Source organism: Chenopodium album, chromosome 2 (genome assembly GCF_948465745.1).
Source record: "Chenopodium album chromosome 2, dcCheAlbu1.1, whole genome shotgun sequence".
Lineage (NCBI taxonomy): Eukaryota > Viridiplantae > Streptophyta > Magnoliopsida > Caryophyllales > Amaranthaceae > Chenopodium > Chenopodium album.
The window spans coordinates 39,222,298-39,366,476 of record NC_137835.1 but is presented as its reverse complement, the minus strand read 5'-3'; the positions used below and the strand labels follow the sequence as shown (position 1 = coordinate 39,366,476).

The 144,179-nt window shown below is 40.7% G+C and overlaps 1 protein-coding gene, 3 non-coding genes and 1 pseudogene across 7 annotated transcripts; 2 read left to right on the top strand and 3 right to left on the bottom strand.

The window, feature by feature from the left end:
- Window positions 1-50,266: 50,266 nt before the first annotated feature.
- LOC145606897 (small nucleolar RNA R71) lies at window positions 50,267-50,374 on the bottom strand. The gene has a single exon (XR_014105457.1). It is a non-coding gene; the product is annotated as a small nucleolar RNA R71 (small nucleolar RNA).
- Window positions 50,375-81,201: 30,827 nt separating this feature from the next.
- On the top strand, window positions 81,202-81,308 carry LOC145608370 (small nucleolar RNA R71). Its single transcript, XR_014105793.1, has one exon. It is a non-coding gene; the product is annotated as a small nucleolar RNA R71 (small nucleolar RNA).
- Window positions 81,309-85,729: 4,421 nt separating this feature from the next.
- Window positions 85,730-85,836, bottom strand: LOC145608627 (small nucleolar RNA R71). Its single transcript, XR_014105851.1, has one exon. It is a non-coding gene; the product is annotated as a small nucleolar RNA R71 (small nucleolar RNA).
- A 4,083-nt stretch (window positions 85,837-89,919) lies between these two features.
- On the top strand, window positions 89,920-129,086 carry LOC145598275 (serine/threonine-protein kinase ATG1c-like). 4 transcript variants are annotated; one of them, XM_081654624.1, is made up of 14 exons: window positions 89,920-90,585; window positions 94,949-95,066; window positions 95,131-95,189; window positions 107,318-107,382; window positions 115,534-115,624; window positions 115,719-115,799; window positions 115,921-116,029; window positions 117,867-117,939; window positions 118,039-118,388; window positions 118,480-118,620; window positions 118,723-118,844; window positions 118,932-119,220; window positions 119,766-119,836; window positions 128,463-129,086. In XM_081654624.1, exons 1-14 carry the CDS (start codon window positions 90,316-90,318, stop codon window positions 128,691-128,693), a joined length of 2,070 nt encoding a protein of 689 aa, XP_081510750.1. In that variant the 5' UTR covers window positions 89,920-90,315; the 3' UTR covers window positions 128,694-129,086. The 4 variants fall into 4 exon arrangements, with proteins under 4 accessions (XP_081510750.1, XP_081510742.1, XP_081510734.1 ...); XM_081654616.1 differs by having other exon boundaries at window positions 118,714-118,844; XM_081654608.1 differs by having other exon boundaries at window positions 118,480-118,844; window positions 128,463-129,085.
- On the bottom strand, window positions 102,469-105,765 carry LOC145596771 (uncharacterized; annotated as a pseudogene).
- Window positions 129,087-144,179: the final 15,093 nt, after the last annotated feature.

Genomic DNA, 144,179 nt, shown 5'->3' with positions numbered 1-144,179 from the left:
GTGCTTTACGTAAAAGCACCCATAGACAGGTTTGTCATTTTCTGTACTGACGTTATAAGTGTCCGGCTTTACTTCTTTTATCACGACCAAAGCAAAAAGGAAGGCGTTGTCATGCAGCGTAAAAATGGAAAAGGTGTATCATATGGCGCAAAATTGTATGGCGTAGGTGTTGCGTAAAATTTCACTTCAGCCTAAAGCTTTGCAAGATCTACCTTTCGGAACTAAAAGGTAGAGGATTACTTTAGGCATTAGCTCACGAGTCGACAGGCACGTCGAACCATCAGGAACAAACACTTCTTGATTGGAAGCAAATACGGTAGTTAGTGAGCTTACTAGCTTACCAGACAGTTAGGGTGTCCGTCCACCCTCTGTATAAAGAAGCGACGAGACGATGCCGCGCCTATGTAGTCACGTGCCCCTAGTCCTGAGTCACGTGTACTCATCTTGTGGAAAAAACTACTGAGAGAGTTGTTGACTTTCTTCCCTCTCACTGGATTTGGATATGTGCCTCCAGTCCTGAGACATGTATTTCTATCCTGTATACATCCGGCTCGAATACCGGACCGTTTAGGCTCGAATACCAAAGAAACATTTTTCATCTTTTTAATTTATTAAAGTCGGGCTAAAGTTTCAATGACATATCAAGGGACTTTAGACCAACGATGACATGATTTAGAGGAAATCATCCCCTTCACTCCTTTTTTGAACCGATCTCTTCTCACGACTTAACATCACCCAGAACACCTTTACTTGTGAAAGTGTTCTACAAATTCAAAGGATCAATCTAGATTCTTTAGCGCGTTGAGAAAAGAGATAACTTTTTCTAGCCTTAATAGCTACTTGTTTCAAACACTTAGCGAATCAAGGATCGTTTCGACATCCTTAACATTTCTGAAAGATTCTCTATTCTTTGAGAACTTCGCAGAATGAGTCTCGGATTTATTTCCTTGACTACTTTGATCATTGTCTATTCTAGACTTGATAAAAGTGGGAGCAAACTGTAGACACCTACTTTTGGCCTCTTGTCCCGAAAGGAAGTGCGATGATGTTACAAAAATCCGTTCTTCATGTTAGATCAAAGTTTAAATGTTTGTGGACTATAAAAAGAATTATGAAGTAAGTTGAAACCCATATTTGAGACTAAGTTATCTTAGAGCCTTGTCCGATTACAAATTAGGCCTCAAACATGTTCATACATGTTTAAACTTGATTAAATAACGAGTCCAAAAGCGGAAAATGCAATGATTGTATCCAATGGAACCTACATTGTTGAAAACCGAGCCAAACAGATAAACCAACCATCAAATTCCCATGCAAGGCCTATAAAAATGGATAGCCCTTTAAAATAGATTTCTAACGGTATATTATAAGCCCAATTCTGAGCCAAAACGAAGAAGTTATGATCAAAACACTAAACCGGGCCCTAAAACCTACACCCATGCACTCCAACGACCATAACTTTTGATCCATAACATGTTTTAACCTAATTCCAACGAAATTGGAAATAAGATATTCAAAGATTTCCAATGATATCTCACACTCCTTAATCTTACTTTGAAATAAAAAGTTATAGAAGTTTTTTAAAAACGTGTTTTCGTATAAGGTAAACCGTAAACCAGCACAACTCAATCAGTTGCGCGCGCCTGGTGCGCGCGATTCAATGAGATGCGCGCGACACCAACACGAATCAGAGAGTAGCACGCGCCACCTAACGGCACGGATCTAAAACCCTAAACCTAGATCCCTACGCCTATAAATAGGGGTCTTCATTCAGCATTACGCGGACCGAAAATTCAGAATTAAAACCCTAGTATTCTCAAAACCCTAATCTCTCAACTTCTCTTACTACCATACTACTTTTTCTTCTCTCTTCCCAAATACTTTCCAACCCTAATTTAATCCATTGAAGTCCTTGGAGGTACGGAGAATAAAGAAAGTCCATAAACACATTAAACGGATATTTAACATAAAAGAAGAACGGTTAGTTTCCTGAGCACTTAGATAAATCAATTTTCCATTATTGTTTAAATAACTTTAATTGAATAAAAAGCGTTGTTTGATCACTTTAAACAAAATTTTAATTAATTAATTCACATAGTATTATTTTGTTCATCAAGACTAGAATTTGATAATTAATTGTTGTTTTATCTTTTAAGACAAGGCGAATATTGTTTATTTTGTTCTTTTCACGAATATTGATTAAAAAAAGAATAACGACTTTTCCAATGTAATTCCTACGTGATTAATGCTTGTAAATAAAATCAACTAACTTAGTTTAGGTATCACGTTGCATATATTGTTTGGTAATGAAATTGTGAAAAAGGAAGAGCTAGTAGAGACCGCACTAGGGCTAGAATAGCGATTCTCCTTTAAAGGGAATGTTATTTTAGTACCCTCACTCCCGAACTCATTTATGGTTTATGTAGACCAATTTGGGCATGGGTAAACTTATAATTTGTGCTATTTATCCCATGAACTCCACATGGGAGAAAGGCATGAACGAGGTTTATTTATGAGTTTTCCCAAAACTCATTGGCGACTCCTACTTGTTTCTTACAAAAAAGCGAGATGATAGAATCAATTCTAATTCAAGGTCCCCCAAACAGTCAGGAATTCAAATCCTAATACACCCTAACAAGTGAAAAGTCCTAGGCTTTTAAATGGCCATGGGCATCTAAGGAAGGACCCCCTACGATGGGATCACCCTAACAAGTGTAAAGTCTCTTATTCTATTATGGTGAATGGTTCCCCCTGTAAACCTTTCCTTGCTCAGAAAGGGTTAAGGCAAGGTGATCATATGTCTCCTTTTCTCTTTGCTTTGTGCATGGAATACCTCTCTAGATTTTTTGTTGAAATGATTTAGGATCCTTATTTCAATTTTCATCCTAGATATGAAAAATTAGGAATTAATCATATGATGTTTGCTGATGATCTCTTGCTGTTTGCTAGAGCTGATACTATTTATATTCAGCTTCTCTTGGGTTCTTTTTAGAAATTCTCTAGTGCTTCTGGTCTTTCTGCTAACCTCGGTAAGAGTGAGGTTTATTTTGGCGGAGTTGCTGAGAATGAAAAGGATAATTTGCAGAATATTTTGGGTATGAGCAAAGGTAATCTTCCTTTTAAGTACCTTGGTGTCCCTTTATCTTCTAAGAAACTGACCATTGCTTAATGTAGTCCCTTAATTGAGAGGGTTACTGCTAGAATTGAAAGCTGGACTGCTAGACACTTGTCTTATGCAGGTAGACTTTAGCTTACCAAAAGTGTCCTCTATGGTATCCAAGCTTATTGGGCTTAGATCTTTATTCTGCCAAAGAAGATTCTTAGAAAAATTGAATCCAGGTTTAGGGTGTTCCTTTGGACTGGTAAAAGTGCTTTCTCTAAGAAAGCTTATGTTGGCTCAAATGGCTCTCCCTAAAGTTTGTGGAGGTTGGAATATCACTTTACTCAGTGATTGGAATAAGGCTGTTATCTGCAAGATTCTTTGGGATTTGGCTCATAAAACTGATAATTTATGGGTTAAATGGGTTCATATTTATGACTTTCATAACAAAGATTTGTGGTCTGCTCCTAATCCTAGCAAATGCACATGGGTCTTAAAGAAAATTTTGGGTTGTAGGGACATTATTGATAAAATTGGTGGTTGGTCTTCTATTATGCATGCTGGTAAGGTGTGTAATTCTAATATCTATGCTCAAATCAGACCTCAGGATGCAAAGGTAAGTTGGAAAAGGGTCATCTATAATAATTCTGCTTCCCCTAAGAGCATTTTTATTACTTGGCTAACTTTGATGAACAGGCTGGTTACTAAAGATAGATTGTTGCAATGGAATGTTAACTGTGATCCTGCTTGTTTTTTCTGTCAGAGCAGTAGTGAGTGTGTGTCTCACCTGTTCTTCCTTTGCTCTTACTCTAGAGATATTTGGGAACACATTCTTAATTTATTGAAGATTCAAAGATCAGCTCAAGATTTCCGGGCTGAACAACAATGGCTTCTTAGGAACTCCAGGAGATCTAGCAGCAAAGGCAGAATTAATATGATGTGTTTTGCTGAAGCTATTGATGAGTGTCATTTATGGCACTCATTTGGTTCTTTTTAGGGTGAATTTCATGTTATTCTATAGCTCTTTTACTTAGCTTTTCCTTAATCTTACTCTTTATTTCTTTTAGTTTGCATTTTCTTAGTTGAATTTCTTTCTTTATGCATTTCTTGGTTTATTTTGTTATTTTCTCTTTTATTTGCTTGTTTTCCTTTATTTTTCAGGTTAAGGTCATTATCCAAGTTTCCCGAGGCCTCTTCCCAAGTTTGGCATTGATTAGGATGTCTAATATTCTCCATTTGAAGCTTAAGCATGGAGAAGTGCAAGTTCCTAAAGTCCTTGAGTTGTGCATTCAAGTCGTGGGGGCATGATTTCTAGAGTTGAACCCGCAAACATGGAGTTTAGAAACTGCAAGGTCCCACATTTATCAAGAGCATTAAGTGGATCGCACGAGGAGCATCGATATGATAGGGAAGAAGGTTGCCCTGTTCCCAGGCGCGGGCGCGCGAGGCTATGGCGCAGCTGCGCGGCCTGGTGGCGTGGGCACACCTGTCTGGGTCTCTGTTCTGTATCCAGATTTGCGCGGCCACGCTCTCTCTTATAGTTGGTCGCGCCTGTATGGGTTTATTTGGGGACGATCTAACTAACTTCCACTAGTAGAAAAATAGCAAAAGGCACCGGTTCAAACCCGGCCTAAGGCACCAGTTTGAACCGCTGTCAATGTGGGGGGTGCCAATTACCCCCCTTTTTGGCATCGGTTCAAACTGGTGCCATAATTGATTTTTGGCACCGGTTAACCGGTGCCATAACTTTTTTTTTTTGGAAATAAAGTCAATTGGCACCGGTGGTGCCAATTCATGTTTTTTTTTTTTTTTTTTTTTTATTTTGCTTTATCCACTTAGACATACAATCAGAGATATATTGATCAAAATTGATCATTAAATAAGAAATATAATCAGAAACATATAACAAGCTTGTAAACTAAATGTAATAAGAAATATAATGATGATTAAATTGTTATTTTACAATACAAAAAAATAAAATAAATTACAGCATCAAAATCCAAAAAAAAAAAATTACAACCCTTTAGAAAAAAAAAAATTACACATCGAAGAAAAAAAAAATTACAACATTGAAATCAAAATAACAAAATCAACACCTTGATTCTTCACCTGCATCAATTAAAACACCGACATTAATAAAAACTCACAATAAACTAAAATTACGAAAATAAACCCAGAAATCACGAAATTAAAAGCAAGAAATAAACCCAGAAACCCCCCCCCCCCCCGAAAAAAACCCCCAAAAATACTCATGAACTGAAAAAAAATAAAAATAAAAAACCCAAAAGACACATGCATGTACCCAGAAAAATCAATTAATTAAACCCAGAAAAAACGAGGAAAATCAAATTAAAATACAAAACCAATAAATTCAGACAATTATACCTAGAAAAACTGAGAAAACTCGAATTAAAATCCAATAATCGATTAAATAAACCTAGAAAAATCGATTTAATTCTAAAATCAAACCCAAATTTAAATCCAACAAAATCGATTAATATCGAATTAAACCCATAAATTAAACCCTAACCTCGAATGATTATACCCAGAAATTGTTGTTGATGTTGATGTCGGTGGGCTTTGCGGCGGTGATCGACCTTTGTGGTGGTGGTGGCGGCTTTGCGGCAGTGGTGATGTGGTGGGGGTGGGCTTTGTGGCGGTGGTCGAATTTGTGGTGGTGAAGATCGAAGAGAGAGAGGAGATCGAAGAAGAAGATAGAAGAAGCTAGGGAGAGGAGATGAAAGAAGATCAAAACAAAGAGAGAGGAGATCGAATAAGGGAGATGAGAGGAGAGATAAGGGGGAGAAAGGGGAGAGAAGGAGATCAGAGAAAATGGAATGAAAGAGGCGGTGAGAAGTTAGCTAGTTATTAGGGTTATGAGCCAATCCGATTTTTCTTTTTTTTTACATCTTTTGCCCGGTTAACAGCTGCTTCAATCTTAGCCTTTTTGCCACCGGTTTGCCTTGTACTGGTGGCAATATAGGGGTGCCCTTTGCTGTTTTTCTACTAGTGTTCTCTTAGTTAGTTTTACTATATATAGATTTTCTTTCTATTTTTAGAGAGAGAAAATATTATTCAGAAATTAATATAGAATTAGAATTAGAATTTTGGATAAAGAAACTCTAGATTGTAGAGAGAGAAGTTCTTGATTCATTATTGAAGATTGGTAATTCTAGCATTTTCTCCATTGAATTGAAGTAAGTTTGTAAGGATTTCTTTTACTTTAATGCAATCTTTAGCTTATCATTTCAATTGCTTTATTGATTGTTCAAGTTTGAATTGAATTTGTGATTGAATTAGTTTTATTGATATGATGATGATGAAATTGTTGGTTAGTTTAGTTTTGATCTTGATTTCAATGGATTGTGAGTAGTTCTCTTGCTAGGGGAATGGTGAAGCATGTATGAGTAATGGATTGATGCTAATTGGGGGAAATCAATGGAGTTGATGTTGTGATTAAATTAGTTGATTAATTAAGTGCATGTGTGTGATTAATTGAAGAGTAGCTAACTTTGATTGTTACACTAGAAAGCATTGTAAGCTTGCATTGATACGGAAAATTGATTTGTGGCTTGCTTTTGTCGATTGAGTAGGTTTGCAAGGTTCCGAGTTAGAGTCTCTCGTAGTTGGCGCTAGCTTGACCTCTAGGAGATTAGCTTACCTTACTCTCTTGATTGCTTAATTGATTTTCCCTCGCAACACTCTACTTAGTCATCTCCAATCCCAAATAGCTATATCCATTCCGAGTATATGCGGATCCTAACCCTACTGCTTGATAAATTTGATTTCATTTTGATTGTTTGATTGTTTGGAATATACACACCTAACTTTATTGCTTCGAAATAGCTTAGCTTTGACATTAGCATTCACCTCTCATTCCTAGTCGTTCGACCTTTGACTTACTATATGATTTGTATGAGGGTGTGTTGAGAGATTACAAATTTTGTTTTGACCAAGGGTAGATTAGGTTTAATGACCTAGTCTTGCCTTGGATTAGCTATCCATAGTATCTGGCTTCAAAGGAACAGTCTGATGTTTACTGGTACCTCTCAGCCTGTAGAGTTAGTGTTTAGGGATATTGTATATAAAGTAGCTGTTAGATGCAATGATGTTGATTAGAAAACTGCTTCTTTTGTGATGCTCTGGTTTTAGCCTGTTCTGCCAGCTTTAAGTCAAGTTTATTTTTGCAGTTCAAGTTTGTGTATGTTGTTCTGCCTCTGTTGTCTAGTCCTACTGTTTTTGCAGCTAAGTCTAGGTGGAGGTTTATGTTTGTTTCTACATTTTGCAGATTGTCTGTTGTTGGTGCAGGTTGCAGGTTGCAAATTGCTTTTTCCTACTTTTTTGCCTCTTTTTGGTTTTGTCTGGTCCTGGTTTCCAAAACCCTTCCTAGAAGGTGGCTGGAAGCCTGAGTCCAGTTTGTTCCAGTCTCTCCTTTGAACCCTTCCTAGAAGGTGGGTAGGGTGGTTTCTTGAACTGTTTTGGTGGGTGTTTGGCCTATTGTTTTTCAGGTCTTGTGGTGTTTGGTGTTAGTTATAACTTAGCTTTTGTAAGTTGTAACTTTTCTCTTTTGGTAATAAAAACTTTATTTACTAAAAAAAAAAAATTGTCCATATTATAAATCCAAATCGGTACAAGCTATGTTTTATCAATGATGTTCTTTGAATAACAATGGATTTGTTCCTTTATCTATGCAATGTCCAGTATCATATATAAAGATTTAGTACAATATTGTGTTTATGCTATGCAAATAAATGTGAGACAAATTAGTGCACATTTTATAGCATAATAATTCAACATAATCTGATGGTGTCTCACCTATTCTTATATTTCTCTCACCTTTTTATTTTCTTTTTTCCCTTCGTTTTGGTGAAGAAACACCATAGCAACACTGGCTTTTATATATGGCAACATCATAGCCTAAGATTTTCAAGTACACGTTGAAGAAGCATGCGAGATCACGTATAAATCCACTAAATAATAACCTTGATCATTCACTTCACTTTAATATCCAGTTAATAGCCGAATAACCACCGGACTATAATTGTACCCTCACTTGGAGCTCTCAAAGCCAGTCTTTATGTCATGTCAAAATACAACAAATAATCATTAGTCAAAGCAACTTGCATTACTTATTATGTACACCCCCTTGTGATCGAATTTGGTTTTCAAATCAAATTAGGCGAATATAATTGTAATATAAACGACGTTAACAACTAAATAATTCCAATTCAACCAACTAACCAAAACCTTGGCATCTATTAGGCTACTATTATAAATAACACCAATCCTTTAATCAGAACAAACATAATAAGATTTTAATTATTTACAAGTAAAGAAACTAAGCTACAAGCTTAAAAGCCAAACCAATCCATGAAATAAATATGTAAGCTTATAAGTAAAACCAATATTATTTATTAATCAAAATATAAGATTACAACTAAATCTCAAACTATAATTAAACATAGCACCAAAATCAGTAGCCTTTAACAACAAGACAATTATAGAATACACATAATTTGTTACACAATTATATGTGTAAGCTACACAAACCTAAACAATTAAGCAAAGCTGCCAATTAAACCTGATTGAAAGCAACCTATTAAATCATCCACCACATGGTTGCCTCCCTAACCTGCCAGCACAACACTTAAGCATCACCATTTTGTAAAGAAAAATCCAAAAGGAAATTCAGAGGGCAAAAAAGGAAGGATAGTGTTCATGAAGAACAAAGAAAAAATAAGCAGGGGTATAAGCGTCCGAACACTGTTCATAAGGAAATTCCCAAAAGCAAAAATTGCCCAAACTAATTTGGCTTTTAAAGGGTTATGGATATCATATCATGATTTCTATATCTCATATTGCATGCACTAATTTCTATATAATTATTATGGTATGTGTGAATGTTCGTCCAAAATATAATATGGCGTATTTACAACATTGATGTGAACTTTCAAAGAGATATTTATATTATTGTGGGATTACATTTGTGATGAAATTGTTGATGACATTTATTTAATACCATGTAAGAAAAGTTCTCGAAGATCTTATATGCAACGTATTTATAGCCTTACAAACTTTATATGTTGAATATTGTAACTATTATTATCAAACTTTTAGTCTATGTGACTACATCATTGGCATCTCAACCTAAAGATCGATTGAGCATATAAAAGTTAGTGAGAATTACTATTTGTATTTGCAAGAGAACTATCATGTCAATTATAAAATGTCTAAGAAATATTAATCGAATACTTATGCTTCATGATGTTTTCTAATGGTCTAGAAGAACCATGATCAATGTATATAATTACATGAGTTGTATTATAATTCATATGATATTGAAGAACGACATTAGTAATATCAAGTTTTGTCATCAAAATATTATTAATGAATGTTAGATCAAATAATTATAATCGATTTCTATTATTCACGGCTTCCAGAAGAAGTTGAAACCGTAGAAGTTTAATTTTTAAATGAATGTCTATTTCACCAAATGCCACTTAGTAATTTAAAAATTCACCAAATGCCATCGGATTTTTCAAAATTCACCAAATGCCACTAACAAACAGTATATTGTCATGGCATGCCATTAATGAGCTCTAGCCGTTAGCTATCTGTTACTGCAATTCTTAATTCACCAAATGCCACCGACTACTTTTGATTTTTCATGAAATGTCATTACTTATATAAATTATTACACAATATACCTCAGACCTAATAAGTTATAACGGCTAGTTAGTTTCACCTGTTTTGATTTTTTAAGGGTAAACTAGCCGTTATACCCAATTTGTTGTATAAATTTTATACTTAGAACACACATAATAAGTAGTCCTCTATTTGCATTATTATGAGTATTTCCCATTAGAAAAACTCTTTTATCAGAAATTTAATGGTGCCTGTTACAAATGAGGTTTTTTCTACTAGTGCACCAACAAAAAATTCTCAATTCTGTTTTAATATTAGGTGTACTGATGTGTGTAATGGTTGTGATCGTAATGTTGAAGTGAACTATTGTAATTGCAATTAAATTGAATAAAGTGGAAAATTGAACATTCATTTAATTGCTTAATGTTTAAATCATGTGCTGGAAAAATTACTTTCCCGTTTACATCAAAATGCCAAAAAAATAATAGAGAATCTTTCCATAAAAAAGATACCAAAAACACAGCACACTGTTAGTTGGGGATTTTGTGTTCAAACAAGGGTCACAAAGAAAGAAAATAAAATTAACGGAAAATTCTTTGAGGCGTGAACGGGATCACTTTCCCTATAGTATCGACCCTACACTACAATCGAGTATCACGGAAATTATTCAGGAGATACAATGAAGACCAATTGCTAACAAGTAGGATGATTACAAAACAATGTAAATAAGCTTTGTGATTTGTGATGATAATAATTAAAGAAACCTTTGCAAACAAGAGAATGAAAAATGGAGAAGTTACTGTTTTATCTTTCATTCTCGAACTTCCATCATATATATAGTAAATAATTATAGAGCAAAACTCATCAACTCAATAGTCAAAATCAAGCAATATTGAACCTAGAAATTAGAGTTGATCAAAACTAGCCCGACCCAATTTTGGGCGGGTTTTGGGTAGCATTTTCTGGCCCAAAATCGGGTCAGGCCCGTTCCAGCCCAAATTCTTATTTTTTTGGTCGGGCTTGGGAATGATTTTTTTTATACTATTTTAGTTCATTTTTTTTACCTGGCTCGAAAATTACCCGAAAAGCCCGCACGGCCTGGCCATTTTGGGCAGGTTTGGGCATGAAAATTTTGGCTGAAACCTTGCCTGACTCAGTCAGCCTGAGAAATGAGCAAATTTTTTATGCATCGGCCTAGCTCGTGCATTGATCAGGTCTACCAAAAATCACCCGGGCTTGATCGGGCTAGAAAATATCATCTCTCGGGCCCGATCGAGCAACGGAGCAGATTTTCTCAACCTCACGTATGCGCCCAATCAAGTGGTAATGGCCCGATCGGTCGACAATTCAATGGGTTTTACCCTCACTCCTACGTTAGATCGGGCTGCGTTAATGGAGTTTACTACTCCTTGATTTGCTCTTATTAATTGTTTAATTAATTGCAACACTATTTACTAAGCAAATAATTAAATACCATGAATTTGTCTTAAATACTCTAAATTATTCAACACTATTGACTTCTATTGTTCAAAAACTAGAATGGCATAACAATTTAGCTGTGCATTCAAATTTATACAACAAATTGGGTGTAACGGCTAGTTTACCTTAAATAAATTTAAAAAAGGTGAAACTAAGTGGTCGCTATAACTCATTAGGTCATAGGTATATTGTGTAATAATTTATATAAATAATGGCATTTCATGAAAATTCAAAAGTAGTCAGGGGCATTTGGTGAATTAAGAATTGTAGTAACGGAAAGTTAACGACCATACCTCGTTAATGGCATGCCATGACAATATAATGTTTGTCAGTGGCATTTGGTGAATTTTGAGAAAACCAATGGCATTTGGTGAATTTTTAAAGTACTCACCAATTTGGTGAAATAGCCGTAAAAGGTATTTGGTGAAATAGTCGTAAAAGATATAAATTAACCAGATTATAAAGGGCTTTCGCTACGTATTATAATCACAGAATTAATCCATCGGTATTAAATCGCATCTCTCGAATCTTGACTTAACCATTATAAATTAATTCCACCTATTGAAACTAGGCCTTAATATTAATTCTCATCTCTCGAATCTCGAATCAATATTGCATAACTCATACAATTAAACCAGCGCTAATCTAATTGCATAGCATTAAATCAATCAATAGGAAATTAACCCACAACATTAACAATCAACAATAATAAATCATCCCTTCATATTAATAATGGATCCCCACAACCCTAGAATTAAACTACTTTTACATAATTAAAACTAAACTAATCAAAATAATTAAAGAAAACATGATTAAAAGCAAGAACAAGAACTTAAAGAAAATAATAATATGCTTCAACTTATGATCATATATAAAACATGAAATTAACTACTACTGCAGAACGAAACAAGATTGACGAAGAAAAGAAACAAAACTGACGAAAAGCAAAATAAAACTAATGAATAAAGATGCTTAAAGAAAACAAAACTAAATTACTCAAGGAAGCTATTAAAATGCGTAAAAAATAAAAACCAAAGTCAACTTAATTTCCTAAACTAATAATAATAACTAAAATCTAATCCAAAGCTGCGGGAAACAAAACTAAAAGCTAAAAGGAAAAAGTCTGACCCCTTCCCTATGATACTAATACCCCCTTTTATATAATTCAAGCCCACCGACTTAAATATAAACTTCAAGCCACTCCCCCGACTGGGCCCGCTTCCTTCATGCCCAGCATGTTTTGGGTATTTTTACACCCGTCCAAGTGGCCCAATCGGAACCTGACATGTGTCACTGGAAGGGGCGCCACTTTGGACCTTCTAGATGGTGGCACGTGTCAGGTAGATACAAGCCCTAATCTGGGGTATTTGATTATCCCAACTGGACCAATGAGAGAGCGACACGTGTCGCCCTTAGAGGCGCCCAAATGGCCTTTTTGGATGAGCGACACGTGTCACTCAAATACCATCTCTGAAATGGCGGCCTTCAAGGCCCAAACTTTGTAGGCGCCACAAAAATGGCGTGCCCTAATCCCTAGGTCATCAAACCCTAGGGAGGGCACACTTTCCAAGGACCCTATAAATAGGGACATTCCCCTCATTTATGGGGACAACGTTACATTAATTATTGCAATTATTATTAAGTTGTCGTTCTCAAGAAACAGACAGCACCTAAGCTTGGAATCCGAGCGGATAACTTAATTTCCGCACGTTTTACTCCGAACCCCATACTAACTTAATCTTCGGAGGCGGACCACCGACCATCCGGCGGTCTGTTTGTTTTGCAGGTACATGCGACCTTGTGAATCTAGTCCTGAGCTGTAACTCTCCCAAGGGACTCAAAAAACCCCGAAACATTTGGCGCCGTCCGTGGGGAGAGTACCTCTAAGATGGCTTCTCAAGATAATCTTGTACCGCCACCAGAGACCACCCGGCCTTTAGAAGAAGTACATATCAAGACGGACCATGATTTCGGTGACGACGCTGATGTCGAAACCTATGTGGCCCCTAATGGGTCACTCATCTCTAAGCGCCTCCGTTAGAAAGATAGGAGGGAGCGCAATGCTAACCAGGAGGGTACTAATAGGCCCCCTAGACCCAGTAAGCCGACCGAGCATGCGACTGATGCCTCCCAAGCGGCAGGATCAGCACAAGTCACCCGTGACGAGCTCATGAAATTCATGAGTAGCCTCAGTGGTGAAATCAAAGGACTAATCAACAAGCAAACGATTGCCCCTAGAAAGGATCAGTTGGCCACAAGGCCTGCCAAGTCAGGGCAGCAGAAGTCGATCCGAGACCGACAGCTGACTCCTCACCCACAGAAGGCTCAGCCTCGGTTTAACCTATCAAGGCTCTGTTTCCCTAAAACGGTGAAAAAGAAAGTCATCCAGCATGTTCAGCCGGATGGTAGCAAACAGACATTTCCTGATGCTCATCAGTACATCGACCAGATAAAGAATCAGCAACTGTCAGAGTCGGCTTCAATGTCGACTTATCATGACAATTTTCATAACACCTCGGTGAGAAATTCCCCTTCCGGATCGAGGACTCCCTCAAGCGGCCCCTTCATACAATCGAGGCCTCACTTAATCAATTCGGCGCAGTATGTGGCACATCCACCATACGGACCGCCTGCTTTACCTTACATCCAGCATGCCTTCTTCGGAGGACAGGAGGCATATAACTATCAGCCCTTGGACTGGCAGCTTCGGCTACAAAACCTTGGGGAGCAACCCTCTGTGTTCTCCAGGGAGATAGCTGAGGCCGAACAGCCGGCCAAGGTTAAAAATGTCATGGTTGGAACCTATGATGATACTTCCAACACTGAAGACCACCTCTTGGCATACACCCACCTCATGTATTTACAGGGGTTGGATGATGCCTCCTGGTGTCGATGCTTCCCAGCCACCCTGAAGGGCATAGCCCAACAGTGGTTTAGCAATCTACCGGTTGGTTGCATAAACAGCTTCAAGACACTTGCATTCTTGTTTGCTTCTAACTTCTCTATGAACATCCCTGCAAAGAAAATAAGCCTTGATTTAGGTCATGTGCAGCAGGGAGATAGAGAAAGGTTGCGCTCAAACGTCACGCGGTTCAATCTGGTGAGAATCCAGATACAAGGACTGTCTGACGAAGTGGCTTTCATATACTTTTTCAAAGGTTTGAAGGACGGGTCGACTTTCAAGTTCGAACTCGTCCGAAAGAAAATCTTCACCCTCCAAGGAGCCCTGATGGAGGTGGACGCTTATAGACAGGCGTCCGAGCTCTGGTCCTCTAATAAGCAGTCGAACTCTAAGAATTCTGACCGATAGAAAGAGATTCGACCTGCTCATCCGTCTCTAAAACCAGAAGAGAGAAAACAGAAAAAACAAATCTGGGCGGTTGATAACTCCAATCAGCCGGCCCAAAAGTAAAAGAAAGAGTGGAAACCGTACGTTCCAAGGTACGAGTTCCATAAGGACAGCTACTCCATCCTCATGGAGATTGAGGATCGGTTGACTCTTGAGAAGGCGACTCCTATGAAAGGTTCCGCTGAAAATCGGAACAAAAACAAACACTGTCACTACCATGAGGATGTCGGCCATGACACCAATGACTGCTTCAGCCTCAAGCGGGAGCTTGAATGTCTGGCCGACAAAGGAGCGCTGAAATCCTATGTGAAGTCTAAAGTGGTTTCCAAATCAAATCCTAGGAATTCGAGCAAAAAGACTCCTCAGCCTGCTATCAGCTCTTAAACGGATGAGGAACCCGTCTATACGATAGCAGGCGGATTCGCCGGTGGTGGTCCAACCATCCGGGGAAACAAGGACCATCTGAGGAATATGGTCCATTCTGTTAATGAGGGACAGGTGGCCAGCACATCCGCCTTCCCCAAAGTCATCATCACCAAAAAGGACAGAGGCAAAGTCCAACGGCCGCATGATGACCCTGTGGTCATAGAATGCAAAGTAGCCAACCTATTGGTTGGTCGCATCTTAATTGACACATGAAGCTCCTCAGACATCATTAGCTACAAATGTCTATCCAACCTGAAATACAGGCCGGATAGTATGACGGTTGTCTCCCATCCCCTAGTGGGTTTTGGGGGAGGAGTTATGCATCTAGTCGGACGTATTGATTTGCCCATCCGATTGGGAGAAAAAGGTAGCGGTCGGCACATGGCCATCCGGTTCCTGGTGGTCGAGGAGTTGACTGCCTATAACCTCATCCTTGGCCGACCCACTCTTAACGAGTGCAAGGCTATCATCATTCCAACTCTTATGCTTGTCAAGTATGAGAGGGATGATGGGATTGTTAGCTCCCTGAACGGGGACCAGAAGACGGCTCGAGAATGCTATCTATTAGACGTCAAGCCCGCGACAGCTGCAGTCGTACAGGGCAAAGAGCCAATTGACCTTGATGAGGTCAAGGATGACTGTCCGGCCCCACCAATTGTTAAAAAACGGAATCCTAATCCACTGGTGGTGGTAAAAAAAGAGAAGCAATAGCAATCACTGACCGGGGAGCGGTCAGATGACCTCCGTCCCCAGCCGGCTGGTGAGCACAATAATATTCCTCTTGACGCAGCTGTCTAGAGCGAACTGTTAAGGTGGGGACCGTTGCTTTTGCTAAGTTGGGCACAAGTCTGCACCAACTCTTGAAAGAATTCAAAGAAATTTTTGCCTTTGAAGTGGAAGATATTCCAAGCATCAGCCCAGATCTTAATGTCCACAAACTCGTTGTGGATCCCAAAAAGAAGCCCATTTGGCAAAAGAAAAGAAACCACGGCTAGGAAAGAAGTCAGGTGGCAGCCGCCGAAATTAAAAAGCTGTTAGATGCTGGGTTCATTCGGCCATGTAGCTTCCCTGACTGGGTTGCGGATATTGTGCTTGTAAAGAAGCCGAATGGTACCTGGCGCATGTGTGTAGATTACAATGACCTGAACAGAGCATGTCCAAAGGATAGTTATCCCCTTCCAAAGATCGACAGTCTGGTCGACTCCACAGCCGGACATGCCCTGATGAGTTTTATAGACGCCTATTCAGGCTTTCATCAGATTCCCCTGTGGAAAAAGGATCAAGAAAAGACGACATTCGTCACTGATCAGGGGTTATCCTATTACAATGTGATGTCGTTTGGTTTGAAGAATGCGCCTGCTACCTTCCAACGAATGATCAATACAATCTTCATTAATCAAATTGGGAGGAATGTAGAAACATACATTGATGATATGATAGTCAAATCCAAACAGCAGGCAGATCACCTGTCTGACCTCCGAGAAACATTCGCCACACTCAAGCGGCACAAGGTCATGCTTAATCCAAAAAAGTGTGTCTTTGGTGTTAAGTCTGGAAAATTTCTCGGATTCCTGATTGACCAAAGGGGGATTGAGGCCAACCCTGAGAAAATACAGGCGGTAATCGACATGTAATCGCCCCGTTATGTAAAGGAAGTTTAAAAATTAACCGCTTGTCTGGCAGCTCTGGGAAGATTTCTCAGTCGGTCAGGTGACAAGTGCCTCTATTTCTTCCAGGCGATCAAGAAGAAGACTAGATTTGAATGGGGGAAGGATGCTGAAGCCGCCTTCTAAAAGCTGAAAACACATCTGCACTCTTTGCCAAGGTTGGTCAGCCCCTTGCCCAAGGAAGTGCATTATATGTATTTGGCAGTTTCAGATCATACCCTCAGTGTTGTACTCTTAGCTGAAAGAGACGGATTCCAGCTCCCGGTCTACTTCATTAGCCACTTTCTTAGAAACGCAGAGCTTCGGTACCCCATGGTTGAAAATTTTGGTCTCCCCCTTTTCATGGCTGTCAAGAAGTTGAAACCATACTTCTTAGCGCATCCGGTCACGGGTCTACACTGACCAACCGATCAAGCGGCCAATGACAACCCTGGAGTCTTCTAGTCAAATGCTCAAATGGGTTATTGAACTACATAGACTGGAAATCACTTTCGAACCAAGGAAGGCATAAAAGGGGCAAGCATTCGTTGACTTTATTGTTGAAATGAAAAGGCCGGCTAAGTCAGATCATATTAATCAGGTTTGGAAAGTGTATGTGGACGGAAGCTCCACGATGAACGGTTGTGGTGCAGGCGTAATTTGTCAATCTCCTGAGGGGGACAAGTATGAATATGCACAACGGTTCAAGTTCTAGGCCTCAAATAATGAGGTCGAGTATGAAGCCCTGTTAGCCGGCATTCAAATGTGCAAGGCAGCAGGAGCAACAAAAATTGACGCCTGCTCTGACTCAAAGTTGGTCGTAAGCCAATACAATGGTGTCTATGAAGCCACCCATCCGGTTATGATCAAATACTTGCAGGCGGTCAAGGCTAAAGTTGGGACACTTGAAGACTTCAAGTTAAGCCAAGTGCCCAGATTAAAAAATAATCAGGCGGATGCTCTGTCCAAGCTGGCCTCATTCGCCTCCTGTGAAACGCCTCGTTCAGTATTCTAAGAAGTCATGGAAAAGATAAGTATATCTGATGAAGACCCCATTAGAGTACTTGACTGAAGCTCCACTTGGATGGATAACATCCGGGCATATCTGGTAGACGGCACCCTCCCAGATTCACCCCAGGAGGCGGCCGTGCTGAAAAAACATCTGCAAACTTTGAGATAAGGCAAGGAGAGCTCTTCAAAGTAGGTTTCATGAAGCCTCTTTTGAAGTGTGTGACCCCAAAAAAGGGGTAAGAAATCCTCAAAGAATTGCATGCCGGATACTGCGCCTCTCATGTAGGCGGCAGATCCTTAGCTGTCAGGGCCAGGCGGCATTACTTTTGGCCGACCTTAGAGTCGGATGCTATGGAGATGGTTAGAAAATGTGACAAGTGTCAAAATTTTGGCAAGCTGATCCATCGTCCGGCCACTGACCTGACGGCCATCCACAGTCCAGTGCCATTTGCTAAATGGGGCATGGACATCCTGGGTCAATATACGACTGCACCAGGCGGCAGGCGCTACATCTTAGTGGCTGTGGATTACTTTACCAAATGGGAGGCAGAGGCGGTCAAAAACATCAACACAAAGGACGTAATTTCCTTCATCTGGATGAATATCATCACCTATTTCGGGGTGCCTATGTCTATGGTTTTTTACAATGATCCTCAGTTTGAGACCCCTCACTTGATGACTTGGTTAGGAGATCAGGGGATCTCCAATTATTTTGCATCAATCGGCCGACCCCAAGTGTAGGGAATATTTCAAGCGTTATCCCTTGCTTGAACCCCACTGTGATCATACACTAAAGTACGGTGGCGTCCAAAGGGAAAGAACATAGAGCAAAAGAGTCGCCAATAAGTTTTAGGAACTTGTCAACCGTTCACGAAGTGAAGGTTACACCCCTTAACGATCCAGGAGATCGCTAACTCCAATAGGTCTGGAACCATGACTGGTACTTCGGGGATGAAGGTACAAATCCAACCTAAAAGAGATTGAACCTGCCCTAATAATAGGCCTTTACTTTATTCTGATCGTATTCATGTGCGCTTTCTAACTAACATGCAATCAATACGATTAACCTTAAACCTGTTTATATATGTTGGTTGAATATTAATGCACAAATAAAACTATTATTGGTGATCACTTGAATTATAATCAAATTAACCCTAAACAAAATTATTAATTATCTTATTAAGCGTGATTACAAGTACAAATTCCCTTTAAACATGCATAAAAGGTGTGATCAAGCAATAACATTAAATATAATCAACATAATAATAGCGATAAATTATAACAATTATAATAATCATAATAATAATAATTATAAAAATAATCATAATTATGTTAAAGCATATAATAGCAAGATCTTAGGCATGATACTAACAAGATTAATAACAAACCCTAGCATGTCACTAAACAATAAAAATCAAAGCTTTAACCCTAACATGATACTAACATGCTATTAGGAAAGACAATAAAAGGCATCATAGAAATCGTAATTGATATAAGCAAATCACCCTAAATATCATACTAAAGAAAGCATCCTAACATGATACTAGGAACATCCTAAACATGATTTCTATATCATAATATCAATGCAAACAATTAAAGCACTTACTTGGATGCCTCGTACCTCTTTCTAATAACAAAATACACACGTTAGTAACTTCAAGGAAAATAATAAACAAACAATTAAATTAAAATATTGAAAGAGAGATTAGGGACCAAACCCTTAGAAATTAAAACCTTTCACGTCTAGGGCGAAGCCAACTTCGAACTTGGCTAGGTGTGTCCAGTGCTAATGTATGAGGAATTGTGTTTGTAAAAGGGTTGGTTAGAAAGAGAAAGAGAGAATCAAGAAATTCTTGATGAGAGTTGATGAGAAGTAGATAAGAAGGATTGATGAGAATTGATGATTGAAAACATAATTTTAAGAGGTTATTTATAGAGAAAATCAGTCGGTAGATAAAAAAACGAATCAGAGTTTCAACGAGAATAAAACATGATTAGCACTAGACGCTGGTCATTAGTGCCAGGCGCTAAAGGTTAGCGCCAAGCGCCAAGCCTTAGCGCCAGGCGCTAATGTTTGGCGTCAGGCGCTAATAATCAGTTTCACGCGTTTTGTTTTTATCATATCTTTTGATCCAAAAGTCCAAATAAGTCATATAATATGTCGTTGGAAAGATCTTGAAGTCTACATTCCAACCCAATTAGAATCAGATTAGAATCTTTTGTATATAAAAAGATATGGCCGAAATAGTTAAAGGGTGTCAGTTTTGGATAGAGTTTCATATTCCATTCATATCTTTTTCGTTATAGCTCGGATTTAATATTATAATATATCATTGGAAAGATAATTTCAAGATCTATCCAAACATATAAAATTTGGATAAATATTATGAGGCACGAAAATAAAATCTGAATGTATTCCACTTCGTACAAAACAAGGATTCTAAAAAGTTTTCAAACTCTTTGAAACATAATTATCAATCCTAACTCCATTAGGATTTAAAAGAACCTTCTAGAGTATTCTAGAAAACTATAATCAATCCTAATAGCTTTAGGAATGATAATTAATAATAGGCCCTCCTCTAGATCATTGGGCAGCTTATAAAAACCAAATCGAGCCCTGTTTAGTATTTTGGCCATAACTTCCTCATTATTCATCGGAATTGGGCTTATAATATATCGTTGGAAAGGTCTTTTCAAGCCCCATACAACTACACCATTATTGGACCCTTATCATGGACCAAACTAAACTAAAATTCACGTTTTTCTTAAATAAGGTAAGAAAAGAAATATTTTCAAAAATAGAAAGAAGAGATATTTTAATAAAAACATCCTCATCACTAGGCTTTTCACACTTTCGCTTTGTTCGATAATCAAATGACATGAAAGCTATTCATCACTGGGTTTAATTTTGGGGAGACACAAACGGGTGTCTACACCAAGTAAACGGCCAAGTTGAAGCCTTCAACAAATTAATCTTAGATGACATTAAAAAGAAAATAAAGAGAGCTCGCGGCCTATGGGCGGATGAATTACCACACGTCCTGTGGGCCATCAGAACAATCGCAAAAGGGGCGACAGGAGAGACCCCATTCCTCATGGTGTACGGGGGCAGAAGTTGTCTTGCCTATTGAACACTATGAGCCGACTCTTCGGATTATGCTATATGATGAAGCGGCGAACTGGGAGGCCATGCGCCTGGTATTAGATTCACTCCTAGAGCGCAAGGGCAATGTTGCCTTACGCCATGAAATCTACCGTCTGAGAATGACTCGAGCGTACAACAAAAGAGTACACAAGCGCCCTATAAAAGTTGGGGACTTTGTGTTACGGAAAATTGAGGCAGTCGGTAGGGCGAATGAACAAGGAAAGTTAACCCCAAATTAGGAAGGCCCCTACGGAATCATTGAAGAAGTAAGAGGCGGCACCTACCGCCTGGAAACACCAGACGGCAGGAGGCTGCCCAGAACCTGGAATGTAGATAATCTGAAGAAGTATTACATCTGAAATTCTGTAAAGTTTTTGACTTGTTAATGAAAATTTTCCTTCATTTTCATACTTGTCCTTATTTTCCTTTCTTTATTTTGAGCACCGGCTGCACACAGTGCAGAAGGACCGGCTTATAACAATGAAGGGTACTGCCCGCACTATGTGCTAGCGGATCCTACTTACCCATTATGGTACCAACTGCATAATGTGCAGGCGGACCAAAATCTTTAAAAAAGCAACGTTGGAGTACTGCCTGCACAATGTGAAGACGGCCAACACCGAGACTCTGCGAGCTACCGCCTGCCCAACGGGTCACATTGTTAATCTAAATATAATTTCAGGATCGTCTTCTCCAACAGCAGACGCCCAAAAGATAACCTAATTGCACCAAAGCAGTCGGCCTTAAACTTATGCTTAAGCTAAGTTAATAACTTAGTAGCTAACATCCAAATGACGAAGAGGCCAATGGCCGGATGAAAAACTATGTTAACAACTTAGTTATCTTTTATTTCAAGCTAAGTCAATGACTTAGTGGCTATTCAGTTCTTTAATTGAGGCTAATGGCCGGATGAATATTATTTAAAACTACCGTCTGCTCCAACATGAGTACGACTGTCTGCTCCAACATGAGTCAGGCAATCGGCGACGTCCATTCGGGCGAATTCGTCTAGGAGAAGCATCTCCCATTTGGGTGGCACATTGCTCTACGAAAACAACAAACGGCCCTGCCGAATGCGTTAAGGCGGCGCTCGCAGTCGTTTGATTTAATCTAACTTGAAATCCAAAAGGCACCAAGTTGTTTGCCTGTTCTAGTACAGACGAATGACGACTACTGTTTCAGGATTACAAGCTATCAGACCGCCTGTTTTTGCTATAGGGAAAGGCAGGCAGACCAATATGTTCTTAATTATAATGTTAAGTTAAAAGACTTAGCAATTTTACCATATTACGCGAGGCCTTTGGCCCGATGCATTTATAAAACCTTTTGCTCCACATAGTCGTATGACGCTTGGTTTAGGGCAATCACTATAGTGATTGATTGACTCAGAAACCAGTTATACTCTTCAAAGTATAAAAATTTCTAATTCAATCAATCCACTCAACCAAAACCAAGCGACATTCGGTTAGGGGCAAGAACATTCACATACTATACAAGTTAATATACTTAGCCAAAATTCTAGGCATAAAATTTGGAAGCTTTGAAAATTTTTAAAGCATATAAACACCAATATAGATAAAACCGGTCAACAACCGGATGCTTCATAAAAAGTAACAGCCGTCAAAATTGACGACTGTGAATGTTAACTGGCCAAGCCAGGAATTGTCAAATCACCCGACCCCCTGGTCGGTAAAGATACATAATTACTCGGCGCACAGGCCGGAAAAGCAGAGTAACTGGCCATTTGGCCGCAGATATAAATAACTTAAAGCTTAAAGATCAGGGGAGCTTCTCATCATTGACATCCGCCTTGTCCTTCGGCGCATGCTCCTTTGGTTCCTCATCTCCCTCTTGATCATCCTCCTCGTCCCCAGAAGACGAGCCGCCAGACGAGCTGGACTCTTCAGAGGCATTCTGGGCAGCCGCCTCTTTCTCGGCCGCCTCCTGAGCTTCCCTGAGGAGCCAGGCATTGAACTCGTCATTTGCCTTATCAAATTGGACCTTCCAAGTTTGATAATCGGCAGACGGCTGAACAGCTGCTTAGACCGCACGCATGATGACTTCAGTATCGTCCATCATTTGTTTGACAAGGGCCTGTTTCTCCTCCTCCATCAAGGACCTATACTTGGTCTGGAGTTGGGTCTGCTGGTTGCTCAGCCGCCCTCGGAGTCTCTTGACCGTCTCCCCCCAGGTAAGACGCCTTGGATTCCGCCTCCTTGAGAGTCTACAACTTCTCTTCAAGGCCCTTGACTTGGTCATGGAGCTCCCTCACTCGTTGCTTTGCCGCGTTCAAGTTCTACTGGACTTGCAGTTTTGTAGACGCTTGGGAATACAACATATCAAGTGTCAGAATTTCATTTTGAGCAATCTCAAACTGAGCTTTGTCCAGAGTAAAGGCGGCCCGAGCATTCACTGCCTTTACCTCCCTGTTCTTCTCATTTAGTGGCCCTTTGAGACCGCTCACGCGCAGCATAGCCTGCAGGCGTCCAAACTAAAGAAACTCATCAGAAACCATTCGACAAAATATATATATATATTAACCAAGTTATAAGAAGTTTTACTTCACAAAGAAGCGCCAGAATGCCATCAAGGTCCAGGGTGCTAACCCCTCTAACGGCTGCCTTGTCCTCAAGATCAAGCATCTTGCGCATCCGCCTGGCCATCTAGAGGACGGTTGGCCTTGCTGGGGAATCTATCGATACAAATACAATTAAGGTAAGATTTTGAGCAAGGATGCACTTTATAAAGCACATGGTCGGATGGTCGGATGACTTACCTCCCTCTCCCCCTGCGGCTTCGCCGCCGCCTGCTGTGCCGCCAGCAGTGGTGTGTGGCTGTTTGCCACTCTTCGACACTTGTTGTGGAGCGTCCGGCTTTGTTCGACTCTAAGTAGGGGAGGAGGTTCCCGTTCCCTTCTTTGGAGGCTTGGTGGCGATGTGTTTCCTTTGACTTTGGGAAACATCGCCAGCCAACTGCTTACGCAGTTTGGGACCCGGCTGAGAAGAGGGGGCAGGTTTTGATGAGCCACTCTGAAAATAATTCTAAGTATGAGTCTTAAAAACAAAATATGCTAAGTATTTCATTGAAAGAAACTTTGCAAGAACTGGACAGTTCGTTACCTTAGGAGTGCCGCCTGGCAGCTGCTCATCCGCCTGCTTGAGGTTAGAGCGGTAGAAGGCGACTAAGATGGCTGGCTTTTTGTAAGCAGTGATCTTGGCCATTTCCTTGTCTACAACAAACAATAGAGTTAGCAAGGAAATAAATAAACAGAGAAAGCAAAGCTAATAAAATCATGCGGCCAGCTACCTCTCGGCATCTCAGTACTAAGGCTGCAGGCGGCCAAGTACGTCCAGTCCGAGAGCCACTCGAATTGGGGAATATAGCTTTGGGGGGTGACTTCCTTGACCCCCATCTCGTTGTTCGTCCGGGCGGCAAAAATAAAAAGGCCCCGATCAAAAATATCCTCTTGTGCCCACTTGGGAACAGGCGAAAGGGATTTCTTCCCACCCAAGAGGCGCAGATGCTGGGTCTAGCGGTTGTACCGCCTGTTTCTTTGGAAGTCTGGGGAAGAGAATATGTAAAATTTAGTCCTCCAGTCCTTCCATTTTTTCTCTTTCCCCAGCGTCATCATGTAACGGGTGTGGCTGGTCAGAGTAAACTAGTCGATCCTGTTTGGATTGGGAGTCCTACTAAAATAGTGCATGTGAGCAAACGCCTCGAAGCTGGGGTCCACCTCCAGCATCTCACAGGTGGCAACGTAGCCCAAAATGATGACCCAAGAGTTGGGGGCTAGTTTCCATATACCCAGCTGGTATCCGTCCAAAATTCTCTCCACATCCGGATGGAGAGGGAAGCGAAGTCCTGCCTGGATGGCCGCCTCGTAGCAGCCGAAGCATTGGTCACCATAGCAAGCCACCTCAGGCAAGGTGATCGTGTCTATAGCATCCGTCACGGACAGAAGAAACCCATGTCCCATGACATGGGTAGAAAGAAATTCGGGAAGATCATCCTTCATGATCTTCCGCCAGCCTTCTGGGACGTGCAGGTAGTAAGGCGTACGTTCGTGTCGCCTGGAAGCAGACGGCTCCTTCCATCCCTCACCTTTCTCAATGGGGAGGGACTCTCTGGCAGCTTGAAGATTTGATTGCGCCTCCTCCGAGTCAAGGGGGACGCAGTTAGAAGATGAAGACGTGGAGTCATCATCAGAGCTCGCTTCAGAGCCGAGGGGCTCGCTGGCTTGAACCAGCAGTGTCCTCCCCCTGCTCATCATCCGGCACTGATCCACTCGGCCCGGGGTTCTCATATTCCTCGTTGCACTCCTCCAAGAATGAGTCATTTGGAGTGATGATGGTGCTAGGGGGTTCCCTACTTATTTCAGAGACAGGCGCCCTAATGGAGTCGTCAGAGAAGACAATCTCACTATCTGAACGGTACCAAGAACCATCCGTCCTATATCTCCTTGTCGTCTGCTTTGTTTTTGCCATCGTGTCCTGCAGAGGCACAGACACTGTCGAATTTGGAGATATACTTAAAGGAAAGTTCTCGAACGAGCATTCGGCACTCCTAGTTCTAGATTCAGCCGTCCCTGGTGACCGGCTGATCGCTAATCTAGGCCGTGCCGGGTGCGTTTGGGAAACTAATTTTTATAAAGAAAAAATGCAAAGAAATAAGTAAAGAAGGGATCAGGCGGTTACCTTAGAAAAAGGTAACAAGAGTCGTCGGTCTTGGGTGTCTGGTTGAGCAGGCGAATTAAGGGGGCCGACTGTCAGATGTTGTGGAAGTCAAAGTCTTTGCAAGTCAAGTTCAAAGATTCTCCAAAAGATTCATGCAAATGTGAATGCAAGGGAGGTCAACCCCTCTATTTATAGAGGGGGTAAAATGTTCAGGGTAAAACCCTAGAACAAGTGAACAGTAAAAAAAAACTTTTAAGCCACTCATAGCCTGATACCTGTCACATGCGTCATGTGCCAAGCACGTGACCCCTGTGAAGGGAAAATGTTTTGGGTATTTTTACACCAATCTAAGTGGCCCAATCGGAACCTGACATGTGTCACTAGAAGGGGCGCCACCTTGGACCTTCCAGATGGTGACACGTGTAAGGTAGATACAAGCCCTGATCTTAGGTATTTGATTATCCCAAGTGGACCAATGAGAGAGCGACACGTGTCACCCTAAGAGGTGCCCAAATGCCTCTCTGGTTGAGCGACATGTGTCACTCAGATACCGTCTCTGAAATGGCGGCCTTCAAGGCCCAAACTTTGAGGGCACCGCAAAAACGGCGTGCCCTAATCCCTAGGTCATCAAACCCTAGGAAGGGCACACTTTCCAAGGATTCTATAAATAGGGACATTCCCCTCATTTATGGGGACAACGTTAAATTAATTATTGCAATTATTACTGAGATGTCGTTCTCAAGAAACAGACAGCACCTGAGCTTGGAATCCAAGCAGATAACTTAATTTCCGCATGTTTTACTCTGAACCCTATACTAATTTAATCTTCGGAGGCGGACCACCGACCATCCAGCGGTCCGTTTGTTTTGCAGATACAGGCGACCTTGTGAATCCAGTTTTGAGCTGTAACTCTCCCAAGGGACTCAAAAAACCCCGAAACACAGCAAATCTAATAATGGGCCTTTTCTTACTTGGGTTTATAACTGAATCTTTGTTGTTTTATGATATGTGGCCTCATAACTTAGCCCGTATACTAGCTTGTATAATTTCAACTTCTTCACCAATAATTTATTTAACATGTCCTTGAGCTTCAAATATACAGTAATAAAATACAATCCGACTCCAATATCTTTGTCGTGGCTCAATAAGCTCTGGAATTATCATAATTATACAAATTCCTACAAAATAATACCAACTCTACAAAACACTAGAAAACGTATATTAGTAATAAAAATACACACGTCTAGGGCGAAGGCAACTTCGAATATGGCAACTTCGAATACATCTACATCATAACATCAATAAAAACCATTAAAGTACTTACTTTGATGCCTCGTACCTCTTTCTAATAACAAAATACACACGTTAGTAACTTCAAGGAAAATAATAATCAAAGCAATTAAATTAAATAATTGAAAGATAGATTTGGGACCAAACCCTCAGAAATTAAACCTTTCACGTCTAGGGCGAAGGCGACTTCGAATATGGCTAGGTGTTTCTAGATCTAATGAATGCGGAATTTTGTATTTGAAAAGCAAGTTTAGAAAAAGGGAGAGAGAGAGATATGGTGAATGATTAAAGAGAATGAGAAAATTGATGAATGAAAACTGGTTGTAGGTGAAAACCGGTTGTAGGTGAATATCGGTGAAAATTGGTTATTGAAAACGGAGTTCTTAATACGTTATTTATAGAGAAAATTAGCCAAAAAGATAAAATTATTAAAACAGAGTCTGGCACACGCAAAAACGAACCAGCGCCAACGCTGGCTGTTGGCGCCAGGCGCTACAAATGGCGTTTGGCGCTGATTCTACAAATTCACGCGTTTTCTAAAATCAGATAAAAATTACCGTACAGGAGGATAAAATCGTATTTTCCTCAAAAATGCTCTTTGATTTTAATTAAAACTCTGAAAAGTCAACAAAAGTCAATTTATCAATGCTAATTGAATTAGGAATGAAAAGAACCTTCTAGAAGAATCTAGAAGACTAAAACCATTCCTAATTGCATTAGGAATTATAAATCTATATTAGGCCGTCCCCTAGATCATTGGGCCGCATATAAGGTTCAAACCGGGCCCAGTTTAGTAAATTGGCCATAACTTCCTCAATATTCATCGGAATTGGGCTTATAATATATCGTTGGAAAGCTCTTGTCAACCCCCATCCAACTACACTACTATTGGACCCATATCATGGACCAACCAAACTGGATTGGCTGTTTTCTTAAAATAAGTTTTCAAAAACAGAGAGAAGAGAAAAGAAATAAAACTATCCGCAACATTAAACTTTCCATACTTTCACTTCATTCGATTATGATTCGACGTGAAAGGTACTCATCACTGGGTTTGGTTTTGGGGAGACACAAATGGGTGTCTACAGAAGCCCCCACTTTGACTGAGTTTGGAGAAACACGAGTTTCGAAAACAAAAGTCATATTATCGATAGGGACGGAGAATGATTCAGAACGTTCTGCGATCCTAAATCATTCTTGTAACGCAGATACCTGCAAAACTAGCGTTAGTTAAACAGATAAACGAGTTAAGAAAGGTGTATCTTGCACCGTCGAGCACACGTCTCTGAAAGTAACCGATTGTTGCCGCTTTACTGTTGTTTTGATGACCTCCTGCAAGCTAGAGAATGTCATTCCGCTTGAAAACCGCTACGCCTATAACTGCTTCCAAATTAGAAGATTGCTTCGCCTGAAACGATCCTCTTCCGCTTTGATAATATTCCACGTCCAAGGGAATACCATCGAAGATTACTTCTCTTGAAACAATCCTCATCCGCTATGATAATACTCCACGTCCAAGGGAATACTATCGAAGATTGCTTCTCATGAAACAACCTTCATCCGCTATGATAATACTCCACGTCCAAGGGAATACTATCAAAGATTGCTTCTCTTGAAACAATCCTCAGTTGTTTGTGACAACCTTCCACAATCTAGGGAACGCCATCTTGCTGTTTGTTTTGACAATCTTCCGCAATCTAGGGAACGCCGTCGATCAATGTTGCTACATCTTGAGCCTTTTCTTGAATCATAGTGACAACCTTTCCAATCATAGCAAAAGTCGTCGAAGACCGCCTCATCATGAACCGCTCTTCTCATATCTTGGTGACAACCTCCACAATCTTAGCAAACGCCGTCGAAGACCGCCCATCTAGTGCTATCTTCTCAAATCTTGGGTGACAACCTCCATAATCTTAGCGAATGCCATCGAAGACCGCCCATCTCGTGCTATCTTCTCAAATCATGGGTGACAACCTCCACAATCTTAGCGAATGCCGTCGAAGACCGCCCATCTCGTGCTATCTTCTCAAATCTTTGGTGACAACTTCCAAAATCTTAGCTAATGCCATCGAAAATAACTTTACTTGAAGTCATCCTCAGTTGTTGCGATAATATTCCGAAGAAAATTACCGAAGACCAACACTTGTCGATCTTTAAAGCTCGCTTGAACTTTGCTTCCGCTAAAACCAGTATGTCGGTGTCTCCGTTATGAGCCAATTCTTAGGCGCTTTAAGCTAAGTGAGACGATCTTTCATCAGGTCGACCACTTATTGTGATTGTAATCAAACTGACTACTTAATCATGTCAAATTGCTTATAGGGGCTAACTGACGTACCAAGGGAACCCGAAATTGCTGCATTAGGTCGAAATCACTTTTTCTGAGAGGCTTTGAGCTCTATCTTTGCTGAAATATCTCTGGCGCCAAGAATTGACTCTTTCTCCAGACACTGAGATCTAGCGCCAAGCGCTGAATCTATTTCCAGACGCTAGATGTTTTCGTCCGGCGCTGGAGTAGGGTCTTCCCTATTCTGCTGCACCTGTATTTATTTTTGACTATAGAACTTTTCCAATCTCTTTAATTATCTTAGGGTTGACCTAAGGTTTAATGTTGCTCGACTCATTGACTCGACACGACTCAAGGCATAAACTTGACTCGCTATGATTGACTCGAGGTTGACTCGACTCAAAGTGTTTGACACGTATGTTGGACTCAAATCAAAGTGATATGACACGACATGACTCAATGTGTACATGACTCGTGTGTGTATTGTAATGTGATCGAAAAAGCAAAAAGTTTCCGTCATTTTTGTGGAGGGTACCGACTTTCTCCTGAAAAAGAAAGACGCGAAAAAGAATCGAAAGTTTGAAGATGCATGTTGAATGAGCTTAGTCAAATGTTGTTTGATACTATCTCTCAAGGTGCAAGGATTAATCCATCCTAGGCTATCATAGTTGACTCAATGATGAAAGTATTTGGGTAACTTAGGCATGGAGGCTAAGCACTTCATACTTCGTGATGCAATGACAATTATGATTGATGAGTGATGTTGATATGACAAGGCATGCTTCAACGTTGTGTTAAGATTTCATGACAAAGGGTTCCAATGAGAAGGTATATTTGGTCATGTATCTGTGCAGCGTGTGAAAGTGACACTAAAGTTAGGCCGCAAGAGCTAAGTGTGTGGAAAGATATTATTTTTTAGAAGAGTCGAATGATAGTGACTCTTAGGCTAGGGTAAGCTAATAATGTAAGGATCAAGCCCCCAATTCTAGCTCTAAGTGAAAAGGGATGAGCATAGGAAATCCCTTGATATGATCATGGTGTAAGTGTGTGAATGCATTTTTATTACGGCCGCACCTCGATGTGAGGTTGCCTACATATCCGTTAGGAATCAGGCCGAACGTAGCTCTATCCGAACCTCGCACAAGTTTTTGTATACCTCAAAAAGGTCTTTTGAAGGGTTGTAACGTGGTTAGGCTAAAGGTTATAGAAGAACGGGATAAAGGCTCAAGACCCCAGATAAGCCCCCAAGGTGTGCAATCTTGCTTTTGAATCTTTATATTTTTATGCTTGAGATTTCTCACTCTTTTTTATTTCTTTTTGTTTTAGCATTTATTTTATTTTTATAAGTGTAGGCAATCTCGATCATGCGGTCTATCACTCACTTGGCATTCATGTTTATCAGGCACGGTACCGAGCACTCGATAAGAGACGCAATCTGAGACGTGTTCATACCAAAGACATTGGAACACTTGCCCTTTTGTACACTTTTATTTATTTTTTGCTTATTTTTTGCTATTTTAATCTTTTGAAGTCACTCAAGCTATTTATGAATTGAAAATTGCATAAGTTGCACACAATCCCATCCCTAAGGTTAGGTAGATGTAGGTTGAAAAATGAAGGGTCTATCGTTAGACGAGGCTCAAAGTGGTTTACCAAAAAAGGATGTGTAATTGAAGGGTGAAAGGTGATATGATGTGGCTACAAGGGGTGCCTCAAATCATTGGTATACCTTGTGCTTAATTCAACATGGATTTTTTTTTTTTTTTTTTTTTTTTTTTTTTTTTTTTTGCAATGTGATGATCATATATAAAGAAATAAATGCTCATTTTATTAAAAGAAAAAATATAATGATCCTACAAAATAAATCTAAGGAGAATAAAAAGGTGTCTATGCTAGACTTATTGGGGAAAGGGTAGATAAAAAAGAAATAGAAAAAAGAGGTCATGAAATCTTGTCGTTGAAGCTCGCCTCTTGTCTTGTGTTGTTTCCTTTATCATCGCTCGCTCTTCTTGTTAACTGGAGGCATGGGAAGCTTATTATCATCAATTAAATGTTGGATAGCCTCCTTTAGCTTCCAACAGCTCTCAGTAGCATGACCCCTACCTTGATGGTACTTGCAGTGTTCGTCTGGATTCCAACTAGGCAATCTCTTTTCAAGTGCGGGATCTTGAATAGTTCCAATGGGAGTAATGAGTCCTTTGGCATGGAGTCGATCGAAGGCAGTATCGTAGCTCATCCCAATGGGGGTGAAGTCTTTCCTTAGTTGCTTCTTGGATCCTTGGTTATTCATGGCTAAAACTTCACTGAGATCAAAGGTACTAACATTGTTATTAGAGTGGACGTTTTCGGAAGAAGAAGGATTGACGTTCTTCTTCCCTTTCCAGCCACCGTGGTTACTATTGTTAGTAGCTTTTTGCTTTGCGAGGTCATCTTCGATTTCAATTCCGATGTCATAAACGGCCTTGAAAGTATTCAGATTGTGTTGATACTTTAGATGCTTCGAATACTTCTCTTGGAGATTCTTGATAAACATCCTCACAGATTCTTTTTCAGTTGGCACCTCAATCATCTTAGCGGAAATTTCCCTCCAATTATTAAATAAAGAAGTAAAGCCTTCATTCTCCTTTTGTCTTAGCATCTCAACTTGTCTATAGTCGGTTTCAACTTGAATATTGCACTTGTACCTATCAACGAAAGCGTTTACTATCGATTCCCAGGTAGAGGTTTTCTCTTTGTCAAGGGAGAAGTGCCATTGTTGGCAAACGGTCTCAAGAGATAGTGAGAATAGAGAGGGGAAAACCTTCTTATCGATACTCTTAATGCTCATTATGCTTTCGAAAGCTCTTAGATGAAAGTAAGGGTTATCTGTTGCCTTGAATTTTGGGATGTCAGTGGCGTTGAACTTATGAGGAAGAAGTTCCTTGTCCAGCGAGACCCCTTGTGAACTCATGCCCTGAAATTTATAGTCACTAGATAGCTTTCTCAAACTCTCTTGCATGAGGTTCATTTGTTGTTGTTTCACGGGATCATCGACCTTAAGTGTGAGGAGCTTCAGTGTTTCAGTCATGGTAACCCGTTGGTTCCTAAGTTCATTGGCTTCCTCTTGAGTTGCCATTATCTTTTTAGCCTTCCTCTTTTGACGAATCGGTTTATCGAAAAGTGAAACTTGAATAAAGAGGTTGTCCTTGATTAATCGCCCTTCTCTCATCAACCAAGTACTGTGGAAAAGGAATTTGGCCTATTTGGGGATATTCATTGTTAATTATTTGACTCAAACTCTATTCAACATGAAATGGATGGAGGAAGTGAAGAAAAATGGAATAGAATGTGAAGAAAAATGATGTAGATGGAGGGATATGAAGAATTAGGAATAGGACGTACCCCCAACTTAAATGACGGAAAAAACCGACTCATGCATGAACCTAAGACATGGTCATGGTGACATGTACTCAAAGTGTGTGCTAAGACTAGTGAGTGTAGGTGACATGTTAAGACTTGTGTCATGACCATGTGGCTAGACCATGTGGCTAGACTCAATTAATGACTCGACAAGGTGTTATCGACAGCGAAAATTAACCAAATTAATTAGCAAACTGATTAATTAGACATTAGGTGATGACTTGACCAATAATCCGAACTGTCGGCAAAACGACAGGACTTGCGTCGCACTGTGTAGCTTGGCGCCAGACGACAGAGTTGTCGCCAGGCACCACACTCCACAGAGTGGCGCTACAGTCCAGACTTTGGCCAATGCTGCTTCGATCTGGGTCTGTTTTCGGTGTTATTAATCAACAGGGGTATGCCTAAAGTCGTACTAGGTCAATTGTGATTAAAATATTAGAATTTATTGACTCTAATTAATTAATTAATTAATTAATTAATTAATTAACTAATTAGGCAAAGTTCTTTAAGTCATTAATTTATTTAATCTCAACACAAGTCAAGAAAACATAGAATATATGCACAACAAATATTGCACAATTAGTCAAGTAAGCACAATATGATGCAATGAGTTTGCAACCTAACCATGGATCTAGTTCTCTAAAGTTCGGGATATGGTTTAGTCAATAGAGGGTCCCTGGTTAATTGTCCGGATGCACTGCGCGGAAGCCTAACCGTGAAGGGTTGGCGCGAGTGGATGGGACACCGCGAGTTTTAGAAAAAACTCGCTTCCATGGTTTGGTGAATTCAACATTATCGGATGTACCCTTTGTTGCACGGAGCGTTCAATCAGGTAGATGGAGCATGAATTCCCAGAGGGTTATGTCCATATGTTGAGCACATATGGGTTTCAGAAAATTGAGAAAAAAAATTCTATCATGAAGTAGGATCGAGCAAACAATACGAAAAACTAGTTGAAATTAAAACGCATATTTCTGGCTTGGTATTGGGGGAAGTTGGCGCCAGCAAGCAGAGACTAGCGCCAGTTTTTAGCTGTAGCGCCTGGCGCAAATGTTGGCGTCTAGCGCTACAGTTAAAAGTCTGGCGCCAATACTCTGGCCCCTGGCGCTAATTCCCACATGCCTCAGCAGCTTTCTGTGCTCGATAAAATTTTCCAGTTTCGCGCGGTGTTATTTCGGTCCTAGTTGTGAAAGATATTTCTCAAATTTCCTACGTGTAAAATCCTATGTTTTTATCTTATTACAGATTGTCTTTCCAATGAGATCTTTTTTATGCATATGACAATAATGTTAATCAAAATTACGCACATGAAATACTTAGAACGTTTTGAGTCTCATCCACTCAGTCTAAATCATTGCCGAAACAAATTCAGGAATTAAAATAGAAATCCTCCCCAATGGAGTCACCAAAAACTGTGGGGAATAAATTTCAAGCGTTAATCCCCTAGCTTGAACCCCACTATGATCATACACTAAAGTACGGTGGCATCCAAAAGAAAATAGAGCAAAAGAGTCGCCAACAAGTTTTAGGAACTTGTAAACCGTTCACAGGGTGAAGGTTACACCCCTTAACGATCCAAGAGATCGTTAACTCCATAAGGTCTTGAACCAAATAAGGGTTCGGGGATGAAGGTACAAATCCAACCTAAAAGAGATTGAACCTGCCCTAATAATAGGCCTCTACTTTATTCTGATCGTATTCATGTGCGCTCTCTGACTAACATGCAATCAGTAGGATTACCCTAAACCTGTTTATCTATTTTGGTTGAATATAATGCACAAACAAATCTATTATTGGTGATCACTTAAAATTATAATCACATTAACCCTAAACAAGATTATTAATTAACTTATTAAGCGTGATTACAAGTATAGATTCCCTTTAAACATGCATAAAAGGTGTGATCAAGCAATAACAATAAATATCAAGCAACATAATAAATAATCATAATAATTATTATAATCATCAAAACAATAATCATCATAATAACAATCATATTAATCATAATAATAATAATTATAGCAATAATAAAATTATAATCATAATCAAAACAATTATAAAAATAATCATAAATCATGTTAAAGCATAATAAAAATAGCAAGATCCTAGGCATGATACTAAAAAGATTAATAACAAACCCTAGCATGTCACTAAGCAATAAAAATCAAATTTTTAACCCTAACATGATACTAACAATCATAAATATTAGGAAGAGAATAAAAGGCATCGTAACAATCATACTTAATATTAAAATTACCCCAGACATGATACTAAGAATATCATAACAATTTAAACATGATTTCTACATCATAACATCAATAAAAACCATTATAGTACTTACTTTGATGCCTCATACCTCTTTCTAATAACAAAATACACACGTTAGTAACTTCAAGGAAAATAATAACCAAAACAATTAAATTAAATAATTGAAAGAGAGATTTGGGACCAAACCCTCATAAATTAAACCTTTCACGTCTAGGGCGAAGGCAACTTTGAATATGGCTAGGTGTTTCTAGATCTAATGAATGCGGAATTTTGTATTTGAAAAGCAAGTTTAGAAAAAGGGAGAGAGAGAGAGATGGTGAATGATTAAAGAGAATGAGAAAATTAATGAATGAAAACTGGTTGTAGGTGAAAACCGGTTGTAGGTGAATATCGGTGAAAACTGGTTATTGAAAACGGTGTTCTTAATACGTTATTTATAGAGAAAATCAGCCAAAAAGATAAAAATATTAAAACAGAATATGGCGCACGCAAAAACGAACCAGCGCCGGCTGTTGGCGCCAGGCGCCAAGCGTAGCGCCAGGCGCTACAGCTGGCGTTTGGTGCTGATTCCAGAAATTCACTCGTTTTCTAAAATCAGATCAAAATTACCGTACAAGAGGATAAAATCGTATTTTTCTCAAAAATGCTCTTTGATTTTAATTAAAACTCTGAAAAGTCAACAAAAGTCTATTTATCAATGCTAATTGAATTAGGAATGAAAACAATCTTCTAGAAGAATCTAGAAGATTAAAACCATTCCTAATTGCATTAGGAATGATAAATCTATATTAGGCCCTCCCCTAGATCATTGGGCCGCATATAAGGTTCAAACCGGGCCCAGTTTAGTAAATTGGCCATAACTTCCTCAATATTCATCGGAATTGGGCTTATAATATATCGTTGGAAAGGTGTTGTCAAGCCCCATCCAACTACACTACTATTGGACCCATATCATGGACCAACCAAACTGGATTGGCTGTTTTCTTAAAATAAGTTTTCAAAAACAGAGAGAAGAGAAAAGAAATAAAACTATCTGCAACACTAAACTTTCCACACTTTCGCTTCATTCGATTATGATTCGACGCGAAAGGTACTCATCACTGGGTTTGGTTTTGGGGAGACACAAATGGGTGTCTACAGTCATGTTCAGCCGGATGGTAGCACACAAACATTTCCCGATGAACGTCAGTACATCGAACAGCTAAGGAATCAGCAGCTGTCCGAGTGGGCTTCAACGACGACTTATCACGACAGTTTTCAGAACACCTTGGTGAGGAATTGTCTTTCCGTGCCGAGGAATCCCTCAAGAGGCCCCCTCATGCAGTCGAGGCCTCACCTAATCAATTCGGCGCAGTATGTGGCACAGCCACCGTACAGATTGCCTGCTTACCTTACATCCAGCCTGCCTTCTTCAGAGGACATGCGGCATATAACTATCAGCCTTTGGACTGGCAGCTTCGGCTACAAAACCTTGGGGAGCAGCCCTCTGCGTTCTCCAGGGAAATAGCCGAGGCCGAACAGCCGACCAAGGTTAAAAATGTCATGGTTGGAACCTATGATGGTACTTCCAACACTAAAGATCACCTCTTGGCATACACCCACCTCATGTACTTACAGGGGTTGGACGATGCCGCCTGGTGTCGATGCTTCCCAGCCACCCTGAAAGGCAAAGCCCAGCAGTGGTTTGGCAATCTGTCGGCTGGGTGCATAAACAGCTTCAAGACACTTGCGTTCTTGTTTGCTTCTAACTTCTCTATGAACATCCCTGCAAAGAAAACGAGCCTTGATTTAGGCCATGTGCAGCAAGGAGATAGAGAACGGCTGCGATCATACGTCAGGCGGTTCAATCTGATGAGAATCCAGATACAAGGACTGTCTGACAAAGTGGCTTTCACATACTTTTTCAAAGGTCTGGAGGATGGGTCGACTTTCAAGTTCAAACTCGTCCGCAACAAAATCTTCACCCTCCAAGGAACCCTAATGGAGGCGTACGCTTATATACAGGCGACCGAGCTCTGCTCCTCTAACAAGCAGTCAGACTCTTAGAAGTCTGACCGACATAAGGAGAGTCGGCCTGCTCAACTGTCTCTGAAACCAAAAGAGAGCAAAAAGAAAAAACAAATCTGGGCGGTTGATAACTCTGATCAGCCAGCCCAGAAGAAAAAGAAATAGTGGAAGTCGTACGTTCCAAGTTACGAGTTCCACAAGGACAGCTACTCCATCCTCATGGAAATTAAGGATCGGCTGACTCTTGAGAAGCCTTCTCCTATGGAAGGTTCCGCTGAAAATCGAAACAAGAACAAACACTGTCACTACCATGGGGATGTCGGCCATGACACCAACGACTGCTTCATCCTCAAGCGGGAACTTGACCGTCTGGCCAACAAAGGAGCGCTGAAATCCTATGTGAAGTCCAAAGTGACATCCAAATCGAATCTTGGGAAGTCGAGCAAAAAGACTCCCCAGCCTGCTATCAGCTCTAAAACGAATGAGGAACCGGTCTATATGATAGCAGGCAGATTAGCCGGCGGTGGTCCAACAATCCTGGGAACACAAGGATCATCTAAGAAAGATGGTCCATTCTGATGAGGGACAAGCGGCTAGCACATCCGCCTTCCCTGAAGTCATCATCACCGAAAAGGACAGAGGCAAAGTTCGTCGGTCGCATGATAACCTTGTGGTCATAGAATGCAAAGTGGCCAACCAATTGGTTAATCGTATCTTAATTGACACAGGAAGCTCCTCAGACATCATTAGCTACAAATGTCTATCCAACCTGAAATACAGGCCAGATAGTATGACGGATGTCTCCCACCCCCTTGTGGGTTTTGGGGGAAGAGTTGTGCATCCAGTCAGACGCATTGATTTGCCCATCCGACTGGGAGAAAAAGGTAGCGGTCGGCACATGACCATCCGGTCCCTGGTGGTCGAGGAGCTAACCGCCTACAACCTCATCCTTGGCTGACCCACTCTTAACGAGTGCAAGGTGTTCCAGGTGCGGATCCAAGGGTTCTGCTGGGTGAATTGGGTCCCGTCAACTACCTACAAAAGGCAGCACACGTAAACTACCCTCGGGGGTTGCTCGAGGAACCCCCCTCCGAAGCTTAAGTTAGAGAGTGTTTAGAGAGAGAAAGTGCACTTAAAAAAGATGTAGAAAGTATAATGACTTGATTGTCTTACCCCCTTTTTGCTGTACTTTACCCTCTATTTATAGGCGTACCATCTCCTTTGTGGAGAGTTCAGCCTGGTCAGCTCTGCGGGCTGACTCTGTCGGGCTAGTGAGCCCTCCTTTAATTGCTTTCTCGGCAGTGAGTGCGCACCCTAGGGGCTGGGCAATAGTTCATCGGGAGCTATCCTATACAACTAGCCCCTCAAGAGGTGGTATGAAGTCACTCATGCCGACTCTTTGCTTGTAGGAACATTCTTCTTAACTGAGCCCAGCTGGAAGGAATAGCTCAGCAGGAGCTATCCCCTACAACTAGCCCCTTAAGAGATGGCGTGAGGTTCTTTTCATGCCAGCTGTTCTGAGCGTGTAGCCTTATCGGCCATGACTCAACGGGTCGTCTGGCTGAATTAACATGCACACTCCTAGCCCCTCAAGTCTCTAGGGTGTTGATGCACCCTAGAGACTTGGGAGGTCAGGTGCTGTTACTGTTGAGTCTGTTGTCGTATTGTTTGTATGGTGACGTTGGTTCAAGTCTTAAGAAATGACGATCTCGCAGGGAGGAATTTCAATCACTCCAGCTGAAGTCTGAGAAATGACGAGCTTGCAGAGAGGATTTCCAATCACTCTCACTGAAGTTTGAGAAATGACGAGCTTGCAGAGAGGATTTTCGATCACTCCCGCTGAAGTTTGAGAAATGACGATCTTGCAGAGAGGATTTTCGATCACTCCCGCTGAAGTTTGAGAAATGACGAACTTGCAGAGAGGATTTTCGATCACTCCCGCTGAAGAATTTTTTTTTTTTTTGGGGCGGGAATCGTGTTTGCATGAGTGGGACACGTGTAACGATCCTGGCTGTTAGTTTGATTTTACTGAAGTGACATGGCGGTTTGGCTTTGCCTTGTGTCTAACTGCCCATTTACTTCGTATTAATTTCACTGTCCCTTCTTTTCACTTATTTCTTTTACTCCTCTTACTTTTTCATCTTCTCTCTTCATTAATCTGTCATTTCAAAATTTTCGCTCTTTGCTCTTCTTCTTTTAAGCGTTTTTGATCCTCCATTGTTGTGGTAAGTTCTTGCTTCTTCGTCTTTGTTTTTGTCTTAATTTTCACTTTATTTGCTTTTTCCCTCCTTAATTCTTGCTTCTTCACTGACTTGTTTCTTCTTTGTTCTTCTTAATTGCAGGTTTGAACTTTCGTCTTGCTGGGCTTTTATTTTTGCCATTGTTGTTGTACTCTGTTTCTTCTGCAACTTTTTTCTTTAAAGGTACTTACTTTGTACCTTTTGTTGTTTGTACTTACCCCATTTTTGCTTCTTTTTGCTTTTTCTTTGCAAGATTGTGCCTTTTTATTCTTCTCAATTGTCGTTGTTCCCATTTCTTCTCTTTGTTGTTGTATTTGCGTTCTTGGCTTTTTTTCTTCTTATTCCGTCATTGTTCCTAAACTGATTCTTTGATTTTCTGGTGCCCCATTGCTTTTTCTTTCCTTTGCGGGCCTGTATTTCCTTGTAGATTTCAAAATGTATGACGCTTCTAATAGTCAGAACATGAGTGAACCTCAAACGGCCACCGGATCGGATTCCTCTTCCCAATCTTCTCTTTCAGGTGAGCGCCCTGCGCGCACTTCTCCTATTTCTCCTTCTTCTTCTCCTACCCCTATACGAACTGTTATCCCTCCTGACTTTCCCCCCGCTGCGAGCGGAACGGGTACTGTTGCGACTCCTGCTGTTGCGTCTAGGTCGGGCAGTAGTCGTCCCGCTGAGGGTAGTGCATTTCGCCCTTTCCAAGGCAGGCCCCGCCCTGATTTCTTTGATCCTTATTGCGAGCGAGTACTCACGCTGGATGGGATTCCTTTATCCCATCTTACGCGCTTGAGGCTGCGCGCAATGCGCCATAAAGCGTTAGCTGATGCTGTCAAAGCTAATCCCCCTGACGTGTCTCTTGTTAGCCCCATTCCCCATGTTCAGCCTTTAAACAGTTTTGCTTAGCTTGATGACATGGCTGACATGCATCGATTTGATCATTATGTAGTGCGAGGCGAAAATACTAAGACTCCATCACCGTCTCCTTCCCCATCAGTTCAATCAAGCAGGATGACTGAGTCTCCTGGTGACCGCTCATATTACGACTGTCAGCCCATTTATGTTGTGGAGCCCGTAGAGGAGGGCAAAACTGAATTCTTTCTAGATGACAAGTGTTATGGGCCCAAAAATTGTGTGCTGGATTCTGGTTGGCGCAAGGATGCTGAAAGGCTGGATCTGGCCGTTGTTGGGCAGAAGTTCTATGGTTTTGGGGAGGGTTACAAGTTGGTTCTCCCCGCTGATGGTGCGAAGTTATCAGCTCCTCCTGCAGGTCATATTTCTGTGTTTGCCTCGCAACTAGATTTGGGTTTGAGGTTTCCTTTGGACACCACCTTAGAGAAGTTGCTTCGTGCTTTCAACATCTGTATCTCTCTGGTGCACCCTGCTTCCCTTCACACCCTGATTTTCCTACTGTGGTTTCTAAGGTTTCGAAGGTATCTTGAGTCCTTGCACTTGTTCAAGTCTCTCATGAGCCTGAAGAGGTCAGCTTTTGGGACTGAGTCAGGGTGGTACTATGTTGCTCCCAAGGAGGGTAGGGTCTTGTCCTACCCAAAACTTGGACGTTTTAGGGACTAGACTTGCAAGTTCTTCTGGGTGAGGGTGCCTTCCAACTTTGCTGCCCCGCGCAACTTTAGAGAGATTCGTACCAACATGGTCGGGGTCACAGTTTCTCCCTTTAAGCCTGCCCGTGAGACAGAAGCTTTTGAGGCTCTGCATGGAGCGGGGACTAGTGACTCCAAGTTTCCAAGGTCTGGCTGCCTAACTCCATCTACATTGTGGGAAATGAACAGCTCTCTGCCATGCGTTTGTGCCGTACGCATGAGTCTGGTAAGTTTTTCTGCCTTCTGCCTTTCCTTTTCCTTCCTCGTCTTATTTAACTTTTCTGCTGTTTTGTTTTTCAGGCTTTGACAAGTTGGACAAGCGGATGCTCGGGCTGGCTGATAATTGGAAGGACCCTTTGACCGCCACTTCTGAGAATCCTCCTCAGCTTTTTGATACGCTGGAGGTGTTTGCGGGCTCCCTGAAGGGTGAGGTGCGCTTGGCTCCCGCTGATTTACGGGCTGTTGTTGGCACAGCAGCTGCTGGTGAGCGCGCTGGGTCCAGCCGTGCTGAGCCTTCGTCCTCTACTGTTAGGAGTAGGCGTGAGACTCGCCCTACTCCTCGAAAGGAGGCTTCAGTTTCTGAGGCGTTAGTGGCGCTTGCTGCTTCTCCTGAGAAGCAGTCTGTCGCGGCTTCCGGCCAGGTGGCACCTCAGACCTCTGCTGCCAAAAGGCAACGTGACCAAGCTTCTGATGAACCAAAGCCTACTGCCGACGATTTTGCTGACAGGGTTCTCCAGTTTCCCTCTGAGGGGATTGAGACTACTACTGCGGGTGAAAAACTCGTTTCTTCTGCTGAGCATGTTTTGCTCTTTTCTTCTTTTGTTGATGATACTACTGCTGCGAGGGACACTACTGTTCCTGCTGCTGCAGCCGTTGATTTTCAGCTCCCTGATGAGTCTATCATGGAGCTTCCTAGATTTCCGCCACGTCCCTACGGGCTAAGAGGGCGGCTCCGAAGCGCTTCACAGGGTGGGCTCTCTCGAGCAGGGGGTTCTCACCTGCAAGATCGTCCAGTGATTGACTTGGAGGACGATCCAGTGTCTTCTGCCCCCGTCGGAGATGAGCCAGAGGCGAAAAAGGCTCGCACTTCTCCTGGTCCAGACCCTCTAGCCTCCGCATCTGCCAACACTGGGCTTCCAGGTGGGAACGCTGGTGGGAAAGACACTCAGAACTCCAGTGAACTTAACTGCTGTGTTCACCAGTTCTTGAGCGATGCCTTTGAGAATCCTATGTCTGCGACCTCACTTTCTGCTGGAGGGACTTTCCGCCCCACTAGGGCTGTTGAGTTTGTTGAGGTTCCTATTAATGTTCATCTCCGCCCCATACTCTGTCCTGCTGGAGCTAAGAACGCTCCCTTTCGGCCCTTAATGAATGTGAGGGCTGACGAATCTTTGTTTGTGGATGACCCTTAGAAGGGTGGTACCTTAGGGTACCGCTTGACTTAGGGGGTTTGTCTTCCTGCGGATTCTAAGCGTAACCCAGTCAGCCTCCCAGCTGCTACGACCTGCCATGACCTGCAGAAGGTTAGTTTCTGCTTTCGGTCTTTCTTTTTCTCGTTTCAGCCTTTCTTTTCTTCTCTACTTATTGCTACTGCTTTATTTTACATTTATTTTATTTTGTTAACTTCTTTTGTTAACTCTCGCTTTGGCTCACCCTTCTCTTCCTCTGCTTTTCTTGCAGCTGGTTATGTCTGAGGGAGACTTGTTCAATGCTCTGCTGTCAGTGGAGAAAGAGTATCAGAATTAGGGCATAATTCTCTCTCAGAAGAATTTGGAGGTCCAGCAAGCTCAGGCTGAGAGGGATGCCATGGCCAGTTAGGTGACTCCGCTGAGGGAGAGGGCGAATGCCCTGCAGCTCTAGTTAGGAGAATTTCAACTCACTCAGACCAAGTTGAAGAGTTGCGAGGAACAGTTGGGGACCTCTCAGGCCAGGGTGAAGACGTTGGAGGCGGAAATGGCAGATCTGCAAGCTGCGCATACTGTTGAGCTGGAAGCAGCTAGGAAAGAGGCTCTCAGATCTTTTGTGCTCTCTCCTGCTTTTTCTAAGCTACTGGCTGATCGCCATGATGGTTGATGCAAGGCTGCGGCTCGGTGCGTTAGCAGCTTATATGGTGAAGGTGAGGAGCAGCAAGCTCGCTTCAGCGCTTTCTGGGCTAAGGTTGAAGCTGCAGGTGAGGCTGGCTTATTTGACCTCCCTGTTGATCATCCTCGTGCTGCTGGTTGCAAGATTCCTAACCAGGCTATGCTGAACTTGGAGGTGCCTCTCTGCCCTGACGTTGCTGCAGCTATCGGAGTGGAGTCCTTGACTGGTGATCAATAAAGGTTATGGCGGCTGTCACCCTCCTATTCCAGTGGTTCCTCTGAGTTTCCTTCACCCAGATTTGTTGTAACTAGGTAGTTTTTGTTACTATCTTTGGGGTGTATAGCTGCCAAAGATTATGTTTCTCTGTGTAATTCCTGAATACTTAGTGTTTTGTTGCTGGGTCTGCCCAGCTTAACTTGAATTTGCGTTCTCCTAACTTTACCTGCTGAGTGTTTCCTTGTCCTGGTGGACGAGGGCTTGGCCTCATTTGTCCCGCGACTGTCTTGCTGAATGTTTACTCTGCCCTGGGGGGCAGGGTTCAGCTTTATAATGTATGCTTTTTATGATCTTCTTCTGCTGCTTCGCCTGCTACTTATTTTGTTGTTTGCACATTTGCCTAGAACTATGCTTTTCTTAGCAGTATCCAGATCTGTTAGTGTTGCAGCATTTTTATTGCATTTGGTGGGGCCTCGTAGGTTGGGCCTCCCTGTTGAGACTTATTTGTGTCGATCAGCTTACTTATGATTCGACTTGTCATTTTGTAAGTTGTCATTCAGCTTGTTTTGATGTGACTTATTTATGTCGTTCAGCTTGTTTATGTCGCGACTTTGTCATTTTGTGAGTTGTCATTCAGCTTGTTTATGCTGCGACTTTGTCTTTTTGTGCCTACTTACCTCTTTTAGTAAGGGCTTATTGTCTGGTTGTCTTCTCCTTTCCTCTCCCCTTCAAAGAGATGAGCTATGTGGGACTAAGAGAGCCTTAGTGTTGCCCACATAGCTCATCTTCTTCTTTTCCCCTTTTCTCTCCTGCTCAAGCTGAACATGTAAGGCTTCCCCCTCAGGCGTCCCCGAGGTGGTGCCCTGCTTTGCTGTGAGCAGGTGAGGTGAAGTTTTAGGGAGGGATGCGTTTGCTTTTCCACTTTGCGCTAGAGTGCTTCTTGCCTCTAACACTTTGTTATTGTCTTTATTTGACTTCTGCATGTTAGCATATGATGCTTGAGCATAACATATTAAACAAATTTACGCAGCATACTCCTCACGTACAGGCTTGTATTTCATTTAATAAAAATGGCTCAAATGCCTTAATTAACATAACATGGGCTGAATAAAAGTTTATCAGACTTGAAACAACTATGTTTGTTTTTTCAGACTGCTTAAACAAAATACTTCTTTAACACATCCGCATTGAAACTGTTTCTTAAGACCTGACCTTCTTGATCTGCAAGGAGGAACGCTCCTAGTCCAACTTGCTCGTGAATGATGAAAGGGCCTTCCCAGTTTGCTGATAGCTTTCCATGCTGATTTCCTCTTCCCACTGTTGTTGTCCTTCTAAGGACCAAGTCTCCGAGCAAGAGCTCCCTATGCTTGACGCTCTTGTTGAAAGCTTTTGAAATCCTGCTCTTCTGAGCTGCCAACTTGAGAGCTGCTTTCAGCCTTACTTCTGGCAGGAAGTCTAGCTCTTCCAGCATACGCTTTTCATTTCCTTGCTGCTCATAGTGTTGTATCCTCAGGCTGGGATTTGTACTTCCACTGGGACAACTGCTTCAGCCCCGTAGGCCATGGTGAAGGGGCTCTTACCGGTTGACTCCTTCTTAGTGGTCCTGTTTGCCCACAAGACCTCTAGGACTAGGTCTGCCCACAGGCCTTTGTACTCCTCCAGCTTTTTCTGCAGGGCTGTCAGGATCAGCTTGTTTGCTTCTTCTGCTTGACCATTGCTCTGCGGGTGGCAGACTGAGGCACTTGCATACTTTGTGCCCATGTCCCCCAAGTAGTCCTTTATGGTGTCACAGTCAAATTGACACCCGTGATCAAAGACTATACAATATGGCACCCCGAATCTTGTGATGATGCTTTTCCATATGAATGTCCTAACCTGGTCTGCCTTTATGTACTTAGTGGGTTCGGCTTCTATCCACTTTGTAAAGTAATCTATCGCCTCAATGAGATACTTCCTGCCCGCTGACCCAGTGGTGAAAGGTCCCAATATGTTCATTCCCCACTGAGCAAACAGGATCGGGCTGAGGATTGGAGTTAGATCGTTTGCTGGCTGATTTATGACTGGTGAATACTTTTTACACTTTTCGCATTTTTTCACATATGCTAGTGCGTCTTGTGCGAGAGTTAGCCAATATGCCCCCCTTCTGAGGACCTCTACTCCCAATGCTTTTCCACCAATGTGGTTAGCGCATATTCCGGAGTTAGCTTCTTCCATAATGCCCTCCTGCTCCCACTCTAGAATACACCTCAGTAGTGGCTTTGAGAAGCCCTTTTTGTTGAGTTCCCCGTTCATCACTACATACTAGTTGGCGTCTTTCTTCACCTTCTTAGCTTGTACTTCATCGTTGGGCAGTGAGCCGTGGACTTTGTACGCCAAGATGTCTAAGAACCAGGCTCTCTTCCTTTCAATGCAGTTTACCTGCTCTTTTTCGGCAATGCTGCTTTCTTCTAGTACTTCAACCATCACTGTCCTTGTTAGGCTTTGTAAAGTAGAGCTGGCTAACTTGGACAAGGCGTCGGCCTGAGAGTTTCCTGCTATGGGGACCAAGTCTATCTGGAAGTGGACTAGCTGGGCAGCCAGTTCCTTTATCTTAGTTACGTACTTCCGCATGGTGGCTTCCCTTATGTCATACGCCCCCTACAGCTGGCTGACAACGAGCTGAGAATCAGTTTGCAGGTGTACTTTGCGGGCTCCAGCTGCGAGACTCATACGCAGGCCTACCAGTGCTGCTTCGTACTCAGCTTCGTTATTTGATTCTTTGAACTTGAACTTTATGGCATACTCGAATACGTTTCCTTCTAGAGATGTCATTATGACTCTTGCTCCACTCCCCGTTTGGGCCGAGGACCCCTCCACTTCACCTTCTAGACCCCAGCATCATCTTCTTTCTCCTCGTAGGAAGCTTCCACTATGAAGTCTGCTAAAGCTTGTGCCTTGATGGCTGCTCTAGGTTTGACCTCGAATTCGTACTCAAAAAGCTCAATTGCCCATTTTAAGAGTCTGCCTGATGCATCCATTTTTTGTAATGCTTTCTCCAGCGGGTGATTTGTGAGGACTTCTATTACATGCGCGTCAAAATATGGCTTTAGCTTCCTTGCTGCTGTGACCACTGCGAAGGCTAGCTTCTCTACCAATGGGTATCTTTGCTCTGCCTCGGTCAGCACGTGGCTCACGAAGTATATTGGCCTTTGCTGCTTTTGTCTTTCTACCAGCAAAACGGCTGGGATTGTCTGTATTGACGCAGAGATGTACAACTGCAGCTTTTCCCTCATCTCCGGGCTGATCATTGTTGGGAACTTAGTCAGATGCTCCTTAATGCCCTCAAAGACTTCTTTCTCTTTAGCCCGCCACTTAAATTCTCTATTCCCTTTCAATAGCTGATAGAACGGCAGGGCCTTATCCTCTGACTTGCTGATGAACCTGGTCAGCGCGGCCATTCTGCCTGTCAACCGCATAATATCCTTGATGCACTTAGGCTGAGGCAGGCTAAGGACTGCTTCGACCTTTTCTAGATTGGCATCTATCCCTCTCTCGCTGATCAGAAAACCCAAGAACTTTCCCGAGCTCACTCCGAAGACACATTTCTTCGAGTTGAGTTTGATTTTATACTTGTTCAGGTTGGCAAATGTTTCCTCCAGATCCATGATATGTCCAGCCTGCGTGACGCTCTTAACAATTGAGTCGTCAACGTATACTTCAAAATTTCTACCCTTCTGGTGAAGGAATACTCTATCCATTGCCTTTTGAAAAGTTGCCCCAGCATTCTTCAGCCCAAAGGGCATAGCTATGTAATTATACACTCCCCCTTCAGTGATGAATGCGGTTTTCTGCCTGTCTGGCTCATGCAGGCTGATCTGATGGTACCCTGAAAAGGCGTCCATGAAGCTTAGCAGGGCGTGCCCGCTGGTTGAGTCTACCAGCTGATCTATCCGCGGCAGCGGGTAACAGTCCTTCGGGCAGGCCTTATTAAGATCTGTTAAATCAACACACATTCTCCACTGGCCATTTGCTTTCTTTACCATGACCACGTTGGCTAACCACTCTGGGTAGTCACAAGGTTCAATGAATCCTGCTTCCAGGAGCTTCTCCACCTCCTCCTGGATTGCTTGGTTTTTGTCCGTGGAGAAGCTTCGCTTTTTCTGCCTAACTGGCTTAATATCCTCCTTCACATTCAGCCTGTGTACCATGACTGCTGGGTCAATTCCGGGCATCTCATCTGCGGAAAATGCGAAAACGTTTTTGTTCTTCCTCAGTAGCTCTATGAGGTGTACCCCTACTCCTGGATCAATGTCTTTCCCGATTTTCACCGTCCGTGAGGGGTCGCCTTCTGTGAGCTCGACTGTAACGTGCTCCCCACTAGGATGTGGCCTGGCCATTTCCTCTTTTGCGGGCTCAAAGTTTTCCATTGCTAACTTCTGTTTATCCATTTCCTTGTGATATTCTTCACGCTTCCTTTTCCTCGACTTCCTCTCAGGTTGTTCAGTGGGCCTTCTCTCTGAACCAGGCTGCTGTCTGGTTTTTGCGGGCTGCTTTAGGGCGGTTATGTAACATTGCTGGGCTGTCTTTTAACTTCCCCTGAGCTTTGTTGACCGACCCTCATTAGTTGTGTAGGCCATGGCAAGGTGATAGGTGGATACTACCCCGCCTATCTTGTGGATGAGTGGTCTTCCCATGATCACATTATAGGGTGAAGGGGAGTTTATCACGAGGAACTCTGCCCGGACATCACGCCTTCTTAATATTTCCTCTACTCGAACTGAGAGTTCGATTATACCTTCTAGGGTAAGCCCTGACCCATTAAACCCAGTGACTTCGTAGCTCACCCTCTTCAAGTCTTTTCTGTTTAACTTCAGCTCGTTGAACGCACTGATATATATGATGTTAGCTGAGCTGCCTCCGTCTATCAGTATTCTATCCACCTCCCAGTTTGCGATTCTCATTGTCACCACCAGCAGGTCGTCATTGGGGTAAATTATGCCCTTCTGGTCATACTCATCAAACGTGGCTTGCGGCTGCGGGGAAAGAGGTGGCCATCTACGCTTATCATTGTCATTTATTTGATGTATTAATGAGTGGCATTTATTCCACTCTTTTATCCTTTTTCTCTAAGGATTTTCCTTTCATTTGCGCTTGTTTGGCCCTTTTTCTAAGCATTTTTACTTAGTTTTGCTTCCTCTTTCCTTTTCTCCCTTATCTTCCCTTCTCTTAGTCTTCTCGCTTTATTTTTATTTTGATCTCCATGCTTTGGTTTTGTAGGTATTATGTGCCGAAAGAAAGAGGATATCAAGAAGTCAAGCTATCTGTTGTGCGCGGGGTACTATGCGGCTTCTTTGCGGGCGCACATGTGAGGTTGTGCGGGCGCGCAGCCCTGTCAGAACCCGCACAGCCAGACTGAAGAAATAGAGCCAAACCAGAGAGTTTGCGCGACCCTATGCGCGACTTGTGTGCGGGCACACACACAGATGCACGAGCGCGCAGGACTTATGTGCGGGGGCGCTCATTTTCCCCGTACCCTCAAAGTTGCGGCCGCGCACTACGCTGAGAGGGCGCACAAACATTGTGTGCAGGCGCGCAGCTCATCTGTGCGGGCGCGCACGGCTGGGTTTACGATTTATTTGCGCCTTGTTGTCCAAGTCTCTTTCTTTTGGGTGGAGCCACATATATATAGACGGAACTCTTTGTAATAGGAGGACACTTAGTACTAATTCCATAGAACAATAGCCTAATCTAGAGAGAGAAAATAGATTGTTATTCAAGCTTCCTTTATTGTATTCAACTTTGCTCAAGCTTTAATCTTCCATCAATCAAGCAAGTATCCAAGTTTTCATCTTTCTTTAATCCATTCTTTAGTAATCTCTTCTCCTTTCCTTTAATATTATTTATTTGTTTTATTGTTACTTATTTTTGTCTATCTTATTAGTTTATCTTGTTGTTATTGATTTCATATATTTCAATCATGTTTTGTTTTGAGTTTCTTGTGTTTATTTCTAGTTTTGATATTATGTTTAATCTCCCTTCTCTAGGCTAAACTCTTAGCTAGGGGAAGGGGGTGGAAGATATGTATTGAATGATGTATGAATGATGATAGTTGGACTGATTACATGCCTTAAATTGATGAAAGACATGATTTTTAATGGCTTGGGATTATTGTTGCACTTTATTTGATTGCCTCCTAGTTTAAATGCATGAAAATGATTTGAACTAGATTAAGATCACCTCTATTTTAATGATTGCATGAGAATGAGTTGTTAAAATGGAGTTTCATGTATGGTGCTTTTTTATTCTCTTGATTTGCTTGTGTCTAATAGGATGTATGAGAATGATCCTAATTAGCATTGACTTCGTTTATTGATTTCCCTAGACTATTGCATGAGAATGAATTGTTTAGGTAGAATCTTGTGTTCTTTGGCATGTTCATCATGATAACTACCATTGTTCCCCTCTTTCTAATGCATGTTTGAAACCCCCGAATCCCTAGCGTCATTTTCTATTGGTTTTAATCATCATTTTCTTGCTTACTTGTAGTTTTAGTGTTCCAATCAACAAAACCAACAAAACAATCCCCTTTTTACTCTTGCATTAGTGATATTAGATGTTGAATTAGCGTGCTTCCCTAGTGGTTCGACCTTTTACTTGCTACTAACTAGCTTAGTGTAGGTTTAGGCTTTATAAATTGTTAATTTGATTAGGGTGGTAGTTTAACGACCTATTCTATCCCGATCAAATTTTGGCTCCGTTGCCGGGGAAGCGGCTTGTTTAGCGAATATTATTGCTTTTGTTAGAGTCATTTTGCTTTATTTTCTTTTTGTTTCTTTTGTTTTATCATCCTTGTCATTGCTAATTGTTTTCTTAGCTTTGGTGAATGCTTAGGAGGTCTCAAGGAGCACCCTCACATCAAATTGACCACGAAATCAACCGAACCTTGAGACAAGTCCGTAGGCTTTATCAAGACGAGGGAAGAGGTTTTGGTGATATAGTTGATAGTGAGAGTGATACTTACTCTTCAAGTTCACCACGCGAATCAATGGCGGGACAAGAGAATGATGTCTTATTTCGTGAGTTCAGAAATCCGGAGGATTATGAGCTCACGGGAGGGATTTTGCTACCCGTCACGGAAACCAAGTTCTCAATCCATCCACAATATACTCGAATGGTCCAATTGGAGAAATTTTCCGGAAGTGCAAGTGAGGAACCTATTGAACATTTGGACCGATTCCATGAATTGTGCGCAATGATGCAAACCAGTGAAGTGAGTCAAGACTACATTCGTATGCACCTTTTCCGGCAATCTCTCACCGGACGAGCAAAGAAATGGCTAAAGCAAGTAAAGCCTAACTCTCTCACAACATGGAGGGAGGTTGTAAAGGCGTTCTTGAAGCGCTTTATCTCCGAAGAGAAGACCGCCGAAATGAGAAGGAAAATTGCATCATTTGAGCAAGAGGCCGATGAAAGTCTTGGTGAAGCATGGGAGAGATTCAAAGAGTTGGTACAAGCATGTCCCCACCATGAGTACAATCAAGGGTTGCTCATGCGGTTTTTCTACGACGGATTGGAGCCCATGTCAAGAGCCAATTTGGATGCGGGGGCGGGTGGCCAATTAATCAAAATCCCTCAAAATCAAGTTGAAGCCACAATAGAAGTGGTAGCAAAGAATTACTCTTGGGGGGGGGGGGCGAAGAAGAAACTCTCCAAAGAAAGGTGGTATTTACGAATTGGAGAAAGTTAATCAATTACAACATCAAATTGATCAACTAACAAAAGGGCTTTCCAAATTGAACACGAGTGTGAATGCAAGCTCAAGTGGTGGAGCAAGCTCTTCTCAAGTTAACTCTTTCTCTTGTCAAAATTGTGGAGGAACGAACCATGATACATCCTATTGTGGAGGTTTAAGCCCCAAACATGTAGCGGCATACAACACAAGGCAAGAGGGATTTAGAGGAAGCGGCGGTGGAGTAGCTTAGAGACAACCACCACCCGGGTTTGTACCTCAACCTCAACAATGGAACCAACAAGCTCAACCTTCCTATAGCTCTAATCCTCAATATCAAAATCCACCTCTATCTCAACCCCAAAATCCAAGAGGAAGCTATCCAAGGAACAACCAATACAACAATCAAACCCAAGCACCTCAAAGAAACCATCAAGAACAAGCACCTCAAGCGGAGCTAACTCAAACTCAACTCCTCCAAGCCATGCATGCGCAAATGCAATCTTTTGGGCAACAAATGCAAGAGATAAGAGACCACAACAAGATGGTTTATTCACAACTAGCTCAATTGGCCGAGAGAACTCCTTTCAATTCACCATCCACTCTACCCGGACAACCACAACCTAACCCATCTCACAATCCAAAACCCGATACATGCAAGGCGATCACATTGAGGTCGGGAACTTCCTATGAAGGACCAAATGAAGGGGATAGTGAGGGAAATAAGGGAGGAGAGGAGAGTGTGAATGAAAACAAGAGAGGTGAGAAAGAAAAAGGTGATGAGATAGAAGGAGATTTGGAGAATAAGAAGATAGACAATGAGAAGACAACTTCAATTCCTAGTGAGGCTAGGAATCTTGATGGACCGGTTCCTTTTCCCGGTCGGCTTGCGGAGAGGAAGTTGAATGACAAATTCACAAAATTTCTTAGTGTCATGAAGAATTTGCATATCAACCTCCCTTTTCTTGAAGTTGTGACACAAATGCCATCTTATTCCAAGTTCCTCAAAAATATTCTCACCAACAAGAGGAATCTCAATGATGATCTTATCACCCTTCCACATCAAGTGAGTGCTCTTGTCCAACATAAGATGCCCAAGAAGGAGAAAGACCCGGGAAGTTTCACTTTGCGGGTGAAAATTGGGAACATGGAAGCTAGGGGCGCCTTAGCCGATCTTGGAGCAAGTGTTAGTTTAATCCCTCTATCCATTACTTAAAAACTCAATATTGAGATGATCCCTACAAGGAAGACAATTCAATTGGCCGATCGATCGGTGAAATTACCTTTTGGAGAGCTTGATGATGTTCCAATTCAAGTGGGACACATCTACGTGCCTTGTGACTTTGTAGTGATGGATATGGAGAAAGATGTTAACACTCCTTTGATTTTGGGACGTGAAGCTCTTAAAACTTTGGGGGCGGTCATCAATTGCAAGAACAACACCATCACTTGTGAAGTGGCCGGTGAAAAAATTGTCTTTGAATTTTTGAAGTTGCTCAAGACCCCCATGGTTGAAAAATGCTATAGAGTTGATGTTGTGAATGAGGAGCTAAATCGCTTGGGGAGGGTCGTGATGAGGCCTCAAGATCCAATGATTGAAGCCCTTACATGCAAAGAAGAGTTCCACTCTCAAGAGGCTAAAGAATTTGTCATGGCAATGGAGGAATCCTCAAAGGAGGAAGTTGAACAACAAGTTGAGGTCGAGCTTGAGTCCTAGGAGGAGAAATTGGAGGAGAGTTCTAAGCCTCCTCCCAAGGTAGAACTCAAACCCCTTCCCCCTTCTTTGAAATATGCTTTTCTTGATAATGAGGGAAAATACCCTATTATTGTCAATGCTACCCTAGATGGTCTTAATTTGGGAAAACTTCTTGATGTTTTAAAGAAATATAGGGATGTGATAGGGTATAGCATTGATGATATTAAAGGTATTAGCCCTTCTTTATGCATGCATCGTATTCATCTTGAGGATGATCATTCCACCTCCATTGAACCTCAAAGAAGATTGAACCCCCACCTTCAAGAGGTTATGAAGAAAGAAATCTTGAAACTACGTGAAGCGGGAATCATCTATGCTATCTCCGATAGCAAATGGGTTAGCCCGGTTCATGTGGTTCCAAAGAAGGGTAGAATGACCATAATCAAGGATGAAAAGGGAGAGGAAATCTCCACCCGGACGGTGACCGGGTGGAGAATGTGCATTGATTATAGGAGATTGAACAAAAACACCAAGAAAGATCATTTTCCTCTCCCTGTCATGGACCAAATGCTTGAAAGGCTTTCTAACCATGCTTTCTTTTGTTTCTTGGATGGGTATTCCGGATTTTTCCAAATCCCTATCCATCCAAGTGATCAAGAGAAAACTACTTTCACATGTCCATTTGGGACATTTGCATACCAAAGAATGCCATTCGGATTATGCAATGCTCCCTCTACTTTTCAAAGATGCATGACTTCCATTTTCTCTGAGATGCTTGAAAAAGAAATTGAGGTTTTCATGGATGATTTTAGTGTTGGTGGCTCGTCTTTTGACACTTGTCTTTTTAACCTTGAAAAAGTTTTGAAAAGGTGTCAAGAGACGAGTTTGGTTTTAAATTAAGAAAATTGCCATTTTATGGTTGAGGAGGGCATTGTCCTCGGCCATAAAGTTTCAAAAAATGGCATTGAAGTAGATCCAGCCAAGGTTTTGGTGATTGAAAAGTTTCCCCCTCCTACTTCCATCACGGGGGTACGGGCTTTTCTTGGGCACGCCGGTTTTTACCGGAGGTTTATCAAAGATTTTTCTTCAATCGCCAAACCCTTGACCGAACTACTCAAAAAAGAGGTTGTTTTTTACTTTAATGAGGCTTTCATTGAGGCGTTTCGTAAACTCAAGGAAGCTCTCATTTCTTCTCCCGTTGTGCAAGCTCCGGATTGGAGCTTGCTTTTTGAGCTAATGTGCAATGCTAGTGACTTTGCAGTAGGTGACGTTCTTGGTCAAAAGAAACAAGGAAAAACATGTGTCATCTACTACGCAAGTCGGACTCTAGATGAGGCTCAAAGGAATTACACAACAACGGAGAAAGAGATGTTATCGGTAGTGTTTGCATTCGATAAGTTTCGGTCCTATCTCATATGCTCAAAAGTTATCGTGTACACGGATCACATCGCGGTGCGGTATCTCATGACCAAGAAAGAAGCAAAGCCTCGCTTGATCCGTTGGGTTCTCTCTCTCCAAGACTTTCACATGGAAATGAGGGACAAGAAGGGAGCGGAGAACTATGTAGCGGATCATTTGTCTAGGCTACCATTTGAGAACAAGGAGGATGTACCGATTAATGATGAGATAGGATTCGAGGCTCTCATGGCCTTGGTGTCAACTTCTACCCCTTGGTACACGGATATAGCCAACTATCTTGCGTGTGGAGTCGTTACCCTGGAGTACTCTTCTCAACAAAAGAAGAAGTTTTTCAAGGAGGTGAGAAGATACTTTTGGAATGACCCATACCTATTCAAGCAATGTGGAGATGGCCTTTATCGGAAGTGCGTTCCAGATCATGAAATCCAAGGTGTTCTTGAGCATTGCCACTCACTACCATGTGGAGGACATGGTGGTGTTGACAAAACAGTGGCAAAAATCTCTCAATCCTTATTGTGGTGGCCGACAATGCATAAAGACACCCACCAATTCGTTGCACAATGTGATAGATGTCAAAAGAGCGGAGGCATTACCAAGAGGGACGAAATGCCCCAACAAAGTGTTCTAGAAGTGGAACCCTTTGATGTTTGGGGGTAGATTTCATGGGACCTTTCGTTTCTTCTTGTGGGAATCTATATATCTTGGTAGCGGTCGATTATGTGACAAAATGGATTGAAGCCATACCCTCACCTACCAATGATCACAAGGTTGTGCTTAAGCTCCTAAAGAAGATCATATTTCCTAGGTTTGGAGTTCCGAGGGTGCTAATTAGTGATGGAGGCTCCCATTTTGCCAAAAAGCAATTTGAAGCTCTTCTCAAGAGATATGGCGTTCATCACAAGGTTGGATTACCTTACCACCCTCAAACTCAAGGACAAGTGGAGGTCTCGAATCGTGAAATCAAAAATCTTCTTGAAAGGATGGTGAACAAATCAAGGAAAGATTAGTCTCTCAAACTTGATGACACGCTATGGGCTCTTAGGACGGCGTACAAGACTCCAATAGGCACAACCCCTTATAGGTTGGTCTATGGCAAGGCTTGTCACTTTCCGGTTGAATTGGAATACAAGGCTTGGTGGGCTATCAAGGAGCTTAATATGGATTTGTCTTTGGCCGGTGAGAAGAGATTGCTTAAGCTCAATGAAGTTGAAGAGCTTAGAGATGATGCTTATGAGAGCTCAAGGTTATATAAGGAGAAGACCAAAAAGTGGCATGACCAACATATTCGAAACAAGAACTTTAAGGTTGGAGACAAGGTTTTGCTTTTCAACTCAAGGCTTCGTTTGTTTCCGAGTAAACTCAAGTCAAAGTGGTCGGGTCCTTTTGTGATTTCAAAGACTACTCCTTATGTCTCCTTTAAGTTAGATGCGGATGGTAACAAGTTCATGGTTAATGGTCATCGTCTAAAGCATTACTTTTGCAAGGAAGAAGTTGGTATCATCGAATGTATATTGCTTAATCCTTTGGATCCCAAGCCTCCCACTTGAAGGATTTTTCTCATGGTCAAGCTAGTGACCTCATAAAGAAGCGCTTCTCGGGAGGCAACCCGAGTTTCTAACTCCTTTCTAAACCTTTTTTTTTTATATTCCGATTTCACTTTCTCCTTTTTGAATTTGAATTTGAATTTTATTACTTTTTTCACCTTTTTGGTTAATAGGTGTTTGGATGATGAAGGAACAAGGATTTTCTATTTCGAAGATGTGAGGATAAATCAAAACTACTCTGTGCAACCCTGTACGCGCTATCTGTGCGGGCGCGCTGTGTGACCTGTGCGGGCGCGCAGGCACTGTCAGAACCCGCACAGATTTTATCTCAAATTGAAGCTCGAGTCAGGAAGTTTGCACGACTTGTTGTGCGCCAACTGTGCGGGCGCGCATGGTTTCTATGCGGGCGCGCGTTCACTGTCAGAACCCGCACAGATTTTGTCAAAAATTGAAGCTCGAGGCAGAGAGTTTGCGCGACCTAGTGCGCGACCTCTGCGCGGGCGCGCAGCTCTCCTGTGCGGGCGCGCAAAGCAGGAAAATCGGGTTTTTAACCCTCTTCTCCCCGATTTCTTTCTCATATTTTCGAAACCCCATTTTCATGCTTTCTTCTCTCTCCTCACAAACCCAAACCCTAACCTTCAAATTTCACCCATTTTTCACAAATTCCATTGATTTTCTTTCAAATCCATAAAAAACTTTCACTCTACTCACAAATTCACCCACTTTCTCTCTCCAAAATACCCAAAAATCCCCCATTTTCATGGTTTGCAAGCTTCATTGAAGGTGGTGTTCTTGGAGGCTCTTGGTGGTGTTCAAGCTTCTACAAGGTGGTATAACTCTAAATTTTGCTATTTTATTACTTAATTTCAATTATTTATGCAAAATTTTTAGTTATTAAACATGAATTAGCTTGAGTGAATTGCATGTGATTTTGGTTTTCTTTGTGAGGGATTTGTTGGTTATTAGTGTGAAATTTGGTGATTTTGGGGACATTGTTGTTCATACTATTGTTTTTAAAGCCATTTTCATGAAACTAAGTTGAGAAATTTGGTGTTTGAATTGTTGATAATGCAACTAATTTCATGAGAATTGCTTGCTATCATAATGTGTTTTGATTGACTGCTTTGTTGTTGATTCTTGTTGTCTTGGGCGTTATATTTGTATGGTTAGTTGTTAGCACTAACCCTTTTGCAGATTGTTGAGACTTGAGTTGTTGTTGTTGTTTTCCAATTGTTAGTTAAGTTCGAAGGTAGTTCTCCTTTTGGTTGGGTTTTTTGTGTTGGTTGAACATAATAAGCAAAAGAAGTAGCAGAAAGGAGCCCAGGTTAACGGTTGAAGAACCAAGTACCCAACAAACTCAAGCTCAAGGACCTAATGTTCCCTCTAGATTGAGATTTTCGAACAAGGTCCATGCTACGTTCTTCAACGACCTTCATGGCCGAAAGTTAAATCCCTCTCGACACTATGATCAACGCTCCATGAGAGCTTTAGGGATTGACGACGATATAAGGTCGCTCCTTGATAACTTGGGGATGAGCGAGTTCATCAAACATCAATACCGAACTTATAAGGAGCCAACTTTTGAATTCTTGGCCTCTTTTGAAAAAGAGCCTCTTGGGAACGACTTCCAGATTTTCTTTCAATTGTTCAACAACCGGAACTCTATGACTCTGAGTGATCTTAATGTTTTGTTGGATCTGAACCTCGAGGCGGACCTCCTTTCCCCTTCGTTGAGCTTGTTCCCTGAGTATGATGCATTTAGATGGTGGCAAACGATTACCGACTATGAAGAATTCAACACCCGGTATTCGGTGGCTAACCATATAATCCACCCTGTGCTCCGTATTCTACACCGCATTCTGGGGTTTGCGGTGTTTAGCAAGCAGGATTTGAGCAAGCTCTCTCATGAGGAGCTATTTACTTTGTGGGTAGCCACTAGGGAGGAATTGAAAGGTCGGCTCAATATGGGGTATTGGTTCGTCTTGTGCTGCGAGGCAATCAAATCGGGCCACAAGACAAGAGAAATTGCCCTCGGTGGGATGATTACCAGGATTGCGAAGAAGCTCAACTATGAACGCTTCTTCCCCTCGTGCACTCAAGTGGGGGCCGACAAAGATCTATTCATCGACATTCAGCAGATGAGAAGGTCAGGGTTCCTCCAAGGAACTTCAGATGCCAACAATTTTCATGACTGGATAGTTGATAGAGAGCACCATTGTATCTTGCCATACCCCAGCCGTACATCCCTGGAGCGGAATCCAAGTAATGTATGGAAGATTCCGAGAGATAATGGTGTGCTACCCACCGCTCTGGGTAACAACAACAGCAACAACAACAACAACAGCAACAGTAGCAACAATAACAGCAACAGCAGCAACAACAACAACAGCAACAACAACATCATCAGCAACATCATCAAGGCATGAGTAGCCTTGAACAGCAAATGATGAGCATGCAACTTGGCATGCAAAGCATAATGGAGAACCAGCAGGGTATGTTTCTGCAAACCCAAGCTCTTTATTGTGCGGCCGTGGATAGGGGTGAGGTCACCCCCCCGGTAAACTACCCCCATTGGCCACCCCAACAAGGGCCGGTCCCTAGGTGGCAGGGATCACAACCTACTTGGCCCTTTTGACAAGGGCCCTCCTCCCACGGTGTTCCCCGAGTAGACTACCCGACGGAAACCGGGTACGATTATTGTGCCCCCGGGGGGAGCGATTTTCGGGGTGACCCCAACTATCCATATGTCGGCCCTACCCACCCTTCCCCTCTTCAGCTTCCCGCCCCTTTCGACCCGTTGCCTCAATGGCAACAAGACCTCTTCTGAGGTCACTATGGTTGGCCTCCGAGTTACTCCGGTGGTTGGGACCCACACGGCATCCCTCCGGACGGTTTCTCTTATGACACCGAGGATGATGGAGATGGTGACGAAGCCGACCCTAGTGGCCACTAGCCCCCCTTGTTCTTTATTTCTCCCCTTTTTCCCCTCCCAATGTTTTTAATTTGGCGCACCGCGGACGGTGCATTGTTTTAGTGTGGGGGGTGTGTAAGAGACAAAGGGATGTTTTTTTTTATTGATAGTGTGGGGGAAGGCTTGTCTTCATGATAGTGTGGGGGGGGATTTCATTGTAGGTGGTAGAGCTCTCATGGTTCGGTTGGCTTTATCATGTCTTGATGTTGATTTATCTGCTTTATTGTGATGATTATGTCCCTGGGTGATTTTGATAAGTGTTTGCTAATGAATTTTCAAGTGTTTGTGTAGGTGATGATGCTCCCATGAGGAAAAATCCAAACTCCCGATAGTCCAAATTTCCCTTAATCTAAATTTCTTTTAGTTTATTTTATTTTATTTTTATTTCTTCATTTTGTTTAAATTCTTAGTTTCTTTCTTTGATTTTTAACTTTTTATTTTATTTTTGTTTCATCTCAGTAGTTTCTTTCATTTTGGCTTACTTTTGAAGCTTGTAAATGGAGATAAAGGAAGTTAAAGGGCAATTTGAGCCCCCCTCGGTGAGATTGCATAATTTATCTTGTCTTCATTTCAAGCGGCATTTGGTGAGACCTTTCCTCTCTTTTATTTTCTTTTTCCTTGGGTGTTTAGCTTAGGTTTAGCTTAGGAAGAAGTTGAGTGGTTCGAGGATGTTTGCTTTTGGTTCTATGGAACCTGGGATCGTTGATGTTGTTATCGAACGATCACTTGTATGACGATTGGGATTTAATTGAATTATATGCCTCGTATGTGAACCTTTTTTATTTCTTCCTCTTTCTTTTGTTTTGTTTTTCCCTTTTTGTGTTACAAGCATAATTATGACAATTTGAGTGTGTAATTTGCTCACTCTTTTGGATTGGTTTGCCTCGATGTGTCTTGGAATGCTTATCTTCCTAATTGATGAGGGTTTGCACGGTTTGAGAATGCTTTGGGTTGAGTTAGACACATTGTAAGCTAAGGTAGCCTGGTTTAGAACTTTTGAGGACGTTTGAACCCTTAGCTCACGGGAAAGTGGTAAGATGGTGTTGCTCTCTATGGTGGATAGGTTTCCCTTAGTTAGTATTTGTTATATTTCTTATCCCATGTGAGCGTCATTTGTTCTAGCCTTCATCATTCTTGTGAGCGGCACTTAGGATCCTTAACTATGCATGTCTCTATCTTTGTGTTGGCGTCTAGCTCCCAAGATCGTGACCATATAACTCTAGAGGAGGAAGAGGGCATTTCTTCTCATTTTTCTTTGTTTTCTTTGTGTTTTGTTACAAATTTGGTTTTCATTTTTACATTCACCCTCTTGCTAACCAATTTGAGCCTTATTTACCCTTTCTTGACTTAGCCATATTACAAACCTATCGGCCTATGTTCTACCAACCCTTGTAGTAAGTGAAGCATTGGCTTGTGAGGTTCGAGTTTGATAATGTTGAAATTGAGCAAGAAAGTTGTGTAATTTGATTCAAATGAGGTTTTGAAAGGCTATTCATGAAAAGAGTACACAAAAAGGCTTGGCAAGAAAGTTGAAAGGACTTGAAACTCATGAAAACCAAGAAAAAAAAATGAAAAAGATTGAAGTAATGTGGTGGGTTTGTTTTGAAAGGTTGTGAGTTTGAAGAATAGGTTCAATTCTTAGGATGTTCTTGAGAGATGGCCACTCTTACGCTTCACTTAGGAATTGCCACCAAAGTTTTCAAATTGTTTCCCAACCATAACCCCTAGCCATGACATTACAACCCTACTTAAGACCCTTGGATTCTAGAGGGGCGTGATCAAAGAACGGTGGAGGGAGATAGATTTCAACCCTATGGAGAGAGTATGCATAGTTGAGATGTCGGGATGACCTTATGACTCCACATAAAATTTTCTTTTTCCGGTTCCCTCGAGGGACCATGAGGAGCTAGCTAGGGGATGAATTGAAGCTAGTGGAGAGAACGCGGACCGTCTTGGTTGGGGCTAGGGCGGAGAATGAAATCATTAGTTCTCTACGCTTAGCTTAGGTTTGTCTTTTTCAACCTTGAGCATCTTGGAACGTGCCTTCCCTCCTTGAATTGAGAAAGATAAGTATTCTTTGGTGCATTTATTCGCAAATGATTCCAAATTGAGCATTTCATTACCTTGAGGTTTGATTAGTTTTGCGAAAACCTTGTCATGTTATGTTTGTTGTGTTTGTCTTTTGGTTCCGGTTTTCCTTGCTTAAGGACAAGCAAGAGGCAAGTGTGGGGGATTTTGATGAGTGGCATTTATGCCACTCTTTTATCCTTTTTCTCTAAGGATTTTCCCCTCATTTGCGCTTGTTTGGCCCTTTTTCTAAGCATTTTTACTTAGTTTTGCTTCCTCTTTCCTTTTCTCCCTTATCTTCCCTTCTCTTAGTCTTCTCGCTTTGTTTTTATTTTGATCTCCATGCTTTGGTTTTGTAGGTATTATGTGCCGAAAGAAAGAGGATATCAAGAAGCCAAGCTATCGGTTGTGCGCGGGGTACTGTGCGGCTTATGTGCGGGCGCACATGTGAGGCTATGCGGGCGCGCAGCCCTGTCAGAACCCGCACAGCCAGACTGAAGAAATAGAGCTAAACCAGAGAGTTTGCGCGACTTGTGTGCGGGCGCACACACAGATGCGCGGGCGCGCAGGACTTATGTGCGGGGGCGCTCATTTTCCCCGTACCCTCAAAGTTGCGGCCGCGCACTACGCTGAGAGGGCGAACAAACATTGTGTGCAGGCGCGCAGCTCATCTGCGCGGGCGCGCACGGCTGGGTTTACGATTTATTTGCGCCTTGTTGTCCAAGTCTCTTTCTTTTGGGTGGAGCCACATATATATAGACGGAACTCTTTGTAATAGGAGGACACTTAGTACTAATTCCATAGAACAATAGCCTAATCTAGAGAGAGAAAATAGATTGTTATTCAAGCTTCCTTTATTGTATTCAACTTTGCTCAAGCTTTAATCTTCCATCAATCAAGCAAGTATCCAAGTTTTCATCTTTCTTTAATCCATTCTTTAGTAATCTCTTCTCCTTTCCTTTAATATTATTTATTTGTTTTATTGTTACTTATTTTTGTCTATCTTATTAGTTTATCTTGTTGTTATTGATTTCATATATTTCAATCATGTTTTGTTTTGAGTTTCTTGTGTTTATTTCTAGTTTTGATATTATGTTTAATCTCCCTTCTCTAGGCTAAACTCTTAGCTAGGGGAAGGGGGTGGAAGATATGTATTGAATGATGGATGAATGATGATAGTTGGACTGATTACATGCCTTAAATTGATGAAAGACATGATTTTTAATGGCTTGGGATTATTGTTGCACTTTATTTGATTGCCTCCTAGTTTAAATTTTGAACTAGATTAAGATCACCTCTATTTTAATGATTGCATGAGAATGAGTTGTTAAAATGGAGTTTCATGTATGGTGCTTCTTTATTCTCTTGATTTGCTTGTGTCTAATAGGATGTATGAGAATGATCCTAATTAGCATTGACTTCTTTTATTGATTTCCCTAGACTATTGCATGAGAATGAATTGTTTAGGTAGAATCTTGTGTTCTTTGGCATGTTCATCATGATAACTACCATTGTTCCCCTCTTTCTAATGCATGTTTGAAACCCCCGAATCCCTAGCGTCATTTTCTATTGGTTTTAATCATCATTTTCTTGCTTACTTGTAGTTTTAGTGTTCCAATCAACAAAACCAACAAAACAATCCCCTTTTTACTCTTGCATTAGTGATATTAGATGTTGAATTAGCGTGCTTCCCTAGTGGTTCGACCCTTTACTTGCTACTAACTAGCTTAGTGTAGGTTTAGGCTTTATAAATTGTTAATTTGATTAGGGTGGTAGTTTAACGACCTATTCTATCCCGATCATGTATCATCGCCCGCAGGTCAGCTCGCGCTCTGTTGACTGTCCCCCCATGTACTGGGCCCCCGCTGATCACATACACCCTGCCTTCTGGCTTTCCATCTACGTCTCTGTCTCCGGCTGGGGCCCCTCTGACCTCCTCTACGGTCAGGGCGGCCTGCTCTATCTTCATCCCTCCTTCTGGGAGGGTCATCGCGCTGCTTAAACTGATTCAAATACCCTCTCCTTACCTAGTCTTCTATGTTGTCTTTCAAATACGTGTATTCTTCAGTGGTGTGACCATGGTCTCTATGAAAGTCACACCACTTGCTGGTATCACGATTTCTGTTAACCATCCTCGGGGGTCTCTGCCACTTGTCATCAGCTTTGTTCACGCTGAATATATGGGATCTGGAATGGGTTAATGGGGTATATTGGTCAAACCTCCCAGGCCTTAGCCCTCTCTTTGGGTCTGACCTTCTCAGTCCGACTGCTCTGTTAGCTTCTCTGCGGTTTTTCTCAGCTCTGCTCGGCTGGTCCACCCTGGGTGTGTTCTTTGCTCGGGTGACCTCTGCCCGCTTAACTGAGTCACCAGGTGCTTTCCTACCCAGCATTGCTCTGTCGGTCTCGTCTGCCTTGATGAACTCGTGCGCTTTGCCCAGCGCTTCAGCAAGTGTTTTGAGGCTCTTACGCCCCATATACGCTCTGAACGGTGATCCTGGTAGTAAGCCACTCTGCATTGCTAGTAGCGCTACCTCCTTGCTCATATTTGGGATGGTTGTTGCCTCCTTGTTGAATCTGGTGATGAACTCCCTCAGGGGCTCGTCTTTCCCTTGAACCAACGACATCAGCTCGGTTGTCATCTTGGTTTGGTCTACCAGGGTTATGAAATGCTCCATGAACATTCTCTTTAACTGGCTGTACGAGTATACGAAACATTTGGGAATGGCTCCATACCACTCCGCTGCCAGCCCCTCCAGGGTCAGCGGGAAAGATTTACACCAGACTGAATCTGTCATAGTGTAAAGTACCATATGGTTCTCAAAAGCTGATATGTGGCTTTTGGGTGTTGTGGTTCCGCTGTATTTGCAGCTTGGCATCTTTACTTTCTCCATTGGTTCCTCCAGAATCTCCCGGCAAAATGGGGAATCATCTGGAACAACCTGGATTCGCGCTCGTTTGTCTTTCTTCGGGTTGGGTCCTCGCTCTGAGGTCGGTGACCTGCTGCGTGGGACTCGCTTCTCCGGGCTGACTCGAGCAGGGGTTATATCCTCCACGCTCCATTCTCGATTCAAGTTACGAGCTTCCAGCTCCAATACCTTCTTCCTCAGCTGAATGAGCTCTTTCTACTCAGGTGTGAGGGTCGAGGACGTCGGCTTTTTTGCTACGGGCTCTGCAGCTGCCTCTGTCGGTGACGGACTTGCCCCCTTACCCATATTAGTGAGGACCGCAGTCATTGCAGCCAGCTGCTCCTAACTGCACTTACAGAGGTTCTGCAGAAAGGCTAGCATATTTACGGGGTGCTGTTTCTAGGCAGCAGGTGTTGAAACAATGAGTTCGTTGTTCGCGCCTGTTAACGGCATTCCGTATTTGAAAATGGAGCTGGATCCCACCGGTTCTACTAGTTTCGACGCCGCTTTAGCAGCAGCTGATGTCGATCCGATGGGGTTGGATTTCTGCGAGATGGTCGATTTGGGGTTTCCGGTGGATCCTTTTGGATCGATGGTTACTGAGGGTGTTTTTTGTGGTGTTTGGCTGGTCTCATTATTTTTAGACATGGGTGTTTGTACAGTTTCTTCTCCGGCCATGGTGGTTAGTTAACTAGTCCTTAGCTTAATTGGTGAACCTCAGGTTAGATGATCCTACCCCTCCTTCTAGCGCCAATTGTTCCAGGTGCGGATCCAAGGGTTCTGCTGGGTGAACTGGATCCCGTCAACTACCTACACAAGGCAGCACACGTAAATTGCCCTCGGGGGTGGGTCGAGGAACCCCCCTCCGAAGCTTAAGTTAGAGAGTGTTTAGAGAGAGAAAGTGTACTTAGAAAGATGTAGAAAGTATAATGACTTGATTGTCTTACCCCCTTTCCGTTGTACTTTACCCTCTATTTATAGGCGTACCATCTCCTTCGTGGAGAGTTCAGCCTGGTCAGCCCTGCGGGCTGACTCTACCGGGCTAGTGAGCCCTCCTTTAATTGTTTTCTCGGCAGTGAGTGCGTACCTTGAGGGCTAGGCGATAGTTCATCGGGAGCTATCCTATACACAAGGCAGTCATCATTCCAACTCTTATGCTTGTCAAGTATGAGAGGGGTGATGGGACTGTTGTATCCCCGGACAGGGACCAAAAGACGACTCAAGAATGCTATCTCTCGAACGTCAAGCCTGCGGCGGCTGCAGCAGGTCAGGGCAAAGAGCCAAATGACCTTGATGAGGTCAAGGATGACCATCCGGCCCCACCAGCCGTTAAGAAACGAAATCCTAATCCGCTGGTGGTGATCAAAAAAGAAAAGCAATAGCAATCACTAACCGGGGAACGGTCAGATAACCTCCGTCCCCAGACACCTGGTGAACACATTAATAATGCTCTGGACGACAACCGTTCAGAGCGAACTGTTAAGGTGGGGACGGCTGCTTTTGCTAAGTTGGGCACAAGTTTGCACCAACTGTTGAAAGAATTCAAAGACATTTTTGCCTTTGAAGTGGAAGAGATGCCAGACATTAGCCCGGATCTTGCTGTCCACAAACTCGTTGTGGATCCCAAAAAGAAGCTCATTCGGAAAAAGAAAAGAAACCATGGCGACGAAAGAAGTCAGGAGGCAGCCGCCGAAGTTAAAAAGTTGTTAGATGCTGGGTTCATTTGGCCATAGAGCTTCCCTTAATGGGTTGCAAATGTTGTGCTTGTAAAGAAGCCAAATGGTGACAGGCTAAAGTCGTATCACCTAATCAAAAGTAATTCCTAAATCCACTAACTAATGCAAATAGGGAAGTAGGGTCGAATCCACAGGGAAACTGGTATTTCAATTCCTAATTAGTTATTATAATCTAAATTATTAAGTAACCAAATTATTGTAATCGAAAGATAACTAAACTATAAGAGTAAAAGTAGGGAAAAATAAGAATAAAGGAAATCAATGAATAAAAGACCTAGGGCATAGGTTCACCAATAAATAACATTCCAGGGTAAAGCATAATAATCAAACATTAATGCATCAATTAATCAGATCATAAAGGGCTTTCGCTACGTATTACAATCACAGAATTAATCTACCGGTATTAAATCTCATCTCTCGAATCTCGACTTAACCATTTATAAATTAACCTGCCCACTGAAACTAGACCTAAACATCAATTCTCATCTCTCGAATCTCGAATCAACATTGTCAAACTCATGCATAAAAGATCATGCCTAATCTAATCACAGAGCATTAAATCAATCAATAGGAAATTAATCTAGCATTGATAATCAACAACAATAAATTACCCCTTCATATTATTTATGGATCCCCACAAACCCTAGGAAGGAAACTACTCACACATAAAAAATCTAAACTAATCAAAGCAATAAAATAAGACATGATGAAAGAATTAAAGTAAATAACTGAGATTAAAGTAGAAGTAATCGTTACCAAAAATAATCTGAATTAAGGAGTTGAGCAAGAACAAAGTTGAGAGAATTCTAGAGAGAGAAAATAATCTAAGTAGAGAGAGAAAGTCTAAAAGAGAAGGTAAACATAAATTAAATCTCAAATCGTACTTAAACCCCTCTAAAAACAATCCTAATTCTAAACTAATAACTCGGCAAATCAGGTTCCTCAAAAACACGCTCCCGATCAGGCGAAGGGCCGCCCGATCAGGCCCGCCTTTTTCTTCACACTTCTTCTGGGCAGCTGTGCCCGATCGAGCTAACGCTCACCCTATCGGGCGCACCTTGCTTGATGCTCCTGACTGCTCTCCCGCCCGATTGGGCGTAAGCTTGCCCGATCGGGCCCGCGTTTCTTCCTCGAGGCTTGGACTTTGATTGGGCTTAATTCTTCGGCCCAATCCGGATTTCCTCTTTGGGTCTTGAATACTTGGTCCAAATTCCCCGGTATCACACACCGAGCCCTTAATCACCGGCTCTAGCCGGTCCTTGGCTCCAAAGATGGTCGTGTTATCCTAATGTCTGCAATTGCTCCATGAAAAACCCGGAAAATGCTCCAAAGGTGCAATTTCCTACAAAACTCAAGCAAAACTACAAAAATACTAGAAAACACCAATTAGTAATAAAAGTGGCTCTAAAGAGCCAAAAACACTACTAATTATGACCAAGGGACAGGGGTAAAATACTATATAAATTGGACACATCAAATGGCACCTGGCGCATGTGTGTAGATTACACTGACTTGAACAGAGCATGTCCGAAGGATAGTTATCCACTTCCAAAGATCGACAGTCTGGTCGACTCTACAGCCGGACATGCCCTGATGAGCTTTATGGATGCCTACTCGGGCTTTCATCAGATTCCCCTGTGGAAAAAGGATCAAGAAAAGACGTCATTCGTCACTGATCAGGGGTTATTCTGTTACAATGTAATGCCGTTTGGTTTGAAGAATGCGCCTGCTACTTTCCAACGAATGATTAATATAGTCTTCATTAATCAAATTGGGAGGAATGTAGAGGCATACATTGATGATATGATAATCAAATCCAAACAGCAGGCGGATCACCTATCTGACCTCCGAGAAACATTCGCCACACTCAGCGGCACAAGGTCATGCTTAATCCAAAAAAGTGTGTCTTTGGTGTTGAGTCTGGGAAGTTTCTTGGATTCTTGATTGACCAAAGGGGGATAGAGGCCAACCCTAAAAAAATACAGGCGGTAATTGATGTGTCTATTTTATATAGTATTTTACCCCCATCCCTTGGTCATAATTAGTAGTGTTTTTGGCTCTTTAGAGCCACTTTTATTACTAATTGGTGTTTTCTAGAGTTTTCGTAGATTTGGTTGACTTTTGCAGGGATTTATGCTTTTGGAGTATTTTTCCGAGATATTTTGGAGCAATCACGAACATTGGAGAAGCACGACCAGATTTTATAGCCCAGGGCCGGTTAGAGCCATCGAACCGATGATTAAGGGCTTGGTATGTGTGATACCGGGGCATTTAGACCGAGTATTCAAGACCCAAAGAGAAAACCCAGATTGGCCCGAAGAATTGGAGCCCAATCGAAGTCCAAATAGTGGCCCAAATGAGCCGCCCGGCCAAAAAGGCTGGCGCCCGGAGGTGCGCCCGGCCGGGCGGGAGAAGCTTTGACTGGCGCCCGGCCGGGCGCGAGATTTGTATTATGAGCAAAAAGGCGCGCCCGATCGGGCACGTGTATTTCTTAGGAGATGTTTAACGTAGTTTTAATTTGTTTTAATTTAGGATTTTGTACAGAGTATAAATAATCCTCCGTAATATGATTTTAGGATCTCCTCTTATTCTCTCTTTTACTTTTCTTTACTCTCTTAATTATTCTCTTAGAATTCCCTCTCTAAACCTTGTTCTTAATCTACTCTTAATTCTAGAATTATTTTGGTAACGATTTCTCTTCCCTTAATCTTAGTTGTTTATTTTATTCCTTTCATCATGTCTTATTTTATTACTTTGATTAGTTTAGTTTTTAATATGTGTGAGTAGTTTTATTTCTAGGGTTTGTGGGGATCCATAAATAATATGAAGTGGTAATTTATTGTTGTTGATTATCAATGCTAGATTAATTTCCTATTGATTGATTTAATGCTCTGTGACTAGATTAGGCCTATCTTTTATGCATGAGTTTGACAATATTGATTCAAGATTCGAGAGATGAGAATTGATGTTTAGGTCTAGTTTCAATAGGCAGGTTAATTTATAAATGGTTAAGTCGAGATTCGAGAGATGAGATTTAATACCGATAAATTAATTGTGTGATTGTAATACGTAGCGAAAGCCCTTTACAATCTGGTTAATTGATGCATTGATGATTGACTATTATTGATTATTGGTATTGCATGATAATTTCTTATTGAATTTTTTTAACGTTTTACAATTGCGGCTTGTAAAAGTATAGCAATATTAAATTGATGAATCGAGCAGATGTTAATTTGATATTAAAGGCTATTTTCAATAAGAACTTAGATCTAGTAAATTGCGAGAGCCTGTTAGATCTATGTTGATTAATAAATTGTGAGAGCCTGTTAATCGTGTTATTTATGCAATGTCAATGATTGATTACTATGTTTTACCCTGGAGTATTATTTATTGGTGAACCTATGCCCTAGATCCTTTTATTCATTGTTTTCTCCCTATTCTTAATCTTTGTAGTTTAGTTTCATACTCAAATATAAATATTGGTTATTTAGATAATTTAGATTATAATAATTAATTAGGATTAAAAAGACTTGTTTCCCTGTGGAGATCGACCCTACTTCCCTATCTACTTTAGTTAGAGGATTTAGGTATTTACTTTTGATTAGGGGATACGACTTTACCCTGTCAAAATTTGCAGTCGCCCCATTCTATGAAGGAAGTTCAAAAATTAATCGGTTGTCTGGCAGCTCTGGGAAGATTTCTTAGTCGGTCAGGCGACAAGTGCCTCTATTTCTTCCAGGCGATCAGGATGAAGACTAAATTTGAATGGGGGGATGATGCTGAAGCCGCCTTCCAAAAGATGAAAACGCATCTGCACTCTTTGCCAAGGTTGGTCAGTCCCTTGCCCAAAGAGGTGCTCTATATGTACCTGGCAGTTTCAGATCACTCCCTCAGTGTTGTACTCTTAGCTGAAAGAGACGGCATCCAGCTCCCGGTCTACTCCATTAGCCACTTTCTTAGAAACGCAGAGCTTCGATACCCCATGGTTGAAAATTTTGGTCTCGCCCTTTTCATGGCTGTCAAGAAGTTGAAACCATACTTCTTGGCACATCCAGTTGCGGTCTACACTGACCAACCGATCAAGCGGCCAATGACAACCCTGGAGTCTTCTGGTCGAATGCTCAAATGGGCTATTGAGTTACAGGGACTAAAAATCACTTTCGAACAAGGAAGGCAATAAAGGGGCAAGCATTTGCCGACTTTATTGTTGAAATGACAAAGCCGGCTAAGCCGAATCATATCAATCAGGTTTGGAAAGTGTATGTGGACGGAAGCTCCACGATGAACGGCTGTGGTGCAAGCGTAATTTGTCAGTCTCCTGAGGGGGACAAATATGAATATGCACTACGGTTCAAGTTTCAGGCCTCAAATAATGAGGCCGAGTATGAAGCCCTGTTATCCGGCATTCGGATGTGCAAGGCGGCAGGGGCAACAAGAATTGACGCCTGCTCTGACTCTCAATTGGTCGTAAGCCAATACAATGGTGTTTATGAGGCCACCCATCCGGTTATGATTAAATACATGCAGGCGGTCAAGGCTGAAGCTGGGACACTTAAAGACTTCAATTTAAGCCAAGTGCCCAAATTAAAAAATAATCAGGCGAATGCTCTGTCCAAACTGGCCTAATCCGCCCCTGTGAAACGCCTCGGTCAGTCTTCTGGGAAGTCATGGAAAAGAGAAGTGTATCTGATGAAGACCCCATTGGAGTACTTAACTGAAGCTCCACCTAGATGGATAGCATCTGGGCATACCTAACAGACGACACCCTCCCAGATTCACCTCAGGAGGCGGCCATACTGAAAAGACGGGCTGTAAACTTTGAGATAAGGCAAGGAGAGCTCTTCAAAGCAGGTTTCATGAAGCCTCTTTTGAAGTGTGTGACCCCAGAATAGGGGCAAGAAATCCTCAAAGAATTGCATGCCAGATACTGCGCCTCACATGTAGGCGGCAGATCCTTAGCTGTCAAGGCCAGGCGACATTACTTCTGGCCTACCCTGGAGTCGGATGCTATGGAGATGGTTAAAAATGTGACAAGTGTCAAAAGTTTGGCAAGCTGATCCATCGTTCAGCCACTGACCTGACAGCCATCCACAGTCCTGTGCCGTTTGCTAAATGGGGCATGGACATTCTGGATCCATATACGACTGCTCTAGGCGACAGGAGCTACATCTTAGTGGCTGTGGATTACTTTACCAAATGGGTAGAGACAGAGGCGGTCAAAAACATTAAGACAAAGGACGTTATTTCCTTCATCTAAAAGAATATCATCACTCGTTTTGGGGTGCCTATGTCTATGGTTTATGAAAATGGTCCTCAGTTTGAGACTCCTCACTTGAAGACTTGGTTGGGAGATCAGGGGATCTCTAAGTATTTTGCATCAGTCGGCCGACCCCAAGAAAACGGCCAAGTTGAAGCCTTCAACAAATTAATCTCAAACGGCATAAAAAAAGAAAATTGAGAGAGCTGGCGGCCTATAGGCGGATAAATTACCACATGTCATGTGGGCCATCAAAACAACAGCAAAAGGGGCGACTGGAGAAACCCCATTCCTCATGGTGTACGGGGCAGAAGCTGTCTTGCCTATTGAACACTATGAGCCGACTCTTCGGATTATGCTATATGATGAAGAGGCGAATTGGGAGGCCATGCGCCTGGCATTGGATTCACTCCCAGAGTGCAGGGGCAATGCTGCCTTGCGCCATGAGATCTACCGTCTGAGAATGACTCGAGCGTACAACAAAAGAGTACACAAGCTTCCTTTAAAAGTTGGGGACTTTGTGTTACAGAACTTATCGTTAAGCTAAGTTAATAACTTAGCAGCTAGTTATCTTTTATTTTAAGCTAAGTCAATGACTTAGTGGCTATTCAATTCTTTAACTGAGGTCAATGGCCGGATGAATATTATTTAAAATACTGTCTGCTCCAACAAGAGTACGACTATCTGCTCCAACATGAGTCGGGCAACTGGCGACATCCATTCGGGCGAATTCGTCAGGGAGAAGCATCTCCCATTTAGGTGGCACATTGCTCTACAAAAATAACAAGCGGCCTTACCGAATGCGCTAAAGCAGCGCTCGCAGTCGTTTGATTTAATCTAACTTGAAATCTAAAAAGCACCGAGTCTTCCGCCTGTTCTAGTACAGATGGATGACGGATACTATTTCAGGATTAGAGGCTACCTTACCGTCTTTCATTGTTATGGGGCAAGGCAGGCGAACCAATTGTTAGCAGTCGTCTCTTTATTCCGACCAGTTGGCTGCTTAGCATTTTCTTCTTCCTCCTCGTCCTCCTGCTCATCCCCAAAAGACTCTCTGGAGGAGCCCGATGCCTCGGTAGTGGCCTTGGTCGCCTCTTCCTCCGCCTGTCGAAGGAGTTGGGCGTTGAAATCATTGTTGTCTTGATCAAACTTGGATTTCCAAGTATCATAGTAAACACCCGGCTGAGCCGCCTGCCAAGCCATCCGCATGATGGCCTCGTTGTCATCTATCATCTGCTTGACAAGGGCCTCCTTTTCCTCCTTATTCCGAGCCTTGTACTTGGCACGAAGCTGCTTCTCCTGGTTGGCCAGACGCTTCTCCAGGCGGCCAACCCTCTCCTTGGCTCTCTCGGCCTCCTGCTTGGCCTCGTCTAAGGGCTCAAGTTTTTCCTTAAGGCCCTTGTTCTCGGCCTTAAGCCCGTTGATCCTCGTCCGAGCCGCCTCCAAGTGTTGTTTCACCTGCAGGTTTGCGTCCGCCTAGGAATACATCATATCAAGTGTCAATAACTCATTTTGAGAAATTTCAAATTGAGCTCTGTCTAAAGCGGAGGCGGCCCGGGCTTTAGCAGCCGTTACCTCTTTGGACTTCTCCAAGATTAGCTTCTTAAGCCCTTGAACGCGCAGCATGGCCTACATCCGGATAAAGGGGCAAACGGTTAATATCAGGCGGATACAGTTGTAACTTGTAAAAATCTTTAACCAAGTTGTTACCTCGCAAAGAATCCCCAAGATGCCATCCAAGTTCAGGGTGCCGACTCCTCGGACAGATGCCTTGTCCTCTGGGTCGAGTGCCCGAAGCATCTCCCTGGCCATCTGAACAACAGCCGGCCTCTCAGCCGGAGCTGCAGAGGTCAAAAATACAAGTTAAGCATAGGCCAAATGGTCCGCATCTTTGCAAAAATTTCAAAGGGAAGTAGCCTTACCATCTGGCTGCTCCTCCTCCTCTGTGACGGGCTTCTTCCCGTCTCCTGCTGAACTGGCAGCAGAGTTGAGTGGCTTGCCACCCTTCGATACTCGTTGGGCATCCGGCTTGCTGATCCCCCTATCAACTTTGAGACGGGAGGAGTCGTCGGCTCCCTTCCTTGGCTTATGGGAGATATGTTTCCTCTTATTACCAGAGGTGCCCACGTCTCCAACCCCAAGTTTCTGCACCTTAAGGTCAGATGGTTTAGAGGGAGAAGGCTTGGTGGAACCACCCTAAATCAATAAAGAATAGTCAACAACCATGCGGACTGAAACGAAATTTGCCTAAGTAAGATGGGCTTTTACCTTGGGAGTTCCTCCTGTTCTTTGATCTTCGTTCGTCCGTTTAAGAACGTTCGAACGATACATCGCTGCAGCAGCTGCAATTGGCTTCTTTGAGGCCGAGAGCTTCTCCATAGCTTTGTCTGCACAAAGAAATATGAGTTAGAAATCTGCAAGCAAAGTCTTAAAATAACTAAGGCCTTACAAAATGCAAATGGCCAACCACCTCTCGGCATCTCTGTACTCAGCCCGTAGGCGGCCAAGTACACCCCATCTGAAAGCCATTCATAACCGGGAATGTAACTTTGGGGGGTGACCTCCTTCTCCCCCGTATGTTCGTTCGTCCGGATGGACAACTGGAACAGACCTACGTCAAAGATCTCATCCTGGGCTCGCCTAGGGAGAGGCGGCAGGGCTTTCTTTCCAGCCAGGAGGGGCGGTTCCTTGTTCCACTTGTTATATTTGTCATTCAGGCGGCGGTCGGGGGAATGGACAATGTAAAACTTAGTCCTCCAGCTCTTTCACTTGGACTCCTTCCCGATTGCCATCATGTACCCTTTGTAAGTGGACAAAGTGTACCAGCCTTCACTGCTTGTTTTGGGCGCTCGGCTTAGGTAGTGCATGTGGGCGAACGCCTCAAAGCTGGGATCCACCTCCAGCATTTCACATGCGGCAACATATTAATCCAGGAGTTCGAGACCAGTTGCCAGATACCCAGTTGGTCCATCAAGAATTCTCTCCACTGCTGTAGGCGTCGTTTGAAGTGCGCCTACGTTAAAAGCATGTTGTGAATATGCTTGGCACTCATAGGAAGTGGGAATTGACATTACGATTAGGGACAACAATTAGGGACAAAGCAAAGTAGGGAGCCGCCAACAAGTTTTTAAGGAACTTGTAAACCGTTCACGGATCATAGAAAGGCAACCACGATAAGGGACAACGAAAGGCAACAACGATTGACCCGTGAAGGTTACACCCCATTCATAATCCATGAGATTACTAACTCCATATGGTTCGGAACCACGAAAGGAGGATCGGGGATGATAGTACAAAGTGAGTCATGGAGTCACATTCGCCCGTATTGGTCTCTACTCGATTCTTATAGTGAAAAGTGATTCCTGCGATCTCAAAGGCATACAAACAAAATATTCAATTTGCTCCAAACTATTATTAAGCTAAATTGGTTGAATATTTGACAGGCTAAAGTCGTATCACCTAATCAAAAGTAATTCCTAAATCCTCTAACTAATGTAGATAAGGAAGTAGGGTCGAATCCACAGAGAAACGAGTCTTTCTATTCCTAATTAATAAAAATAATCTAGATTATAAAGTAACCAAAATATAATAATCAAAGGAAACTAAACTACGAAGATTAAGAATACGGAGAAAACAATGAATAAAAGGCCTAGGGCATAGGTTCACCAATAAATAATATTCCAGGGTAAAACATAATAATCAATCATCAATGCATACATTAATCAGATCATAAAGGGCTTTCGCTACGTATTACAACCACACAATTAATTTACTGGTATTAAATCTCATCTCTCGAATCTCGACTTAACCATTTATAAATTAACCTGCCTATTGAAACTAGACCTGAACATTAATTCTCATCTGTCGAATCTCGAATCAATTTTGTCAAACTCATCCATAAAAGATCTGCGCAAATCTAGTCACAGAGCATTAAATCAATCAATAGGAAATTAATCTAGCATTGACAATTAACAACAATAAATTACCCCTTCATATTATTTATGAATCCCCATAAACCCTAGAAATAGAACTACTCACACATAATTAAAACTAAACTAATCAAAGCAATAAAACAAGACATGATCAAAGGAATAAAATAAATAACTAAGATTAAGAAAAGAGAAATCGTTACCAAAGAAATCTGGAATTAAGAATAGAGTTAAGAACAAAGTATATGAGAGAGAAACTATTCTAAAAGCTAAGTAGAGAGAGAAAATCTAAAAGAGAAGGTCCTTAAAATTACGTACAAAAATCGTACTTAAACCTCCCTAAAACAAATCCTAATTGAAAACTAATTAGATCCCCTAAAAAACACGCGCCCGATCGAGCCCGCCTTTTTCTCTGCGTACTCTTCTAAAAAGCCGTGCCCGATCGAGCTAGCAGCTCACCCGATCGGGCGCGCCTTTGGCCACGCAACAGCACAACTCTCGCGCGCCACGCCCAATCGAGCTAAGCTTGCCCGATCGGGCCCTTGCTTAACCTCGAGGCTTGGAACTTCGATTGGGCTTATTTCTTCGACCCAATCCAGATATCCACTTAGGGTCTTGATCATTCGGTCCAAATACCTTGGTATCCCGATTACCGAGCCCTTAATCACCGGCTTGATGACTCCAACCGGCCTTGGGCTTCAAAGATGGTCGTGCTCCTCCAATCTCCATAGTTGATCCATGAAAACCCGGGAAAACGCTTCAAAAATGCAATTTCCTACAAAACTCAACCAAAACTACGAAAACACTAGAAAACACCAATTAGTAATAAAAGTGGCTCAAAAGAGCCAAAAACACTACCAATTATGACCAAGGGACGGGGGTAAAATACTATATAAAATAGACACATCAAACTCCCCCAAGCCAAACCTTTGCTTGTCCCTAAGCAAAGATCTCATCAATGAATAAATAAATATGCTTCACCCCAAAAAGTAAAAATCAAGCACAAACGATTCAGGCTAAATCAAATAAACATGCTTCAAAATCAACCAATCAAATCCATCTAATTGCCCTTCTTCCCTAACAATTGTCAAATAGAGCAAACCACAAGAGCATATAGAATTCAAGACTAGTGCTCACACACTCAACTCTCATTTATGTGGCGAGTAAAAGATGTACTCGATCGCTCTCCAACCAACCCCTTTATGTGAACAATGCCCTCCCAACTCACACTCTCGTGTGTATAAAAAGATGTACGCTCAACCTACTAGTCGACTCAAAATATGTCAAATCATAACTTGCATTGATAAACAACACTTTCACATTCATACAACTCTTATGCACAAAGTTCGGAAGGTCTTTAAAGCTTGTAATGTAAGGCTAAGGTAAAGGGTAGGAATCATTTGGGAACAAGTGAGAGAAAAGCTATGCTTAAGGGAGAAAATCCTAGTAAAACCCATGATCAAAATAAATAATGATCAACATCTCCTACACAACCAACTCTAACAAAAATCCACCAAATATACTCTAATCATAAACAACAATCCCAACACTTACAAAATCACTCATAATATATAATAATGAAGAACGGGAGTGAATAAACAACTTTATTTTCCAAACTTGATTTTTCATTGAATCTCAATTTTTCTTCCCTTTTGATCAACCTCCAACTAGAACATTTGAACATTGAACACTTTTTTTTCTTCTTGAACTTCTCTTTTTTTTTCATAACATCATACTTTATTTTTTTCAAAGAAAATAAAACTTTCAAACTCATCAAAAATAAACATGATCAAGAACAAAATAACTTCTCAAAACCCACCCAAATTGTGCAAATAATAAGCACACTACAAACTCCCTCACCTCACTCACTAATAGCTCCCCCAAGCCAAGCTTGGGACTAGTAACCAATGGGGCAAAATAGGCTTGTAATATGGCTAAATAAACAACAAAAAGGTCAAGGCAACAACATGGGTAGCAAGAAGGGAAAAAATGTATCTACAATCATCTGGAGGCTACCTAAAAGAATGAACGCCTTTGTCCTCCTCAATGTACATATTAATGAATCATATAAACATTACTTATAGTTGCAAATTAATACTCAAATTCATTGACATACCAGAAACTATCACACATTCCTAACCAAATCAACTAGTCAAGCACTATATTCACAAATAGTTGGCAAAATTGGCTCATGTTAAGGTTTCAAGGCAATCAAATATCAAATCATGATCAACTAATCCACAATGCTTATCATCATATACCAAGAATAAAAACAATATTTTCTCAAGTATGGGACACAAGGAAGCATGATTTATAATTCATTGGAACGTATTTTTGGAATTTTTTTTTTCGATTTTTTTTTTTTGTATTATTTTTAAAATAGGAAGGCAATGAATAATATGAAAGCAATAAAAACTACACTAGAAAGCGAATAAAACTATACTAGAAAGCAAATAAATAGAGAAAAGGAAGAGAAGTACCCAAAACAAGATCATCCCCCCAAGCCAAATCAAGCAATGCCCTCATTGACTTGGGATTGTAGCTAGAGTAACTACTCCTCATCTTCATCCATCATCGAATAGCCTCCCCCCATGGCTTGGACCGGCTCCTCCATGGCTCGAACCACCACCTCCGTAACCCGAACTACCTGCAAAATAGTTAGGGTCTACATTCCCCCCAAGCCCACCAAAAGGGGCATCGGTCCCATAACCGTGGACCGAAAAGTAGTCCACATAGGTACCAAAGGCACTTGGGTCCGAATATCCTCCTTGAGGATATTGAAACCAATCGGGAACAAGTGATTCGGGGGGAATAGCCCCTCGACGTGCATAGTCATCATACATGGGGTATAAACCCCTCCCAAGGTTTCACTCCACATGCCCCACCCTCCTATCTAGGGACCCTACTCTAGTATCTAAGTATCGCACCATACTCTCCACTCTCCCTTGCCCCATCTAAATCCTATCTAGCTGGCTTCTAAAAGTCGAGAAGTCATAAGGGGTGTTTGGGTCGATGTTATAGTTCGTGGAAGAAGTGGGAATGTCATAAGTGTAGGAATGGGGTGGTGGTTGTGGTGAAGGTGGTGCTTAATGAGCCGCTTGAGCCTCACCTTGGTTACCTAAAACAAAGGTGTAAGAAGGTTGACCCTTCTCAAACTTAGTCAAAACGGGGTTAGGCAACGTAAAGGCATTGTCCCTTCTACCCGACTCCCTTTGGATTACCTACCAAGTTTCACCCCCTATGGCATTGATCCAGTTGAGGCTACCTAAGTAGGGTAAGTCCATATGAGTTGGGCCTACTAACTTCCTAAAGTCGTTAGGAACAAAGTTAAGGTGCTTGACCGCTATGTGGGTGACTAAACCGCCAAAATAAATAGGGGCCCTAGACCTACCACTCTCGGCCGCGTTGGCCGCCCGTTAGAAGTGTTGGGCTATCCTATGAGGTATGTTTAGTTTGTCACTCCTAGGGATCATGTAAGACCCTAACAACTCTAGTTCATCCCTCCTTACATTGGCGGGTTCATGCCTCCTAAAGATAGTGAGGCCAACAAACCGTTGCCAAAATTTTGGCACCGGATGTTGTATCCAGGTGCCCTTGGCATGTCGGAGGTTTATATTAGCATCCCCCGTGAGGGATTGATAAGCAACGGCAATGTTGTCTTGGGGCGATTCAATAGGTCTATCCGATTTTAACTCAAATAATTTACCAAATTCTTTCAAAGACAATCTCACATCATTATTAAGCAAACGAAATTGAACATGAGTAATCAAAGCATTAGATTTTATAACATTAAAACTAGAAATAAATTCCAAATTTAAATAGTCATAAGTATCATAATGCAATTGAAATAAACCACTCATTCCAATACCCTTGAACAATTTTTCTACCGGTTTATCAATTCCTAATCTAGAAAGCGTAGAATGATGAACAAAACGTGTAGGGATTACCTGCCTCGAGATGAGGTTGAGCATCCTTTGTCGTTGTTCTTGGGAGGTTATCACCACCTCGCTCCATCCCGGAATTTGCAGCTCCGGGTCAACCAATGGTGGTTGTTGTTGCCTCGAGCCTTCACCCCTTACGGTTCTAGATCTTTTGGAGGCCATTTTTGTGAGAAATGGTGGAATTTAAATCTTTCTCTCTCTTAGGGTTTTGAAAAAAAAAATTGAGAGAAAGTGGTAGAAATTTAGTGTAGATCAAAGGGAAAGATGAGAGGATTAAGAATATGTAAAAAATTTTGAGTTTGGATGGAAGAATTAGAGAAGATCTTGAAAAGAAGTATAGTTTGAAGGTATGAAAATGGGGGTTTTATAAAGAGAAAATGATGAAGAAGAAGATGAAATAAGGAGAAAGTGGGAAAAGAAGAGGAAGGAAAGAAAGGAATAGGTCGGCCAAAAAGTGGCGCGCCCGATCGGGCAAGCGTCGCCCGATCGGGGGAAAGTATATTTCTCTGAAAACTCAATTGCGCTCCCGATCGGGCACGAATGCAAAGGGAATTTTCGCCCTTTGCTCGCCCGATCGCGCGAGATTCGCCCGACATATCTTTTCTCCTTACTCGATTTCTCAAAAATTGCGCCCGATCGGGCGAAAATAACTTGATTTCCAACCTCACTTGCGCGCCCGATCGGGCAAGCTTCTCCCGATCGGGTGAAAATAAAGCTAGAATTTTCTTTACTGTCGCGCCCGATCGGGCGAGCCTAGCCTGATCGGGTCCGTGCCCAAATCGGATTTCTTCTTTTTTTCAACTTCTTTTCTTAAGTCTCCGTACCTGTTAAATCTATACCTGTACAAAAACACTTGTAAAAGGTAAAATTGCACTCTCCTCTCCTCTCTAAAGAAATAAAAAAATAAATAAAAATAAAAATAAATAAAGTAAAATAAAATAAAAACTAGTCTAGAAAGCAAGAAATACGGGTTGCCTCCCGCCAAGCGCTGGTTTATCTAGGTCCCACACGACCTTCTTACCAAGTACAAGAACTAGGACCCTTGAACTAACGCTTGGCCGGGTGGTTTCTCACCCGGTCGAGCGATGTTTAAGCTACGACGCGACTTCCTGACATACCCTGTGGGACGCCAATTCACCTTATCTGGTGGATCCTCCTTGACTTGGACTGGGGGTTCTTCAATGCTATGCACTAAAGATCCCTCTTCGATCGAGGGTTGCTTCAAATTGTCATTGCATTTAGCACTTGCAACTCGATATGGCGGAACACTCACCGTAGGCTCAATTTCCACAACTTGCTTGATTGATTCAACCTTTTCATCCTTAAATCCAAGACCGACAGTGTAGAGGGCTCTTTCTATTGCATCAACTTCCTTCTGCCATTTGTCTATCTCATCTGAAAAGGATGCAACACAAGATACCGCCTCCAAGGGATCTTTTGCAAGAGCTTGGGGCTTGTTAGAATAACTTTGAACCGCACTAACACTAAAGCACTTCTCCTCTGTCATGGGGCTTTTAGGGGTATTATTAAGATTAAAAATAATTTTATCGTCCCCTACTAATAGCGTTAGTTTGCCACTTCTCACATCTATAATTGCTCTTGCAGTGTTGAGGAATGGTCTACCTAAAATAATTGGGGTTTGCATATCCTCAGCCATATCAAGAACAACAAAGTCAACAGGTATATAAAATTTACCTATGCTAACAGGGACATCCTCTAAAACACCTATGGGGTATTTGAAAGAACGGTCGGCCATTTGTAGAGTAATATTAGTAGCTTTTAATTTACCCATATTTAACTTGGAACACGCAGATAATGGCATAACACTAACGCTAGTACCCAAATCACACAATGCATTATCAATCATTAGATTGCCAATATGACAAGGGATAGAAAAACTACCCGGATCTTTTAATTTAGGTGAAGATTTATTTTGAAGTACGACACAACACTCTGCAGTGAAAGCTATTGTCTCTACCTCACTAATAGACCTTTTTCTTGTCAATATTTCCTTCATAAATTTTGCATATGCAGGAATTTGTGTGATTAATTCAGTGAAGGGAACAGTTACCTTCAAATCTTTTACCATCTCCAGAAACTTACAAAACTGCTTATCCAAATTTGTTTTCAAGTGACGATTGGGGAATGGAAGTTTGATAACTGGCTTTGGAGCATTATTTCTCTTATCTGGAGTGGCCACCTTCTCTGGAGTCGTATCCTACAATGTATAATTAGATATATTAGTACTATGCTTTAGCCCTGCAGGGCTATTAGCTACATTGTCAGGTTTAACGGAATCAAGATTAGCATTATTTATCAAAACAGGTTCATCGTCTCTGGGCATAGGGGGCCCTTCATAGTTTGAACCACTCCTTATAGTAATTGCATAGGCTTGATCCGTAGGCCTGGTCAGCTGTGCTGGTAGAGTTCCCTGTTGACGGGCTTGTAGAGTAGCGAAGTGTTGCGCAATTTGATTATCTACAATATTATTATGTGCCAAAATTGAATCAATTTGGGCATCTCTACTCTCCATGTGCTTCTGCATGTTAACCAGCATCGCTCTAATTTCTACCAAAGCAGGGTCGGAAGATGAGGAGGGTTGTTGTGGTTGGTTCTTCTGGCCAGCATTGGGGTGGTAATATTTCTGCTGTTGTTGTTGTGGCACCTGTGGTTCTTGTGGTGGTGAATTTTGAACATTAGTACTCCGGTAGGAAAGGTACGGATGATTCCAATACCTAGGATTGTAGGTGTTGGAGTATGGGTTATTCTGCCTATAAGCTTGAAAGGCATTAACTTGCTCCACAAACTCCTGCAATCTTGTTCCCAATGACCTAAACTTCCACAATTTTCACAGAAAGCCTTATTAGCATTATTATTAATTGCAGAAACATTAGCTACATTAGTAGTGCTAAGATTATCTAATTTCTAACAGATAGATGTTAATTGAGCTTGCAAAAAGGATACAGAGTTAACACTATGCTTCCCCTTGTTAGCAAAACCTCTAGGATTCCCATATTGGGAATTATGAATCGCCATATCTTCGATAACTTGACCTGCATCATCAACATTAAGATTCATAAACCTCCCACTAGCTGCAGAATCTAAGATTATTCTAGATGAATTTCCAATGCCATTGTAAAAGGCTTGGATTAACTGCCATTATGCCAAATTATGGTGGGGGCATTCTCTTTGTAGGTCCTTGAACCTTTCCCAAGCCTCATATAAAGTTTCATCGGCTTCTTGGGCAAAGTTCTGAATTGCACTCTGTAGTACAGTTGTTCTCTCTGTAGGATAATATTTGTTATAAAAATTCAAAACAAGAGTTTCCCAGTCAGTTATACCAAGTGTAGTTCTATTTAAACCAATAAACCATAATTTGGCTTTTCCAGTTAAAGAAAAAGGAAAGAGAATCTCCCTGATTTGGTCTTGTGTGACCCCAGCTTGCTTGATGGTATTACAGTACTGACAATAGTCTGCAATATGAAGATTTGGGTCTTCACCCTTAGCTCCACTAAATTGCTTCCTCTCTATCATCGTTATAAATTGGGGTTTAATCTCAAATTGCACCCTATCAAGAGCCGGAGCAGGAGTGAGGTGTGGAAAATCTGTAAGCTTTGGTTGTGAGTAATCACTAAGCTTCTTTGGAGCCGTCATCTCTGATTCTGGATCAAATGATACCTCTGAATCGCTAGAACCAGTTGGAGGATCTCGGTGATTATTATTATCACCAGAATCCGCCAGAATTTGCTTGTAAATATTCTTCTGTATATGGAAGGATCGTTCGATCTCAGGATCGAATGGGATGTAACCTGATCTGGAACACCTGGGAATAAACAAAGAAAACTAAAAGCAAATATGAGACTTGCCTCAAAGAAATAACGTTCTCTGAGACAAAAAAAAATAACCTAGACTACAGAAATAATCAGAAATAAAAATAAAACCGTTTCCCCGGCAACGGCGCCAAATTTTGACAGGCTAAAGTCGTATCACCTAATCAAAAGTAATTCCTAAATCCTCTAACTAATGTAGATAGGGAAGTAGGGTCGAATCCACAGAGAAACGAGTCTTTCTATTCCTAATTAATAAAAATAATCTAGATTATAAAGTAACCAAAATATAATAATCGAAGGAAACTAAACTACGAAGATTAAGAATAAGGAGAAAACAATGAATAAAAGGCTTAGGGCATAGGTTCACCAATAAATAATATTCCAGGGTAAAACATAATAATCAATCATCAATGCATACATTAATCAGATCATAAAGGGCTTTCGCTACGTATTACAACCACACAATTAATTTACTGGTATTAAATCTCATCTCTCGAATCTCGATTTAACCATTTATAAATTAACCTGCCTATTGAAACTAGACCTAAACATTAATTCTCATCTGTCGAATCTCGAATCAATTTTGTCAAACTCATGCATAAAAGATTTGCGCAAATCTAGTCACAGAGCATTAAATCAATCAATAGGAAATTAATCTAGCATTGACAATTAACAGCAATAAATTACCCATTCATATTATTTATGGTACCCCATAAACCCTAGAAATAGAACTACTCACACATAATTAAAACTAAACTAATCAAAGCAATAAAACAAGACATGATCAAAGGAATAGAATAAATAACTAAGATTAAGAAAAGAGAAATCGTTACCAAAGAAATCTGGAATTAAGAATAGAGTTAAGAACAAAGTATATGAGAGAGAAACTAATCTAAAAGCTAAGTAGAGAGAGAAAATCTAAAAGAGAAGGTCCTTAAAATTACGTACAAAAATCGTACTTAAACCTCCCTAAAACAAATCTTAATTGAAAACTAATCAGATCCCCTAAAAAACACGCGCCCGATCGGTTTGGACTTGGCTTAATATTTGGCCATAACTTATTCGTTATAACTCGGATTTGGGCTTATAATATATCGTTGGAAATATCTTTTCAAGCCTCATCCAATTATTAAATCATTGGACCCATAATATGGACCAAAATTAACTGGATTAAACGTTTTTATAAAAAGGACACGAAATGAATGATTTTAAAGGACACGAAATGAATTATTTTTGGTTTAAAGGCACAAAAAGAGGAAAATAAGTTATGGTTAGGGGAAATGGGCTAGGAATTGGGTTGTTTTTATGAAATGAAAATATGGATTTAAGCACTCCAATATTAAATACTCAACCCAGCCAATAATGGCGGTGAAAGGTTATTCCTCATCGGGTTTGGTTTTGGGGAGACATTTTTAGGTGTCTATAGAAGCCCCCACTTTGACTGAATTTGTAGAAACGTCAGTTTTGAAAACGATAGTCAAAGTAGTCGATAGGGACGGAGAATGATTTAAGACGTTCAGTGATCCTAAATCACTCTATATACGTCAATACCTGCAAAAAATGTTAATTCCACAGATAAAAGAGTAAAGGGATAGAACGCTTATATGACACCAGTGTATCGGTGACAAATGAGTTTGGTATTTTCCTATGCTTAAAGGAATCCACTGGAAGACGTTAGTTGAAATGCTTTCCATGCTTGAGGAAACCCGACAGATGAGTTTGGTAGCTTTCTAAGCCTGAAGAAACCTATCGGATGACACTTTCCATGCTTGAGGAAAGTCGATGATATGTCCAATTTATATAGTGTTTTACCCCCATCCCATGGTCATAATTAGTAGTGTTTTTGGCTCTTTAGGGCCACTTTTGTTACTAATTTGTGTTTTCTAGTGTTTTCGTAGTTTTAATTGAGTTTTACAGGAAATTGCACTTTTGGAGCATTTTCACGGATTTTCATGGATCAACTACGGAAGCTAGAAGGACACGACCACTCTTGAAGCCCAGGATCGGTGAGAGCCGGTGATTAAGGGCTCGGTATGTGATACCGGGGCTGTTGGATCAATTAATCAAGACCCGATGAGGAAATCCAGATTGGGCCGAGGAATCGAGCCCAATCAAAATCCAAGCCTCGAAGAAGAAGTCGGGCCTGATCGGGCAAGCATACGCCCGATCGGGCGGGTGCGCGCAAAAGCAAACCTCAAGGAAGAAGCGCGCCCAATCGGGTGAGCGTAGGCTCGATCGGGCGCAGCATACCAAGCAAGGGAAGAGTAAAAAGGCGGGCCCGATCGGGCGGCCCTTCGCCCGATCGGGCGCGTGTTTTTCTTAGTAGCTGATTAGTTTTGTTTTAGAAGTGTTTAAGTACGAATTATGTACGAAAATTCGGATTACCTTCACTTTTAGATTTTCTCTCTCTACTTAGAATATTTTCTCTCTCTTAAATTCTCTCTCAACTTTGTTCTTAATCACTTTCATTAATCCAGATTTCTTTTGATAACAATTTCTTGTCTCTTAATTTCAGTTATTTTATTTACTTCTTTGATTATGTCTTGCTTTAATTATTTAATCAGTTTAGTTATGATGATGCTTGAGTAGTTTTATATCTAGGGTTTATGGGGATCTAATAAATAATATGAAGGGGTAAATTTGTGATTGTTGATTATCAATGCTTGGTTAATTTCCTATTGATTGATTTAATGCTATGCAATTAGGTTTGGCCAGATTTAATTGTATGAGTTTAGCAATATTAATTCGAGATTCGACAGATGAGAATTGATGTTTAGGTTTAGTTTCAATAGGCGGACTAATTTATAAATGGTTAAGTCGAGATTCGACAGATGAGATTTAATACCGGTAAATTAACTCTGAGATTATAATACGTAGCGAAAGCCCTTTATAATCTGATTAATCAATGCTTGATGATTTCTTATTATGATTTGCCCTGGATTATTGTTTATTAGTGAACCTATGCCCTACGTCTTTAATTTCTCCCTACTTTATTTCCTCCGATCTTATTCTTCGTAGTATAGACTTTAATTACAACAATATTGGTTACCTTGATAATTTAGATTATAATAATTAATTAGGAGTAGAAAGACTTGTTTCCCTGTGGATTCGACCCTACTTCCCTATCTGCTTTAGTTAGAGGACTTAGGTAATTACTTTTTATTAGGGGATACGACTTTACCCTGTCAAAATTTGGCGTCGTTGTCGGGGAAACGGTTTTATTTTTATTTTCTAATTATTTTTTTGTAGTCTAGATTATCCCCTTTTGTCTCAGAGAACGTTAGTTCTTTGAGGCAATTGCAATTCTCATATTTGTCTTTTATTTCAGGTTACATCCCATTCGATCTTGAGATCGAGCGCTCTTTTCATAGGCAAAGGAAAATCTATAGACAAATTTTGGCGGGTTCTGAAGAGGATAACGGTCGAAGAGATCCTCCCTCTGATTCTAGTGACACAGAAATTCCTTCAGATTCAGAATCAGAGATGACGGCCCAGAAGAAACTCAATGACTACTCGCAGCCAAAGCTCACAGATTTCCCGCACCTTTCTCCCACTCCAGCGCTAGATGGAGTTCAGTTTGAAATCAAGCCCCAATTTATCACTATGATAGAGAGGAAGCAATTCAGCGGAGCTAAGGGTGAAGATCCTAATCTTCACATCGCAGATTTCTGCCAATATTGTAACACCATTAGACAAGGCGGGGTTACGCAGGACCAAATCAGGGAGATTCTTTTTCCCTTTTCATTATGTGGCAAAGCTAAATTATGGTTTAATGGTTTAAATAGAACTGCACTTGGTATTACTGACTGGGAAACTCTTGCTTTGAATTTCTATAATAAATATTATCCTATAGAGAGAACAGCGGTACTAAGGAGTGCTATTCAGAACTTCGCTCAAGAGGCCGACGAAACGCTATATGAGGCTTGGGAGAGGTTCAAGGATCTATAGAGAGAATGCCCCCACCACAATCTAGCACAATGGCAATTGATCCAAGCTTTCTACAATGGACTTGGAAATTCTTCTAGATCAGTTCTAGATTCTGCAGCCAGTGGGAGGTTCATGAATTTAAATGTGGACGATGCAGGACAGGTTATCGAAGACATGGCAATCCACAATTCCCAATACGGGAATCCGAGAGGGTTTGCAAATAAAGGAAAACATAATGTCGATTTTGTATCCTTTTTGCAAGCTCAATTAACGTCTATTTGTCAAAAATTAGATAATCTTACTGCTACTCCTAACTCTGTAGCTAATGTTTCTGCTGTTGCTAACAATGAAGCTTTTTGTGAAAATTGTGGAATTGTAGGGCATTGGGAGCAAGATTGTAGGAGCTTTATGGAACAAGTTAATGCCTTTCAAACCTATAGGCAGAATAACCCATATTCCAACTCTTACAATGCCGGTTATCGGAACCATCCATATCTTTCGTACTGGAGTACCAATGTACAAAACCCTCCACCTCCACAACAACCACAACAGCAACCCCCACCACAGCAAAAATATTACCACCCAAATTCCGGCCAGAAAAGCCAAGCATCATCCTCTTCATCTTCCGACCCTGCCATGACAGAAATTAAAGCAATGCTTGCCAATATGCAAAAGCATATGGAAAGTAGGGACGCGCAAATTGATTCCATTTTAGCCCACAATAAAATCATGGATAATAAAATTGCACAACTTTCTTCTACCCTACAATCCCGGCAGCAAGGAGCTCTACCTTCACAACCTATCCATCCTACAGATCATGCTAATGCAATCACTCTAAGGAGTGGTTCACATTATGATGGACCTCCTATGCCAAAGGAAGATAGACCAGTTCCTGATCTAGATTCCTCTATACCAAACGTTAATCCTGCTAACCCTGCAGGGCTACAAATAGATACTAACTCTACTAATGTTTCAGTGCAGGGTAAATCTCAGGATAAGGGAGGAGATGTGCAGAGCCCGGTTATCAAACTTCCATTCCCTAATAGACAACTCAAGAGTAAGTTTGATAAACAATTTGGTAAGTTCTTAGAGGTTGTGAAAAACCTGCAGGTAATAGTTCCTTTCACTGATTTAATCACTCAAGTTCCTGCTTATGCTAAATTTATGAAAGACATTCTGACTAGGAAAAGGGCCTTTAATGAAGTAGAAACTGTAGCTTTCACAGAGGAGTGTAGCGCTTTATTGCAAAACAAATCCCCTCCTAAATTAAAAGATCCCGGTAGTTTTTCTATCCCTTGTCACATTGGGAATGTTTTTATTGATAAAGCTTTGTGTGATTTGGGTGCTAGTGTCAGTGTCATGCCATCGTCTGTCTGCGCTAAACTTAATATGGGAGAATTAAAAGTTACTAATATAACTTTGCAAATGGCAGATCGTTCTGTAAAATATCCCTTAGGTATTTTAGAGGACGTCCCTGTCAGAGTTGGTAAATTTTTTATTCCTATTGATTTTGTTGTTTTAGACATGGCAGAGGATACGCAAATACCCATTATATTAGGTAGGCCTTTTCTCCATACCGCAGGAGCAATTATTGATGTTAAAAATGGAAAACTAACCCTTTCTGTTGGTGACGATTATGTTACTTTTAATCTAGGGAAAGTTTTGAAAGGGCCTATGCTAGAGGAAAATTGTTGTTATATTGATGTAATTGATATAATGGATGATATTTGTGATGATATCTTGCCACAGGTTCTTGCGAGGGATCCCCTAGAGGAAGTTCGCTGTGGGAATTTATCTAAAGACAATGCAAGCGTTTGGGGTAATGAGGTACAGGATATTGAAAAAGCTCTTTCCTTAAAAGAGTTAAGCCCCAAGGAAACAATGAAGGTAGTAAATTTAGTTCAGGAATCGAAACCTGCAGAGGTCAAGAAACCTGAGCTAAAACCTCTCCCTTCTCATTCAATTTGTAAATATTGGTACTTTATCGAAAATAAAACTCTAAATTAACAATTTTATCTTAAAATTCTATCCAAATTTGATTGAAATTAGAATTCTAAACGAACTTTTTTATCCTACAAATTGAATTCTGTATAACTCTATCCTACGTGGCGCAACACTTGGCGAAAAGTTGGAACGCCAAGTGTCGTTGTCTCGTCGTCTGGCTAAAAGTTTAGCTTTATATATTAGTTACTAGTTTTGTGCCCCGGCGATGCCTAGGTAGTTTATGGACTTTTAAGACAAAATTATACTATTATAATTCAATTTGATTGAAAATAGAATTCTAAATTAACTATTTTTGCTACAAAGTCAATCTATCTTTATCCAACGTGGTACGATATATACTTGGCGAAAAATTAAAATACTAAATGATGTTGTCTTGTGGCCTAATTATAAATTTATTATTTGGTATTTTATCGAAGAAATAACTCTAAACTAATAATCTTATTCTAAAATTCTATCTTAATTTGATTGAAAATAGAATTTTTTATCTTATGAAATCTATTCAAGGTGGCGCGACACTTGACGGTTTTTTTTTATCACATGAAGTCTATTATTTAAATCTATCCAAGGTGGCGCGGCACTTGGCGAAAAGTTGGAATGCCAAGTGTCACTATTTCGTGGCCTGGCTAAAAGTTTAGCTTTATATACTCCCTCCGTCCCAAATTACTTGCATCACTTTCCTTATAAGGCCGTCCCAAATTACTTGCAACATTTCAATAAAAGGCATGGTCCCACTATTTTTTTAATATTTATCTCAAATATCAATGGCCCACTATTATTTCACTTTTGTAAAAAAATGATAAAAAATTTACACCCCCCCTACCCATACCCCCTGATCTAATTTCACTTCACACGCCACTTTCTTTCCTTCATATTTTTTTTTATTTTACTTTTACTTTTGCAATTCACTTTCTCATTCCAAATTATTTTAACCCATTTTCAAGGTACTTTCCATTCATCTTCTTCCCCAAATCATGAAACAAATTACTGTAGATTTGAGAAAAAATCTCATGGATGATACTGAAAAACATCAAATTAATCCTGATTTAGCTAAAAACAAAGATCAAGACTCATTCATCTACCCTAATTCTGATGTAATTGGGGTTTGGGTCGATGATTCTGTAGAACCATTTTCAATAGTTCCTGAAACTCCGCCAGACGTTCTCCACACTCGAGAGCGTGAAGTGACTACTCCACCGGACGTTTTTCTTCCAAGTGCGTTTTTTTCGGTAGAGCACGGAGAGTGGGTTGTTCCCGACACTCCAGAACGTGAAGTGGCTACCACTCCTCTGTTTGTTCTTTACTCTCTATTTGCTGTGTTTTTTTTTTTTTTTTTTTTTTTTTTGGTAATCTACAGGTGAAGCTGAAATAAAGAAGAAGCATTTATTATGGTTCAATATATAAAGGCCATAATTTGGAAGCTCCAAATTCAAAAATTATAAAGTGAATTCTGGTGATGGGATCAAATGTTGGCGGTATAATAAAGTGAATTTTGTTGAAATTTTTAGTTTTGAATTTTGGTATTGTGGTGTAATGAAAAAATTGGCGGTGGAATGAAATCCACTATGGTGTTTGCCGGCAAAAATTAAAAAAGGAATCAAATTTTTTGGATTCACATGTTAGATGCACGTGTATCCAACAGCACACCCCACCCCCCCCCCCCCCCCCCCCCCCCCCAAAAAAAAATGCTATGGCCCACTTCCACTAGCTATAATAAAAAAATGCCCACTACCAACTTACATACATTATAATAAACAAGTCAATTACTTTGCATAAAATCCAGCGCCAGTTAAACCGTTGCAACTAAACCGGGACGGAGGGAGTATTAGTTATATGATATGATTATGAAGTAAAGTAAAAGTTTAAATTTTAAAAAATAGATTTAAGTAGGGAAAAAAAACAAAAAAATGCTTATCGAAACGGATCAAATAACCGTTAATTTTAAAATGATACTCAATAACCATACCCGATAACAAATTATCGGAACAGGTACCTGAACCGTTATGGTTATCAGATCGGGTACCCTAATTTTTGAAATGGTTACGAATCGATTTTTCGGGTAATTTTGCTTAGCCAATTTTCCTTTTTAGAATGAGACAAGAGACAAAAGTCAAGAGTAAAATAGGGATTATCGTATCTCCAGTTCAGGGCTTCAACAAAATCGTCTTCAACCTTCTTTCATCTTCTCTAAACATCTTCCACCATAATCTTCATATCTGAACAATTCTTTACCTGAAATTACTTAAAAATAAAACAAATCCCTACATCCATAGATCTACCGAAGAAAAGTCAAGTTCAAAGCTACGAAATCGGGTCGCAGAGTCCGGCGACCTGCGTCGCGACCACCGGCGAACTGAGTCGAGTCAGTGCCGTGTTCCGGTACGAACGAATCAGATCGCGATTCAGAGCAACGTACCGCGAACCTTGTAACGCTGTTCTACACCAGATACAAAGTTTAACTACCACCATCTTCATCATCATATTCTTCTTTCTCAATTCTAGGGTTTCAGAGACGATCATCAATGGCGCAATCATCAGGAAAAGGAGGAGAGAGAGTAGGAGGAGGTGGACCGAGATTGATTGGGGATTTTATGGTTGGGAAGCAAATTGGATCAGGTTCATTTTCTGTGGTTTGGCATGCTCGTCACAGAGTTCATGGTACAGAAGTTGCAATCAAAGAGATTTCCATGTCTAGATTAAACAAGAAGTTGCAGGAGTCTCTCATGTCTGAGATTTTTATTCTTAAACAAATTAATCATCCTAATATTATTCGTTTACTGGATATTATTGAGGTATGGCAACTTTTAAGTCATTCTCTTTGATGTTTGTTGTTTTCTCTTCAGCAATTGGTAGATTTATTAATTCTTAAGTATTTTTTTTTTTTTTTTGTTTTTTTTGAGTTTGATTTAAGTTAATGTTAGCCTCTAGTTTTGGACATTTCCACAATTTTGGAACATATTTTGAAAGCCCTTTTGGACTTGGGACATGTTCAGTAGCCGTTGGTTGAATGGATTACATTTTTTCTTTTCTAGCATAATTGATCTTGGGCACGAGGAATGTAAACTTCAGAGAGATTTTTATTTTTTATTTTTAATTTATTTGTTGTTGTTGTTGCATGTTTGGTAAGCTTATTCTGGATGTTGAACATCTTAGTATGTTGATTGGCTTTTGTGGTCATCAAAATTTTTATCATTAAGCTTTAAGGATGGGATTAACAATGCTGTATGTCGATTTTAGGAAGTGCTATGATGTTATTATTCTTCGTTTTCCCTTTTTTCATTAGCTCAACTTGCTTAAAGTTCAAAATTCGTTCGTATCTTGCTAAGTTGGGTTACTAATTGCTGTTGTATGAGGCCTTTCCTTCAATTGTTTTTAGCTGTTTGAAGATTTTGGAGCTTTGCTAACTAATTTTTGATGGAGTTTTGGGAAGTGTTTCTCACTAGCTCTAAAGAGACGTGGGGCTCAAGTGTTCAATGTGTATGATTATGGTTGACATAGATCTTATGAGTACTCGTCAAGTAGATTTATGCTACATTGGTTGCCCACAATTGTGCTTCTAATTAAGATTAGTAAAAACCTGGACCAGCTGGATACAAATATTTGAAACACCTATTTTAGTTGTACCACAACAACCTTTATCCAGTCCGCGACCAACACATCAATTCTGTTTTGCACTTTTGCGACACCATGACCATTCCTCTGATCACAGTTGAAGCAGTGTTTGTATTATGTTGGTTAACTTGTTGGAAGTGGTGGATATACTTATTTGTATTATGTTGGTTAACTTGGTTTTTTATTTATTTATTTATTTATTTTTATTTTTTATTTAAAATTTGAACTTATGATTTAATCATATTGGTGAACTAGAATATTTTTGTAGCATCTTGCAGTCATAGGATAAAGCTTTTGATGGTGTCATTGATTTTTTTTTTGCTAGATTATCTGGTGCGAGGATATTGAAATGCAGTGTTCTAGAAATACAATAAGAATGGAAAGTTTTAGGGGTAGAGAAACCTTTTATGATTTGATGCTTAGTGTTTAGGCAGTTACTTATTGTAGCTGCTCTCGTACTCATGTTCTTTTGGCTAGTAGAGGTCTATATTCAGAACTGGATGAATTTAAGTAATTGATGTGGTGAGGTTTTAGAATGCATAAGATTGTGCATTCCTGATCTTAAAGCTTTTAATATAGAAATTAGGCTGAGTGTGTTGAGGTGAGGTCTATTACTGCATCAAAGTTCACGGTCATGGCTCATACACGCAGCATTTTTACTTGGAAAGAGATGAGTAGCTTTTAGCCCTTAAAGAGTAAGGATAAAGAAAGTAATGGTCCTAGGAATAAGGGCTTTGTTTGCAAAACCTCTATTGGGATAATCTGTCATGCACTGGGTCAATGGGGTCAATAGCCCAAGTCAACCTCCTCTAGTGGTTTATACGAGGCGCGCAAAACAGGGGCAACAAGGGTCAAAAGTAGGAGGAAACAATTTGCAACATGACAAAGTTAATTAAAGAGAAGTTATGGAAAGAAAGCAAGCTACTTTAACAATGTCTCTGGATGGTTTTTCTATTTTAGCTAAGTTAGTCACATGTATTCTCTAAGGCTTGTGTATAAGCATTGTACTCAATCAATTAGTGAAATTATCCGGAAATTAGAGTGAATACTTGATGAGATTTGTAGCCTAAAGCTGCTAAGAGACTCATAACCTCAAGTTATGCTTATCCTCTTTAGTTTGTAGTTCGAATCCTTAATCAATTAAAAGTACTCAAGCTTTATCTTAATTGTGTCTAAATTAGTAATACGGGCGAGTGAAATCTGATACATAACATAATCCAAGGAAGTTGGAATACTCATGCAAAATAAATTACTTATATGCTTTAATCATGTAGCTTCTGGGTTGTTTTGCTAAGAACCTAATATTGTGTGCTGCAAGCTTTGTTATCAATGTTCTCTTTTACGTAGTGAGGACAAACATGATTTGATAGTATTTTTATGAATAAAAATGGGTTTATTCATGGAGACATGGTTGAATACCCTTTGATATCCCTTTTTATTCTCTGTTCGAAAATGTGGTTTCGATTCTCATAACGGGAACGATTGCAATTTCGAGGGAACGAGTTCAATGCGTTGATCATGGACCATGTAACGGTTATTACGATGCAAATTAATTTAAAGATAGTAGAGGATTAGAGTCATCAATGAAGAGAAATGGTAGAATAGTAAAGGATTAGAGCCGTTAGTGTGGAGATCTTTCACTATATCTTTGAATAGGAAGTGGCTTTTGTGACACAATAGATGCAACTTTCAATAAGGGGTGATTTGGGGTTGGAATGTTTGATTCAGACAAAATCGCGGGTTTTTGTTACACCCCTTGTTGATACGGACAATCTCAGTTCCGTCAATCGAAAATCCTTACAAAACGATCCAACCAAGATGGCGTGGCCTTATTTTAACCCATGGTTTGGTACAAGGAAAAGGAGGAAAAAGAAGAAAATAGAAAGGGTGGAGTAAACTATTTAGATAACAATTGTTGGGTAGGGGGTGAGTAAATTGGAAGGAAACTTTTCCATTGATAATTAAGAATCAAATCTTTTTAACTTTGAAAAGTTTTATAAGGAAAATAAAATGGAGGGAAAATAAACTAAATAGGTTAATTTTTTCTCTCTTCTAGATCTATACTTTATGTCTCCTCAATTCCCCTTCCTTTTTTCTCTGCCCATCCCTTACACTATGTTTGGATAACAATAGTAAAAGGAAAGAGAGGGGAAGGGAAACGAGGGAAGGGAAAGGGAGGTAGGGAGTGGGGGGTGAGGTGAACTTTCATTTTCCTTCCAAATCTGTTCAACAATGGAGGGATTTGGTTAATTAAAGGGGAGGGAAAACGGATCTTTCCAATTCCCTCCCCTTCCCTCCTTGAATTAAATATCCAAAAGGATGATGCATCCCTCCTTTTCTATTCTCTTCCTTTCCCTCCATTTCTCTCTATCCAAACATAGTGTAAAAAATGCCAAATTTTTTCTGGAATTGTGTTTCTTCGACTTTATTCCTTGTTGAATTTGGGAAATTTCTTGTGTTTTGTGGTTTGATTCTTCATCATAGTCAGTTCAATTTCTAATTTCTGATTTTCATAGATTTCTAGAAGTTTAAAATCTGGATTTTTTTTTTAATTTTAATTTCTGGTTCGTTATCGTAATTAATTGATCTGTTTCTGATTTTCAAACCCTCAAATCTAACTCCGATTCATTCCAATTTTGGTTATTGATTTTTCCGCTACCGAAGAACAATTTTAATTCATTTGGTGGCGGCTAACCAAAAGTAGTTATGGCAATGGTTATTGTATGGAAATGGTTTAGAGTGTTTTTTGAAGCAAATCTCAGAGATCATTCTGCCCCTTCCTTCCTCTTCTCTTTTATCCAAACAAGGGAGTTGATTCCTCCCTTCCCTCCTCTTACTTCCTGCAGTTGTGTCCAAACAAGCTGTTAAGGTTATTCAAAACCTAGATTCAAGTTGCGATATGATGCAAACAGGATTATAAAATTTTATTTGATGGCATAACCATTGTTCTTACTGGTGATTTATTCTTCACTTTCCTAAATTCATATTAATCCAAAAAAACTGTTGCACTTACTAAGCAAATGTTCCGGTGTTGCTGATCCAAAAAGAGATGGCTTAGGCTGTCTTTTAAATCTGTGTTGCGGTCCGTCCAATGAAACCAATTAAATCGTTAAAAGGTTATTCAAAACCTAGATTCAAGTTGCGATATGATGCAAACAGGATTATAAAATTTTATTTGATGGCATAACCATTGTTCTTACTGGTGATTTATTCTTCACTTTCCTAAATTCATATTAATCCAAAAAAACTGTTGCACTTACTAAGCAAATGTTCCGTTGTTGCTGATCCAAAAAGAGATGGCTTAGGCTGTCTTTTAAATTTGTGTTGCGGTCCGTCCAATGAAACCAATTCAATCGTTAATGTAGTTACATTATATATATTTTTTTTCATGTTGCATATTGATATATGCTGTAATGACAGTCAAGTGGATGATGTTTAATTGTTTCTCCTTTCACTACTTCTTGTTGAGTATGTTATGTCTTGCTTTCTGAAGTTACTCTGAGTTGCTTTTTATATATTTTCATTGCTCAACATTCCTAGTAGGTCCCTGGAAAGATACATCTTGTATTGGAATATTGCAGTGGAGGCGATCTTTTCATGCATATACAGTGCCATGGAAGAGTCCCGGAAGCCACTGCAAAGCAGTTCATGCTACAACTAGGTATATCCTAGACTGTTTAGTATTTAAGTTCTAGATGAATTTTCTGATTATGTAATTCTTACAGCGGCTGGTTTGAAGGTTCTCCGAGAAAATAATATCATTCATCGGGACTTGAAGCCGCAGGTATGTTGTTTTGGCATGTCTTAATTTTTCTTACGTATTAGAATTATGACGAGATACATGCTTGGTTTCTTATCTACTTCAAAATTCTCTTTGAGGTATGGTACTTAGGCTTGTGACTTATTGCATTAAATTCTTTTGAAATTTATAGCAATTATAAACTTTTAAAAAACTTCTATGGACTGTGAAAGTTTGATGCTTCTACTTGAAGTCAAATTCTTTGTGTTGTATTGATGAGATTTTAGATTTTAGTTCATGCAACTGTTAATATGATTATCTTGGACAGTTGGTTTGATGACATGTTAATCTGATCTGTACCAGATGTTTGTCTTTTGGAACGTGTGGAATTACTTTAAACTAAATTTATTAACCAACAGTTGTTTTCATTTGATTATTTTACAATCTGTGGCTTGAACATCTATTTGACAGCTTGACTTGCCTGAATGTTTAATTCTACATTTCCACTCTTTGTGAACATTTCTAGCTCTAACAAAAAGAACCGTAATCTCTTCAAAAGGTTAGGAAGGAAAATTTCATTTTTATTAGATGGAGGCTGCGAAGCTCGGAGTCGGCCAACCAACCCGTACCGGTGTAGACACAACGCGACCCGGGTGCGGACACGGAAACGGGGGGTCGGACCCTTAAGTGAAAAAGTGGACTCGTCAATCATGAACCCTAAATCTAAAATAGAAGGATAGATTCACCAAACAAAGAGCCTAAACCTTAGGGTTTTTGATCGAAAGTGAAAAACGAGCAGTCCGACGCCAAGAAGTTGCCAGCTTTCTTTGCCGGCGACGGGAAACTGGTTCTTTGAGTCTCGACCATTCAAATTCAACAGCAATTTCTGTTTTCTTTTGTTTATTATTTCAACGTGAGTGGGGTAGGCAGTCTTGAAAACTGAAATAGTGAATTTGGGGGTGGGTAGAAAACTCACGTGATTTATTTACTGTTTCTTTTATTTTTTTACAGTACTTTTTATTTTTTTAAAAGCTGAACAACAATAACTACTCTAATCTTCTCTTTGACCTATTTTTACTTACCTTAAACTTTAATTTTAAAAATTGCCGTGTCCCTGAGTCCAAATTTAAAATATGGACTCTTTTAAAACGTGTCTGCGGATCCTTACTCCGAGTCTGACACTTGGACCCATACCCGAGTCTGACACCCGTACTCGAGTCCGAGCTTCCTAGGATGGAGGTACAATTTTCACTGAGCATAGTAAGGTCAGACTGACCTCTACCGCCTCTTTTTAGCGTTTGATCTGGCTTTCATTGTTTACCAATTAAATTGAAGATTATAACTTTAATCAGAAAGTATTGACTATTGAGCTTTAATACTTTGATATGGTTAAATCAAGTAGAACCTGAGTACCTTTTTTTCGTGGTTTTTAACTTTGATACCTCTATTCAGTCTGCTAGTGAGTACACTTTGTCAATTTACTTGCCTGAAACATTAAGGGAAATATTCACTATGTAACAGATTAGTTTGAATGAGTATACTTAAAGCATTGCATAGTACCAAACAACTTTCTTATTGGTTGTTGGCTTGACAATTGCTGCGTTTGTATTTTTACAAGTGAGGGGTAAATGGTCAAGACTCTTTTGCAAATCATTAAATAAGATGGCAGATACTGCATAAAGAAATTAGAGGATGATGCATTGATGCTGGGGAGATTGGAGGTTGTCATTGGTGCTGATGCTGTTAGCATATTAATCAAGCCCTTTGTGTGATATGGGAGAATATAGGTCGTTAATATTCCGCAAGTACATTCCAAAGAAAACCACTAAACCAAGTAAAGCAAAGGCTCATCTCAACTAGGGGAGTAGGGGTATATATCCACTATGATCAACTAATTTGAAAGACTTTAGAGTTCAGCTACACAATACACATGCAAGCATCAATTGTAATGACCCTACCCAACTAATATCCTTTGGTCCTCCCGGATTTAGGCTATGCAATAGATTCATAAAACCTACCTCTCACTTACCATTCTAGGCTAATGAGATTCAAATGAAGAACTTGCTAAAAATTTGCAATGCAAATGCTCTCATTCTCATATCATACACATGCATATGCACTGCATGAATCAAGATATGTAGGTGATGTGGATCCTAAAAATGCTCCTGAGCTCTAAAAATATCATGTTATTTATCAGCAAATCGGAAGAAAAGACGATGCAGCAAATTCAAGCCAAGCTACATGACACACATCCTAGGCATGTGCTAATGCTACTTGGTGATGCTTGTTCGTGCATAATCCCTGCTCATTGGTAGTTGTTATTGCTCATCACTACACTTGGGTACTAATGCTTTTTGCTTCTCGTTGCTGCAACGTCACTCGTTGACGTAGCTAACTGCTGATCGACATTACCTTAACTTCTTGCTACCAGTTGTTGTCATGGTGTACCATTGTTCTTCTATTTCGTACTATAGCAAACCAGCTCATTTTGATTATTTGTGGTAAGGTATTTGCAACGGAACAGCGTAATGACAACAATGTAATAGGCGTAAGGTTGGATGATTGATTGATTGTTAAAGCTTAAAGCTTGCAAAAGGGTTCCATGGCTTTAGGCCATGACTCTCCAAGGTTCACTTACAATTTTCTGAATGCCTTCTACTTTCTATCTTTCTACTACTTATACTACTACATCTTACATCAAAATGGCAATTTAGCCTTAGTTTATACAAGTACTATTGTTTGTCATATTACTACTTTAGTCTAGTACAACAAAAGGCTAAAGCTGCATGTCCCCTTGCGCTGCTCCTTAACGGTTCTCTTCCCTCTCTTGCGCTGCTTGTGTCTCGCTGTTGTTAAGTTGCAGCTCCTGTTTTTGTCTTCTCTGGTACACCAATGTGAGGCTGAGAGTGTATTGCAATACCGCCCCCCAAAAGTGCCACCTTGTCCTCAAGGTGGAAGCTTGGGAATCGCTCTTGGATTGTCGCTGCATCCTCCCATGTAGACTCAAAATCCGGAACCCCAACCACTTGATTAGAACCTCGAGCTTGCCCTGCTGCTGACCCCCCTTTCTCCGCACCTCAAGCACACTCTCCGGTTCCACCACTAATTCCAACTCTGAGGTGAGTTGAGAAGGAATCGTAGGAGAGCTAGGCACAGCACCAATCGCGCGCTTCAACTGAGAAACATGAAACACGGGATGGATTTGGCATTGCTCTGGCAGCAATAACTTGTAAGCAACTTGTCCCACTCGCTGCACTATTTCATATGGACCATAGAACCGAGCCGCGAGCTTTTCACAAGGCCTCCTCGCAAGTGAGCGTTGTTTATACGGCTAAAGCTTGAGAAATACGAAATCCCCAACCTGGAATTCCTCGTCTCTACGCTTCCCATCGGCATTCTTCTTCATAATTTGCTGCGCTCTTATGAGATTAATTTTCAATTCATCAAGCATCATATCTCGCTCCTGCAGTAACTCTTCGGCTGATCCAACGGCTGACTGCCCTGCTCCCACTCTAATCAATTTGGGCGGTTCCCTTCCATATACTGCCAGAAAAGGTGTAGTTTGGGTGGATGATTGGGGTGTGGTGTTGTATGAATATTCGGCCCACGGAAGCCACTTAGCCCAAGTCTTCGGTTGACCACTAGCAAAACAACGGAGATACGTCTCCAATCTCTTGTTCACCACCTCGGATTGGCCGTCCGTTTGGGGGTGATAAGAGGTACTCCGCTTCAAATCCGTACCTTGCAAGCGAAATAGCTCTCTCCAAAAAATGCTAAGGAACACACGATCCCTATCCGATACAATGCTAGCCGGAATGCCATGTAACCTTACAATCTCTCGAACAAAAATTTCAGCCACGGTGAAAGCAGAAAATGGGTGTTTCAAACCAATGAAATGGGCAAATTTTGATAGCCTATCAACAACCACTAAAATTGTATCGAACCCCCTTGATTTCGGCAAGCCCTCCACAAAATCCATGCTTATATCTTCCCAAACTCTATCCGGAATTGGTAATGGTTGCAACAACCCCGCCGGAGATTGTTGTGAAAATTTGTTCCGTTGGCAAACCGTACACCCACGAATGTAATTAGCTACATCCTTCCTTAATCCGGCCCAAAACCAATCCGCACCAATCTTTAAATATGTCTTAGTTTCTCTAGTGTGTCCTCCTTCCGGAGAGTCGTGATAAGCCTTGAACAAGGCTGCCTTGTGTATGGAATTCCTAGGAAGAACCACCCTGCCTTTGTACAATATTTGACCATTATCCACAACATAACCACGAGGCCCCTGTCCTTTTTCGATCTCACCTTTCAATTTTTGCAGCCCTTCATCCTTCGTTATTTCCTCCTTCAAACTACTCCAATCTATTACTTGTGTAGCCACGAGCGCCCCACACTCCAATTCACCTTCTTCTCCTTCATCTCGGCCCCTCCTTGATAGAGCATCCGCCACCCGGTTAGCCACCCCGGGTTTATATTGCAAATCAAAGTCGAACCCGATAAGTTTGCGCACCCATTTTTGGTACTCCATACCAATCTCACGTTGTTGTGTGATATATTTGAGACTTTGTTGATCGCTCCGGATAACAAATTTCCTTCCCAAAAGATAATGCTTCCATTTCTCCACCGCTAAGCATACCGCCATCAACTCCTTCTCATAGATGGATTTACTCCGACCTCTAGGGCCGAGCACTTTGCTAAAGAAAGCCACCGGTCTACCTTCCTGCATTAACACGGCTCCGAGCCCCGCCCCGGAAGCATCCGACTCCACAATGAAACTCTTGGAGAAGTCCGGCATAGTGAGTACCGGAGCCGTCACCATTGCCTCCTTCAAGGCTTGAAACGCTTCCTCGGCCTATTGACCAACCGAAACAATCTTTCTTAAGCTGCTCTGTCAGGGGTCTAGCAATATGGGCATAATGATGGATGAATTTTCTATAATAACCCGTTAATCCCAAAAACCCCCTTAATTCCCTTAGAGTTTTTGGAGTGGGCCATTTAATCATTGACCCCACCTTCTCAAAGTCCACTGCCACACCCTCACTCGAAATTATATGGCCCAAATAAGCCACCTTAGCTTTCCCAAATTCACATTTTTTATAATTTGCAAACAGTGAGTGTCTTTCTAGCGTGGCTAAGACTAATTGCAAGTGAGTTACATGTTCCTCCTTACTAGCGCTATACACCAAGATATCATCAAAAAATACAAGAACGAATTTGCGTAAAAATGAACGGAATACCTCATTCATCAATGATTGGAAGGTTGCCGGAGCATTGGTTAAGCCAAAAGGCATCACCAAAAACTCGTAGTGCCCTTCGTGGGTGCGGAAAGCCGTCTTATGAGTGTCCTCCGGCCGAACCAAGATTTGATGATACCCCGCCTTAAGATCGAGTTTGGTGAATACGCGAGCTCCATGTAATTCATCCAAGAGTTCATCAATCACGGGAATGGGATATTTATCGGGAACCGTCTCCTTGTTAAGAGCCCGATAGTCCACGCAAAAGCGCCATGAACCATCCTTCTTGACAAGTAACACGGGGCTAGAGAAGGGGCTTGTAGAGGGGCGAATAATTCCGGCTGCCAACATTTCCCAAATCAACTTTTCAATCTCGTCTTTTTGAAATTGCGGGTATCTATAAGGCCGAACACTCACGGGGTTGCTGCCCTCCTTGAGTACTATCGAGTGCTCGTGGCCCCTAGCTGGTGGTAACCCTTTGGGTTCTTCAAAAACCCCTTCGAACTTCCCCAACAACTCACGAAGAAAACAGGGCACGGCTTCCCCTGTTTCTGTCTTCCCCTGTTCTTCCAGTAAGTTCAATTCGACTAATACCCCACTTCCCTGCTTCCGAATGGTTTTAATCATTGCCTTGAGAGTAATGCCGGTCTTTGCGAGCGTGGGATCCCCTTTAATTGTTACCATTCTCTCTCCTAAGGTGAAACTCATCTCTTGCAATCGCCAATTAGTGAGGACGGAACCCAATTTCTCCAACCATTGGACTCCTAGAATCACGTCGGAGTTGCCTAATTTCAGTGGCAGGAAGTCCTCCACTATTTCAACATCGGCGGTGAGCTTCACTCGCACTCCCACGCACTGTCCTCTCCCCTTAACCGTTTCACCATTACCCAACGACACTCCGAAAACTCCATCACCCGCAATTATCAACCCGAGTTTATCCACCGCTTGCAGTGCTATAAAGTTGTGCGTCGCCCCGGGGTCAATCATGACCACCACACTCTGCCCATTAATCTCACCCATGAATCTCATGGTTTTCGGGTTGGATAATCCGACAATAGAACACATGGAAACGGAGGTATTTGTGACTTCGTCCTTACTCATGGCTGTCAACTCCCCTTGCTCTTCGTCTTCCTCTTCGTCTACAAGAAGCACGCTCAGCCCCTTAGCAGAGCACACGTGCGTAGGTCCAGTCCAGCGACCATCGCATTTAAAACACAATCCCTTTGCTCTATTTTCTTGGATTTCGCGCTCCGTCAACCGCCGGACAGTGCCGCTGAATTGGGTGGAGCTTTGACTGTTGCGGTGTTGGAGAGGTGTCGTGGGTTGAGTGACAGAGCCAGTTGAACTCTGGGGGTAGAATAGCTGGGTTGGTTTGTTCGATTTTGAAAGTTGGGTTGGATGGGGGTGTTCGTGAAAGAGATGGGTTGAAAGTTTGGGTTACTAGTTTGGGCTGGGCTCACTCCCAACAATGTTGAAGCTGGGCTTTTGTTAAAGTACGAATACGGGCCGGGTTTGGTATATGCTCCACCGGGTCTTTTAATTGAGCTGACCCGATTCCTTTCCTCGACCCGGATTGCCAGATCCATGGCATCCTCTAGGGTCATCGGGTTCAACATCCGAATTTCAGCTCGGATCTCCTCTTTAAGGCCATTCACGAATTGCCCCTTCATAATACTCTCCGGGACGTCAGTTAGCGGCGCCGCCTTCTCGATAAACAACCTCCTATACTTCACCACCGTGCTCGTGTGGGTCACTGCTAGCCACTGTTCGTGTAGGGTCCCCGAGTTCACCGGCCGGAACTGGTTTAGAACACGGCTCTTCATATCTTCCCACCCCACCATGGGTCTCCTCCTACTCTCCCATTGGTACCAAAGAAGCGTGTCTCCGTCCATCGCCACGACTGCGGCTTGTAATTTCTCCGTTTCAGACAGACCATAGAATTGAAAAAATTGCTCACCCCGGAGGATCCACCCGTCGGGGTCAGAGCCATTAAAGGATGGCATTTCCAGCTTCCGGTATCGCCAATTTCCACCCCCCTCACGGTTCTCTTGGTTGGGCCTTCGAATCCCTCCCCCCGCGCCGGTGTATCAGTTACCAAACCTGAGACCTCCACCTACTAGTGGTGTTTCTTCGAAATTCCCCTCCCCAAACGGCTGATTTATCTCCTTGTTCTGCAAAGCCGCCATCATCGCCCTCATTTCTTCGATAAACTGGTCTTGTTTGCGAGTTAGAGTGTTTTGGATTGAGTTTTCCCCGTCTCCGATCTTCTCGAGAATTTCTTCCATTCGCTCTTCTAGCGCGGCCACCCTCTCCGGTGTCACCGTCAGCAGCGTCGGCGGCATTCTGCTCTGATACCAAATGCAACGGAACAACGTAATGACAACAATGTAATAGGCGTAAGGTTGGATGATTGATTGATTGTTAAAGCTTAAAGCTTGCAAAAGGGTTCCATGGCTTTAGGCCATGACTCTCCAAGGTTCACTTACAATTTTCTGAATGCCTTCTACTTTCTATCTTTCTACTACTTATACTACTACAGCTTACATCAAAATGGCAATTTAGCCTTAATTAATACAAGTACTATTGTTTGTCATATTACTACTTTAGTCTAGTACAACAAAAGGCTAAAGCTGCATGTCCCCTTGCGCTGCTCCTTAACGGTTCTCTTCCCTCTCTTGCGCTGCTTGTGTCTTGCTGTTGCTGTTGTTAAGTTGCAGCCCCTGTTTTTGTCTTCTCTGGTACACCAATGTCACGGGAGGCTGAGAGTGTATTGCAGTATTTTAGGAGTTAAAGAAAGGTGGGAAGGCCTTACAGGTGTTAGCAGTAGATCACCTCCCTTCTTTTTGCTGATTCATCGTTCCCTTATTCTATTTTCAACTTTTTTTTTATCATCTATGCTAATAATTGATTAGTTAGTAATTTAATAGTTCAGTAGTCATTTTAATTGCTTTGTCTCTTGGTTTTAAAAACGCGACGCGCACTGATGCGCAAAGGGTCTCTCTTGGATACGAGGCACACCTTCAGTGCCCAAAATCTTATAAATCACTTCTATAGCAAGATATAAGCCTTAAATAATCAAAATAACATATTATAAATGCATAAATTAACAAAGGAACTACAAGATACCCTTAAAAGGCGCTAATGGCATGAAACTCTTTAACTAAAAAGCAAATCACAAATTTAACATAAAAAGTAAATCAAGTAGAAAGAAAAGCAAACATAGTAGGTCTTCAAGCTTGTTATATGGCATATTAAGACACTAGTAATCCATCTCCTCTTCTTGATAAGCCTCATCTCCACTAACATCCTCTTCAATCTCATCATCATAATTCTCATTATCATCATCATCATAATTCTCATTATCATCATCATCATCATCTATCACAATTGTCCGACGTGGTTTAGAAATGGAGCCATTAGCAATTCCCTTTCCTTTGTCAACTTTTGATGCTCCTCGAAAGTTTCATTAGCTCTTAAGGCTTTACTAACCGTACTCCTAGTCAAGTCCTCCCCCTCAAATACAAAATCATTCTCCTCCTTCTCCTCCTCCTCTTCTTCTTCCATTCTTCCAAGTAGCCACTCATTGCTTTCATCAATTTCAATTAAGACAATGGGATCAATAATATCTTTCCTCTTGTAACGCCGTTGCAATGCTCGATTATACTTGACATAAACCATGTCATTTAATCGACTTTGAGCCAATCGATTCCTCTTTTTAAAATGAAGCTGGAAAAATAGAATAATTTAAGCTATGTAATGTAATAAAATAAAAACATATTAGGTAAATTAATAAAAGTGAAGGTACAAACCTCTTAAAAAACACCCCAATTTCTTTCACAACCTATAGCACTACAAGTAAGGCTAAGAATTTTGATGGCAAACTTTTGGAGATTAGGAGGTGTTGCACCATAAGCCGACCATTGGTCTTCCTTTGCCTAATTGCCATTGTACGACCAAAGAGACCGATAGCAAGTATTTTATCTTGAGTTTCCACACACGGAACTAGCCTTTCAACACAATCATACAAACCTTTCAAAACTTCCTCACAATTTTACATTAGCGGAATGATCATAATGAAGTTTCGGCATGTAAAGGATGATGAAGTTGACTATCCCACCTTTTATCAATAATCTCAAATACCTTAATGTAGTTCTCTTCTCTTAATTCAAAAGTCTTCGCTATAGCCTCTTTAGCTCTATCCATGGCTTCATAAATGTATCCCATTGGAGGCTTTTTCTCCCCCATCAACAAGTCTAAGCATCTTAACAAGGGGACTTGTTAGCTTAAGAGAGTATACACCACATTCTTCCAAAAGCTTACTTGCAAAATATAGGTTGTAATTCTCTTTCCTCCCGCTTCCTTTTGCCACTTGGAAGCACTCCATTCTTCAGAGGTTATCATCTTTCTCAAGTTGCCTTTTTGCTTATGCAATTGAGCTAGTGTAATGAAAGATGTTGCAAACCTAGTAATTGATGGCTTATGCAAATTTCTTTGTTGTGTGAACTTCCTCATCAAGTTCACAAGTGTAATGAACATGCACTTCTTTAGTGCATTCAAAACTCTTTGTAGTTTGCCAATGTCTTCTAACATTAAACCAATACAATGTGCAGCACAAGGAGTCTAATAAAGATGAAGTCTCTTAGCTTCAAGTTTTTTTTTCCTACAATTCACAAAAAGGAAAAAAAAAAGTATTAAATAAAAACTCACAAAGCAAAACAATTAGTAAAATTTAATTGAACATATCACAAGAGTGACAAGACTATTTATTAATTCATACCAGTTTTGACATAATTGGATGCATTGTTCGTCACCACTTGAACAACATTTTCCTCTCCAATTTCATCCACCATCTTATCTAGAAGTTTATATAATACGTCCGTATCTTCCGCAACATCCGAAACATCTAAGGATCTTTATGACCACGAAACCCTTAGGAGAATTGACAAGAAAGTTTATAATATCCTTTTGGATAACCGAATCACGCCATCCATCGGATAAAATTGAACAACCTTTACTTTCCCACTCTTTCTTGTTCTCCTCTATTTGCATCTCTACATCTTTCACTTCTTTGTTCAAGATAGGAACTCTAAGCTCATACATACTTGGTGGTTACCAATAGCTTCAATCATTGCTCCAAAGCTATCATAGGTAGCCGCATTGAATGGAATTCCCGCATCATAAAACCACTTACCAATTGTCCTACAAGTTTTCTGCCTTAACTCCTTATCACAAGCACCAAAAATTCGTTTCCTTTCCTTCCTAGCTTGCATTACTTCTTTAGGAGTTGAAGTGATAAACATATCCAAAGGACCTTTGTGCCTAGGTTTTTTTAACAACTTTTTCACGTTTTGTGACAACATCTTCCTCTTCTTCATCAACATCATCCGTTTCAAGTTGGGACATGCTTGGCATCATTTGACTTTCCACTTTTTCTTGTGCTTTGTTTAGCATAAAAGTCTTAACTTCCTCCCTCACATGTTCGGGACATTTAGGACATTTAAGGACATTTAGGACATTTATGGACATTTCTAAAGCCACCAACTAAGTGTTGTTTTAAACGATGTGCCCCACCCTTTGTAACTTTAGCACAGAACTACAATGCCAATTAACTCTATTATCAGGTTTCGGTTTTCGATATTTTCTAGCCGGGTCGGGATCGGATGAGATTTTCCATATCATCATATCATGTGAGCTACATGTTAGAGATTTTCCGGCTCTCACAAAGTTCTACTTTCATAGAATACAACTGATCAAATAGTTCCTTTTAATAAGCTAAAAACTATCATGGAAAATATGAAACTTCATAAAACACAATCTTAGACTTTTTTTATGTAATTGAATCTCAAGAAAAATATTACTGTCCACTGTTGTTATAGGAAGATTAAAATGCCAAATTACGTCGTCCGTGAGTCGGCCGACAATTCGTTCTCAAAAGATGACTTGGACTTCTACGTTAGGATGGGGCATAAAATTTATCACTACACCTCTTTATCGTACATGTCCTCCGTTCCTAAGATATTACACCATGGGGGGACTGTGCAATGTTTTTAATAGTGAGAAAAACTGAAGAGAGAGAAATGGAAATAAAACAAACTTGCCTGAGTATCAACTAGTAAGGCTATATTAGGTTTTGCAGTGTGAAAGGCGTTATTTGTTTTCTAAAATTGGTATATGGTGCAATTTATGTGAAACTTCCTTAAAATGTAAAGGTCAATGTTTAAGGAACGGAGGAAGTATAGAAATTTGTATGCTGCAAGAGTAGCATATGGTTGGCCATGAAGTTAGATTTCTTTGGTGTATTCTATCTTTTCTCTTCTGGTGTTGTTGGTGTTATGGATGGGAAATTCTCTGCGTTAAATTCCAAGAAGATTTATACAAACTGATAAAAATTGTTCTTATGATTTGTCCTTGCTGTATGGTGGTGATGTTTTGCTTTCCATGTTGACAATGTTGGTTTTTCAGTTATGGTGGTATAATTATGATAGGCAAATAGATGAGCTTACCTTGATTTTTGAGGCTCTCGCTCAATTACTGGAGGTGGTAATATGAAATCAATTAGTTTAAATCATTTTCTCTTTCAGCATAGTTTCCCTTCATCATGATTTGGTTTCTTGGAGGTTTTTTTAGTCATTTTAATACTATAATATAAAATTTTGGTTCTATTTTAAAATGTATTGTAAGGTTTACAGTAGCATACCATAAATTGTTGTAACTATTAGGTTCATATGAAAATTTGAAGTTTTGTTGGCAAAAAGGCAAAATCATGCTCATAGTGCTATTACTGTATGTCATTTGACTTGCAAGCCAGTGACGTGTTGTGCCATTTCTGATTTTCTTGTGTAATTTTGTCAGTATTTAATACCATGTGAGGCTTTTCCTTTTAAATAGATAATATTTTGAGTTTTTGACATTTCTATATCTACTCTTTGTTCACAGAATCTGCTTCTCTCCACCAATGACAATAGCCCAATTTTGAAGATTGCAGATTTTGGATTTGCTAGGTAAAATTAGTAAGTTTTGAAGTCACAAGTTTCCGATTCTATTTTTGTTTTCTATGAGGATATTTTTTTAAAAAAAATCTATGGTGTTATTTAAAATTCTTCCTTGCTTACGTACTTCAGCATTGCAAATTTCTTTCTTTTCTTTTCTTTTTTTTTTTCCCCACATGTCCCCCCATATAGACCTTTTTTTTTTCTTTTCACATGTCTATCTGTGAATTGGGCTCATTGAAATTTTGAATAACCTGGAATTATTCTATGGTTTTACCTCTCTGTTATGTGGGTGTTCAATCATATGGTGCGGGTAGGACAATTTAACGCAAGAAAGGTTACCTGTTATGTTATCCTGCGTATATATGATTTACAATAAAGTGTTAATGGCCCAATAATATTTTGGTGCCAATTCTTGTTTTCTATGATTGAGTTGGCTATTATTTGCTCTTCATCATGACTAAACATAGTACTGTGATTTGACTTCCTACTTTTAGTTTAAAAAAAAATTTCTTTCAAGTTCTGGAAGACATTTTTAGTTAAAAAAAAAGATTTCTTTCAAGTTCTGGAAGACGGGTTTGTGTAGATTAATTCTCAACTAGAGGAAAATTTTTAATTAACCAGTACATGAGTCAAACTTTATGGCAGGAGGTCATGATCCTGATGACTTCTTTAGCCTCATTCCCAAGTAAAGTTGCTACATGACAAAAATTCAAGAGTATATTGGTCAAACCATTACACTACATGTTGGATTGTTGATTATCTTTGGTGGTGATTTTGTAGATTGTATTAGAAATAAAGATGAAATGTGAATCAATATAAAAGTGAGGGGATTGCAGTGACCTTGAAAATTAAGACCTGTACCCTTATCAATCTATGAAATTTCAAGTTTTGTATCAATGAATGTCTGTCACCACTCAGAGCTATGATTTAGAGATTTGAGAGAGTTGATTGAGGTACTAGGATTATGTTTTATAAATCTCTTACTTGGTTTCCAGGTCAAAATCTTAAGAGATTGGACATGGATGGTAACTTGTGCAGTAATCATCAAGTTTCACTTTTAGCCTAAGGGTTTGTTCTCTTCCGCCTAATTTCAGCTTCAATCAGTTCAGTTCTTAATTTCCTTCTCTCATAAACAATTCAGTTGAGCTCCAATTAGTTTCGTACATCAAAAGTCCCAAAAATCCCTAATATTAATTAGGTTGATGTGGGTAAAGGGTCAAATTTAAGACCCAATGTCAATATGCTATCCCTAAACAAATAAGTACTCCGTTAATATATGTAATGTACGTATGGACTTATAGTTATGCAATAGGATGTAATATTGCCATTACAGGACACCATGATAAAGACACAACTTCAAAGGCTTAAAGTTGTTGGCAACTTAATTAAAATAACGCAAATTTTTGACACGTACAATGTTAGAGTTTCTAATATCCAATTAACACAATACAACAAATTCTACATTTTTTTTTAATTTGTACTTCCAGTAGCACCTTAGTTGTAAAAAACGCAAGGTGCACGACGAAGGCACATGCCTTTTGGATACAAGGTAACCTTACATGCCATAACCCTTAAAAATTACTTCTAGGGCAAGATATAAGCCTTATATACCGTAAAATACCATGTTATAATGCGAACAAAGGAACCCCAAGACAGTGCAAAGGGGCATAAAAGTCTTGGAACTAAGAGAAAAACTAACATAGTAGTGCCTCTAACTTTTATTATTTAGCATAATAAGACATTAGTAATCTGTCTCATTATTCTCATATGCATCATTATTCTCATTATTACTGCATCGTTGATAATTCACCAAATCAAATCATCTAACTACCAATTATATGAGTAAAATGGCAAGTAAAATCACAAGTTACGAGATTCACAATAGTGTAATTTTTTGTTAATTTTGAATTGAGATTAAAAGCTAGAAAAAATAATACTAACTAACTTGAAAAAATTAAGGATGAGTAAGACAAATAAAAGCGCTAGGGGAAACGAGATCCAAGCATGGTAATCAATCATTCAAACGACAGTGATTATTAGGGGTGTTAACGAGCCGAGCCTAGAGAGGTTCGGTCTCGGCTTGGCTCGTTAACACCCCTAGTGATTATTATGATCATCACACAAAGGAAAACATGATAACATGCAATTCCTAGCTAAACTAGCTCACATCCGTGATTAAGTATGTTGGGCAAATTATATTATTACGTAGTTCACTTATGTGGAGCTAATTCTGATAAATTCATCGGATTAAACAACGTGTTAAATTAACGTCGAAGACATAAAACTCATTATCCAACATCACACGGTATAAAAAATCAATATTCAATCATCACAATTTGAAATTAATCATTACTATGCTCTTCTCCCCACACCCCCCTAGCTAAAAACCTAGCATAGGAAAGAGAAGAAAGACATGTATAAGCTTATTACAAACACAACATAGCTAAACATGATTAACAATGATTGAGCACAAAACAAGTGTTAACAAGGAATCAAAATAAGCAAAACATAAGGAAATAAGATGACCAAAACAATAAAATAGAATAGGAAGAAGAGATTACTAAAACAAAGTGCTTAAATTAAATTACTAGAGGAATTGAAGGAGCTAAAATGATGTTTTTGATCTTTCTGCACTTTTTCTCTCTAAAATCAGATAATTTGGCTAATTACATTAATAATGGGTATATATTCCTCCTCTATAATCTCCCAAATTAAGGCTATTATGGCTCTGAAAATGTGAAGGATTTTGGAGTTTCATTCATCAAGGGTATTTATCCCGTAGGTGGCGGTCGCTCATTGGGGTGGAGCGAATGGTCCTGTTCAACGGCTCCGCATCAAGTGAGGAGTGGCCACTCCTCTATGGTCCAAAATGCTAAAATTGATTAAATGGATGGAGCGGCTGCTCCTCCACTGCTTTGCGTTACCATGAATTCTCCCTCCTCTCTAACGCATTTTGGACTTTAAACAATGCCTCAGGGCCATGAGGATCCTAGGATAAGAATTTATACACATTTGTAAGCAAAGATGGGAGGGGAGCAAGATTAGAGCTAAATCTAGCATTTAAATGTCCAAAATCATGTAATTATAACCAAAAACCAAGAAGAGGAAGGAGATCAAGAAAATAGCCCAAAACTACAAGAAAAGGGAATAAAGAAAGTGAGAAAATTGCATCTCATCATCAATAATCTTCACTATGATCAAACATTAAAATTGCACGTGGTTTAGGAGCGGAGCTACTAAACCCCCTCCCCCTTCTTTTTTTATCAACTCTTGATGCTCATGTAGGTGGCATAGGAAGGTTCATAACTTTGGTGGCCCTACATACTCCTCTGTAAGTCAAGTCCTTGCCATCAAATACATAATCATCTTCATTTTCATCTTTCATTTAAGTATGGGATCAATCAATCAATCAATCAATCAAAGCCTTAATCCCAAAAGTGGGGTCGGCTAACATGAACCAAATTTGATTATTCCGTGTAGTCATCAACATAAATCTTTCTCCTCCATCCCTTACGATCCAAAACTTCATCCTCACGTAAATCCATGCACTTCATATCCTTCCTCACTCCTTCCAACCAAGTCATCTTTGGTCTCCCTCTTCCTCGTTTAATCCCTCCATGGTCCCACTCTTCCACTCTTCGCACCGGTGCACCCTCGGGTCTCCGTCTTACATGTCCAAACCAACGCAGACGATTTTCCCTTAATTTATCTACAATGCCCGCCACACCTACTTTCTTGCGAATAACCTCATTTCTGATTCTATCTCTTAAAGTGTTTCCACACATCCACCTTAACATGCGCATTTCCGTAACCTCCATCTTTTTAATATGCTCTTTCTTAGAAGCCCAACATTCTGTACCATAGAGCAACACTGGTCTTATGGCAGTCCTGTAGAATTTTCCCTTCAACTTTAAGGGAATGCTGCGGTCGCATAACACTCCCGTGGCCGCTCTCCATTTAAGCCACCCTGACTTAATCCTGTGGGTCACGTCTTGATCAATGTCACCATTCTTCTGGATGATCGACCCTAGGTACTTAAAACATTCACTCATGGTCAAATCCTTTCCATCCAAACTCACCACTTCATTGCTTGTCCCCCTCTGAGTGCCAAAACGACATACCAAATATTCAGTCTTACTCCGACTTAGCTTAAACCCTCTAGATTCCAACCTTTGCCTCCATTGCTCCAACTTGACATTAACCCCATCCTTAGTCTCATCCACCAAAACGATATCATCTGCGAACAGCATACACCATGGAACCTCATCTTGAATTGGTCTAGTTAATTCATCTAGAACCGTTGCAAAAAGAAAAGGGCTTAATGCAGACCCTTGATGCAATCCGATTGTAATAGGGAAATCTTTTGTCAACCCTCCGCATGTCCTCACATTTGTTGACACATCCCGATACATATCCTTAACTAGGTCTACATACCTTCGTGGGATACCTTTCTTCAACATTGCCCACCAAAGTACCTCTCTTGGCACCTTGTCATATGCCTTCTCTAAATCAATAAAGACCATATGAAGATCTTTCTTCTTTACCCTATAAAACTCCATCATTTGTCTTATCAAATGGATTGCCTCCATAGTAGATCTCCCAGGCATAAAACCAAATTGGTTATCTGAAATGCTTGTGCATGCCCTCAACCTTTGTTCAATCACCCTTTCCCACAACTTCATAGTATGGCTCATAAGCTTAATTCCTCGATAGTTAGAACAATCTTGAGCGTCTCCTTTGTTTTTATAAACCGGGACCAAGGTGCTCTTCCTCCAATCTTGTGGGATCCTTGTAGCCGTCCATATCTTGTTGAAAAGGTTTGTTAACCAATCAATACCAATCTTACCCAAACACCTCCACACCTCTATCGGTACCCCATCAGGGCCAACCGCCTTCTTAGGTTTCATCTTCCTCAGTGCAATCTCCACCTCTACTCTCCTAATCCTTCGCACATACTCCATGTTGATTTCTTCATCACTCATAGAGGTATCTCCTATCACAACTCCATTACTTCCATTAAATAATTCATCGAAGTACCCCTTCCACCTGTCCTTGATGCCCTCCTCTTGCACTAGGACCATTTGGTTCTTATCTTTGACACACTTCACCATGCCAATATCCTTCCTTGCCTCTTGTCTTCTCTTTGCCATCTTATAAATGATCCTTTCTCCCTCCTTGGAATCAAGCTTTTCATAAACCTCCTGATATGCCTTTTCTTTTGCTTGGCGAACAGCTGCCTTTGCCTTACTCTTAGCCTCCTTATACGCTGCAAAGGTTTCATCACTCCTACATTTTCCTAAGGCTTGATAGCATTCCCTTTTTTGCTTAATTACTGCTTTCACCTCTTCATTCCACCACGAAGTATCTCTCTGTACCGAAGTTCTTCCCCTTACTTCCCCTAAGACCTCTTTGGCCACTCTTAGGAAACAGTTCTTCATTCGTAACCAGGTCATGTCCGGATCCACCTCTCCATCCCAATCCGCTTCTTCAATTACCTTTTCTGTAAAAACCTTAGCTTTTGCATCCCTTAGGGTCCACCATCTTATCCTTGGTTCTTCTTGTCTAACTTTTTTCTTCGCCTTCTCTTTCAGACGAATAGTCATTACCAATAGCCGGTGTTGGGTGACCACACTCTCCCCTGGGATAACCTTACAGTTTATGCAACTTTGTCTATCTATGCTCCTTGTGAGCAGGAAGTCTATTTGAGTTGCATTTGCTCCATTCCGAAAAGTTATCAAGTGTGAATCCCTCTTCTTAAACCAAGTATTAGCCAAAATTAAATCATATGATTGGGCAAAATCCATAATAGCTTCACCACCGGCGTCCCTCTGCCCATACCCAAAGCCTCCATGGACACTCTCATAGCCATCTCGGCTCGCCCCAACGTGCCCATTTAGATCCCCTCCAATATATAACTTCTCTGAGTGGTGGACACCCTGCACCACCTCGTCTAGGTCCTCCCAAAATTGTCGTTTCTCTTCTGCATCTAAACCCACTTGGGGAGCATAAGCACTGATAACATTCACAATCTCCTTGCCACATAGCAACTTCAGCCTTATCAACCTATCGTTCTTCCGATAGACCTCGATCACCTCTTTTGCCAACCTCTCATCGAGAACCACACCAACTCCGTTCCTAGCTCCACCATTCCTTGTTCTGTGGCTCGTTTCTTGCCCAACATACCATACCTTATACCCCAAAACCAAGCCTCGAGCTCCTTCTCCTGTCCATCTTGTCTCTTGGAGGCACATGATGTTCACGCGTCGTCTTTTCATTACTTCTACCAATTCTGCTGATTTTCCCGTAAGAGACCCCACATTCCAAGAACCAATCCGCAAACTAAATTCTTTTCTCCCACGCTCCCTCCTGATCCCAACTCCAAGTCCTTGATTATTTGACACCACAATTGGGCAATATGGCGCGTCGCTTCTGGGCGACGACCTAGCAACCCTTACATACTTATCACTGCACCCGGGTCTGGGAAGTGCAGCGCGTCGCTCAGTAGGGAACGCCCCAATGGCACGCCCTTGCTCATTTGACACCACACTCGGGCAATGTGGCGCGTCGCTTCTGGGCGACGACCTAGCAACCCTTGCATACTTATCACTACACCCGGGTCTAGGAAGTGCAGCGCGTCGCTGAGTAGGGAACGCCCCCACGAAAATATCTGTTTGGCTCATGTCATGGGATGTGACGAAGTTTTATACTGGCTGTCACTGGCCTACCGTAACCCTCCTCCTTTATCCAGGCTTGGGACTGGCAGCGGGAAACCCACTGGCGGAGTTCATTTAAGTATGGGATCAATAGTGTTTTTCCTCTTGTGTCATTGTTGCAAAGCTCGATTATATACTTGCCGTAAATCATGTCATTTAATCTGATTTGTGCCAATTGGTTCTTCTTCTTAGACTTAAAGTTGTAAAAAAGTAAAATTAAAGTTTACGTAATGTTATGAAATAAAATGATATTATTAAGTAATGAAAGTGAAGTGCTAGTTCGTTCTTAAGTACTTAATTACTAACCTATTGAATAAACCCCAATTTCATTCACGGCCCATAACTCTACAAGTGAGGCTAATAGGTGCAATAGGTGTGCACCTTAGCTAGCCTCTCGTTGAAGCGTAGAGGTCTTAAGGCACACTTTTTAGCATAATTCTCATTGAGTTTCAAACATTAAGTCAAAATGACATGCCTATAGGTACCGGTATATTTATACTTGATTAAAATAAGCTTAAAAAAATGAACAAAGTATATAATAAGGCTTATAATGTGAAATGACTAGTGTCCATGTGTAGAGGTTTTCTTTAGAAGAAGTGTTTTTTTAAGTGTTACACTTACTAAATGCGACCGTGTTTTTTAAAGTATTACACTTCCTTTTTGGTAATAAGCTACATATTAATTTTAGATATCTCTCCTATCGTGCTCCCCACCCAAACCCATTACAACTTTTTTTTTATTTTATTTTTTATTTAATTATTTCTTTCCTCTCACATCATTAATTTTCAATAAACTATTATAACCCTAATATCTTTCTTTTAAAAGTTTTTAATACCGCAACTATCCCACTTGCATCTTATTTTATTAAAGTCAATTAAATAAATTGCCTAAAAATGTCTAGCGGTCAAAGTGTAAATCTTAAAAAAACACGGAGGGAATATATGTATTCACTTAATAAAATGAGATATGTCATCTAAAAAGGGGTTTTTGCCTATGCTGTAATATTTATAGCTTATTTCATTTTTACCAATTCTTACATGCAATTGTTTGTTAACCACCGTTTGATTAGATGTCATTAGCTATCTAGCATCCTAAACTATGTTTTTGTCCGTTGCTACAAAAAAGGATGAGGAAAGTCAGGAAACCCTTCTCTCTCTCTCTCAATTAAAAAGGGGTGCTGGGTAATTGGTTGGTGTCATAAGGTGAAAGTTGCTAGTGCCAAATGCCAACTTTACAGTTTTTGAGGAGAGAGGGGATGGATATCTTGTTTGGGTAATAGAGTCTCATACTTGCAAGAATGTTTATGGTGTCTTCTAGGTGGTTGGCTCATCAATATGCTTTGTTGTTATTTTAGCTATTGAGAACCAAGTTACACCTGTGCTCAGGCTATGTCAAACACATTTTATCCTCTTATTCTGGTATGAGGATGACTCTCCATTTTTGTCAGATCTCTTCAACCTAGAGGGCTTGCAGAAACATTGTGTGGCTCTCTTTACATGGCTCCTGAAATAATGCAACTTCAGAAGTATGATGCGAAGGTAATTGTGTGTTTTTTGATTTTATTTGTAGCTTTTATTTAGCAAATTATACACGCTACATCCAACACTTGTTAATCCTGAGTTGTATGCACAGGCAGATCTCTGGAGTGTGGGTACAATCGTGTATCAACTTGTGACTGGAAAAACTCCTTTCAATGGAAGCAATCAAATGCAGGTGGGAATGGTATTTTTGGTTACCTACAGTGGTTACACATTTGATGATTTCATTGAATTTGTAATATTTTTGGCCCTTATCTCAAGAGCTGATGGTGACCTTCCATCTTTCCTTTTTACAGCTGCTCCAAAACATTATCAGAGCCACGGAACTGTGTTTTCCTTCTGATATGGAAAATCTAAGTTCAGAATTTGTAGATTTGTGTCAGAAATTGCTACGACATAATCCTGGTAAAATTTTATCATAACAAAAAAAAGTATCATGTCTCAAATGTTAAAACATCCCTAAAATTTTAAACAAATATGAATATATGATATAGATACTGCAAAATGGAGAAGGCAGGTGTTCAATAAGTTAGAAACATTTAGTACTCGGAGTCTCGGACTTTCTTTATAGCCTCAGGGAAGGGAACGGACACAGCTGTTCAACTGGTGAAACCTCTTTCTCAGTATAATAAAAGCATTAAGCAACCATGTGTTTTAGACGTTGGTTTTTTATATTAAAGCCCTGAATTCAAAAATTGACCATCAGAAGGCAAAAATAGAGAAAATTTAGGGCTTTTGATTCCTAGAGGGAGGCCGTTGAAAGAAGTTAACAAGGGAATTAGAAACACAACTAAGATACATGGAAATGCAAAAGTGGGGGAGGGGTTGTCTATTCTTAAACAAAGTGGGTGGAAAAATACCTTTCAAATGGATCTTAAATCATTGTTTTTATCTTCAAAATTTATTGCTTGTTTGTAGTTAGTGAAAGAGAGGGAGGAGGTGAGAAGTACTCAGCCTTATGATTTTAGAAGAAATGGTTGTTATTGCTCATAAATATTGTTGAATAAAGAATGTTTATATTACTGTGTTTATGTTGTGCCGTAACTCAGACTGGTAGTTTTTTGTCTTGCTATTAAATACTCCTTTACTTGCATGAAATAATTATTACACTGCTTCTGCATAGAATCCTAGGCTGTCTTCAGTAATGCCCCTGTGTTAGGTTCCAAAATTAGGCCCCTATAAAACTTCTAAAGGACAATTTTTAAGACTATTTAATTTACATAACTTCTTGACTGTTGAAATTGACATGAAATTTGGCAAATGCGTTGTTTTTGCTAAAAGTAAGACGTTTAATTCAGTCAATTTAGGATATGATTTACTAGAGATTTGTAGGTGAGATAATGAAAGGAGTCTAAGGTTTTCAGGAAATTTAAATGATATATATATATATATATTTTTTTTAAAAATTTAATAATAAAGAAGTTTTTGGAGTAGAATGTGTGAAGTTTTAAATCTCAGCAAATTAGAGGTGTTAAAGTCCTTCAAATTAAAATCTATCTGCTTTCATCAACAGTGAAGAGAGGAGAAGAGGGTTTTATTTATTTATTTATTTTATTATTTATATTTTTTTTCCCGGGAATTGTTCTATGAATCCTAATAAACCGCCCTATATGCAAGCCTGCCGTAGAATAATTTTTGCCCTAAAGTTGTGCTGATTTGACTATCCTCTTCTCTTACTTGTATACGAATTTTCCTATATCCATGATCACATATAGTATGAGATACAAATATACTTGTTTTGTTTCTTAATATAATTGCATCATATTGACCATGCACATTTTCGTTGCACTATTAAAAATCTTTATTTAAATTTCATCACAAAAAAGCTAGTCAAAGTGAGAGTGAGGGATAGCTCAAGTGGTTAGAGTTCCCCTTCTGGTTCCAGTAGATCTTGGGATCGATTCTCATCACCTTTCCTTGTGGTTTTCTAATAAACACCAAAAAAAAAAAGGGTAGGTAAAGTTGAGGTTGTGAATAGTGTCAAATATCAAAACGTGTCATCTAAAAAAAATTGAAGGAAGTAGACCCAACAATAATGAAAATAATGATAGTTATTGTTGTATATTAGTATATTACAGAGTAGTATTTAAACATGGTCAAAATTAATATGTTACTCTCTTGTGTAGCACTATTGATTATTGAAAGCACTGCAAGATGTGTATTTATGAAAGTCAAAATTAGTCTGTTGTTGAAGCAGAACTATCTAATAGGCTTCATCTGATCTTTGTCGTTGTATCTGCAGTTGAACGACTAACATTTGATGAATTTTTCAACCACCCTTTTCTTTATCAGAAGCAAAAGAATGAAATATCTGGGTAAAATCGAAAATTTTAGAAAAGAATTTAATATTCTTCCTTTAATTCTGTAATGGATTTGTTACGCTTGTCATTTAAATGTTTATCTGTTATCTGTAGGAGTGAGATATCAGTGAGAAGAGTAGATCACTTGAAAAATAGTGTGGAAAGTTCACCAGATGATTGTTTGCCATTTCTTTTGGATGATGACTGTAGTGGCCCTGATGGAAGCCCATCTTTTCCTGGGAGAAGATCATCAATTAAGTCTACTTGTGGGTTTTCCGTTGATTCTAGAAAAGAAGCAGTGTCTAGCAGTATCAGGCATGTTGATCATTCTTCTAGACAAAGCAATACCCAACATAAGTTACAAATCAATGGTTTTAGGATAGATAGCAGTAAACAAGAGAATATACAGATTGAACATCCTCCTTTTTTCATGGAGAAAAAACGGGTGAACTCTCATTCAAGAGGTACTAAGATATTATCAAATGATACACCTATGGATTAAATAAAAACTCTCTCTTATTAAATCATTATCTGAATTTTTTATTAATTTGGCAGCTTTGGAATCTTTGGAGTTTACTGATCAAGATTATGTCCTGGTGTCTGGACCCCCTTCAGATGTTTCAACCTCATCTGCTAGTATGTCAAAACCAAGTCTGGCTCCAATCAAATCTGAACTCCCCAATACCACATCTTTAGGTATTAGCTCAAGACTTAGTGCCCCAGTGCCAATTGTTGGTCCGTCAGTCAGGTACCCGTCCTTCATTGACGCCATTGATAACCAGTCTTCAGTCCCTCCAGTGTCCTCACAGGGATCCATGGATGGAGAAGATGGTTTGGAGCAGCCATCTGGTGATTCTGTCACAAGGCTTAAGTCCCTGCAGGAGTGTGCAGCTAGTGTCAAGGAACTGGTTACTGAGATGGTATTTTTTCAAGTCTTCACCCAAATTATAATTTTCTTAGGGCACTTTAATGTTATAATGCTGTGTTTGTTCTATGTATTTTTTCAGATTGAGGCTGGTAGAGTTCTTGAAGCATTTTCTATTCAGCTTGTCATTTTAGCAGTTTGGAAGCAAGCATTGCATATTTGCCATACGCAGGCTGTCTCGTCCACTGAAGACAGTTCTCCTGACATTGCAAAATCCAGAGGTAGCATTAAAAAGATCTATAGTCCAGATTTTCAAGACTCTCTTGATGTTATCTGTTCTCAAGTGCTTGAAGATGCCTCTGATGTAATCAAGAGGGAGTTCTTTAGTGAAGTAGAGCATGCTGAAGAATTGTCAAAGTTTGTAGAGCCAGGTAATTACCAATTTGCTCATTCATACTGCTAGTAATTAATCTGACAATTAATAAATGAAAGGCTATAAAGACAGTGTAATCAACCTGCTGTCTTTTTTGTCATTGGCACCATCATCAATTAAGTAAATTAGTATCTATTTTCTTTCCAATACACATAGGAGAAACGGGGATTTATAATTCTACTGCAGGCTGATGAAATAATTTTATCATCCCAAATACAGGCTGCTGCCTCTAGCCAATAATGCCACACACTTACATGTAGCAGTCTAGCAAAAGACACTAAGGAAATACTAGAAGTTAAATGGTGAATTAAGTCAATAAAGACTATTTGATTTTGAAACTCAATAATATTGATAGCAAACAAGCATGAATGAGATTTATTGACTAAAAAGGAAAAAAAAAGTCCTGCAAAAGCGCCCACCTCTGTTATTGCTCAACAAGGATCATTTACGTGCAATTAGAATCATACTGTTCCATTAATTGAGTTTTGAACTTTGACAATTCTGGTTCCTACTATTCACTGGATTGGGCACATGTGCTTACAGGAAGTGTAGAATTGCCTGATGCCATGGAAACAATTTATCAATCTGCTCTTGCATTTGGAAGACATGGTGCAGTAAGTTTCCTTGTCTTGTTTTAAGCAACTACCGTAACCCTTGATTAAATGTATAAATTATGTAAATTCTAAAAAAAAAAAAATTAAAAAAAAAAAAAAATCTGTGATCCTCTTGAAACAGTTTGGAGGCATGTACCCGCTTAGTTCAATAAAATGCTTTTATGGCTGACAGAATGAAAAGCTGGTTGGGAGACTGAGCTCCACAAGATTAGTAGGCATCAAAGAGCTGTAATTTTTCACGTGTAAAAATATTCCTCGTTACTTATTTTCTAAATTGTGAAGTAGCTTTTTGCCTTCTGTTTCTCCTACTAATTTTCCCTTTGAATAATTTTACAATACAGAGTTACAGACTACATTATGGGCTTTTCAAATAGTACCTGATAATAGCTCAAAAATTCCTAGGTATATAGAAAGGAGCCACCCTATGTCATATTACTTCACATTATGGCCTTTTCATATAGTACAGGTAACAGCTCAAAAATTCCTAGGTATACCATAGAAACGAGCCACCCTAATATATCATAGTACTTGATATGTACGTCAGTGTTTTGTTCTATACACATGCATTTCCAATTGTGGCATGTATCATGACCCAAGTTTCTTTATAGAATCGGGAAATGAGGTATTTATTACACATCGAGATGATGTCATGTAATGAATACTTCCTCCATTCTCTTCAAATTGCAATGTTGGACAATTCGCACTTGTCAATGTCCTACCCCATTGTTATCGTTAATTATATTTTAGTTTATATTTTAAAATACTAATTATTTTTTTTATGAAACAAAAAACTAATATTTTGAAAATATATATCATGAAAATATAACAAGATCCCAAATGACTATTTTTCTTAATACATATATCACAAAAGATGGCCTAAGGAGTGTGAATGGTTGAAAAAGTCCAACATTGTGGTTAAAAGGGATCGGAATTGTTTTTTTAAAAAATACCCTGGACCGACAGAGAGGGCCACGTGACCAGCCTAGGCAGGTCCATTTAGGCCAATTGCTAGACACGTGTCAACCTCAAATACCTTCTAGAATTGCGGCCTTCAAGGACGCAATTCCCAAGAACGCCGCAAAACGATGCAGTTTGCCGAATCTAGGTCAAGTGACCTAAGAGGGGGCACTTTTCCCAACGACCCTATAAATAAGGAGATATCTCCCATTTTTGGGGCATTCAATCATTTATTACACCTAATCTCAGAATCCGATAAGATCCTCTTTACTTTTCGCACCTTTTTCGTTCTCCTGCGCGTTTTAACTTGATCGTCGGAGGCGGAGCTCCTACCACCCGGAGTCTCCGTTGTTTTGCCGGTACAGGCGCAGTCGGATCAGTCTTTGAGTTATAACTCTCCCGAGGGACAAAAACACCCAAAACATTTGGCGTCGTTTGGGGGGAGAGTACCTTAAAGATGGTTGACCCCAAAGGTCATCAGTTGGAGGTCTTTAAGGACTAGCAGGATGATGATCCTCAAGTCATATATGGCCACAGATGGGTCATTCATTTCTAGGCGCATCCGTCCCAGAGATACAGCCAGGCGGGTACTGCGGGTACTAGCAGAGGCCCCCCCTGGTCAAGTGGAAAGGGAAACCTAGTCGGTAAGAGGTCAGGCTTCAGTCACCACAGACGAGCACATGAAATTCATGACAAGTTTCAAGGGTGGCATGCCGTCAAAATTTTAATCAGTTCCTCCTGTACAACTTTAGTTTCAACATCACACATTATTTTACTTTATTTAGCAGAGTTGAGAGCTTGGGTGGCCCTCTGTTTAGCATCATTTACAGCATGAAGTGCCAAGTGTGTTTAACATCATTTACGTTGAAATCCATCGCTTGCACTCACCATCCTCTTATGACGGGGTATCTGCACCAAAAGTTCTTGGTTAGAAAGCAGCACGGGCGGCACCCGACTCATGCCGGTTGCTCATCGAACCTCCAGACGGGCTAACCCGAGCCCTGACTCGTATATAGTCAAGCAGGTAGAGGAGTTCGATTTGTGTCTTACCTTGGTTGCGAAGCTGAGAAGACTCAACTCCTTCGGCCGTTGCAGACCCGACTGTAGCAATGATTGGCTCGCCACTCTTTGATGATGTAGAAGCATCCGGCTGTTTCCTTGTTCGCTCAGAGCTTTCATCACAGTCGGGCTTTTGCCCCCGGTTGTGGGTCGATCTGGGTTGGCTGAAGAGGTACAGCGAGGAGGGTCTTTCCTTCCCGTCTTAGTCGGGGTTTTGTTCAGCTCATCCCCCGGCCTCTTGAACAGCTTTGTAATAGAGCGGGGAATTAATTTGCTTCCATCCTGCAAATGAGAAGCAAGTTACAGTCGACAAATTTCCAGATCAAGGGAAAGGGGTACGACCGCTAAATAACTAAGTTGATGCAAAAGCTAGAAAGCATGGCAGGTGGACTTGCTGCTCCTTTTTTAGCCTCCTTGGCCTCCAAGGCGGCTCTCCTCTCAAGTAGCTGCTCCTTTCTCTCAGCAGCCCACTTCGCAGGCGTTTTGTGTGGAGTAGCTATGTTCTTTGCGTCTTTTGCAAAAAATAAAGGAAAAAATTGATTAAAAAGACCAATAAAACAGTTAAGGCATTAATATAGACGACAAATTGCCGTATGTATAGCAAGTCTACCCCGTGGGAACATGGAGCTAAGCCCACAGGCGGAAAGGAAGGCCTCATCCTTCAAAAAGTTCGGATGGGGTATCCATTTCTTAGGGACAATTATTTGGGTCCCATTCTCCGAGGGCTCGTTCTTAGTTTCAAAGATTCCAGGCCCCATTTTTTTTATCGTTGGCCCTACACGAAGTTCGGGGTAGGGCGCATTTCTTCCCTAAGTAATGCCGGGTCCTAATTGTACCGGCGTAAGAACCGGTTGAGTCCCAACTTGGAGAAGAGATCAAATATAACTTCTCCTTCCACTCGGACCATTTGGACGGTTTGTCCAAAGACATCAGATACTGCGGGTGGGTGGTTAGTGTGTACCACGCCCCATACCCCCCCCCCCGGAGCCCGGCTCATGTAGTGCATATGAGCAAACGCTGCAAAGCTTGGTTCTATATTTTGAATTTTGCAGGTGGCGATGTAGCTCATTATGTTATCCATGAGTTGGGGGTTAGTTGCTAGACTCCTAAGTCATACCCCATTCAAAATTCTTTTAATACCTGCGTGAAGGGGAAAGCGGAGGCCGGCTCTAATCACGACTTCATAGCAGCCGAAACAGTTGTCGACATTTTCAATGGTGTCCTCCCAAACAATTGTTGCTTCAACAAGCGAAGATTTTATCCTCCAGCCTTCCTCCTCAACGGACGAGTCTCCGTGAAAGCTCGGAAGCTACTCCTCATGACCGCCGGGTCTCTAGAAAGCATCCTTGTTTGCAAGAGATTTGGCATGACCGCCCGTTGCTTCTGATCTAGATCTTTCGGCGGCTTCCTCACCACCTAACTCCTCTTCATCTGAGGCCAGGGAAGAGGCATCATCCTCGTCGGGTTGAAAGGGTGCCACCCGGAGAAGATCTCGCTTGCCTTATATTCCTCATCCGGAATAATTTTTATCAGCAGGCACTTCCCGAGCGCGCCGCTTCCTAGACTTTATACCCTGGCTATTGTGTCCTGCATAGACACAGAGACGGAGGGGTTTGGTGATGAGCAAAGCAGGTCCGAATGTCCAGAAAAGGCACCCTCGGTTCTAGATTCTGCCGTACTAGGAGACCGGCTGAAAGACCTAAGCAGTACCGTGTGTGTTGATGGAGAGTCCATTTTTATTTTGGAATTCTAAATATATAAACGGAAAAGTACAAAAAGCTTGAAGAGAGTAGAGGTGGTTACCTTTAACTTGATTCTAAAAATCTGAAAACTGCTACAAACGGTGACCGGAGTGGGGGCAGAGTCTCTCTCTCTCTAGAATTCTCTCTCTAAGAAGTAAAAATGCTTTGTGAAAGTGAGGGGGGGGGGTAAAACCCTATTTATAGAGGGGTAAAACGGGGGCATCCCCGTCACACCCCAGAAGGTGAACAATCTTTTTACTGTTCACCACTCCTGGAATGCCGCATGTCACAGGTACCACGTGACCCGCCACGTGACCCGCCACGTGCTACCTGTGGGGCAAATGTTTTGGGTAGAAATATCCTGTCCATGTGGACCAATCAGAGAGGGCCATGTGTTTAGCCTAGGCAGGTCCATTTGGCCAATTGCCACCCAGCCAAGATACCTTCTAGAATTGCGGCCTTGCTCCCAAGAACCCCGCAAAACGGCGCAGTCTGCCAAATCTAGGTCAAGTGACCTAAGAGAGGGCACTTTTCCCAACGACCCTATAAAAAGGGAGCTATCCCCCATTTTTGGGGGATACCTACCCTACATTCTCTTATATAAGAGAACACCTGATCTCGGAATCCGAGAAGATCCTCTTTACTTTTCGCACCTTTTTCATTCTCCTACGCGTTCTAACTTGATCGTCGGAGGTGGAGCTCCTACCACGCGGAGTCTCCGTTGTTTTGCAGGTACAGGTGTAGTCGAGTCGTAACTCTCCCGATGGACAAAAACACCAAAAACAAGAATAGCTATACTTTTCTCTTATATCAGATAATCACCTGATCTCGAAATCCGAGATCACACTTTTACCTTTTTCCGCACTTTTTACTCACTCCCACACGTTCCAATTTGATCGTCAGGGGCGGAGCTCCCACCAACGGGAGTCTCCGTTATTTTGCAAGTAAAGACCGCGCCGGACCAGTCTTTGAACTGTAATTCTCCCGAGGGACTAAAAATACCCAAAACATTTGGCGCCGTTTGTGGGGAGTACCTCAAAGATGGTTCAAGACTTTGTACGACCTCCTGACCCTAAGTATCGAGGTCTTTACATACCATGAGGAGGATGATCCCCAGGTCGAAACATATGTGACTAAAGATGGGTCACTCATCTCTAGGCGCATCCGTTCAAGGGATAACTAGGAACGAGGTGACACCAAGCGAGCATAAGCAGGCTCCCTAGGCAGCCGAAAGGGGAAACCTAGATGGCAAGAGGATCAGCCCCAATCACTCGGGACGAAAAGGGTGAAATCAAGGATCTTATCAGTAAAAAAAACGCTGGTTCTAGTCAGTTGGCAAAGAAGACTCCTCGGCTGAGAGGAGGAACCAACTCCACATTCAAAGGAGAAGGCAGCCCCATACTTACTGATCTAAAATCCTTTTGCCCCAGAAGGGTCCTAGGAGACACCCCCGACAGGATCAGCCGGGTGGTGGCAAAAAATCAACTCCTGACGCTCGGAAATCATCGAGCGCAGGAGAAATCAACAGATGTCTGAGTCGGTCTCTACTTCGAGCTTCCCACACAACTTCAAAGCAACATCAGCAAGGAATATTCAATCCTTGCACGAGAGTCATATAGGCGGCCAGTCCGTCCATAATGGCCCTCAAATGATCGGGTCAGCCCCGTATGTGCTTCAGATGCCATACAGGCAATACGGCCTGCAATATATGCAACCGCCCTCTATAGAGGTCAGGCGGCATACAACCATGTTCAGCCCTTGAACTAGCAGACGGAGCCCGTCTGCTCAGACTTGGTGAACAACCTTCTACGGTGGTACAGCCGACCAAGGTAATAAATGTGTTGGTTGGTACCTATGATGACACCTCCAACCCTGCGGACCACCTCATGGCATACACCAAGCTCATGTATTTACAGGGGTTGGATGATGCTTCGTGGTGCCGCTGCTTCCCGGCCACATTGAAGGGCATATCCCAACAATGGTTTGGCAACTTGCCGGCCGGGTGTATAGACAGCTTAAAGAAGCTTGCCAACTTGTTTGCGTCTAATTTCTCCATGAACATCCCTGCGAAGAAAGAAAGTTTAGACTGGAGCACCTATAAGTTGGGGGAGAAGGAAGGACTCCGCTCTTATAGAATCGAAATTAAGGGGCTCTCTGACGAAGTAGCCTTTACAGACTTCTCTTAAGGGTCTGAAGGACGGGTCGACTTTTTGGTCTCGTCAAAAAGAGGGTCTTCACCCTTTAGCAGGCGCTAATGGTGGAGGAGGCAGATAGCTTTATACAAGCAACCGACCTCTTTTCGCTTAGCAACCAGTCGGACTCTAAAATTTCTGACAAACAAAAAGATAGTCGGTCTCCTAAGCCGGCTAAAAAACAAGAAGAGAGCAAAAAGAGAATAGAAGTCTGGGCGATCAATGATTCTGACTAGCTGTCCTAAACTAAAAAGAAGATATTCAAATCGTACTCCCCAAGGCACGAGTTTAACAAGGACTGCAACTCCATCCTCATGGAGATTAAGGATCTGCCGACTCTTGAGAAGCCGAATCTTATGAAGATTTCCTTTCAGTCAAGGAACAAAAATAAATTCTGCGACTACCATGAGGAGGTTGGCCATGACACCAATGACTGCTTCAGTCTTCAGCGGGTGTTGGACCGTTTGGCCGACAAGGGAATGTTGAAGTCCTACATCTCCAAGTCCAAAGGGACTAATAAGAAAAACCTAGGACAGTCGACCAAGACTACCCAGCCTAATAATAGTTCGGACACTGAAAAAGAGTCGGTTTACACCATAGCAGACGGGTTTTTAGGTGGTGGCCCGACCATCCGGGGCACCTACGACCATCTCAAGAAGATGGCCAAGGCTGCTGATGAAGAGCAGACGTCTGCTAGCGAAACCTTCCCACACGTCCTTATTACTAAGAAAGATCGGGGCAGCGTCCGCCGTTCGCATGACCACTCGGTTGTCATTGAATGTAAGGTCGCCAACCAACTAGTTTGACAGATCCTTATAGACACCGGTAGCTCCTCGGACTTCATTAGCAACAAGTGCTTGCAAAAGCTCAAGTACAAGGCTAGCAGCATGCACCCAATGTCCCATCCCCTAGTTGGTTTTGGGGGTGAAATGGTGTACCCAATCAGTAGGATAGACTTACCTATCCTGCTGGGAGACAAAGGAGAAGGGCGGCACCTAGTCGTCAAGTTCTTGGTAGTTGAGAAGTTGACCGCCTATAACATCATTTTGGGTCGTCCAATTCTGAACGAATCCAAGGTTGTCATTATCCCTTCCCTCATGCTGCTGAAGTATGAAAGGGATGATAATTCTCTTGGCTCCTTGAATGGGGATTAGAAGACGGCTCGAGAATGTTATCTTTCAACCGTCGAAATAGCAATCACTAATAGCCGGCTAGTGAGCGCATGGACCTCGCTCTGAATGACAGCCGTTCATAGTGTACTGTTAAGGTGGGGACGGCTACCTTTGCTAAGTTGGGTGCAGACTTGCTGAAAAAATTCAAAGACATTTTTGCTTTTGAAGTGGAAGAGATGCCAGACGTCAGCCTGGATCTCGATGTCCACAAACTCGCCGTGGATCCGAAAAAGATCATCCGACAAAAGAAGAGAAGTCACGGCGAGGAAAGAAGTCAGGCGGCAGCTGCCGAAGTTAAAAAGCCGTTAGACGCTGGGTAAAATTACCTCGCCACGTGGCTCATTTATATAAGGACACGTGTCCACCCAGTATTGGTCCAAATCGGGCCACTAGCAAGATGACACGTGGAATCCACCTTCAAGAGAAGGAATGACAGCTTTCAGAGGCCCAATTCCCTAAGAAGCCGCAAAAACGGAGGCAGCCCACCAAATCTAGGTCTTATGACCTACGTAAGGGCACAATCTCTAATGACCCTGTAAATAGGGAGATTTTCCCCAATTTGGAAAAAAGTTCACTTATTATCTCACACCTACTTTCTCTTACATTAGAGAAATCACCTGATCTCGGAATCCGAGAAGATCACACTTTTATCTTTTTCCGCACTTTTTACTCACTCCTACACGTTCTAACTTGATTGTCGGACGCGGAGCTCCCACCATTCAGAGTCTCTATTGTTTTGCAGGTACAAACTGCGTCGGACCAGTCTTCGAGCTGTAACTCTCCCGAGGGACTAAAAACACCCAAAACAGCATGCATTGTGATTTATACGCATAGAAAATATAGTTATATAAGATCTTCCTAGACTCGTCTCGATTTATAATTTTTATATTTCAACTTTTTATAATTTTTACGTGATGATATTAATGGTAAATTAAAGTTTTACGTTGGGAAGCGTAAAACTTTCATGGTGTAATATTTGTGATAGAGGAAGTATTATGTTTTTTTACACAACTTCCCGATGTAAGACAAGTTTTAAACATTAGGTTTAGACTAAGTAATAAATATAAATCCTCGGGGCTGCTCTTTTGTTCAGGTACTGAACATGAAGAGTAAATGTCAATTAACATGTTTGGGAAACTTTAAAAATGCGAGTTGGGCAGTTCACCGTAGAGCCTATATTTAATAAGAATCTAGTACCGACCATTAAAACGTAAATATGTATTGTCATCTTGTAAATGGTTATTTGATTGACCGTGATAAATTGCAAGGTCCTGTGTTGAAGAAGTAATTTGATGTACCTTAGCTATTTGTGTTTTTATTTGCTTCCTTCAATGTATATAGGAATCTGCATGCTAGGGAGCTTGTGCTAATTTTGTCGCCTTTATTACAGATAAAAATAGTCTCTCTTTCTTAGTAAAGACCAACTCACTTATCGTAAATATTTTTCTCAATCTCAAGGGAGTCCCATAGCCTTTTTTGTAACTAGGTGATTAATGGTTGGCAGGTCGATGAGCTAATGGGAGACGTGGAAAGTGCAGTGTCATCGTATAACAAAGCTGTGCGCTTGTTGATCTTTCTTCTTGTGGAAGCACCATCTTTAATATTGAATCCTCCGTTCTCTCTCACTAATTCAGACCGGTTTAGGCTTCGCAATTACATTAACATCTTGAATGATAGGCAAGGCATTTCTAGGTCTCAAAGGATGGCCCTTCTTAAACCTGAATGTCCACCTTAAACAAGGGGTTGCTTCTAATATGGTGGCCAACGGTTCACCCTATTCTTGGTGTAAATAATTTGTCTGTATGTACAGCTACATTCCTTTGGGTGTCTGTTGGGAGTAGATTGAAGTAGATATGTAGCTTTGATTTCCTGTTGTATGCGTTCCACCAGATTCTCATTCATTAAGGGTTAAATAGAGGTAGTGAATTTAAGTCACGGTACAAATGCATCTTATCCATTTTGTAATAATAAATGGATAAACATTAGTTTCATAACCCATTCTACCAAATCTGGACTACTAAATTTTTGAAGGTCAAAATGTATCGAAAACCTCCCAAAAGGTGTTATACAAATTCTGTTTGTTAATATGGATATCAATTTTAATAGAAAATGACTATTTAAGGAAAACATATTATAAGGAAAATACATATGAGATACTTTTTTTGTTTGTTTGTAGGAAAAATAATTACGAAAAAGAAAAATTCTACATTATAACCCTTAGGTTTTACATTGTTTTATTTTTTTCCCGTTGTGCCCCATGTCTTTGATGGTTACACATTGTAACTCTCAGGTATAATTGGTAACCATACGAGTGACCTTGTCATTATCCTGCTCCTAACAAATTTCGTTATGTCGTTTTCATCACCATTAGTTGGCCCCATTCACCACTAATTGATTTTTTTTTGTTGATTAAGAATCCGAATTGAGCTTGGATTTGACCAAAAAAAAAAAAAAAAACATAAATGCCTTGTTTTGCATATTAAGAGATATCTCGATTTGTGTGTAATTATATTTTAGTAATGGACATTGGTTAGGTAAGGTATCAAGGTTTATTAGTTCCATATAGGGGTGAAACTAATTTAGTTTAGAACCAAACCGAACTGAAAATCGAACGACATTAGAAATATGGTTCAGTTTTTTTCCTTAAGTGGTTCGGTGCGGTTTGTAAAATCAAGAAACTGAAATATAGTTCGGTTTTGGTTTCAGAAATTGAAAATTCGAAAAACTGAACCGAATTGTGGCCCAAACCCCAAATAAACCCTAAACCCTAAACCCAACTCTAGTTGTAGCCATGTATATAAAGAAAAAAAAAAAAAAAAAAAAAACCTTATCTCTTCTCCACTTTCACTCTCCTCCCTGTTCGGCCAGTAGTACTAAGGCAAACGACCAAGGGTGACCACTAGTGTTCACATTCTAAAGGTTTTAACTTTTAAATGTCTAATTCGACCCTGAAAATACTAGATCTAGAGTTTTCAGGGTCGAATTTTGGGTTTGAGTTTTTTTTTTTTTTTTTTTTTTTTTTTTTTCCTACTTTATTTTTATGGTGGTGTGTGATTGAATTACGGTGGTGGCAGATAGTTTTGGGTCGATCTAGGGTTAGGGTTTGGGTGAAATGGATGAAGGGTGTTGAAATAAGGTGAGTTGTGGGTTGTGGTGGGTGCGGATCTGGGTTAGGGGGTGCTAAAATAAGGTTAAAACTTGTTTAATTATGTTTGTATGGATTGGTTTGGTTTTGTTTGGTTCGGTTTGATTGGTGTGTTTTGGTTTGGTGTTTTTTTTTTTTTTTTTTTTTTTTTTTTTTTTTTTTTTGCGCTAAATTTGATGTCTACGATGCTTGATAGGAAAGGTGTAGTTTGGTTTTTATTTTTTTAAGAAAATTGAAATTTTTGTAGTTTGGTTTGGTACAGTTTCAAAGCTTAAGTGGTGCGGTGTAGTTTATAAATTCCAAAAATCAAAACAAGGTGGTTGGATTTCGGTTTGGACAATAAACAAAACTGAAAACCATACTTTTACACCTACTTCCAAATTAAGTTTGAAATTAGAAAAAAAAAAATGTAATGTTTAATGTCTCATTTGACGTGTTAAGAAATAACGCAATTAAAACAAGACAATTACATTATTTTTGTGTTGTATTTGAGCTCAATTTGATTCCTAAAGAACTAAAATGACCTTAAACCTTACTTGAATAATTTTCGCGGCTAAAATGAAATAACATGTAAATCAAGACATTTTTTAATTAGGAAAAACAATGAATTTACGTAAACTTTTTGCAAAACAAACCCCAAAACCTTTAACAAAATATTTACTATCACGTAAATCGATTAAAAAAACATTAATTAGTGGAATATGGGTTCTGCTAATGAGTGAAATGTGGGTTCCGTTAATGATGATCAAAACAACATAACGGAATTCGTTAACGGCGGGATAACGACAAGATCACTCTATGATTACTAATTATACCCGAGGGTTACAATGTGTAACTTTCAAAAGAAGGGGTACACCGTAGAAAACGTACAACCAAAGGGTTGTATTGTAGAATTTCTTTACAAAAAAAAAAAAGTTTTTTCAGGGAGTAAAAAAGATTGAACTATATACAAGTGTAGTATTCGTGCAATTGAACAATTTACATTATTTTGAGAGTGAAATCCGTTACATCAACTATACATTAATTTATGATGATATTTATCACAATAAAGTGTATGAACTGTTCATAGTACTCCACCATTTATGTATTCAATTTGTTGTTGAACCAAAAAAAAAAAAAAAAAAAAATAAATAAATAAAAAAAAAATTAAAAAAACATAAAAAACTACGTAATATAATATATATATGAATAAGGTTTGTGCCTTTATATATTTGAGGAAGTAAAAAGGGAGTGTTGTGAGACAAAGTAAAGTGTCTCACAACTATTAAAAAAATAAAAAGGTACAATGAAGAGAGAGAAATGTGGAGAGAGATAGGAAGAGTGAAAAAGGCAGTGTGGGCCCCAGTTCACATGCAAAACGGACAAAAAATTAACGGGACCACTACCACTGAGTCTATATTTTGTTCAACTGAAGCTCTAGTTGAATCTTTTTGAGTACCACAGAGACTACATTTTATACCAATGAGAGTGTATTTTGTACCACTGAAGTTCTAGTGGTATGATTTAACAGCTCAATGAGACATCTCTAAAATGACGTCTAAAATGCCTATATTGCCCTTGCGAGACATTATTTCATTGTCTCACAACCCTCCGTTAGGAACACCTCTATATATCTAGATCATTATGAGGCATGCCGATTCACATAATTCATGTATGAGAGCGTATTATGTGCGGTTTGACGGACGAAACAACTCATACGTCAAAGCACAAAGACGAACAATAAAAAAAAGGCGCGGGTTTAAAGCCCGGTACAATCGTGCTTCGTCTTCCCGATTAAAAAAGGCGCAGATTTAAACCCCTGTGTACAGGCTGATATCCTCAAAAGATTTGATGATATCATCTAAAGTGGAGGATATCCTACAACGACTGGATCATATCCTATAAAGACTAAGGGCCTGTTCTCTTACGTTGAAATTCAGTTCAGTTTAGTTCAGTTCAGTTCAGTTCAGTTCAGCTCCTAATTTCCTTCTCTTATAAAATATTCATTTCAATTCAATTCAGTTCAGTTCAGCTTAGTTCAGTTCAGTTAGTTCAGTTCAGCTCAGTTCAGTTCAGTTCAGTTTAGTTCAGTCCAGTTCAGTTCAGTTCAGCTGAGTTCAGTCAATGAGAACATGCCCTAAATACTAAAATTTATATCTTCCAACTATTAATAACATAAATTCAAACACTGGAAGATATCCTTCAATAACTGCATGATATCCTTTAAAAACTAAATGCTACAATTTATTATTCAACTACTAATAATATAAATCGAAGCACTAGACGATATCCTACGATGCCTGGATGATATCCTCTAAAGCGAATACTAGCTAATATTCTCTTAATGAAATATCACAAATGATTAGACTTTATTCTATGAACACGAATATTAGTTGATATCCTTCTAAATAAGATGATATCCTCCAACGTGTAGATGTTAGCCTCTTATATTGAATGATATCCTACAAATACTATACAACATTTTCTAAATACTAAATGTTATTTTGTAAAGAATAAATACTAGTTGATACCATCGTAACTTAAGGTTTTTTTTTTTTTTTCTTCTTCTTTTTTTGACAAAAGATACTATTAAAGAAAAACAGAATTACAACCTAATACTAACTAAAAAAAGAACACTCAACAACCTACACACACTAGGTACTATTACAGGAAGATTGAAGAGAACCAAACACTGATAGGGTCTTGCAACAAACCAATAACTGCGGAGCCCAAACAACCATAAAAACCGAACCACATCCAAAATGTGGACCAAGAGAAGCCAAATGAACCGAAGCAGTTGAGATGGACCAAGCGCGCAGAACACTAACATTGAAGAGAACCCGAGCTGGCACTGAAAGCAAAGGGAACTCATGATGGAAATTGTTGGGAGACGAACGAACCCGAAGAATGCACCCCGTTGCTGAGGACCGGACCTGAGACACCATTCCACTCCTAGGGAACAAAAAACATAACCGCATCCTAGGAGTCTGGGAACAACACCTATAGAGTCATATACCTCAATGACTCTATGAGAAACCGTGCATCCAAATGCAGTTTCTCCTCTTGCAATTCTACCAACAGAGAATGCAAGAAAATGGAGGACTTTGCTTAACCCAAACATTAAAAGATGGGTAGCCTCCTTCAAGATATTGATTAACAACAATGACTGACTTTGTCATCACCCAAATTAACAAAGGGATGATAATAATTGACTGAATGCCCATATCATCCCACAAACGAGCAACAAGACCTGCAAACCAAACTCCTCCCTCAAAACCACCCTCCTCCTGCAAACTTCATATGCAGGGAAATCTATTCAACCGCACAAATAACTTCCCCCCCTAGAGAACTATTTCAACTACCAGGGGAACACATTCACACCCCGACAAGACTACTAGTAGGACCATCCACCTAACGTAAAAGGGTTTGCTTAAACTTACAACCCTCAAAACCCACCAACAAGGCTCCAAAGACCACGACAACACTTCGATAACTTCCAATACTAGAACTTCTTATGATACTCTAACTCATGGCTAATGACAGGCTAAAATCGTATCACCTAATAAAAAATAATTCCTAAATCCTTTAACTAATGTAGATAGGGAAGTAGGGTCGAATCCACAGAGAAACGAGTCTTTCTATTCCTAATTAATTAATATAATCTAGATTATAAAGTAACCAAAATATTATAATCGAAGGAAACTAAACTACGAAGATTAAGAATAAGGAGAAAACAATGAATAAAAGGCCTAGGACATAGGTTCACCAATAAATAATATTCCAGGGTAAAACATAATAATCAATCATCAATGCATACATTAATAAGATCATAAAGGGCTTTCGCTACGTATTACAATCACACGATTAATCTACCGGTATTAAATCTCATCTCTCGAATCTCGACTTAACCATTTATAAATTAACCTGCCTATTGAAACTAGACCTAAACATTAATTCTCATCTCTCGAATCTCGAATCAATATTGTCAAACTCATGCATAAAAGATCTGTGCAAATCTAGTCACATAGCATTAAATCAATCAATAGGAAATTAATCTAGCATTGACAATTAACAACAATAAATTACCCCTTCATATTATTTATGGATCCCCACAAACCCTAGAAATAGAACTACTCACACATAATTAAAACTAAACTAATCAAAATAAATAAACAAGACATGATCAAAGGAATAAAATAACTAACTAAGATTAAGAGAAGAGAAATCGTTACCAAAGAAATCTGGAATTAAGAATAGAGTTAAGAACAAAGTATAAGAGAGAGAAACTAATCTAAAAGCTAAATAGAGAGAAACTAATCTAAGAAAGAATTTAGAAAGAGTCCAGAAGAGACTAAACTCGCTTAACAGAAAAGTATTTATACTAAGCAAGAATCCTAAACTAAAACAAACTTAAACGACGCTAATCGTCTCCTAATAATAACACGCGCCCGATCGGGCGCGCCTTTTCTCCATCAGGTACATTTCTCGCGCCCGGCCGGGCGCGAGTTCGAGCGCCGAGTTACTTCCCTAGCCTGGCCGGGCGCGCCTTCGGGCGCTAGCCTCTTTGGCCGGGTGGCACTCTTGGGCCACTATTTGGACTACGATTGGGCTCCAATTCTTCGGGCCAATCTGGGTTTCCTCTTCGGGTCTTGAATACTCGGTCAAAATGCCCCGGTATCACATATACCGAGCCCTTAATCACCGGTTCGATGACTTTAACCGGCCCTGGGCTACAAAAACTGGTCGTGCTTCTCCAATGCTCGTAGTTGCTCCATAATATCCCGGGAAAATGCTCCAAAAGTGCAAATCCCTACAAAAGTCAACCAAATCTACGAAAAAACTAGAAAACACCAATTAGTAATAAAAGTGGCTCTAAAGAGCCAAAAACACTACTAATTATGACCAAGGGACGGGGGTAAAATACTATGTAAAATAGACATATCAGCTAAACAGAGAAAGAGAATTATTAAGCAACAACAACCCAAGTAACAAAATATACATGTTAAACAAAAACATCATAATTAAACTAACACAAAGCTAACAACAACTAAAAGAACCAAGCAAACAAACCGGTGAAAGAACTATAGAGACACCCGTGAAAACCTGAAATACCTCAACGGCAACAACCTTACTGTAATACCCCGTATTTTTAAAGCTACTTAATTATTATTAACTATGGATTTTTCCGAAATATTCTATTACACAAAAATATTTATATGATTTTATGAAGATAATATTATAATTATGTTTTGTAAAAGTTTTAATTATACGAGTCATGTTAAAATTTGTCATAACCAAAAATCGTATTCTTAACCTTTAGTATCATGCTCGAAATCCCGAGTCAAACACTTATTGCCGGGTCAAATTTACCCAACTACCACTCACTTACTTCTTACTCCATAGTCAAAGTCCAAGTTAATGGTCAATGGTCAAAGTCAACAGTCAATGGTCAATGGTCAAAGTCCAAGAAAACCACCCAACCACCATCCATCTCATTTATGGCAACATTGATGATGGAAGTTTTTGGAGGCTATAAATAGCCATGGAAGTAAGGCATTCTTACTCCATATTCCTTCTCCTCCTTTATTTCCTCCTCATATCCTTCTTTCTTTCATTTCCTTTTTGGTCGGAGCCACCACGACACCACCTTGCCTCCACCTTGCCGCCACCTCTTTTCCATCTTGTTTCTACCGTAAGTCCCTCCTATATACTACTATATATATGTATACTACTAGATTACTACTACTATTACACCACTTTAACTCCTACTATTATGATTATTAATGAAATTATTTCTACTACTAGTAATACTACTACTACTATTACTATTACTACTACTACTCATATGTTACGTACTACTACTACTACTTCCTATTATTATTATTATTATTATTATTATTATTATTATTATTACTGTTATTATTACTGTTATTATTACTATTATTATTATTATTATTATTATTATTATAAGCATGACTAGTACTCCTATTTTATACTACTAGACTACTACTACTCACTACTACTTACGAAAGTATTACTACTACCTTATTATTATTATTATTATTATTATTATTATTATTATTATTATTATTATTATTATTATTATTATTATTATTATTATTATTATTATTATTATTATTATTATTATTATTATTAGTACTACTACTACTGCTACTGCTACTACTGCTACTCCTACTGCTACTGCTACTCCTACTGCTACTACTGCTACTGCTACTGCTACTGCTACTGCTACTACTACTACTACTGCTACTGCTACTACTACTACTACTGCTACTGCTACTGCTACTGCTACTGCTACTGCTACTGCTACTGCTACTACTACTACTACTGCTACTGCTACTACTGCTACTACTGCTACTACTGCTACTACTGCTACTACTGCTACTGCTACAGCTACTACTGCTACTCCTACTACTACTACTACTACTACTACTACTACTATGGATCATTAAAGATTATTTCATAAATACAAGTGTTAATTTTATAAAAGGGTTATAATAATAAGTTATTCATGCACAACTAGTCAAAGTTGATAGTCTAAGTCCTTGTGTCTATGGGTTGAAAAATATTTGATTAGGATTATTGGTTTGTTATAGGAGGAATTTCGGGCTCAAAATTAGGAGTTCCGTACTTGTGTGCAAGGATCAAGGTACGTACACGTGGCTAGATCTTTTAAAGTGGCTTTTATATGCAACGTGTTTTACATGTTAAGTGATTGCGAACCATGTTTAAATAATTGTGAAATATATTTCGGTGAAGCATGTTTTAATCGTTTAATCTCAAATATAAAATATTTTATATGGTTGATTATAAACTTGTATTGATATTCAAGAACGAAGTTTTATTGTTTTAATTTATCCCGAGTATGGGATGTTGGAAAGTTTATTTATCAAGATTTATTCCTTGGATCTTTGGATTTTTAACTCCCACTACGCGGAGTAAGTTGAAGACTATGGACTTTGTATGACCTAGTCTTTCCCCTTGATAGCACTATGTAAAGGAGTTACTAGCTTGGGGGGGTGTGCACACTTAGATGGGAAAATGATTTATGAAAATATGGACTGATTTATCCTATTCGGAATTATCTTTGAAAAGTTGGTTATTTTGGAAATTGGTTCTTTTGACAAGTTTTATACATGAATCTCTATTCAGGAATGGTTTGGATAAATTATGATTTATCAAAGTTAAATCTCTTCGAAAGCATGTTTACTTAATTAAATTGATTTTACATGTCTAGCATTTGTATGTACTTAGCATTTTGGCTAATACGTATTTGTTTTGTTTTGGCTTTGCCCTACTTATCATTTTGATAAGTAGATAGGTGATGGCGATCAGACAACTATATGCTGCATTTTTCCAAAAAAAAAAAAAAAAAAAACTATATGCTGCATTGGGAATGATGGGCGGTGATCACCTAGTTTAATTTAGTAAACATAGTATTAGCGGTGTAGCTACTTTGAAAGTGTATCAAACTATTATTATTACTATTATTGATAAAAGATAAGTACTGTTTTCCGCTGCAAAACTCTGTTAAGCCTTACGTAATCACGTGGCGGTAATACTCCCATGTTACTCCCTAAAGTTGGATTAGCATTGTTAATATTAGAAAGTAATTTGGGGGTGTTACACTTACCCAACACCACCAACAACCGTCCACGACAGCACAAGAACCCCTCACTGAACTGAACTTGGATACGCGAGGAAACCCTAACCTTAACTTCACCTTTACCGTCAGGAATTAATTGACGAAATTCCTTTCGACGGCGGCATTAAAGCTAGTCTTTGGTTCTTAATTTAGAAGCAAGCCGCAACACACCTGATGGAGAACCACTTAACCGCAACCTTGACCGACCGAAGAGGACCCTGGTTCTAACACCAACCGATTCAGAAACCGAAAATTAAAGCAAGAACGTAAAATTAAAAATGGAAAGGGAAAGCAAAGACAGGACTAGGCTCGCCGGCGACGGCTAGGCAGAGCGCGCCAGTCGCCGGCGAGCAGGGGCTGAGAAATAAGAGAGCGATGGAGGAGGTGGAAGATAAGATTGGGGGTTAGAGAGAGAAAGGGTTGTGTCTTCAACTATCCCATCGTAACTTAAGTTGATATTATCTAAATACTTAATTTTATCATGCAACTGCTAATAACATAATCTAAACACTGGACGATATCCTAGAACGACCAGTTGATATCCTTTAAACACTAAATTTTAGCTGATATCCTCCTAATGAAATATCATTTCCTTAATGGCTATATTTTATCAATTAAACTGTTAGAAATATAATACAAAATAGAATGATATCCTCAAACTTATGAATTAAAATATAACTTGATATCCTCCAACAACTAAATAATATCCTACAAAGAATAAATGATATCCTCTGAGCACAAAATACTACCTGATGTTCACTTAAAGAAGTATGATATCATCTAGAGTCTAAATATAAGCTGATATCCTTCTAATTAAGAGTCATTTACTTAAATGAATTGACTTAAACTACTAAGATTATACAAAGACATAAATATATCCTGCAAAAACAAAGCTCTTATGATTCCATGATATCAAACAAATATTATATAATATTTTCTAAATACTAAATGTTATCCTCCTAAATTAAGGTAATCTCCTGTAAAGAATAAATAGTACATTTTATCATGTAACTATTATTACAATCAATTGAAAAGTCAAAACGAGTAACAACCCTAGTTGACTCTAATTGGCTCTAATTGCGAAGTCAACTAATTACAATTGTTAATTGATTGATTAAATTGATTGTTATTACAATCAATTGAAAAGTCAAAACCGAGTAACAACCCTAGTTGACTTTAATTGACTCTAACTGCGAATTAAACTAATTATAGTCAGATCTTATTAACAATCCACTATATACATCCAATTACCAATTAAGGATTATATCTGCCTTATTTAAAAATTACAATTTGGAAGTCAAATCCAACTACCTACCAATTTGACAGTTTAATCCCTTAATCACCAATTAAGGGTCATAAATTATAAATTAAGGGTCTGTTCTCATTGACTAAAGTAAACTAAACTTAACTTTGTTGACTAGAATTCAAATCCAATTACCTACCCTAATTCATTGTAAGTTTAAAGTCAAATTGAACTAATGGGTCTATTGAAAGTCATTACCTTGATTATAATTAGATCTTAATGTACTAGCTCTATTCATTTTAGGTTTAATGAATTAATAAATGAAATGAATTAGTCAGTTAAATGATTCACCGATTAAATGAATTGATGAATTCAAAGAGAGAAAGTAACAACTACATTGATTTGAACTATATAATGCGTAAATGAATTGTTTATAAATTACAAAATGAACTCAACTGACGTTGAACCAAATTTTACCTTCACCCTGATATCAAGGTTGTACTTGTAATAAAGACAAAATAACCAAGTTTTTTTTTGGGGTTCATTTTTTGGTACACTTAGACATGTGCTCCACTGCTCCAGGTCTGCCTTTCTTTATGTGACCGATGTATATTTTTCACGGTTTGGTATGTGAAATTCTATCAATATAATAAATACTTTTTGTCAATATTATATATACATATTGTCATTTTTTACCAGTTATTTTGTCTGTATAATAAAATTTTAATGAAAATGTAGTGAATGATAAAATGGTAAAATTAATTGTAGGGAATATTTCAAGCATTACCCCAAACTTGAACCCCACTGTGATCATACACTTAAGCAAGGTGGCGCCAAAGGGAAGGAAGCTAGAGCAAAAGAGTCGCCAACAAGTTTTAGGAACTTGTAAACCGTTCACAGGGTAAAGGTTACACCCCTTAAAGATTGAATTTGTACCTTCTTCCCCGAACTTCCAGTCTTGGTTCCAGATCTATTGGAGTTAACGATTTACAAGTTCCTAAACCAGTTTAATTGATGTTGGTTGAATATTAATACACAAATAAATCTATTATTGGCGATCACTTGAATTTTAATCATATTAGCCCTAAACAAGGTTATTAATTATCTTATTAAGCGTGATTAAAAGTAGAATTTCCCTTTAAACATGCATAAAAGGTGTGACCAAGGAATAAAAATAACAAATAATATCAAGCAACATAACTGTTTCAGGGTTTTTTTGTTTCCCTTGGGAGAGTTACAGCTTAAGACTGGATTCAGCAAGGACGCTTGTACCTGCAAAACAAACGGAGCACCGGATGGTCAGTGGTCCGCCTCCGAAGATTAAGTTAGTACAGTATTTGGAATAAAACGTGCGGAAAGTTAGGTTATCTGCTCGGATTCCAAGCTCAGGTGCTGTCTATTTCTTGAGAACGACAACTCAGTAATGATTGCAAAAAGTAACGTGTCCCCATAATTGAGGGGAATGTCCTTATTTATAGGGACCTTGGAAAGTGTGCCCTCCCTAGGGTTTGATGACCTAGGGATTAGGGCACGCCGTTTTTTAGGGGCCCTTGGGATTTGGGCCTTGAAAGCTGCCATTTCTAGGGAGAAATATCAGCTTGACACGTGTCACCATCTTGAAGGTCCAAGTTGGCGCCCCTTCCAGTGACACATGTCATGCCCTGATTGGGCCACTTGGCGGGGTATAAAATACCCAAAACATTTGCCCCTCACAGGTGTCACATGGCATGCCACGTGGCGCCTGTGATATGTGTCGACCTTTGATTGGTCGAGAGGCTATTTTAACTGTTCACCTGAATCTAGGGTTTTTACTCTAGATCATATACCCCCACTATAAATAGAGGGGTTGACCTCCCTTGGATTTACACTTGCGTGAATCTTTAGGAGAATCTTTGAATTTCTGACTTTCGAAGACTTTGACTAGTTCCTTGCAAGCATCCGACAACCGTCCACCAGTCCGTCTGTAAACAGACGTCCAAGCTTTTTCAGCCATCTCTTATTACTTTTTAAAGGTAACCGCCTGCTTCCTTCTCTTTCTTTTTTAGTTTTTTTTTCTTGCTTTATTTTTGAAAATGGTTTCCCAAACGCACACGGAACAGCCTAGGGTAGTGATCAGCCGGTCACAGGGGACGACAGAGTCTAGAACTAGCGGTTCCGAATGCTTGTTCATGGACCCTTCTTTGCGAACTTCCCCAAATCCGATCGTTTTTGTATCTATGCAGGACATCATGGCCAGAACCAAGAGAACGACCAGACAATATAATTGGGATGGTTCTTTCTACAATTCGGACGGGTCAACTGTATATTCAGACGACTCCATTAGGCGCCTGTTAGTCAGCTTCGAGATAATCCTCCAAGCCCTTCTTCTGACCCCCATCCAACTCCTAATTATTACCATTCCCAAACCTCCAGCGGTACTCCCAGCGACTCAATATTGGGGGAGGCTGAGAATTAGTGGGCACCCGGGCCTTCTTGACAGGCGCCGGAGGAGAGACTAAGGGAGGACCCTGCTGGCACCAACCGGCTGTCCCTCAGCTCTAGCGAGAGCTCTGATGATGACTCGACCTTGTCATCTTCTGTCAGTGCCTCCGATGACTTGGATGAGGCAGGAGCTAAAATAAGCATGACAAGGGAGTCCTTGTCCGTAAAAGAGGTGAGGGCTGGGCCGAGTCGCATGCTACTCACTGCCGGGAGCGTGCTACCTATTATCAATATATTCTCTAGGGCAGGCGGGATACAATGAAATCTGACCTGCCCAAGTTTATATCTAAGCATGTCATGGGACATGGCTTCCTTCTTTCCGTGCTAGATGCTGTAGATACGGTCACCTTGCCCAAAATGGCTAGCTACCATGATAAGAGCTTTGGTTGCTATGAGGAAACCATTCAGGCGGGTCTACGCTTCCTTCTCCATCCGGTAGTGGAGAGAATTCTTGATGGATACCAACTGGGTATCTAGCAACTACACCGAACTCCTGGATTAACATAATCATGTACATTGCCGCATGTGAAATGCTGGAAGTGGATCCCATCTTTGAGGCGTTCGCCAACATGCACTATCTAAGCCGAACGCCAAAAGTAGGCGGCGAAGGCTGGTACACCTTGACCACCTACAAGGGGTACATGATGGCAATTGGGAAGGATTCCAAGTGGAAGGACTGGAGGACTAATCTTTATATTGTCCACTCCCCCGACCGCCTATTGAGCCAAAAATATAACAGGTGGAATAAGGATCTGCCCCTCCTGACTGGGAGGAAAGCCCTGTCTCCTCTCCCTAGGCGAGCCCAGGAGGAGATCTTTGATAAGTGTCTGTTCCAGTTGTCCGTCGGGACAAACGAGCAGACGGGGGAGAAAGAAGTCATCCCCTAGAGTTACATTCCTCGTTACGAGTGGCTCTCGAACGAGGTGTACTTGGCCGCCTGCGAGCTAAGTACAGAGATGCCGAGAGGTAGTCGGCCGTTTGAAATTTTTAGTGCTTTAGATTTTTTCAATATTTGCTTGCAGATTTCTAACTCTTGTTTCTTTGTGCAAACAAAGCTATGGAGAATATCTCAACCTCCAAGAAGCCGGCTGCAGCCTCTGAATCTATGTACCCTTTTAATGTTCTCAAACGAACAAACGAAGAACAAAAAACAAGCGGAACCCCCAAGGTAAAAGCTTATCACACTTGTCTTTAACAAGATTTTATCTCAGTCTGCAAGATTTCTGACTATTCCTTAGTGGTGCAGGGTGGTTCCACCAAGCCTTCTCCCTCCGAACCATCCGACCCTAAGGTGCAGAAACGTAGGGTTGGAGATGTGGGCGTCTCTGGAAAGAAGAGGAAGCACGTCACCCACAAGCCAAAGAAGGGAGATGACGACTCCCGTCTCGAAGCTGATGGGGGGATCAGCAAGCCGGATGCCCAAAGGGTATCAAAGAGTGGCAAGCCACTCGACTCTGCTGCCGGTTCAGCATGAGACGAGATGAAGCCCGTCATAGAGGATGAGGAGCAGCCGGAGGGTAAGGCTACTTCCCCTTAATGTTTTCCTATAGATGTAGACCATTCGTCCTGCTATTAACCTATATTGTCTTTATCTTCGCAGCTCCTGCTGAGAGGCCGACTGTTGTTCAAATGGCTAAGAAGATGCTGCGGGCGCTTGACCCTGAGGACAGGGCGTTTGTCCGAGGAGTCGGCACCCTCAACTTTGATGGCATCTTGGGGATCCTCTGCGAGGTAAGAACTTGGTAAAATTTTATTACAAGTCACACTTGTTTCCGCTTGATGCTAACCATTCGCCCCTTTGACTGGATGCAGGCCATGCTGCGCATACAAGGGCTTAAAAAGCCAATTCTGGAGAACTCAAAAGAGGTAATGACTGCTAATGACCGGGCCACCTCCGCTTTAGACAGCGCTTAATTTGAAATTGCTCAGAATGAGTTATTGACACTTGATATGATGTATTCCCAGGAGGATGCCATCCTGCAAGTGAAGCGGGACTTAAGGCGGCTCGGACAAGGATCAACGAGCTGAAGGCTAAAATCAAGAGCCTTAAGGAGAAGCTTGAGCCCTTGGATGAGGCCAAGCAGGATGCCGAGAGGGCCAAGCAGTGGTTGGGCCGCCTGGAGCAGAGCTTGGCCAACCAAGAGAGGCAGTTCCGAGCCAAGTGCAAGGCTTGCAACGAGGAGGAGAAGGAGGCCCTTGTCAAGCAGATGATGGAAGACAACGAAGCCATCATGCGGATGGCATGGCAAGCGGCTCAGCTGGGTGTTGACTATGATACTTGGAAAACCAAGTTTGATCAAGCCAGCAATGATTTCAACGCCCAGCTCCTTCAGCAGGTTGAGGAGGAGGCGACCAAGGCCGCTGCTGAGGCATCCGAATCCTCAAGAGGGTCCTCCAAGGTCAACCAGGAGCAGCCGACGGGTGGAAACAAGGAGGCGGCTGCCAACAATGAGAACCTCTCCTGTTTAGGGTAAAAATACCCTAAACATGTGGACCAATAAGAGAAGGCCATGTGTCAAATTAAGGCTGGCCCAAGTGGCCCAATAGCCTCATGACATGTGTCCCCTTCAGATAGCTTCTGAAATGGCGGCCTTCAAGGGCCTAAATTCCAGGAAGCGCCGTAATTCGGCGAAGCCCACTAAAATCTAGGTCAAGTGATCTAGATAGGGGCACACTTACCAACGACCCTATAAATAGGGATATATTT

Bases quoted from the DNA above. Each gene is read 5' to 3' on its own strand.
- LOC145598275 (XM_081654608.1), top strand. From the start codon at position 90,316: ATGGCGCAATCATCAGGAAAAGGAGGAGAGAGAGTAGGAGGAGGTGGA. The intron at 115,625-115,718 runs GTAATTGTGTGT...TTGTATGCACAG, and splicing joins TTCAGAAGTATGATGCGAAG to GCAGATCTCTGGAGTGTGGG. The intron at 119,221-119,765 runs GTAATTACCAAT...ATGTGCTTACAG, and splicing joins GTCAAAGTTTGTAGAGCCAG to GAAGTGTAGAATTGCCTGAT.